This window comes from Microcebus murinus, chromosome 17, assembly GCF_040939455.1.
Source record: "Microcebus murinus isolate Inina chromosome 17, M.murinus_Inina_mat1.0, whole genome shotgun sequence".
Lineage (NCBI taxonomy): Eukaryota > Metazoa > Chordata > Mammalia > Primates > Cheirogaleidae > Microcebus > Microcebus murinus.
In genome coordinates, this window is record NC_134120.1 from 25,759,702 (window position 1) to 25,875,023 (window position 115,322).

General features: G+C 40.7%; 3 protein-coding genes and 1 non-coding gene across 8 annotated transcripts in view; 3 read left to right on the forward strand and 1 right to left on the reverse strand.

Annotated features, from left to right (window-relative positions):
- The window catches only part of HAUS1 (HAUS augmin like complex subunit 1), an 11,172-nt gene extending 6,594 nt beyond the window's left edge, over window positions 1–4,578 (reverse strand). The window contains exons 1-3 of one of the 2 annotated variants that reach the window (XM_075993479.1): window positions 4,481–4,578; window positions 3,156–3,330; window positions 1–122 (exon numbers count right to left, since the gene is read on the reverse strand). The exon at window positions 1–122 is cut by the window's left edge and continues 14 nt beyond it. In XM_075993479.1, coding sequence (XP_075849594.1) covers window positions 1–122; window positions 3,156–3,330; window positions 4,481–4,510 — 327 coding nt within the window. In that variant the 5' untranslated portion in view covers window positions 4,511–4,578. The remainder of the gene's footprint in view (window positions 123–3,155; window positions 3,331–4,480) is intronic. The other variant, XM_075993480.1, reaches the window with a different exon arrangement.
- A 2,608-nt stretch (window positions 4,579–7,186) lies between these two features.
- On the forward strand, window positions 7,187–16,489 carry ATP5F1A (ATP synthase F1 subunit alpha). The gene is made up of 12 exons (XM_075993481.1): window positions 7,187–7,336; window positions 9,168–9,246; window positions 10,605–10,774; window positions 12,759–12,932; window positions 13,026–13,192; window positions 13,384–13,532; window positions 13,866–14,017; window positions 14,122–14,346; window positions 14,859–14,966; window positions 15,084–15,228; window positions 15,856–16,006; window positions 16,269–16,489. Exons 1-12 carry the CDS (start codon window positions 7,277–7,279, stop codon window positions 16,348–16,350), a joined length of 1,662 nt encoding a protein of 553 aa, XP_075849596.1. The 5' UTR covers window positions 7,187–7,276; the 3' UTR covers window positions 16,351–16,489.
- Window positions 16,490–24,557: 8,068 nt separating this feature from the next.
- On the forward strand, window positions 24,558–108,841 carry PSTPIP2 (proline-serine-threonine phosphatase interacting protein 2). 4 transcript variants are annotated; one of them, XM_075993483.1, is made up of 15 exons: window positions 24,561–24,980; window positions 58,165–58,265; window positions 71,438–71,515; window positions 80,662–80,696; window positions 83,887–83,993; window positions 89,035–89,097; window positions 94,260–94,358; window positions 94,954–94,999; window positions 95,958–96,037; window positions 98,354–98,452; window positions 100,124–100,220; window positions 100,343–100,424; window positions 101,666–101,700; window positions 102,814–102,871; window positions 108,669–108,841. In XM_075993483.1, exons 1-14 carry the CDS (start codon window positions 24,948–24,950, stop codon window positions 102,861–102,863), a joined length of 1,005 nt encoding a protein of 334 aa, XP_075849598.1. In that variant the 5' UTR covers window positions 24,561–24,947; the 3' UTR covers window positions 102,864–102,871; window positions 108,669–108,841. The 4 variants fall into 4 exon arrangements, with proteins under 4 accessions (XP_075849600.1, XP_075849598.1, XP_075849597.1 ...); XM_075993482.1 differs by lacking the exon at window positions 108,669–108,841 and adding an exon at window positions 106,999–107,356; XM_012790314.2 differs by lacking the exon at window positions 108,669–108,841 and adding an exon at window positions 105,748–107,356 and having other exon boundaries at window positions 24,562–24,980.
- LOC142861757 (U6 spliceosomal RNA) lies at window positions 101,186–101,292 on the forward strand. The gene has a single exon (XR_012912911.1). It is a non-coding gene; the product is annotated as a U6 spliceosomal RNA (small nuclear RNA).
- Window positions 108,842–115,322: the final 6,481 nt, after the last annotated feature.

The window sequence follows — 115,322 nt, forward strand, 5'->3', positions numbered from 1 at the left end:
ATCCTTTGTTTCAAGGGCCACTGCACTGTCAACCAAAGCATTCAGATATCTGGAACCAGTGCTAGAGAGATTGGCAGGGGAAAAATTCACACTCTCCATGAGAAGGTCTTGAAGATGCTTGGCTAAAAAGATAAGAGTTCCATGGTAACTAAGATGTTTTCTTTTTTAATTTTTTAACAGCTTTATTGAAATATAAACTCACATACGATATAATCCACTCCCCTAAGGTATACAACTCAATGATTTTAGTATATTCTGAGTTGTATTAATAGATCCATAAGCACAATCCATTTTAGAACATTTTTATCACCCCAAAAAGAAACCTATATCCCTTAGTCACTTTCCAATCTCCCATGAAGCACTAGCAACCATTTTCCTTTGCCTATTCATGACATTTCATACAAATGGTATCGTATGATATGTAGTCCTTTGTAACTGGCTTCTCTCACTTGGCATAATGTTCAAGGTTCATCCATGTCATAGCATGTATCAGTGTTTCATTCCTTTTTATGGCTGAATAATATTCCATTATATGACCAGATGCAATGGCTCACACCTGTAATCCCAGCACTTTGGGAGGACAAGGCAGGAGGATCACTTGAGGTTAGGAGTTCGAGACCAGCCTGAGCAAGACCCTGTCTCTACGAAAAATAGAAGAATTAGCTGGGTGTGTTGGTGCGTACTTGCAGTTCCAGCCACTTGGGAGGCTGAGGCAGGAGGATCACTTGAGCCCAGGAGTTTTGAGGTTGCAGTGAGCTACAACACCTCTGTACTCTAGTCCCAGGCAACAGAGTGAGACCCTGTCTCAAAAAAAAAAAATCCATTATACAAATATACCACATTTTATTTATCCATTCACCTACTAATGGACTACCAGACTGTTTTCCAAAGTGACTGTATAACTTTACATTCCTACCAGATGTGATGAGGGCTCCAATTTCTCTAAATCTTTTCTAACAGTTATTACTTGCCTTTTTTATTACAGTCACCCTAGTGAGTGTAAAGTGGCACTAAGGTTTTGATTTGCATATCTCTGATGGCTAAAGATGCTGTGCTTTTTTGGCCATTTGTATATCTTCTTGGGAGAAATATCCATGACCCATTTTTTAATTGGGTCATCTTTTTATTATTAAGTCCTAAGAGTACTTTACATATTATAGATGCAAGTCCCAGATCAGATATATAATTTACAAATATTTGCTCCCATTCTGGGGGTTGTTGTCTTTTCATTTCATTGATGGTTTCCTTTGAGAACAAAAGTTTTAAATTTTGATGATATCTAATTTGCCTGTTTTTTCTTTTGTTCTTTGTGCTTTTGATATCATATCTAAGAACCAATGTCCAATCCAAGGTCACAAAGATAGATACCAATGTTATCCAACGAGTTTTAGGTTTAGCTCTTAAACTTTTTAGGCTTCTTACTCATTTTGAGATAATTCTTATACATGGTGTGATTTAGGGTCCAACTTCATTCTTGTGCATGTGGATATCCAGTTGTTCCAGCACCATTTGTTAAAAAGACTATTTTTTTCCTCCATTGAATTATCTTGTCACCCCTGTCAAAGCAATTGACCGGGAGATCAATTTCTAGCACAACAATGTGGGGGTTCTGCTGAACTCTTCAGTGAAACTGGTAAACATTATGAAAAAGAACCAAAACCAAATAAAATCATTTAAAGTCTTTGGAAATGGTCCTAAGGGCAAAAATGAAGAAACAACCATTCAAGAAAATCTATAAAAACTCAGTAAGGAAATTTAGAATTTGTGATATTTGAAGCAAGAGTATTCCCTCCCTCCTCCCTTCCAGCTCACTGAGGCAGAGACTCCACTCCAGACCTCTGCAGTGAAGAACACAGGGCTTCCTCTGCCCCCAGCTCCTACGTGGAGAGCTTTCTTTCTGGAAGGAGCAAGGCTTTAGTTTTTCTCATCCTGCTGCCAGCTAACTGTTCCTTAATCTCAGTCTCAGGTAATGTGGTTGAGAGGTGTGTCCACCCAGCATTGCTCTTGGAATGGAAAGTCTACCTTAAGTGAGGCATGCTGAGAATACTGGGGCCCTAACTGCTCTTGCACTGGCTGGTGAGGTAGTGGCTCCACACCAGGAGAGGCAAGCCAAGAGGACCTACGGCTGTTGCATTCCCTCTCACTGGGTATCACCCACAGAGAAACTTGACATTTATCCTACCCCCAACAAGTCATAAACACATGGCTTCTCATATCTTCCCAAGGAAACCAACTTCACTTGCAACAGAGCCTGGAGAGGTTTAAGCCTAAGGGTCCTCTCAAAAGTAGTGGAAGTTGTGGTAAAAGGAATTGGGAACAGAGTCAAGATACAGGCTAAACTTAGATCAGGCTGAGCGTGGTGGCTCATGCCTGTAATTCTAGCACTCTGGGAGGCTGAGGCAGGCGGATTGCTCAAGATCAGGAGTTTGAAACCAGCCTGAGTCAGACCCCGTCTCTACTAAAAATAGAAAGAAATTAATTGGCCAACTAATATATGTAGAAAAATTAGCCGGGCATGGTGGCGCCTGCCTGTAGTCCCAGCTACTCGGGAGGCTGAGGCAAATGTCAAACTGACCTCAGAAAGTATTCCTTTAAGAATAGAGAAAGGGTATTTCTGTGTTGCCCAGGCTGGTCTTGAAGTCCTGGCCTCAAGAAATCCTCCCACCTGGGCATCCCAAAGTCCTGAGATTATAGATGTGAGCCATCGCACCTGGCTTATAATGCATTTTAATAACTACAAAAATAAAATTATTAAAAACAAAACAATTTTAATAGCACATATATGAGAGAATGTGGCTACAAAGGAGTAGCACAGGGGATATTTTTGGAGTGATGGAACTGTTCTGCATGCTGATTGTGGTTCCTGATTGTAGGGGATGGTTCTAGGCCCTGCATATTAAAACAGTACACAAGGCCGGGCGCAGTGGCTCACTCTTATCATTTGGGCCTTACTGTTTTGCTACCAGAGTACCAATAAAGCATTTACTATAATGAAATTTATAATTTAGAAAGTTACTACTATAATAGAGTAGAAGACAAATCTGGGTAAAGAAACAAAACAAGTAGTCTACACTAAAATAATCTTGAATACTTTAGTGTTATAAAATTTGGTTACCTTTATTTATTCTCATTCAAAACTCTGTACTTAATCTCACCTTCTGATTCATATTCACTTGCTTTCTGCTTCAAGTCCTCTATTACCAGGTGGACGTCCCTGTCCCGGACCCTGTTGCGTTCTGAAAGGTGATATAAAATCTCTGTGGTCCGTGGGTTCACCTCATACTGTGGAATGGGATGATCGCCATATATTTTTTTTAACCATGTGGCAACCTAACCATTAAAAGAAAGACATACCATGGGTGTCAACTTAAAGAAAGAAAAAAAATAAATAGAAAAGAAAGACAAATACTATAAGCCTTGTTTAATGTAATAGCGTGACAGAAATACAATGAAGTGATCAAAAGCAAACTTTCTACGCTTTTCTAATGCTTTCTATGATTATTCTGGCATCCTACCTCACATTCTCACTTGTCTTTAGGGAGATATTAGATAATAAATAAACTTACAAAGAGAGCAACCACATGGAACAGTACAAGAGTCAAAATCACTAGAGATTGGCCGGCGGCGCGGTGGCTCACGCCTCTAATCCTAGCACTCTGGGAGGCCCAGGCAGGAGGATTGCTTTGAGCTCAGGAGTTCGAGACCAGCAAGAGCGAGACCCCCCCCTCTACTATAAATAGAAATTAGCCCAAACAACTAAAAATAGAAAAAATTAGTCTCGCACGGTGGCGTGTGCCTGTAGTCCCAGCTACTCGAGAGACTGAGGCAGGAGGAGGATCTCTGGAGCACAGGAGTTTGAAGTTGCTGTGAGCTAGGCAGACGCCAGGGCACTCTAGCCCAGGAAAGAAGAGAGTGAGACTCTGTCTCCAAAAAAAAAAAAAAATCACCAGAGAACAATCCATTCTTTCCCAAAGCTACAAAAGAAGTAGAGGCTAATAATTTGTCTCATTTGAAAAACCTTAAAGCGTAACATGCGGGTGCCAAAGCACTAATATACGTGCACGGCCTGAAAAAAGAGTTGTCCCTAACACACCACGAGCCCCGCAGTGCCGGGAACCCCCACAGTTGGGATGCGGGACGCGGCAGCAGCTCAGGTGTGACAACAGCAGGAATCAGCAGTGACCGGGGAGGGCTGGCTGGAAGGTGGGTCTGGGTTCAGAAGTCTCACTCCAGTCCGCTCCGAGGGGTTTCGTTCTTGGGGCTGCTCAACGCCTCTCTTAGCCCGGGTCCAAGGAAGGGAAAGGCCCTTCTAGGAGAGTCTAAGCAGAAGCGGCTTGCAGACCTGAGGGCGGCACTAAAAATGGACGTGTGGAGTAGGGGACAGGAAAAGTAGACGTGGCGCACGCAAAGGACCTGCTACGACACAGCTGTGTCAAAGATGCATTTTCCAGGAGGGAAATTCCCGCTCCCGTCAGGTCACCTGAGCTTCTTTCTCCTCCTGCGACTCCATAGCTGCCGCTCCCGCTCCCGCCACTTCCCGCGGAACTCCTCGCGGGACAAGCGTCCCGCTCTCTCTACGGCCCCGCCCATACGCATTTGGCCCCGCCCCTCGCCGGGCCGGGATTTCTGGGAGTTGTGGTTTTTACTCGGACTCGAGGCAGCGGAGCCCTCAGACAGGGGTCACTTCTCTTGCCCCCTCCCCGCTCTCTCCGCCCTCCTCCGTATAATCTTAAGGTTGAAAAGTAGAGTCGCCTGGACTGGGCTGTTTTTTCTTTCTTTTATTTTTCTCACTTGAATCACTTGTATTAAAAAAAGTACCTGAAACGTTTGGTTCTTGGTTAGCAGATGTTTGTGTTTGTTCAACATTGATTACATAAACTCAGAATTTTTATTCTATTCTACTCTGGCAATATAAGCTGAGGCAATCTTAACCTTATCCGTTAGTTCCCATTATCAAGGAGCTAAATACGCAGAGAATGTTTTAAAATAGTTAACAGCATGGATCGACTGAGATTGTCCCTGCTGCTCAGCCATTCTTCCATTCCATAAAGTTCTCTCCTCCCTCCATCACTCTGTATTTAACACTATGAGAGGTTCTTTATACAGGAATGTAAAATTTTCTATGTTTTTATATTTTTGTTTCATTCTTAAGGGACAATGTAAAATAGGTAGACACGCATTATTTTATCCATTTTCACATTAACACACACACACAGATTAAATGACTTGACCAAGATTAACACACACACACAAACAAAGATTAAATGACTTTACCAAGATTAACACACACACACACAGAGATTAAATAACTTGATGAAGATTAGGTAGTAGACCTGGAACCTGACCAATGTGTTCTGCCTCCAATTGCATGTTTCAGTCTCCACACTGCCACCCACAACCTCCTATAGTGTACTGTTACTAGGAAAAGTAGATGGCTTAAAGGAGGACCATTTACTCAACTTTCTATGTTGTGTGGTTTAATATTAGATTGTAGATCAGGAGTTTGAGACCAGCCTGAGTGACAGTGAGACCCCTTGTCTCTACAAAAATTAGAAAAATCAATGGGGCATGGTGGTGCAGGCCTGTAGTCCCAGCTGCTCAGGAAGCTGAGGCAGGGGATCACTCTAGCCCAGGAGTTTGAAGTTGCAGTGAGCTATGATGACACCACTGCACTCTAGCCAGAGCAGAAAAAGTATGACTCTGTCTAAAAAAAAAAAATATATATATATATATATATATATATATATATATATTGTGGATCAGGCTTAGAACCAAATACCTTTCTCCTAAGTCATTTGCATATTTAAAATGATTTTCCTTTCAAAGAAATGTAGCCTCACTCTTTCACCCAGGCTGGAGTACAGTAGGAGAATCATACCTTACTGCAACCTGGAACTCCTGGGCTCAAGTGATCTTCCCCACTTGGCCTCCCAAAGAGTTGGGATTACAGGCGTGAGCCACGACACTGATCCCTTGTCCACTTTTATCAGTACAAATTTTACAAAATATTCCTGCAATTTTGTTGCTTTTACAAACCATATTTTTTCCTGTTAGCCTATTTCTGACCCTGATTCCCAGAAGAGTTATCATATTTCCCATGGCTCACTTTGAAAAGGAAGGAGAATATTAGAGAAAAGAATTGCTGACTATGCATTTGCAAGCCATATTTCAGGAGATGACCCTTTTAACCTAGCTACTTATATGTCTCCCCCAAATTAAAGTTTAGGGTGTAAGCCAAGACTTGGTAAACGGAGCTAAAAGATACTTCTCGGAACAGTTACAAGTGAAGAGAACATTAATAGTCTCCACTATCACATATACTTAGCATCTCATACACACAAAAATTCTGCACATATCACAAAAATGTCAGCATTATAAAAATTCTGTAGGGGAAAAGCCCCTCCCCAATCTTATAGGATAGGTATAAAAAGGGTTTTTCATGATTGCCATTTTAAGAAAAAGTCAAGTCACCAATGTCATAAAACAAGTTGCTGGCAGAGGAAAACTTGAGCTCCAGTCAGGTCTTGCGTGACACTTCTGATTCTGGATCATTCTTCTCAGTAGGATTGGCAACCACGCTGCTAGCATTCCTTGTGATCGTTCGAATTTTTAAGCAGGTTGCTCCAATTTCGACGGGATCGAATCTAAAATAACTGCGATTCTCTGAGTGCTATCGATCAGCTGGAATTGTGTGGGTGTTCGTTAAAAATTCAGATAGCCCCAAATTTTAGACTCAGAGGGTTGGGGTCGGGGCACAACCTGAGGATTAACTGGCTCCGCGGAAGACGCCATGAGAATGGCCCACTCGCGGAGACAACCGTTCAGTGTTGCTACACGGGCTAAACCAAGGTTCAACACCACGGACACTATGAATGCCCTCACCCTCAAGCCAGCCGCGCCCCCGACAGGGTGACACCCACATCAACTCGCACCGACGGGGCTTGGAACTGCTGCTTAACAGGTTCCGCTACCCACGTGGTCTCCCGGGGCAACCACAAAGTCGATTGGAAAGATCAAAATAAATGTGTGACGAATGGCAGGCCCAAAGCTGGCAAATATCGAATCATTCCTTTTGAGGTTTAAACTTAAAAATAATATTTAAAAATTAAGTAGCCTGCCAAAAAAGGCAGATTTGCGTCCGGAGGTGAAAGCGAGGGGCGGTACTTCCGGGTCAGGTGGGCCGGCTGCCGTGACCTTCCTCTCCGTTCGGCCATTTTGTCCCAGTCAGTCCCAAGGCTGCGGCTGCAGAGGAGCTGCTTGCGGATAAACTGCAAAGATGCTGTCCGTGCGCGTCGCTGCGGCCGTGGCCCGCGCCCTCCCTCGGCGGGCGGGGCTGGTGAGCACCGAGGGCCGGCGTTGGGGGCGGCCCGGCGGGACTGCAGCGGGTGGTGGTGCGCCGGCTCGGGAGCTCTTTCTGCAGGACGTTAGGGGCTGTGGCGGGCGTCGCCATCTTGCACCCGTGGCTGCTCGGGCTAGGCAGAATAGGCGACGGAGGGGCTCTTTTGCTCGCCACCTGTGCAGGATGAGACAGAGTGGTACAGGGGAGACAGTGATCTCGATGTTGTACAGAAACAGGGCCTCGGGATTCTTGTCTTCGGCCAAGGGCGGCCCGACTAGGGGTCTTGAGTGAAGGTCAGAGTTTGGTCTCTGGTTTTCCGAGGCCTGCTCGAAACGGGGAGTGTCCTCCCCGCTGATTCTCCGGGTCCTGTCCCACTGGAGGTTACGAGGGCTGCTGTCAGCTCTTGTTGAAGTGAGTCAGAGAAACCTGACATTGTATGAAGGTCAGCAGGCCCCGGCATTCCACCGGTGCCCAGAGGTGAGTTCGGAGCAAAGGAATAAATGAAAATGGTTTTTCAAATACCCAAGTAGGCGATCTCTTAGTGCTGACTATTAAAGCTACCGAGAAAGCGCCGTGCAGATACAAAGAAGCATTTCATGTGGCCAATACTGTGACAACAATGAAGCTGCAGTCCCAGTCTGGCAGAAAAAAGACTTTGCTATGTGGTACTTTGACATGTTTAAAGAATTTGTCCTTGAGTCGTCCACCTGATGTCTTGAGGAATTGTTAGTGATTGAGAATTCAAGTAAAGTAGAACATAAGGTTGGAAAATGCCTGTAAGGGTCAATACCCTTCGTTACTTACCTCCCTTGAAGTTAAGAACATAACCCTTGAGTTCTATGTAAAGGTATTGGTATTTGCTTATTTTTTTAATTTTAAAAATGATCTCAATTTGAAAGATGACATAAACGTACTGGCTATTTTGCTGTCCTCACAGGACCGCTTGGTTTTCTGTTGACAAAAAAGCATTTTTAACAATTTTCGTCTAGCTCCTATAGAAGATAGTAGTTTCAGAATTGACAGTGACCAGTCACAGCATTAAAACTTGAAGGAAGGAGAAAGGGGGGTCCAGGTTCCAGATTGCTGCGGGATTTGTTGAAGTCAATGCGACATGCCATAACTCTTAGTTTCTAAACTAACTCTAGCATTTATTTACGAACAGTTTTTGTTCCTTTGCTTTTGTATATTTGTTCCGTTGTCCATGCTGGAGTACAGTGGCACAATCATAGCTCATTGCAGCCTTGAACTCCTGGGCTCAAGCAATTATCTTGCCGCAGTCCTCTCCAGTTGCAGGGAATACAGGCATGAGCTACCATGCCCAGCCTATTTATTCTTTTTTTAAATTTTTTAAAAGCAAAATTGGAAATATATTGAGATTTGCCCCTGTAGGAAGCAGTTTATCTTATTGAGAATTTTTACAACTCATTTGAAATAAATCTAAAGTCAAAATAATAGTATCTAGATGCCTTTAGAGGGAAAGACACTTAAGACTTTAACAGTTGCTTTTTAAAATAGATATTGTATGTTAAAAATAAGCTTTTTATAGCGTATTTAATGTGTACTAGGAACTGCATAATAGATATATCAACAGGTATTTTCCCATGTGATTAATATTTTTAGTTGGCCAATTAATTTCTTCCTGTTTTTAGTAGAGATGGGGTCTCGCTCTTGCCTAGGCTGGTCTCGAACTCATGACCTTGAGCAATCTGCCCGCCTCGGCCTCTCAGAGTGCTAGGATTACAGGTGTGAGCCACTGCACCTGGCCACACTTGTCAGTTTTATAAAGGCTTTTTTAAAAATCAAGTTTTAATGCATGTGTTTGCACTAGGTCTCCAGAAATGCTTTGGGTTCATCTTTCATTGCTGCAAGGAACCTCCATGCCTCTCATACTCATCTTCAGAAGACTGGTAAGTTATCATTTCTCAGTTTACACCACACTTAATATCTTATTTTTTTATTTTTTTTGAGACAAGAGTCTTGCTTTGTTGCCTAGGCTAGAGTGAGTGCCATGGTGTCAGCCTAGCTCATAGCAACCTCAAACTCCTGGGCTCAACTGATCCTACTGCCTCAGCCTCCCTAGTAGCTGGGACTACAGGCATGCACCACCATGCCTGGCTAATTTTTTCTATATATATTAGTTGGCCAATTAATTTCTTTCTATTTATAGTAGAGACATGGTCTCATTCTTGCTCAGGCTGGTTTCGAACTCCTGACCTCAAGCAATCCACCCGCCTCGGCTTCTCAGAGTGTTAGGATTACAGGCGTGAGCCACTGCGCCCGGCCTAATAACTTATTAAATGAAGACATAAATTATATGTCTTTTATAATTGTTGTGGGTTGTTTCATACTTGTTAATTTTTTCTTTCATTTTTAGTTGCTACAGAATCTCAGTTTCTTAAACCATAATGTGCCATTTAGCCCTGTCTCGGTAGGTTCTCTTATTCTAGTGAACTGAGCTATAGTTATATATTTCTCTTTTTGATATTAACACAGCTTCTTCTGATAATGCCCCTTGGGTGGAAGCAAAGTATACATACTAGATAGTGGAATCTTTTTGACCTCTGAAAGATTCCTTTTTTCCTCCTACAAAGCATTAGAAAAAAGTAATTCATACTGATAGGTTTTTAAAAAAAGGCAATAGCTGCTACTCTATGTTTGATAATCTGTGAATTTTAGATGTGATAGTGAAGTGGGAAGGTGAGCATAGGAAGATTCTATAGGTTGGGGAATTTCTTTTGAGGTGTGTACTGGGGCTTTTTAACAGAAGGTTAAATATATGTTTGTATTTATGTATACACACACATGCACACACAAAGCACAGTATATATTGCCCACATGCTAAGATGAAAAGTAGTACCTGGGTACCTTTTTTTTTCCTTTAAGAGATGGATGGTTTTTTTTTTTTTTTTAATTTAATTCATTTATTTTTGAGACAGAGTCTTCTATTGCCCGGGCTAGAATGCAGTGGCATCAGCCCAGCTCACAGCAACTTCAAAATCCTGGGCTCAAGCTATTCTCTTCCCTCAGCCTCCCAGGTAGTTGGGACTATAGGCATGTCCCACCACGCCTGGCTAATTTTTTCTATTTTTAGTAGAGATGGGATCTCGAACTCCTGAGCTCAAGCAATCCTTCATCGTTGGCCTCCCAGAGTGCTAGGATTACAGGCGTGAGCCACCTCACCCGGCCAGTACCTGGGTACCTTTAAAGGGAAAGATACTTAAACTTTGTTAACAGTTGATTTTTTAAATTGAATTGTCCTCAATAGGCGCTGCTGAGATGTCTTCTATTCTTGAAGAGCGTATTCTTGGGGCTGATACCTCTGTTGACCTTGAAGAGACTGGGCGTGTCTTAAGCATTGGTGATGGTATTGCCCGTGTACATGGGCTGCGGAATGTTCAAGCAGAAGAAATGGTAGAATTTTCTTCGGGCTTAAAGGTAAATTATAAAATGAAGTTTTGGTGTTTTCATATCTGTGTCTTCTTAGTTGATTTAGCAATTCAGAGATTATGTCAGATTTTTAAAAAACTTTTAAGCCTCAATTTTGCCGAGCTTTTTTTTCTTGTCATTATAGATTGTAAAGAGAATAAACTTAAGAATTTTGGTTAGCTAGGTTTTTTACCCTGGGAAGTGATTTATACTTAAGTTGTAGCAACTGGTTCCAAAATACAAAATTGAGTAAACTTTCACTCACATTACAAGAAGTTCAAGTATTCATTGTAGCTGTTAAGATAACTTAAACTAAATTCATTTCTTGTTGAAAGTCAGTGACTTTGTGTTTCTAGTAAGAGCAGACCACTTATTGGTTGAGAGATGAGTTAGTGGTATAGCTATCAGAGGCTGTCTAATGACACAAGTCCACTTCTTTCTATTGGGTTGAGCCTAGTTAGCCAGTGGGATGAGAAATAAAAGTTGTTGGAATCTTGGGCTCTCTGAGGAAAGCAGAAGATAATATTGGACCAGGGGCAGTAGGACTACCTACTAAACACACAGATATGGGACAAGATAATCTTGATCCTCTTGCTAGTATGCAGTATGGAAAAAGAAACACTTGATATGGAAGACTAATTATAGATTCCAAAGTTATCATTAGTTGTAAGACCTTGGCCAAAAGTTTAACCTCTCTTATCTTCAATGTACAGTATAATCTTTGAAAGGTGAGGATGAAATAGAAGAACTCTTGAGTTGCCTTTTAGCTTTTATGTTCCAAATATCTAGAACAATACTGTCAAATAGAACTTTCTGCAGTGATGAAAATACTCTGTCTGTGCTATTTATTTATTTATTTATTTTGAGACAGAGTCTCACTGTATTGCCTAGGCTAGAGTGCTGTGGCATCAGCCTAGCTCACAGCAACCTCAAACTCCTGGGCTCAAGCCATCCTTCTGCCTCAGCCTCCCGAGTAGCTGGGACTACAGGCATTCACCACCATGGCCAGCTAATTTTTTCTATATATTTTAGTTGCCCAATTAATTTTCTTTCTATTTTTAGTAGAGACAGGGTCTCACTCTTGCTCAGGCTGGTTTCGAACTCCTGACCTTGAACAATCCTCTCACCTCCCAGAGTGCTAATATTACAGGCATGAGCCATGTCTGTGCTGTTTAATATGATACCAACTATACATATGTCACTATCAAGCATGTAAAATGTGGCTAGTGTGACTGAGGAAGTGAATTTTAATATTTTAAACTGGACATTTAAATTTAAATAGACACATTTGGTTGGTGGATACTATATTAAACATTAGGGATACTGACTAACGTTTTTGAACCTGCAGTGATATTCTGTATTTATTGTAAGCACTTCCCTAGAGCTTTTTTTTTTTTTTTTCCCCTTCCAAAGCTGTGAATTCCCCAGAGCTTTCATTACTGTAGACTCTGTTGCACTGTAACAGTCTTTTTGCATCAGATACGATTTAGGGAGCTAAAATAAGGTTGTAATGATTAGAGATGACTTGTTGCTGTTAGGAAAATTTGTTCTTGATGGCTACAATAATAAGAGTAGCTTTCAGTTTCACTTTTTACTAACCTGAGGAATGTAGTTTCTTTTTATATTTTTTTCTTTTTTTAATTTTTTTCTCCCCTTCTCTTATGTAGGTTCTGATTAGATAATTCCTGACCACTTTATTTCATACTGATCACTCAGCTCAAGAGCTGATTTCTTTGCTGCTTTCAATTCTTTGGGGATGTAATAGCATGTTAGGCTTATCATAATGGTAAGATTATTGAAGGGAACATGTTGCTATTTTAAGTAAGTCCTGACCAAAGAAGGTTGTTTGTTAGGTGGAAAAATACTGTGGAATAAACCAGATGAAAAGGACAATTCCTCCCTTCTCCGGGCTATTTTCTTGTCTTGCAGTATTGGTGTATTGGGAGGAGTTTCCCTCTAGCTTCATTGGTGTTCAATTGTGTCTTTTGTGCAGGGTATGTCTCTGAACTTGGAACCTGACAATGTTGGTGTTGTCGTGTTTGGCAATGATAAACTAATTAAGGAAGGAGATATTGTGAAGAGGACAGGAGCCATTGTGGATGTTCCAGTCGGTGAGGAGCTGTTGGGTCGTGTAGTAGATGCCCTTGGTAATGCCATTGATGGAAAGGTAGGTTTAATGTTTATTAGAGGTGGTTGTAGCTTCTAACAAACATTAAAACTGGTTATTCCGAGAGTTCCTTTTTATTTTTTTCTTTTACAGGGTCCAGTTGGTTCTAAGACCCGTAGGCGAGTTGGCCTGAAAGCCCCTGGAATCATTCCTCGAATCTCTGTGCGGGAACCAATGCAGACTGGCATTAAGGCTGTGGATAGCTTGGTGCCAATTGGTCGTGGTCAGCGTGAGCTGATCATTGGTGACAGACAGACTGGGTAAAGACCCAAGCATGTTAAAAGTTCTAACTAAAATTTGGTCTATAGAAAGATTATTTTTTAGTCTTGTAATGGTAAATGCTTTGGATATAATGGGGACAGTAGAATGTGTTATCAATAGTAGTGAAATTTTATCTGGGAAATCCTTTGTAGTATTTAGGAAGATTTATATTTACTTTCTCTTTTTAAAGTAAAACTTCAATTGCTATTGACACAATCATTAACCAGAAACGATTCAATGATGGAACTGATGAAAAGAAGAAGCTGTACTGTATCTATGTTGCTATTGGTCAGAAGAGGTCCACCGTTGCTCAGTTGGTGAAGAGACTTACAGATGCAGGTATTAAAGAACTTAAGTCCCAGGCTATTATCTCAAGTCCTATTGCTGTTCATCTTAGAACAGCTTCTGCTAAATCAAGACTGATTTTCATTACTCTCTAATGAGCTGAACTTTCTAATATAAATCAATAAGAAAAACAAAAGTAAAAAATAATATAAAACACCAATACATATAAAGGTTTTGGCAGTTTTCTTTAAAGCGGAAGCTATTTGACTCTGGTTAATAATTCTTAGTAGTAGATCTTTTTAGTACTTGGGTAAATTTTAATTATAGTAGCCTCTAAAATCATAATATTGATAACTTTGTAAAACTTAAAATATGTTTTCTCCTCAGATGCCATGAAGTACACTATTGTGGTGTCAGCTACAGCTTCTGATGCTGCCCCACTTCAGTACCTGGCTCCTTACTCTGGCTGTTCCATGGGAGAGTATTTTAGAGATAATGGCAAACATGCTTTGATCATCTATGACGACTTATCCAAACAGGTCAAAGGAAATACATTTTTATAATCTGTTTACGCTGTGATGAAAGTTCACAGATGCAGCTCCTGCTTAGTAGATGAATTTAACAACCCTTTTCTGTACCATAGGCTGTTGCTTACCGCCAGATGTCTCTGTTGCTCCGCCGACCCCCTGGTCGTGAGGCCTATCCTGGTGATGTGTTCTACCTGCACTCCCGGTTGCTGGAGAGAGCAGCCAAGATGAACGATGCTTTTGGTGGTGGCTCCTTGACTGCTTTACCAGTCATAGAAACACAGGCTGGTGATGTGTCTGCTTACATTCCAACAAATGTCATTTCCATCACAGATGGACAGGTACTTTTTTAATGATTAGGTGTAAAAAAAGGTTTGGATAATTCCAAGGCATTGGTTGAGACTAGTAGTTATTAACTGATTTGTTAAATGCCTTTTATTTTTATTATGGAAAACTCCAAATGTATACAAAACTAATGAGAATAGTATAATGAAACCCCCCATATCTGTCACCCAATTAACATTTTATGAAATAGTGCACTTCATTTGTGTTTCATTTATGCTAATTACTGTTCTTTCTTGCTTGATAGTTTTGAAGCAAATTCCAGAGATCATATCATTTCACCTGCATATATTACAATATAAATTAAGTTACATGTTGTTTTCTCATCTCATACATACCTCTTCATTGGCAATAGGATATATAAGTCAATTTGGGTTGTGAAAGATTTAGGGGATTGACACTTCACATTCTTCCTTAGGTTTGGGGTTTCAGCGTTTTGGCATAGTGACTTAAATTTGAAAATAATTAATTTCTTATTTTAAGCTTGCTAACATATCCCCTTACATTATAGATCTTCTTGGAAACAGAATTGTTCTACAAGGGTATCCGTCCTGCCATTAATGTTGGTTTGTCTGTGTCTCGTGTCGGATCTGCTGCCCAAACCAGGGCTATGAAGCAGGTAATTTGGCGTCACTTTGGTAGGAAGGAGGATATCATTTGATATACATCTTAAAGATTATATTTGAGTAGTGCTCTGTGTCACTGAGTTACAGTCCCAATAATGTTTATATTGCAGGTGGCAGGTACCATGAAGCTGGAATTGGCTCAGTATCGTGAGGTTGCTGCTTTTGCCCAGTTCGGTTCTGACCTCGATGCTGCCACTCAACAACTCTTGAGTCGTGGTGTGCGTTTGACTGAGTTGCTGAAGCAAGGACAATATTGTGAGTTCTTTTCTTCATTTGCCCAAGTTCCTACTGTGTTAGGGTCTCATCAGGTCTGCAGAGCTATGTCACATCAGACTTTAATACCTGCTGTTGCCTTTCATCAGAGGTCATGCCTTTTAGATGTAATTAATGCCCATTGTACTTACCCAAAGTACAGTTCTTAGCACCATTTGAATGTCAATACAATGGACTTAACTGGGGAAACTTAGTATATTTAATACCTTCTTATCAGGAATTGCGACCTATTATTGTCCTCTGCCCCTTTGCTAAAGGAGTGTGAAATTTGGCAGATTTAAAAGAATGTTAGTGTATTTTTACCTTGCCAAATAATTTCAGCAAATTGTTTATACCCCCCAAACAATATAAACACTGCCAGATAAATAGAGCTTATGGACTATGCCCAAAGATTACACTTCAGGGTTTGCAAATAGAAGTAAGGACTGTTTCCTGGAGAGAGGTGGGAAGGACTATTAATTGGAGTTCTAAGTTGCTCATAATGTGAAGCGTGGGTGGTATTAATATATAGAAACATGTTAATAATGGGGGGGAGTAATTTCTCTGACTTTAGTAAGGTGGCATTTATTTGTTTGAGCAACTCATTGCCATTGTTTTGTTTCTTTTCAGCTCCCATGGCTATTGAAGAACAAGTGGCTGTTATCTATGCAGGTGTAAAAGGATATCTTGATAAATTGGAGCCCAGCAAGATCACAAAGTTTGAGAACGCTTTCTTGTCTCATGTTGTCAGCCAGCACCAAAGCCTGTTGAGCACTATCAAGTATGAACATAATTAATGTCCTCTTTTTGTAAAGTTATGTTTTAAGATACAAGTCTTGTTAAAATTCTTTTTTTTTGGAGACACAGTCTTGCTCTGTTGCCTCTGTTTTATTTTGAAAACAACCAAGGTTATTTTTTCTATTTTTAGTAGAGATGGGTCTCCTTCTCGCTCAGGCTAAAATTCTTTTCAGTTCTGTGGTTAGGCTAGTCATTGAGATTCTGTCTAGATCAGAACTGATGATCTGCTTTTGTTTTCCAAATAGGGCTGATGGAAAGATCTCAGAAGAGTCAGATGCAAAGCTGAAAGAGATTGTAACAAACTTCGTGGCTGGATTTGAAGGATAAACTCATGGATTTACATCTGTTGCTAGTTTGGTTTGTCATTATTTCTTCTAGTAAATCAGTTCCATTTGTAAAAGTATTACTGTCAAACTCCTGATGTACAGAAATCACGTTAAAAATAAAAGTTCCATATTGTGTGGTAGATTTCTCTAGTGTGTTATTTAAAACTGAGATCATGTTAAGGACTTGTTGAACACGCTTCTTAACCTATTTCACTTGAATATTGGTACAATTCAAGGCTGAGCTCTTTGCACGATTCTAGAATAGTTTGTGATTGGTGAAAGAGAAATGCATAAATGTATATTGAATACATGTGGTAAGTGGATATTATTGAAGAGCACGACTGGCTCCTCTGCCCAGACTTACCTACATAAAAGAGGTACTGTAGGCAAGAAAAGGATAGGACAACTAACAAACATTCTCAAGGAAAGGAAAAAATTGCAAAGTATGAAAAAATTGTAGAGTATGAAAAATGGGTACAAAAAACTGAGGAGACGGCAGAATGAATAAAATTTTGAAAACTTGTCAATTTCTCATGTAATTTGTTTATTTTAATATAACCTTTCACAAGTAAGCAGTTCTTAATTATAATGTAATCAAACTGATCAGTATTTTATTTTTGGTCTTATTTAGGAGCTCTCCACAATCACAAAGATAACTATGTTTTCTGCTAGGTATTAAAAGATTTTAAAGTTGTAAAAGTTAGCTTTTGTCATGTAGGAGCTTAATTCATGTATTAGAGTTCTCCAGAGAAAGAGAACCAATAGAGTGTTTATTATATACACAGAAGGGTAAGCAGGGCAGGTGGGCAGACTGGAGACCCAGGTGAGGTGTTAGGCCTTCAACTAGATGAGGCCCAGCCATATTGTGGAGGGTAATATGCTTTACTCAAAGTCTACTGATTTAAATGTTGATCACATCTAAAAAATTGAACAGCAACATCTAGACTGGTGTTTGACCAAACACTAGGTATTATAGTGTGATGTTGTGATATAATAAATATATTTTTTATTTTAATTCCCATTTCCTGGCATAGAGCTTCTAAAACCCTTGGACTCTATGATGTGTCTTTTTTCATGCTAATGAGGTAACCCATCGTGAGCTTGGTCTTGGATAGTCTCTGGATGTGGTCTTGTTGCCAGGGATACCAACCACATGATTAGATGGACGGGACTTACAGCCTTTTCTTCCCAATTACTGGGGAGGGAAAAGAAGAGGTTCAGTTGGCCGGGCGCGGTGGCTCATGCCTGTAATCCTAGCACTCTGGGAGGCTGAGGCAGGCGGATTGCTCAAGGTCAGGAGTTCGAAACCAGCCTGAGCAAGAGCGAGACCCCGTCTCTACTATAAATAGAAATTAATTGGCCAACTAATATATATATATATATATATAAATTAGCCGGGCATGGTGGCTCATGCCTGTAGTCCCAGCTACTTGGGAGGCTGAGGCAAAGGATCACTTGAGCCCAGGAGTTTGAGGTTGCTGTGAGCTAGGCTGACGCCACGGCACTCACTCTGGCCTGGGCAACAAGTGAGACTCTGTCTCAAAAAAAAAAAAAAAAAAAAAGAGGCTCAGTTAATCACTAATGGCCAGTGAATTAATCAATCAATCATGTCTATGTAATGAAGCCTCTGTAAAAAGCCAAATGGACAGGGTTCTGAGAGCTTTCAGGTTGCTGCGAGCTACGGGAGGGTGGTGGGCCCAGAGAGGCATGGGAGCTCCAAGCCCCTTCTCCCATACTTGCCCTGTAGTCTCTTCCATCTGGGTGGCTGTGAGTTGTATCCTTTTAAAATGAATACGTAATCTAGTAAGTAAACTGCTTTCCCAAATTCTATGAGCTGTTAAATGATCAAACATGAGGGAGCATTATGATAACTGATTTATTGCAAGTTGGTCTGAAGCACAGGTGATAACCTGGATTTGCCATTGGTGTCTGGAGCAGGGGACAGTCTTGTGAGACTGAGTCCTCTTTTTTTTTTTTTTTTTTCTTGCTCTGTTGCCTGGGCTAGAATGCAGTGGTGTAATCATAGGTTACAGTAACCTCAAACTTCTGGGCTTAAGTGATCTAGCTAGGATTGGTATCCACAGAGAATTAGAGAACTTGCTGTGGGGGAAAAAGCACAGTTCTCATGTCAAAAAGTAAAATATTGGCCGGGCGCGGTGGCTCACGCCTGTAATCCTAGCTCTCTGGGAGGCCGAGGCGGGCGGATCGTTTGAGTTCAGGAGTTCAAAACCAACCTGAGCAAGAGCGAGACCCCCGTCTCTACTATAAATAGAAAGAAATCAATTGGCCAACTAATATATATACAAAAAAATTAGCCGGGCATGGTGGTGCATGCCTGTAGTCCCAGCTACTCAGGAGGCTGAGGCAGCAGGATCGCTTGAGCCCAGGAGTTTGAGGTTGCTGTGAGCTAGGCTGATGCCGGAGCACTCACTCTAGCCTGGGCAACAAAGTGAGACTCTGTCTCAAAAAATAAAAAAATAAATAAAAAGTAAAATATTGAGAGTGGTATGAATATAAAAGGAAAAACAGCTTTTCCTATACACCTAGCCTAGCCAAACTCAAACTAAACCACCTCCATCTGGAGCTGGTTTTTGTATAGAGATCAGATTTTTTTTTTCTATATGCATATCCAATTTTTTCAGCTCCATTGAGTATCTCCTCTACCCACTTGTCATAACTATGTCATGTTTTAAGTTTCATGCTTGTCTGGGTCTTTCTGGGTTCTAGTCTCCATTTTAAAATTGTAACAGGCATATAATTTGAAGAATCAAAAGAAGGCTATTCGTGAAAAATAGCAATCTCTTGCCTATCCCCAATCTTCCTACTCTCCCAAAGCAACCAATTTCTATTCCTTTATTTCTTTTGCCAGTTATTTCCATATCACAGTTCTTATGTCAGTTCTTGACTTTTACATTGTATGTATAATCTATTGATTTCACCCAGTGGATGATGAGAATTTTGCATGTGCACACTCATACTACACACTCCACCATAATCCTTCCTCTTATCTATTATCCTAATATGAACAAATTATGATTTGGGATAAAACAAATTTAAGACCTTACAACCTGTTTTTGACTAAGCCATGTAGTATCTCTAATTTGACCCCAATCTTTCTCCAGTTGTCTGAGTTAATATGTTTAAACGTGTCAGGCAAGATGTTTCTCAGAACCATCTGGATCGGTTGTTCTGGTGGGCTGGTATACTCTTGTGTTGGAGCACTAGTGTTACAGATAAAGGCTGAAGCCATTTGGATTATTTACCCTTTCTCTTTGTAAGCTTGAAGGGTTTTATTTTGAAGTTTTAGTTTCGTATATTTTGGTGCAGGTCTACTTTCATTCATTGTGCTTGAGCACTTGAATACATTTTTGGTATAATTTTTTATATTGCAGTCAACTTTTTATATACATCTATATGCATGGGAAAATATTTCTATAAGAGAAATCTCTGGAAGTGGAATGAAGTTTTAATAAATATTGCCAAAATGATGAAACAGTTTATACTGTAGACAGTTTAACAGCTGATTGAAGTGTGACTTTTTCATCATACTTTTCACCAACACCAGGCAGTACATTGGTATAATTTGTATTTTGACTTGTGAAATCATGCTTTTTGTATTTATTTATTTATTTGAGACAGAGTCTCGCTTTGTTGCCCAGGCTAAAGTGAGTACCGTGGCATCAGCCTAGCTCACAGCAACCTCAAACTCCTGGGCTCAAGCGATCCTCCTGCCTCAGCCTCCCAAGTAGCGGGGACTACAGGCATGAGCCACCATGCCTGGCTAATTTTTTTTTGTATATATATTTTTAGTTGGTCAATTAATTTCTTTCTATTTTTAGTAGAGAGGGGGTCTCGCTCAGACTGGTTTTGAACTCCGGACCTCGAATATTCTGCCCGCCTTGGCCTCCCAGAGTGCTAGGATTACAGACATGAGCCACCACGCCCGGCCATGCTTTTTGTACTTAAATAGCTGCTTTATTTCTCCTATATTATAATAGCTTTTCATAGCCTTTGCCCATTCTGAGTTAATGTTTTTTTTTTTTACTGATCTATAAAGGCTTTTGTCTGCAAGGGTCATGTTTTGTCATGCTTCTAAATTATTTTTCCTAGGGCTTCCCCTCCTCCCCGGGAATGGTGGCTCATGCCTGTAGTCTGAGCTACTTGGGAGGCTGAGGGCTGAGGTGGGAGGATCGCTTGAGCCCAGGAATTTGAGGTTACAGCAAACTATGATAAAGCCAAACTGCATTTCAGCCTGGGCAAGAGAGTGATACTGTAAAACAAACAAACAACAACAAAAAAAATAGGCTAGGCACGGTGGCTCAATGCCTGTAATCCTAGCACTCTGGGAGGCCAGAGGCTGGCAGATCACTCAAGGTCAGGAGTTCGAAACCAGCCTGAGCAAGAGTGAGACCCGTCTCTACTAAAAATAGAAAGAAATTAATCAGCCAACTAAAAATATATGTATAAAAAATATTAGCCAGGCACAGTGGTGCATGCCTGTAGTCCCAGCTACTCAGGAGGCTGAGGAAGAAGGATTGCTTGAGCCCAGGAGTTTGAGGTTGCTGTAAGCTAGGCTAATGCCACGGCACTCTAGCCTGGGCAACAAAGTGAGACTCTGTCTCACAAAAAGTAAATAAATAAAATTAGCCAGGCATGGTGGCACCTGCCTGTAGTCCCAGCTACTTGGGAGGCTGAGGCAGTAGGATTGCTTGAGCCCAGGAATTTGAGATTGCTGTGAGCTAGGCTGATGCCATGGCACTCTAGCCCAGACAACAGAGTGAGACTCTGTCTCAAAACAAAAACGAAAAAAAAAACAAAATCAAATTAAGGTACATGCCACCATGCCCGGCTAATTTTTTCTATTTTTTTTTTTTTCAGTTGCCTGGCTATTTTTTTCCCACATTTTTAGTAGAGATGGGGTCTCGCTCTTGCTTAGGCTGGTCTCAAACTCCTGACCTCAAACGATACTCCTGCCTGGGCCTCCCAGAGTGCTTGGATTATAGGCGTGAGCCACTGTGCTGGCGAGAAGGACTTCTGAGCAAAATAAGCAGTGGAAGGGAATTACAGAGGATATTAGTATATAGGGTTGCATAAACATGGAAACTGGGCCAAAAACTCTAATTAAATAAAAATTAATTTAATTCAATTAAACAATATTTATTGAACACCTATAATGTGCTAGGTAGTGTGCTCGACCGTGAAATACAGAGTAAGAGAGGTTTGCAACGGAGATGGCAAATTGTTTAGAAAAATAACAAGACTTCTTTAGATACACAGGCAAAGGACATGGACAACTCTGAAAGAGGGCATAACCTGAAAAAAATAAACATATAAAGAACCTTATCAAGAAGTGATTAAAACCATACAAATGAAAACCATAATAAGATAGTTTCAATGAGCAAATTAACAGGGACAGTGAATGATGTCATCCATGAGCATATAGACTGACACAACTTGTGGAAAACTAAATTTGGCAATATACTTCAAGAACCTTAAAAATGTTTATACTCTTTGACCTATAATCCCACAATGAGTAATTTTGACAAGGATTTATATAAAAGATATTTATCACAGTAATAGTTCCAATAGTTCTACTTTAAGTAAATTCACTTGATGGGAAAGTATGTACAAATCAAAGGTGATATTGAAGACTTATCTTTTTAATTTCTTTGGGTTTATAAAAAACTCAGAGTACAAATTCAAAGATCCAAAAGGGCATAAATATAAGAGCAGGCTTTCCTATAAGTAAAAAAAAAAAGGCATAAAGTAAAAAGCAGGGATCCCTTCAGTAGGAACCGTTCAAAACATGTGTGTCTGTTCTTTTTTCTCCTCACTCTAGTGGCAGCTTGTTTTGCATTTTGCTTTTTTTCACTTATTATTATATCTGTTGATTGTTCTACATTAACACCCAAAGAGCTTCCTCATCCATTTTTTTATGCTTGAATATGATTTCATTGTATAGATGCATCACAACATATTGAGCTCGTTCTCCATCAATGGACATTTAATTGTTTTAAGTCTTTTATCAGAATAACCATGGTTCTATGAATAACTGTATACATATTTCACTTTGCACATGTGAGAATGTATTTGAAGAGTACATTATTTGACATGGACTTGTTGGGTCAAAAGATAGGTGTATTTTACACTTTGATGATGTGGCCAAATTTCTCTTCACAGAGCTTTTCAATTTTTATATGCAAGAGTGTCTGCTTACACAGGGGTTGGCACTGCATGCTAACAAACTTTTGCTAGCAAAAATGTATTTAATGACTTTAGAAAATACAAACGAATTAGCCTGGAGTTGTGGTGGGCACCTGTAGTTCCACTCGGGAGGCTGAAGCAGGAGGATTACTTGAGCCCAGGAGTTTGAGGTCGCAGTGAGCATATGACACCACTGCACTCTACCTAGGGCAACAGAGCAAGACTGTTAAAAAAAAAAAAAATTAGAAAATAAGAATTTAAATATTGTTAAGTTAAAAAAGCAAGACTCAAAATTTTATGTGAGTAAGAACCTAAGGTATGTTATCAGAGAGATTATGCCAGAATATTCACAGTGGTTATTTTAAACATACTAACATTTAGTTAGCATTAAGTTTCAAGATGAGTTTTGGAGGGGACAAACATTCAAGCCATAGAAGGTAACAAAATATCATAAATTGGTTACAATACATTAGATATAGTACATATTTTACTTGTCTTTTTACTCACAGTACGTGTCCCAGTCATGAGTTTAATAAAGGAGAAATGAATATTTTCTGGCAGCGTGTACAACCATTTGCAATTTTCAATTTTGCCACCAGGTGGTGGAAGAGGGTTAAAATTTAAGGCTCTTAGGTGTCTGAGTCATGAAAATAAAGCGCAAGGTACCGTGAGAGCTTGTGAGACGGAATCTAAGACTTTAAAAATATCACACGTATTAAAAATCAAAACGTAGACAATTAGAATTGTATATAAAATATTTGTCCCAAATATTTAAAACTTCCAGGAAAAATCTTGGTACTGTCTTCGGCACTCCAGCTTTTTTTCCTCTCCCCAGTTAGTGCTTTTTCCTACTCTTCCCTGCAGTTCAGTCTGTCCTGGTCCCCACCGTGGCTTCTGCTGCCCCCGAGGGTGTCGCCAGGCTTCCCCAACTTCCCTCTAACCTCACTGCTTTCAAAGGATAGAAACAAGCAGGTATATGGGTGCATGTCCTTGGAGAGACCCAGGGCTGGAGGCCACCTCTCCATTTTTCCAGTTGTGACTGGCTTCATTGGTGGGATTTCATCACAGGGGGACTTGGGGTAGTATTAGCTAGAAGCTGCTCAAAAGGCAAGTGCGTGTCCCTCCAGGCCTGGCGGTCGGCTGGGCATGAACCTGACCTCCACCTTCCCCTCCCCGAGCGCTTACTCCTGGCCCAGGGTGCATCTGCCCCGGGAATGACGTCTGTCTGCGCCTCTGTTTATTTATTTTTTATTATTATTTTTATTTTTTTGAGACAGCCTCGCTTTGTTGCCCAGGCTAGAGTGAGTGCTGTGGCATCAGCCTAGCTCACAGCAACCTCAAACTCCTGGGCTCAAGTGATCCTCCTGCCTCAGCCTCCCGAGTAGCTGGGACTACAGGCATGCGCCACCATGCCCGGCTAATTTTTTTTTTCTCTATATTAGTTGGCCAGTTAATTTCTTTCTATTTATAGTAGAGACGGGGGTCTCGCTCTTGCTCAGGCTGGTTTTGAACCCCTGACCTCGATCAATCCGCCGGTCTCGGCCTCCCAGAGTGCTAGGATTACAGGCGTGAGCCACTGCGCCCGGCCTGCGCCTCTGTTTAAAACCCGGGAGCTCTAACCTTGAGCTGTTCGTCCCTTCGATAAGCCGTGATGTTTGGCAGGTCATTCAGCCTCTCTGGGCCTCAGTTCTGGCTCAGGGACCGCAGCACCCGGCAATACCTTGTCATAGAGCCCCGCGCCACCACACAGCGGAGATGAGTCTGACTTGCCCTGGGTTGGACATTCTACACTAAAATGTGCCCAGGGGCCTGATCTGCAGTGGGGGCGCTGGGGTAGGGCACTCGACTCGCGGAAGCGTCTACACCTTCCGCCAGCGCGGCGTCGTCGGTCCCCAGGCTTCTCGCGGCTTACACCGGGTTCTCGCCACCACGGTCTGACTAGGGGGGCCAGGGCTCCTCCTACACCCCACGGAGCCTGCCTTACTCTGCGAGGGCTTCGCTCCGGGGCGGGGGCGGGAGCAGGAGGCGGAGCCGAATTTGGGAAGGAGACAGGACCAGTTCTTTCCAACACCCAAAGGCTCCCTGAAGGAGGTGGCGTGGATTTCGGGCTAACTACTGATCGTTGCCCGACTCCGCGGGGCTTCGAGTGGCCTGGGTCCGAGCACGGGCCGCAGCCCCCTGCCCGGTGCGCGCGGCGGGTGCCTTCGCCAGGTCCCCGCGCGTCGGGAGCGCAGAGGCTGCGCTCTGGCCGCCGGAATCCGGGTGGTTTAGGACCCGGGGCGGCTTCCCGGCGCGCTTGTGGAACTCAGCGGAGGCTGCGGGAGCGCGGGCTGTCACACTCGGGCTTCCCGGCTGCTGCTCCGACTCTCCTCCGCGCCCGCCACTCACGCCGGGATGACGGGCTCACTGTTCAAGGGAAACTTTTGGGTAAGTCTCCGAGTGACAGCCAGTCGCCGGTTCGGGACCCGGCCCGGGCCGGAGGCCAGCGCGGAGCCGCGCGGGGGGCGGGCGCCCCAGGTCCCCAGCTCGGGCGCGGCTCGGTGACCGTGCGCCAGGCCCGGGGCTCGGCGGGGCCAGGACTTGACGGGGTCGGGGCCTCGGGCCCGCTGCTCCAGGGGCAGAGCCAGAGCGGACGCAGGGTTGCTGCTCCCTCTCCCTCTGGCCCTCTACTCCCGCGTGTCCGCAAGTCCTGGGGACCCGACCCCCGGCCCACACTCTGCAGCCCGCGCCCCCAGCAGCGCGTACTCCTAAGGAGGGTGTAGCCCGAGACACCTAAGCGCCAGGACATTAACCCCTCATCTCACAGACGAAACGGAGACCCAAAGGGAGGAGGACCTGTCGGGGAAAGTCGCTTTTGTCCGCGGGGGTTGAGCCTTGGGCGGATTTGGGGGGACCTGGAGTGGAGGCCTGTGAGCCTCACCTGGCTGGCAGCGGTAGTCGCCCCTGGGGAGATCGTCTTTTGCAGGAAAGGAACAGCCCCCAAAGGGTTCTCTTTGCTGTAGCTTTGCCCTGTCTGGCAGCCCTGTTTTCTCAGCCCCCTCTCCAGGCCGTCGCCCCAGCCCGTCGGGGCCCCACAGAAAGACAGATGTAGTGTGACACCCTGCAGGCTGGCGGGGGCATCCACGCCGGGGAGGCTGGACCAGTGTGGAGGCAGCAGGTCTGCCTGCTTCTTTCCTCTGTCCGGTCCTCTTCCCTCTGTCGTCTCCTGCTCCAGGTGCCCCTCAAGGGTCCCTCCGTCAGAGGAACCGCCTTCTTTCCTTTAAGACGGGCCCGGGAAGCCTCACACCTGCAAGCTGACCCACAGCTGCCAAGGGGATTCTGCTCGCCCTCCATTTAGCTTCTCAGCTAAATGGAGGGCGCACGGTCACCCTCTCCCCGACTGTGGGCTGCTGGGTGGAGACACCTGGCTTCAGGACTTCAGGGACACAGTTTAGACCCTGCTTGTGAGGTCTGTTCACTGGAGTTTCTGAGGGTCTCCTGGGGCGCTGCCCTCCTGTAGGGAGCAGGGATGTGGCAGCTTCTCAGAGCCACCAAGAACCTCACAGCTGCCCCTCACAGGGCACCTGGGAATTTTTCAGGTAGGATATAGGACTTTGGGGCCCCGTGACAGGCACTGTGGGAAAAAAAGGGTCTGGGTAAAGTAAACTGGAAATGGGGTGCAGGCCCCAGAAAAAAGGAAGTCAGCAGAGGAACTGGTTTGTGGAGAGAAAAGGAGGAGGAGGCAGAAGTGACATTAATACTTAGCCACAGGTGTAGCACCAGCAAGGCCAAGGCCAGCAGAGTGCTAACCCCCCTCTGCCCCGGCCCACCCTCAGCATCATGCTAGGGTTGCTGGATATGGGGAGGTCTTGGAGGAGGGGACAGGGTGCCAGGCAGCAGGGTTTGGAAGTATTAATTTTTTTTTTTTTTTTTTGAGACAGAGTCTCGCTTGTTGCCCAGGCTAGAGTGAGTGCCGTGGCGTCAGCCTAGCTCATAGCAACCTCAAACTCCTGGGCTCAAGCAATCCTTCTGCCTCAGCCTCCCGAGTAGCTGGGACTACAGGCATGCACCACCATGCCCGGCTAATTATTTTATATATATATATATATATATTAGTTGGCCAATTACTTTCTTTCTATTTATAGTAGAGACGGGGTCTTGCTCTTGCTCAGGCTGGTTTTGAACTCCTGACCTTGAGCAATCCGCCTGCCTCGGCCTCCCAGAGTGCTAGGATTACAGGCTTGAGCCACCGCGCCAGGCCAGTATTAATATTTTAATATTGCAACAACCGTGTCAGTGAGTACTCTCCAATGTCTGGTGTGTGACATTCTGGGTTTGAGGGGCTGGTGGAGATGGCCTTTCCCCTTGGGAAGGATGTCCCAGTGATAGCTTATGGGACAGCATAAAGTACAGGAGGATCATCAGCAATCAGCGGAAGTTCTGAGGGGGACTGCCCAGGTTTGTGTCCCAGTTCTGCCCCTTACTAGTCAAGTGGCCCTGGGCAGCTTACTTTCACCCCCAAAGCCTCAGTTTTTCCATGCATAAAAGTGGGGATAATAACAGTGTCTACTCCATAGGATTGTTATGAGGAAAGTTTAGTACAGTGCCTGGCACACAGTGAGTACTTGTAGTTGTCAGCTATTATTATCAGTGGCAGAGAGGTGACATGGAAAGGAATTAAGTGACAGTCAAGGAGAAAGAATGAAGAGATAAGAAGTTCAAAAAGAAGCACACTTAGTGAATGCCCGTGTTTATGGAGGAAGAGAAAGGGGCCAGAGAAATAGAGGAAGAGATGAAGGGGTACAACCAGGAAAGAGCCATTATAGGCCCAAGAGAGGAACATTCTCAAGGAAGTTGAGAGACCCATGGTCAGATTAGGTACATGTTCCTGAAAAGGTACGAGTCAACATGCACTTTATAAATAATCTTGTTTAAATGTTCCATGAAAATGGAGCCTTTTGGTGGATCTGTTTCAATCAGTTTCTTTAAAATTGGGATTGGAGCTGGCACGCGCCTGTAGTCCCAGGTACTTGGGAGGCTGAAGGCAGGAGGATTGCTAAGCCCAGAAGTTTGAGGCCAGCCTGGGCAACACAGTGACACCCCATGTTTCTCTGTCTCTGAAATCACATCAGCCCCAAATGAGTTGCCTGATACTGGTGCACACTTGTGTGTTGTCTCTCTTCCACCCTTCCCTGTGCATACCTTTTCTGTGGCCATTTGGTTAAGCAGTGCTGTGCAATTTATCTTGGTTAACTCTGACGGTACCTCATCAGAAACAGACAGTGACCATGGTTATGGTTTCCAGAGCTCCAGGGAAACAGCCGGGCCACAGTAAGGAAAAATGGCAGTCATTGGTATGATCAGACACAAGCGTCCTTCAGATGTGGGCATGCACAGGTGATGGTAGAACCTGTTCTAGAAGAGGTAGATGAAAGCAAAGTTCTCTCACCACCGGGGATTTCCAGGCTCCTCACTTGGGTGTGAGGCCCCACCTGCTCCTAACCTCCTCTAGATACTTATTTTGACTTGGGCTTTCCTGATTCCCGAGGCTCCTGGTCCAGACCAGCTTCCTAGTTGCTGTCCTAGCACCCTGTACCTGCAGTGGGCAGGGCCTCTCTCCCTTCCTGGGGATTGACAGTCTGAATTTGCTTATGGTCCTGTTGTCCACACAGGGCTGCTCCAAACTTTTGACCAAATTGGAATCTTGGCATTCTGGGGCTTAACCAGTGTTTGAAATGATGCTGCATCTGGCTTTACTCAGTGGCTTTCTCTATACGGTCGTCCCTTGGTGGACGACCCTTATGGTGAATTGGTTCCAGGACTCCCCTGCAGATACCCAAATCTGTAGATGATCAAGTCCCTGACACAAAATTAGAAGTATTTGCACATAACCTACACACATCTTTCTATATACTTTAAATAATCTCTAGCTTACTTATAATACCTAATACAATGTAACTGCAATATAAATAATTGTTATACTGTATTGGTTTTTTATTTGTATTTTCTGTTGTTATATTATTTTTTATTTTACCTTATTTTTTTGGAATATGTTTGATCTGTGGTTGGTTGAATCCATGGATTTGGATATGGAGGGCCAACTGTACTGTGCTCTAGATTAGTGTGGGAGGCTGCTGGTTTTTTTTTTTTTTTATTAACAGAAGAAAATAGGTTATCATAATAGACCTTCCATGTTGGCCCCATGTGGTATTTTGTACAATGTTTAGACTGTTGCTCATATTGAAATACTCTCTCTCTTGGATTTTACTGAAACACTTTAGAAAGAAAATACATACATGCATATATATGAAAATTCAGCCTAACGCTGCCTCTGTAAATAGGGAGCTGCAACCTAACTTAGTATATAAACAAGCTGCAACCTAACTAACAGTACATTCTTGTAACAAGTAGCTGAGTCTCTGCCAATCATAACAGTTGAGCTCTCAGCCAATCACAGGCTGCAAACTGCTCAGACATGCCCAAATAAGGCAATCACCAAACTGTAACCAATGAGGCTATTTCTGTATGTCACCTTCTTATTCTGTCGGTAAATACTGCCTGCCTATGTTGCTATGTGGAGCTCTCTGAACCTTTACTAGTTCAGGGTGCTGCCTGATTCATGAATCGTTTCTTTGCTCAAATAAACTCTAAGTGCTGGGATTACAAGCACAACCCACTGCACCTGTAAACTGAATTTAATTTGACAATCTAGTTCCTAGAAACGCACCACAAGGGCTATTTTGTATTGTCTTGCCTGGTGGCAAAAGGCAAGGTGGAGTCATTAACAATTACCCCTTTTCCAATTCATTCTTTCTAGAGCAGGCAGAGGAAGCTGTCTTTAAAATAATTGCCAAAATCTTTTTATCTTGTTTTATCTTCTTAAACATTTAATAAGAGAGGCATAGGACTTATCTTTTAAGGAAAATAAAAAATTCCTATTGAAACACATAAAACGAAGTACATAAAACAAAATCTGGACATAGAAAGGCATAGTGCATTTTTGGCTAGGGAAAGTGAACATAGAATTCTTTTTAAAAGTTAAGGTAATAAAAGCAATCCTCCCATCTCGGCCTCCCAGAGTGCTAGGATTACAGGCATGAGCCACCACACCCTGCCTTGCTCTTTCTTGATAGAGATGCTTTGAACATTATTTATTGATTTACTACTACAATAGAAAATTTAGCTCTTTTATATTACCATCTCTACTTCCCTGTATAATTATATTACTAGGCCAGGTGTGGTGGCTCATGTCTGTAATACCAGCACTTTGGGAGGCTGAGGCAGGAGGATTGCTTAAGTCCAAGAGTCCCAGACCAGCCTGAGCAACATAGTGAGACCCCATCTCTACAAAAAATTTAAAAATTATCCAGGGGTGGTGGCATGTACCTGTAGTCCTACCTACCTACTCAGGAGGCTGAGGCAGGAAGATGGTTTGAGCCCAAGAGTTCAAGGTTACAGTGAGCTGTGTGTTGCCACTGCATTCCAGCCTGGGTGACAGAACAAAATGCTGTCTCTAATAAATAAATAAATAAAAAAGATTAATAAAATTATATTACTAGTTTTAACTTTGCACTTAGAAAGAATGTCAAAGTTACAGAAATCTCAAGACTATAAAGGTTTCACATATAACCTTCACTTGGATTCCCCAGTGTTAAATCTCATTTGCTATAATAGTCTTTCTTTCTCTAGATAAGTATTAATATATATTTTCCCTGAACCATTGAAAGTAAATATTGCTGTTTTGAAATCACTAATCACTGTTTATGTTGTCATGACATATAAAGATTATTTACTTCAAAGCTAAGTAGTATAATATGATTATATCTCCATTTATGTTTTTTTCCTGGACTTTCTAATTGCCTTTTTTTTTTTTTTGGTGGTGGCATTATTCACATTTATAGGAGCCCTCCTCTTTCTCTGTGTCATTGTTTTTTACTGCTTTAGCACATCAGGTATTCACAAAATTCCTTTCCATCTGCATTGTCCTGTGGATACCCACTTCCTGGAGCCCTTGGTCCCTGCTCCAGGCTGGACTGGCTATTTTCCAGGCGTGCTGCGCAGCTGTCATCCTGGGCTTCCCTTCGGGGCTCTCTTGAATTGGAGCCACTGTTTTTCAGATCCCAGGTCACCTAAAGAGCAATTTTTTTTTTCTTTTTTTTTTTTTTTTTTTGAGACAGAGTCTCACTTTGTTGCCCAGGCTAGAGTGAGTGCCATGGCGTCAGCCTAGCTCACAGCAACCTCAAACTCCTGGCTCAAGTGATCCTCCTGCCTCAGCCTCCCGAGTAGCTGGGACTACAAGCATACGCCACCATGCCCGGCTAATTTTTTGTATATATATTTTTTAGTTGGTCAATTAATTTCTTTCTATTTTTAGTAGAGACGCGGTCTTGCTCAGGCTGGTTTCGAACTCCTGACCTCGAGCAATCCGCCCGCCTCGGCCTCCCAGAGTGCTAGGATTACAGGCGTGAGCCACCGTGCCCGGCTAAAGAGCTCTTAAAAACAAATCCAGTCATGTCATTCCCCTGCTTAAATTCCTCCAATGACTTTCCGTTGCACTTGGTCAGTCCAAAAGTCTGACCATGGCCTACAGGGCCCTGCTGACCCAGCCTCGCTTCCCATCTCCCCCTCACTTACACTACTGCAGCTCCTGCAGGTCAGTTACCAAATAATTCATTCTCATTCCCAACTAACCAGTTAGCTTGTCCCTGCTGCCTGTTCTCAAGGCATCCTAAGTGTCTCCCTCATGAGGCACATCTATGATATTGCAATTACCTCTTTATTTTTCTTGTCTATATGTCAATAGATTTAGGGGGTACAAGTGATTTTTCTTACATATATGAATTGCACAGTGGTTAAGTCAGGGCTTTTTGTGTATTCGTCACCCAGATAGTGTACATTGTACCACATAGGTGTAATTGCCTCTGTAATATCTACTTTCCATCAAATCGTAAGCTCCAGGAAGTGTACCTGACTTGTTCAGCACTGTATCCCCAGCACCCAGGGGGGTGCCTGGCATAACAGACCCTCAACAGATATCAGAAGGAATGAATGAAGAAATGAAGGAACAGTGAGAGAGATATGGGACAGTGAATGGAGGTTACCCATTGAAGTAAATGCTCCATCCTTGTATTCCCTTTAGAGGAAGTGTCTTTCTATACTTTTAAAGAACCTGTTCTACTATGATTGGCTGGTGGCCTTGTGTCAGGATGCGCTCAGGTTCTCTAGAAGCCCTATACCCAAGAGGGGGCACAACACCCACATAAAGAGCAAAGCCCACACACTCAGGGCTCACCTTCTCATGGGAGACCTTGCGACCAACAGAGAAAACACAGCAACTGTTTGAAGAGAGGAACTTCTTCCCTATTCCCCATGTAATCTCAGGGAGTTCAACTCAACAAATGCCTACGAAGTCTCAGTTCCAGCCTTGTGGTAGCTGCTGTGGAGTCACAGAGAGATGCACACACAACATCTCACCTTTAAGAGATTATTATCTACTCGAGAAGACGGGCTCACATGAAACTTTATTTTTATATTTGTATTCTTTTAAAGACATGGTCCTGCTCTATCATCTAGGCTGGAGTGCAATGATGCGATGATAGCTCAGTGTAACCTTGAACTCCCAGGTGCAAGTGATTGCCCTGCTTCAGCCTCCCAAGCAGCTAGGACTATAGGCATGCACTACCATGCCTAGCTAATTAAAAAAAATTTTTTTTGTAGAGATGGGCTCTCACTATGTTGTCCAGGCTGGTCTTGAACTTCTGGACTCAAGTGATCCTCCTGCCTTGGCCTCCCAAAATGCTGGGGTTTCAGGCATGAGCTACGGTGCCTGGCCAAAATTTTAAAATAATAGTATTTTTTCTTTTCTTTTTTTGAGACAGAGTCTCACTTTGTTGCCCAGGCTAGAGTGAGTGCTGTTGCGTCAGCCTAGCTCACAGCAACCTCAAACTCCTGGGCTCAAGCGATCCTGCTGCCTCAGCCTCCCGAGTAGCTGGGACTACAGGCATGCGCCACCATGCCCAGCTAATTTTTTTCCTATATATTAGTTGGCCAATTAATTGCTTTCTATTTATAGTAGAGATGGGGTCTCACTCTTGCTCAGAGCTGATTTCGAACTCCTGACCTCGAGCAATCCACCTGCCTCGGCCTCCTAGAGTGCTAGGATTACAGGCGTGAGCCACTGCACCTGGCTTAAAATAATAATTTTTAATATTAACATAAACTTAATATCATCAAAAATATATTATTAGTGATTTGGTACTTTTCTGATATTTTTCTCCAAGCATGATTCTACTTGTAGTGTATGTATTATTTTGTGTTCTACTGTTTCAATTAAAATATCATAACATGCTGAGCTCAGTGGCTTGTACCTGTAGTCCCAGCTACTGGAGAGGCTGAGGTGGGAAGATCACTTGAGCCCAGGAGCTCGAGCCCACCCTGGGCAATATAGTAAGACCCTGTCTCTAAAAAAAATGAATTAAAAAAAATTATAATGCTATCTACTTTTCCTGATAATTATCTAAAAATTTTTATTTATTTATTTATTTATTTTAGGATCCTCAATGACTGAATATTTAAAAAAAATTATAGGCCGGGCGCTGTGGCTCATGCCTGTAATCCTAGCACTCTTGGAGGCCGAGGCGGGCGGATTGCTTGAGGTCAGGAGTTCGAAACCAGCCTGAGCAAGAGCAAGACCCCGTCTCTACCATAAATAGAAAGAAATTAATTGGCCAACTAATATATATAGAAAAAATTAGCCAGGCATGGTGGCGCATGCCTGTAGTCCCAGCTACTCGGGAGGCTGAGGCAGAAGGATTGCTTAAGCCTAGGAGTCTGAGGTTGCTGTGAGCTAGGCTGACGCCAGGGCACTCACTCTAGCCTGGGCAGCAAAGCGAAACTCTGTCTTAAAAAAAAAAAAAAAGGAAAAAAATTATAAATAATACAACTCTTATTGTTTAGTTTGGCATTTATTTAATTTCCAAAGTTTTCCATAATAAATAATGTTGTTATACACATCATTTATGTAAGGTATTTAAAATTTGGATTCTTTATGTGTCTATTTATGAAAATCATGACAACAAGCCACTGCCCAGCCATTTGACTATGTTACTCGAGTAAGATCACACTTTCCCTCTCTACAGTGATGTCATTGGTTTTCCACTCAAACCTCCACTTCCCTCCCGTGTTCTCACTCTGTTTTGGGGATCTTGCCTCTATTCCGTTAAGAAACTAGACACCAGTTGGTGAAAGCTCACTTACCTTCTGCATACATAGGATTAGGTTTGGCCATGAGTGACAGAAAACCCCCAAACAACAGTGGCCTAGGCAAGGATGATGTTTATTTCTCTCTCAAACCCAAGTCCCCGGTGGGTCACTTCAGGGCTGGTATGGCTACCCATGGGGTCAGGACCCATGCTCCTGTCTGGTCACTCCAGTGGTACTTGGTTCAATGGCCAGCATGTGACAAATTCACAGTACTATCTGTTGAATGACTAAAAATAGCATCAAGTAACAGTAGGACATTTTAAAACTTTAGGTGTGTAAAACCAGACTGATTTCCTAAAGGGTGAACCTCTTCTCAGTGTTCTTGATAATATCTGAAGATACTAGTTTCACTATATCAATCATGGCTATTGTGGCTTTTTCTGCTCATTTAATAAGCAAAACCTGGTACCTTATTCAACTTTCATTTCTGTTTCTACCACCAGAGAGAGTGAATTTGTTTATTTTCTTGTTATATTTCCTCTTTTACAAATGGTTTTATTTCCTTCCTCATAAATAAAATTAAATAAATAAATATAAGTATTTATTAAATAAATTTAAAAAAGTATTTTATAAAATTAAATAAATATAAGTATTTATTAAAATACTTTAATACATTCTATTAAAATTATATATTCTGTCATTTATTACACATTTGAATATACTTTCTTATATATACACATATGTGTGTGTGTATATGTATATATGTAGCTGTGTGTGTCACTCACATGTTTTAACATCCAATTTGGGTATGGGGCAGTGAGAAGCAGTCCATAGGCTCTCAGCTTTCATTCCTGGGTTGAATCCTAGCTTGGCTCCTTTCAAGCTGAGGGATGTGTGTGCCCTTGTTCAAATTACTCAACCTTCCTAAGCTTTCATCCTCATCTGCAAAATAATGGTTTTACTTGAATATGTATATGTATTTTGAAAACTCTTTATACAGTCAAGTTTACTGATCTAATCTTTTGTGATTTCATCTATTACACATCAAGGTATTCTACTGTCAGAGTATTATCAATATTTAATTGTCTTTTGAGTACATATTCTGACATTTGCAGAAGTCAGAGATCTGTGTGGACCTGCAAAGTAGGAGAAGATGGATCCCTGCCCTCGGGGGCCTATGCTCTTGTTAACAGAGCAAAAACAGATGTATGACACTAATCAGAAATAGACTGACCTACTCTCCCTCAGCCTAAGAGGAGTGGTTTAACAGGGCAAGATTATGGGGTAGGCTTGGCTGGATGCGTACTATGAAGTACTAGTCCCCAAAGAGTACTCAAATGGCACAGAGAATGCAATAAGATGGGAAATCTATGTTTTCCTAACACCTTTCGAGGGTATGGTATGGCATGGGACTGGGAGGAAGACTTCAGCTGCTTAGAGTAGGGGGACTGAGACCTCACTTCTACCTGAAGGGCATGCCTTCTAAGGGACAGGAGCCTAACTTGCTTTTAAATTCTTTTATTTTTAATTATTATGGGCACATATTTATGGGGTACATGTGTTTTGATTCAGGTATACAATGTGTAATAATCCAATAAGGGTAATCATTTCAAGCTTTTATCATTTCTCTGTGTTAAGAACATTCTAATTGGAGCCTAACTAACTTTTGAGCTTAGTTTTGCTGAGCAATGGGCGCAAGCAGGACTGCCAGAGAAAACAGTCGCTCTGGTCTTTCCTCTCTACTCTTGCCCCATAGTGCTCAGTCTCTACTCCTATTTGAATATTACTATTTAAAGAATAGCTGTTGGATATGCAAATCTATAAATGTAATTTACCATATAAACAGAAGCAAAAACAAAGACCATACGATCCTCTCAATAGACACAGAGAAAGCATTTGACAAAATTCAACACCCTTTTATGATAAGAACGCTCAACAAAATAGGCATAGACGGGGCTTACCTAAAAATGATACAATCCATATATGACAAACCCACAGCCAATATCATACTTAATGGGGAAAAATTGAAAGCATTCCCACTTAGAACTGGAACAAGACAAGGTTGCCCACTATCTCCACTTCTGTTCAACATAGTACTGGAAGTCCTCGCTACAGCAATCAGACAAGAGAGAGGAATTAAGGGCGTCCAAATGGGAGCAGAAAGATCAAACTCTCGCTCTTTGCTGATGACATGATATTATACCTAGAAAACCCCAAGGATTCAACCATGAGACTCTTTGATCTGATAAATGAATTTGGCAAAGTCTCAGGATACAAAATCAATACACAGAAATCAGAGGCATTCATATACGCCAACAACAGTAAAAGTGAGAACCAAATTAAAGACTCAATTCCCTTCAAAATAGCAACAAAGAAAATAAAGTACCTTGGAATATATTTAACTAAGGAGGTAAAAGACCTCTATGGGGAGAACTATGAAACACTGAAAAAGGAAATAGCAGAGGACGTAAATAGATGGAAGAATATACCATGCTCATGGGTCGGCAGAATCAACATTGTTAAAATGTCTATACTACTCAAAGTGACCTACAGAGTCAACGCAAACTCTATCAAAATCCATCATCATTTTTCACAGATATAGAAAACATAATTTTACGCTTCATATGGAACCAAAGAAGACCCCGTATAGCAAAATCAATCCTAGGCAATAAAAACCAAATAGGAGGTATCAATTTACCAGACTTCAAACTATACTATAAGGCTATAGTCATTAAAACAGCGTTTTACTGACACAAGAACAGGAACATTGACCAGTGGAACAGAACAGAGAACCCAGATATAAAACCATCCTCATATAGCAACTAATCTTCGACAAAGCAGACAAAAACATACACTGGGGAAAAGAATCCTTATTCAATAAATGGTGCTGGGAAAACTGGATAGGCACATGTAGAAGACTGAAACAGGACCCATACCTTTTACCTCTCACAAAAATCAACTCACGCTGGGTAACAGACTTGAATCTTAGGTGTGAAACTATTAGAATTCTAGAAGAAAATGTGGGAAATACTCTTCTAGACATTGGCCTAGGCAAAGAATTTATGAAGAAGACCCCAAAGGCAATCACAAAAGCAACAAAAATAAACAAATGAGACCTGATCAAATTAAAAAGCTTCTGCACAGCTAAAGAAACTGTCAAGAGAGCAAACAGACGACCCACAGAATGGGAGAAAATTTTTGCAAGCTACACATCTGATAAAGGGCTGATAACTAGAATCTATTTAGAACTCAAGAAAATCAGCAAGAAAAAATCAAACAACCCTATCAAAAAAATGGGCAAAGGACATGAACAGAAACTTCCCAAAAGAAGACAGAATAATGGCCAGCAAACATATGAAAAAATGCTCAACATCTCTAATCATCAGGGAAATGCAAATCAAAATCACAATGAGATATCACTTAACTCCAGTGAGAATGGCCTTTATCAAAAAGTCCCCAAACAACAAATTCTGGCGTGGATGCAGAGAGAGTGGAACACTCCTACACTGCTGGTGGGACTACAAACTAGTTCAACCTCTGTGGAAAGCAATATGGAGATACCTCAAAGTGATACAAGTAGATCTACCATTTGATCCAGCAATTCCACTACTGGGCATCTATCCAAAAGATCAAAAGTCACTTTATGAAAAAGACACCTGCACTCGAATGTTTATAGCAGCACAATTCACAATTGCAAAGCTGTGGAAACAACCCAAGTGACCATCAATTCATGAGTGGATTAATAAAATGTGGTATATGTATACCATGGAATACTACTCAGCTTTAAGAAACAATGGTGATATAGCACCTCTTGTATATTCCTGGATACAGCTGGAACCTATTCTACTAAGTGAAGTATCTCAAGAATGGAAAAACAAGCACCACATGTACTCACCAGCAAATTGGTATTAACGGATCAACACCTAAGTGGACATATAGGAGTAACATTTATCGGGTGTCGGGAGGGTGGGAGAGAGGAGGAGGGGATGGGTATATACAGCCACAACGAGTAAGATGTGCAACATTTGGGGGATGGACACGCTTGAAGCTCTTACTCAAGGGGGAAGGGGGGCATGGGCAATATATGTAACCTTAACACTTGTACCCCCATAATACGCTAAAAATAAAATTAAAAAAAAATCAGAATGAATCTTTCTCTGCAAAAAAAAAAAAAAAAAAGAATAGCTGTTGGAAGGTGCATGAGAAGGCCACACGTGACTGAAAACCCTAAAAATGCAGGAGTCTAAGTCCTTTCCCTGCCCCAAGCCTTGGTAGTCCCACCTCTTGTAATCTGCTCTGAAGCTACATCCCTTGTTATCAAACATGGACACTGTTTTCTCCAGCCCAGGAGGTCCTGATTCTGAGGGACCTGAATTAGGGGTTCAAAAAGACCTAACCTCACAGGAATAAAAAGTATTTACTCAGGCCTTTGTGAGTACTTCTGCAGATGGCCCGATCTGGGCACTGTTGACCTGCCCTATGGGCTGTCTGTCCTAAGCTTAGGCTTCCTCATCTACCTGTCCTGTGTTAGTGTCTACCTGGTTTATCAGGTTTCCCATCTAATTGCTGCCCATAAGAGTTGCTGACCTTGACTCTGACCAGCCACAGCCCAAGGCCACAGTCTTGGCTGGCAGGCCTCTCCCTGGCTGACATAGGCTGGCATTCCCCTTCTCTGGGCAGTGTAGGCAGGAAGTTTGTAGATAAGGGACCTTGGCATGCCTCCCAGAAGTCCCCAGCTCTAAGTCAAAGGGAGCAGATGAGTTGAAGACTCCAGGCACCTGCCTATGAGCACGTTGGCCCCTCTGTTCAGGAACTAACCTGAAAGGCTCAGGGCCAAAGGGCTCAGCAAGCTAGAAGCCCATCTGCTCTCAGAAGGCAAAGAAATGTGTCCTGTGGGTAGGGCTTCAGATGGGGAGGCTGGAAACCTGGAAAGACCAGGACCCCCCCCCCCCACCAACTTACCCCAAAAGTCTGGGTGTACAAAGACTGCAGCCATTCAGAGGTTATGATTGATCTGGAGAGAAGAAGAAGTAGAGAGGGGGAGCCACCAGCTAAGGGCAGCCACAGTCCCCCTGGCCCTGGCTGTTGTCATTTGGGGTCCACACAGTATTCTACTCAGACCGAGTGACTTGCCCAAAGCCATCCAGCTAACCACTTTGGGCTTGAGCTTCCTGTTGTGCAGCGAGGATAATGGTATTTGGCAAGCCTGATCCTGGGACTACAATGTTTCCCAAATGATAAAGTAGGAGGTGGAATTGTGGGCAGTACATTATTATGTCAACAGTGTAGTGTCTTTGCAGTTAAATTAATTTAAAAAATTGAGATAATGAATGAAAATGATGAGTGGAAATCACTTTTAAAAATGTAAGACATTATTAGAATGAATGAAATATAGTTCTAATCCTTAAAAATTATGATTTAAAACAAGTACTTGGAAAGATATTTATAATAACATTATAAAGATATTTAAATTACAATTAAAAAACAAGCACCAGAGGTCAGGCACAGTGGTTCATGCCTGTAATCCTAACACGTTGGGAGGCCAAGGTAGATGTATCACTCAAGGTCAGGAGTTTGAAACCAGCCTGAGCAAGAGCGAGACCCCGTCTCTACTAAAAATAGAAAGAAATTAATTAGACAACTAAAAATATATAGAAAAAATTAGCTAGGCATGGTGGCACATGCCTGTAGTCCCAGCTACTCAGGAGGCTGAGGCAGAAGAATCGCTTGAGGCCAGGAGTTTGAGGTTGCTGTGAGCTAGGCTGACACTATGGCACTCTAGCCTAGGCAACAGAGTGAGATTCCATCTCAAAAAAAAAAAACAAACAAAAAAACAAGCATCAGAAAATTTATTTACAATAACATATTATAAAAATATTTTTAAAGTTATTTAAATTTTGGTTTAAAATAAGCACCAAGAAAGATATTTAGGTTTAAGATGGCCAGCTGACAGCATAGGATCAGGCATCCCGTCCTGCCATGCCAACATTCAAAGGAAGAAGGGAAAAGAAAGTGTCATTCAAAGAGCTATCTGCCTGTGGGGCTGACACCCAGAGGAAGCTTTTTCTTGGGATCACTTACTCCAAACCGCCTTCCGTTAAGCCTTTCTAATCTTTTTGATTTCCCCTTGCCTTAAACTCCCATCCTAAGTTTTATTTGCTGGACCACAAAATTCAAATCATCTAAACAAAAATAACCACTGCCATCCCTGCTTTTCCACCTAGAAAATTCCTTCTCAAGGCTTTCAGAACATTCCCTCTTGTGAGGCCTCGTCTCACCAGCCCTGACAGTGCTGTCCCCCCACTCTCTCCCCACGGGGATCTCTAGCTTCTGCCCAGTGATGCTAATTACACGATGTTATCCTTGGGGACTCAGTGGCACAGGCTTTGGCTCTGGATGAATCTGCGTTTGACCTTGCTTGGCTGTGCTATTGCTGTTCAATCTTGGGCTAGTGGCGTAACTTCTCTGAATTTGTGTGTCTGTAACATTTGGGTGATGATACCTGTCAGGGTTGGGGTGAAAAGTCCTACCTTTAACAAGTGTTTACAGAATACCTACACTGTGCTAGACATGATAGCAGGTTTTGGGAGTTTATATCCTAATGTGTGAGACCCACAGTAGCGAAATAAATATATTAGTACCATGCAATTAAGGATCTTAGTGACTGCAGTGAGTGAAATAGAGTTTATGAGTTTCCTATTGCTGCTACAACAAATTAGCCAAATAAATATACCATACAGTTAAGGGTCTTGGTGATTGCAGTAAAGGAAATAACGAGGATGTATGAGTTTCCTATTGCTGCTGGAACAAATTAGCACAAACTTAGTGACTTAAAACAACATAAATGTATCATCTTAACAGTTCTGGATGTCAGAAATCTCACTGGTCTAAAATCAAGTGTCTTCAGGGCTGTATCCCTCTGGAGGCTGAAGTGGAAAATCAGTTCCTTGCCTTTTTTAGCTTCTAGAGTCTGCTGTATTTCTTGGCATGTGGGCCTCTTTCATGTCCCAAACTGGCAGTCACATCACTCTGCTTCTCTGGCAATCATGGACCCTTTTACATTGGGTCCACCTGGATACTCCAGGATACTATACTCATCTCAAGATCCTTAATTTATTGACACCTGCAAAATCTCTTGTCGTGTAAAGTAACATATTCACTAATTCCAGGGATTACTTTGGGAGGCGGGCCATTATCTGCCTAGCACGTGGGGTGATTGAATGGAGAGTCACTGGGTGTGGGTGGGAGACAGAGTGATCACAGGAGACTTCCCTGAGGAGGTGACATTTGGGCTGAGATATGAAGGATAAGATAGATCCAGCCTTGTGGATGGCTGGGGGAAGGGGAGAGGGACCAGTGAGGCTGGAAACAGACTATTTGAGGAACAGAAAGACCAGTGTGGCTTCAGCAGGAAGCAGGCCAAAGTGCTGAAAATTAGTTGACAAAAGTCAACTTGCTAAAATGATCAAGTCACTTAAAACTTGTTTCTGGTAATTACCCAGAAAATTAAAACAGGCCGTGTTACCTCATTTTAAACAGTTTTTAAAAATTCATAGATTTTGCTATTTGGAGCAGTTTTAGTTTTACAGAAAAATTGAACAAAAGTGCAGATTTCCCATATGCCCCCTATTTTCCCTTATTATAATGTCTTGCATTAGTGTGGTACACTATTACAATTGATGCACCAACATGGATACATTGCTTTTAACTAAAGTCTGGTAGTTTACATTAAGGCTCACTCTTTGTGTTCTATGGGTTTTGACAAGCAAGTAATGTCCTATATTCACAATTACACTATCATACAGAATAGTTTCACTGCCCTAAAAATCCCCTGCGCTCTACCTATTCATCCATTCTTCCCTCCCCATTTACATGTTGTAACCATTGGTCTTTTTACTGTCCCTATAGTTTTGTCTTTTCCACCATGTCATATGGTTGGAGTATACAGTATGTGGCCTTTTCAGATTGGCTTCTTTCACTTAGCAATATGCATTTAAGATTCTCCCAGGTCTTTCTGTGGCTTGATAGCTTTTTTCGTCTTATCACTGAATAATATCTCATTGTATGGATATACCACAGTTTATCCATTCACTGATTGAGGGACATTTTGATCACTCCAAGTTTTGGCAATAATTAATAGAACTTCTATAAACATTTGTGTGTAAGTTTGTGTGGGTGTATGTGTACAACTCAATTTAGTTGAGATTTAGTTTCAACAAATTAGACTTACTGGTCTAGCTCAGTAGAATATTATGGTCTAGCACATGTGTTTTACATATAAGATGGCTGATTATTCCTCTGTGCTCAAACAAAACTCATACAAGATGCTTACTGAATCAAGCTGGCTAAGAAATCAGCAAGTTATAGAGGGAGAAAAGTCAGTAGACTTCAATGAGTATGTACTGAAAGAAATACTTCCATAATTTGCTTCTAAAATCCTGACATTGAAGACATACTTAAGTCTGAAATTTGAGCCCGGGCAGGGTGGCTCATGCCTGTAATCCTAGCACTTTGGGAAGCTGAGGCAGGAGGATCGCTTGAGGCCAGGAGTTTGAGACCAGCCTGAGCAAGAGCAAGACCTTGTGTCTGCAAAAAAAAGAAAAAAGAAAAAAAAAACAAAGAAAGAAAAAAGAAGAGAAAAGAAAAGAAAATTTAGTCAGGCATAGTGGCGTATGCTTATAGTCCCAGTTACTCAAGAGACAGGAAGATTGTTTGAACCCAGGAGCTAGAGGTTGCACTGAGCTATGATGATACCACTGCACTCCAGCTTGGACAACAGGGTGAGACTCTGTCTCAAAAAAAAAAAAGTCTGAAATTTGAATATATAAACATTCTCATTCCCATAAATTATGGACCTAAAATAAACTGAACTTGTGCTGGCCTCAGTGAAATGGTAGTGGGAAAACTAAAAATAAACTAAATCTAAAACTTAACTACACTTATATTAAAACTTTGAAAAAACCTCAAGGACAACACAAATTGTTGTCAATTTTATAAAGAGTCAGTAGGAACAAGTAGAAACAAGTATCACATATTTCAAGGGTCAGGGAAGGCTGACTCACTGAAACATGGAGGATTAGCAGTTCCTGGAACTAACAATGGATTACTTGGTGTTATTTCTCAGAACCAAAGTTAATCAGTCTGACATGTGAACATGGAGATTATTGCATTTACCTGAATGTTACTGGGTACATAACACTTTGTATTTATGTATTTCTGTTCATATTAAGAGTCTAAAGGCTTTGGCCCAAGTTGCACCCTATGCCTGCCTCAGTTTCATTTGTAAAAAGGTGGAAATTAATGATACGGTGATCTCTAACTCTATATTCTAGGACTCTGAGACTAGAACACTGCAGGAAAGGAAATAGACTCTCTGAGTACCTAGAATGTTTAGGAAATGGGATATGCTGATTAATTTCACCTGCTGATTAATTGATAATTAACCCTGATTCATTTCTGGTTCAAGACTTGTTAGAAATTATAAATCTACTTTTGTTTGGGAAAATCCAAGTTCAGAGAACATAGGGAATTTTTTTGAAGATTCTCCTGATTATGCTTCAGAGTTTCAGGAAGGGAAATGACTAAGATATAAGAAATCGAGTGGGAATGAATGCCCTGAGGTCAGGTTTTACCTTAGAAAAAGTTTTTTTTTTTCTATTAACATTAAATATTTTCCATTAACTTGTAATTTCCTGGGATAAAGAATTAAGTCGTGGTTTACTAGTTAGCAGCCGTGAAATGCATCCCAGCCATTACTTCTGCAGGGATGTGGTTGTTTGTCACAGTTATATAGTCTTCACGTCTTCACAGTGTCTTAAGACCTAAAGATATTTGCTTCCTGAATCCTAGTAAATAAAAAAAAATTAAGACCTAAAGATTTATTCCCCTTTGCTTATCTGATTCATCTAGAAGGGTAGTTGCTAGACATTAAAGGCCTTCAGAATGGCTATTATTAAAAAAAAAAAAACAATAGATGCTGGCATGCATGCAGAGAGAAAGAAACATTAATACACTGTTGGTGGGACTGCAAATTAGTACAGTCTCTGTAGAAAACAGTATGGAGATTCCTCAAAGAAATAAATGTACACCTGCCACTCAATCAAGCAATCCCACTGCTGGGTATCTACCCAAAGGAAATGAAATCCCTTTATCAAAAAGACACCTCCACTCAAATGTTTATCACAGTACAATTCACAATCGCAAAGATATGGAATCAACCTAAGTGCCTTTTCAATTTTTGAGTAGATAAAGAAAATGTGATACACACACACACACCATAGAGTACTACTCAGCCATAAAAAGGAATAAAATAATGTCATTTGTTGCAACTTGGATAGAACTTGAGACCATTATCCTTAGCAAACCATCTCAGGAATGGAAAACCAAACTATATTTTCACTAATAAGTGGGAACTAACAGATGGGTACACACAGGCACAAAGCAACATAAAGGATAGGAGAAACCAAGAACAGGGGAGGGTGGGAGATAAAAACTTACCTGTTGGGTACAATCAACACTATTCTGGTGATGGGCACACTAAAAGCCCTGACTTAAGCAGTATACAAGATATCCATGTAATGAAAACACTCATGCCCCCTTAATTAATATATATGTATATTTTTTGAGACAGAGTCTCACTTTGTTGCCCAGGCTAGAGTGAGTGCCGTGGCATCAGCCTAGCTCATAGCAACCTCAAACTCCTGGGCTCAAGATATCTTCCTGCCTCAGCCTCCCAAGTAGCTGGGACTACAGGCATGCACCACCATGCCCGGCTAATTTTTTCTATATATATTAGTTGGCCAATTAATTTCTTTCTATTTATAGTAGAGATGGGGTCTCACTCTTGCTCAGGCTGGTCTCGAACTCCTGACCTCGAGTGATCTGCCTGCCTCGGCCTCCGAGAGTGCTAGGATTACAGGCGTGAGCCACCGTGCCCGGCCCTTAAATAATATTTTGAAATTTAAAAAACCATTGTAAAGCATCCATGCTGAAAAAAAGAAAAGAAAAGAAAATGAGCAGACACTCCACAGAACTGGGAGAAGATATTTCCAAAACACATATCTGACAAAGGGTTTGTATATATAATACAAAAGAACTATTACAACTCAAATAAATTGGCCAATAAAAGGACATTAAGATAGAAAATTAAAATCACAATGTTATATCGACACACATCTCCTAGAATGGCTAAAATGAAGACTGAAAATAATCAAGTGTTAGTACAGACACGGAGCAACTGGAAATCTCATACATTGTTAGGAGGAATACAAGGCGGTGTAGCCACTTTGGAAAACAGTTTAGCATGTCTTAAAAAACTGAAGCATACCATTTAACATCCATCCCAGAAATCCTACTCTTGATAATTATCCAAGAGAAATGAAATCATATGCCAAAAAACTGGTATATGCATGTTTATGATATATGTATTTATTATCAGTCAGAAACTGGAAATATAAATATCACATCAATTTGTGAATGGATAAACAAATTATAATACAGCCATACGAGGTACTATTCAGCAATAAGAAGGAACAAACTACTGATACACGTAAGATATGATTCAAAAGCATTAAGGCCACACACTGTATGGTTCCATTTATATCACGCACTGGAAAATGCAAACTCACAAGGACAGAAATTAGATCAGGGCCAGGGGCGATGGGGAGAGGAGGTGGGTGTAAGGGAGCAGGAGAAGCTTTTTGGTGTGATGGAAATGTTTTATATGTCGATTGTGGTGGTGGCTACATGACTGTACACAATTTGTCCTAATGCATCATAAGCAAAGAGGTACAGATGGGGGAGAAGATTATTGACAAATATAATCCTCATGAGAATACACACATGTACAATTAGGTCTCCTTGTCCTCTCATGCTAAAATCTCTAAATATTTAGCTATCATCCAGCTGAGAACATTGGAGAATTACCTGGAAAGCTCCATGAATCAGTGCGTTGCCTGTGTGAGGAGAAACACATGGTGTAATTTTTCTGTACAGTTTCAGGACCCAGAACAGTCTTCCTCAATCTTGTAGTTACTCCATAAATATATGTATTAACAAATAGATAAATGAATTCTAACAAAGATACTTAACCAGGCTCAGATACTCTTCCAGGCGTGGAGATGGAATGGTAAATGGTGAAATTTGAAAACAAGGGAGTCTTATTAATTAATCTAATTCTCATTGCATTCCTGTGTCAATGGTGTCTGGATGGCTATTTTAGAATCTTTGTATATAATAATACTGTCAGAACAGTAAACAAACACTTTTTAAATGGGAAAAAAAAAGGCCTTCAAAGCTGTATGGTTGTGGGAATGTGACATGAACGTTGTCAGAAGCTGTTTGGAATTTGGATTGGGGTCAAACCTTGCGCTGGGAGTGAGAAGGAACACGAGTCAGCTGAGGCAGCAACTGTGGACATTCCGTTGGGTTTGACCTACTTTGAATTCCTGGCTCCCAGTTCTATGTTTGCTTTTGATGGTAGTGGCAGCACATTTGTTGTTCCTGCTTCCTTGGCTTTTCTGTCTGGAGTGCTGTGGTTTGGTGTCTCTGTTCCCCTGGTCCCATATTTGTGGCCCTAGTTCCAGCTTTGGTTGTAAGTGCTTCCTGGCACTCACTTGCCCCTTAGTCCTGGGCAATGTCTTGGGCATGTCTCGGGGATTCTCCAGGGAATACCACAGACCAGGAGGAGGACTTTTGGGTCTGCACTTCACACATCACTGACATATCACTGATTTGACCCTGTGATACATATGGTCATGAACCTCTCAGTGTTATCCTACAGACTTCCAACTTGTTTTTTTTTTTTTTTTGAGACAGAGTCTCGCTTTGTTGCCCAGGCTACAGTGAGTGCCATGGCGTCAGCCTAGTTCACAGCAACCTCAAACTCCAGGGCTCAAGATATCCTGCTACCTCAGCCTTTGGAGTAGCTGGGACTACAGGCATGTGCTACCATGCCTGGCTAATTTTTTCTATATATATTAGTTGGCCAATTAATTTCTTTGTATTTATAGTAGAGATGGGGTCTCGCTCTTGCTCAGGTTGGTTTCGAACTCCTGAGCTCAAACGATCCACCCGCCTCGGCCTCCCAGAGAGCTAGGATTATAGGCGTGAGCCACCGCGCCCGGCCCCAACTTGTTTTTATTAACTGGAAATGTCTTAGCATTAACATTAAGGGGTTTAATGTTCCTTATGAATTAGAACCCACCCTCAATTCTCAGATTTTTCTCTTTTTTTTTTTTTTTTTGAGACAGAGTCTCGCTTTGTTGCCCAGGCTAGAGTGAGTGCCGTGGCGTCAGCCTAGCTCACAGCAACCTCAAACTCCTGGGCTCGAGTGATCCTTCTGCCTCAGCCTCCCGGGTAGCTGGGACTACAGGCATGCGCCACCATGCCTGGCTAATTTTTTCTATATATATCAGTTGGCCAATTAATTTCTTTCTATTTATAGTAGAGACGGGGTCTCGCTCTTGCTCAGGCTGGTTTTGAACTCCTGACCTTGAGCAATCCGCCCGCCTCGGCCTCCCAAGAGCTAGGATTACAGGCGTGAGCCACAGCGCCCGGCCCGATTTTTCTCTTTTAATGGATTTGTAAATTAAATTTCTCATGTCCCTGTGGATTTCAGGTTTTTTTGGGATTTGGATCATGTTGATGGGTAATGTTGAACATTAGCCAACTTTCTGAATATTGGAATCTATTAGATTTTATGCCTTCTATGTTAAATTTCCAAAGCCATGATATCACCATACATAATATAAATTAATCTGCATTTGTACAGTATGAAGTTATTTCCAGTTTTATGTCCGATCTTGTAATTATGAAACCGAACAGTTCAGAAATCATTAGTACATCTATGGTGTGTCCCATACCAGACTCTTGTCTTTGTGATTACATGTAAATTACCTATACATTTTTTTAAAGAAGTATGGGCTCATATGTGCAACTTTCATTTTTATCCTAACAATATATTGTATCTTTTTATATTAGTATATATGATTCTGCTTTATTCTAATATCTGTTCAATTTTTCATCATATGATTATATATAATTTATTTAGATAGTCTTCATTGATGAACATTTAGGTTGTTTTCAAATCTTTGTTATAATGATGCTGCAATGAACATACTTATGTACTTATCTTTCCATACCTGTGTAGTTATTTCTGTAGGATGAACTCTTAGTAGTCAAAGGCTATACATATTTAAAATTTTAATGAATATTGCTAATTTGCCCTCCAAAAAGGTTGTGCCAATGTGCAGTTCTGCCAGTACAATATGACAGTGACTATTTCCCTATACTTCCTTGCCAATGTTGTTGATTTTCAACTTTCCTAATGTGATGGGTGAAAAATTATATCTTGTTGTTTGTATTTCTTTGTTTATTAACAATGATTCTCTTATTCAAAAATGCTTATTGGCTATTTGTCTTTCCTTTTAAGAGTGCCGCCTATTTATATATCTTACTCATTTGAAAAAAATTATTCATCTTTATGTGATTGATTTTGGGGGCTTATTATGCACATTAATCCTCAATTAAATGTTACTGCTCTTTCTTCCAATTTGTCATTTGTCTTTTTACTTTGGATATCTTTTATGCTGAATTTTAATCTTTTTAACTTAAAAATAATTTTAGATTTGCCAAAAAGTTACAAAAATAATACAAAGAATTCCTATATGCTCTCCACTTGAATTTCTAAAATTTAAAAAAAAATTATTAAATTTTTTTTTTTTCTTTTTTAGAGTTAGGCTCTCACTCGTGCTCAGGCTGGTCTCGAACTCCTGAGCTCAAGGGATCCTCTCATCTTGGCCTTCCAGAGTATTAGGATTACAGGTGTGAGCCACTGCGCCCAGCCCTCTGAAATGTTAACAGTTGTTTTTCTTGTTCTCTCTCTCCACATACACACACTTTTTTTTTTCTGAACCATTTAAAAGTAAAGGTGAAGGCAAGATTTCCCTTTATCCACAAACACTTCAATGTATATTTTCTAAATATTAATATAAGGATTTTTCTTACACAATGACAGTATGATGATAAACATATCAGGAAATAACATAAATATAGTACTATTAGTTAATATATAGACCTTACTCTAATTTCCCCAGTTGTGCCAATAATGTCCTCACTAGCAAAAGAAGAGAACATTTCCAATCAGGATTCTGCATGGCATTCAATTGTCAAGTCTTCTCTGGATCCTTTAATCTGGACCAGTTCCTCAGTCTCTCTGTGTCTTTATGACTTTGACTTTTTTTTTTTTTTTTTTTGAGACAGAGTATTGCTTTGTTGCCCAGGCTAGAGTGAGTGCCGCGGCATCAGCCTAGCTCACAGCAACCTCAAACTCCTGGGCTCAAGATATCCTCCTGCCTCAGCCTCCCGAGTAGCTGGGACTACAGCTACTAATTCCATTCCAACACCATAGGGTTTATTCTACCCTCCACTGGACTGCCAGAGGATAAAAAGTCCAGTTTGCAGTGTGCTAATATCCATGGTGTAAAAATACCCTTTCATGGCCAGTTTCAAGCTACCAGTATGACATTACTGAATGGGGAATTAGGAAGAGATGTGCACAACTGGTTCTTACTAAGTGTGAGCCAGCTCTGGCATGCCACTGTTTCCTTTTCTATGACAAACCTGGCTACCTTTATCCACAACATATTTACTCATTTACTCAGTCCTAAGATGCATAGAAAGCAGTTTCAAAATTGCTAACTCTACCATTGTGAAAAGCAAGGTAGAATTTAGTATTTGTATTTCTTTTTGTCTTAGTTCACTAGTACATAGTCAAAATACTGTGTTTAAAGTTATTTAAGTTAGTTCTCTTCCCCTCCTTCTATGTTCATTTAAAATGTAGTTAGGTTCACTTGTTTCTATTTGTACTCCATTTTAGAGTTTCCTCTATCCTTGTTAATTTGTTTCCCGTTTCTTCCCCACTATTTAAAATAGTAACCTGAGCTGGGCAAGGTGGTGTGTGCCTACAGTCCCAGCTATTCAGGAGGATTGCTTGAGCCCAGGAGTTTGAGGCTGTAGTGCACAATGATCACACCTGTGAATATCCATTGCACTCAAGCCTGGACAACATAGCAAGATCCTGTCTCTTAAAAAATATGAAAATAAAATATTAAGATGATTTCAAAAGTCAGAACTGTTTAAAAAGGTATGCCTCAGAAAGTGTTATCTTTGCCTATTCCTTCTATAATAATTCCACCTATCTTTTTCACTGTAATCACAGCCAATAAGTGACTAATTTCATTCATTTCTGGTTTATTCTTCCAGTATATTTTTTTTGCACAAATGAGCAGATACATATATATTTTCTCTTTTTTCTTTCTTACACAAAAGATAGCATACTTTACAGACTGTCATGTGTGTATTGTCTTGAATTACTTTTTAGAACTGAAGGCCCATGATAACTTCTTGGGCAAGTTAGTGACATAGGTTTATTCAATGAAAATCAGAAACATGAATCACCCAAAGCAATGCATCAAAGATGCGTGTGCAAGGATTGATAGAAATGCTGCTTCAATGAACCAAGATTCATAGAAATTTTGTACAATGCATTAAACTATGCATTGCTAATCAAGGAAAACATGTTGCACATCTCATATGTCATTAAACATATTATGGTTTATAATGTAATAGCAATAAATTATTTATTTATTTTTATTTATTTATTATTACTATTGCTAATAAATTATCATTTATTTATAAAATAAATATTATATATATAAATGCCTGTATGTTGAGTCTTTATGGCCACATTGCAATTGCTCTTTTGCCTTTTGCTTTTTTCACTTTAAAATATACACTGGAAATCACTCCATAGAAATTCTAAGAGATATCACTCATTCTTTTTCATAGCTGCATAGAACTCGATTATGTGAATGTAACATGATTTATCAACCATTCTCCTATGTATTAGCATTTAGGTTGTTTCTTAAATGTTGCAAGTACAAACAGTATTGGAATAAATCACCTAAACATATGTACTTTCATTTAGTCGGAGGTGTATCTTCAGGGTAAATTACAAGAAGTGGGATTGTTGGATCAAAAGGCAAACACATACATAGTTTAACAAAATACAATAACAATATAATCACTGAGTTTGCATTCCTAAGGTTTGAACTAGTTTTTTTTTATTCTCACAGGCAATATATGAGTGACTGTTTCCTACAAACTTGCCAACAGAAATTATTCTCATACTTGTTAATTTTACTAATCTGATGGGTGAGAAATGACATCTCAGTTAAGTTTTCACTTACATTTGTCTTTGTATGGATGAGGTTGTATATATTTTCATATATTTAAGGGACATACATGCAGCAATTATCCATTCATATCTTTTGTCCATTTTTGATCCTTTTCTGTGAGTTTTGAAAGAATTCTTTATATACTAGAGATATTAGCTCTTTAGCTGTGATTTTTTTTTTTTTTTTTCTCAACACCTGCTGTGTGATAGCTGTGATTTTGTTGCAGGTATTTTCTCCTACTTGTCAATTGTCTTTTTATGCTGCTTGTGATTCTTTTTGCTGTGCAAAAGTTTTTATTTTTATATAGTCAAATGTATAAATCTTCCTTTTATTGTATTTAGATTTTAAATCATAATTACAAAGTCTTTTTGAACACCCAAGTTTGTTTATTTCTAGTATTTGTATGGTTTCATGTTTTTACATTTAGATGACTGATCCATTTTGAAGTTATCTTTATGTGTGGTGTGAGGTTTGGATCTAGTTTTATCATTTTTCTAAATGGCTAACCAGTTATCTCAGTGCCATGTATTAGTAAGTTCATTTTTACCCCAATTATATGAGTGATAGTAAATTTTCATGCTAAGGGTAGCATCTTATATCAACGGGCCTGTTAAGCTTTCTATTTCAAATGGTTAATTGAGCAATTTTGGTAAACTACATTTTCTTAAGCAGAATAGGCTAAACTATTAGTCTTTTCCTTTATGTCTTCTATGTTTGGGGCTATACTTAGATAAATATTTCTCACTCTAATATGTACATATTCCTATGTTTTCTTCTTAGATGTTTCATATGTAGACCTTTAATCAGAGACTTATTTTAGAGTATGATGTTACAAAGGCTCTATTTTTAGTTTTTGACAAAATGGACAGTCATTGTCACAGTAACATTTATTGAATAAGCCACCCTTTGCCTGATTTCAAATGTTTCCTTTTATCACGTAAATCTGCTAAATGCTCATATAATAATGCCATTTCTGGACCGTTTTTTGCATTTTACTTGCCTAATTATCAATGTGAGTAATATACTTTTAAAAATTTCTGTACTTCTATACTTTAAAAAAAATTCTGTACTTTTATACTGTTTTTTAATATGGTATGGCAAGTTTTTACTCATTGTTTATGTTTTTAACATTTTACGGGCTATTTTCATTCACATATTTTATAGGTTGGCTTTATAATAAACTTAAATTTAAAAAGAAATCTCATTAGAATTTTGATTTTGATTGGAATTATTTTTAACTCTCTAGATTTATTTGGGTAGAACTGGATCTTTCCAATGTCAGATTTTCCCATTTGGGCCTATGACTTATTTTGGGGATGTACTGAGATCTTTGTATTCTTTGGTAATGTTTTATAGCTTTGCATCCAAAAGACTTATTCTTAGATATTTTGTAGATTTTGTTGGCATTGTGAATAGGATCTTTGTATTTTAAATTACATTTTAAAATAACTATTGTTGACATATCAGAAAGCTGTTGTTTTTATGATTGTTGACCTGGACTCAAAAAAGAAAAAAAAAAAAAAATAGAAAGCTGTTGTTTTTTGCACATTTAATTCCGTTCTCTGTTTTTTCACTTGACAATCTATGGTTTTCTAAGTAGATACTTGTGTTGACAATTTCTGATATTTTTGTCTCTGGAGTGAGAAGGTGGGAAAGGCATTTCCCTGGAAGTGGAAGGCATTTAGAGGACCTCAGAGCTCTGAGGCCTTTTTTTCTTTTGATTTTCACAGTGGAAGTTTTGAAGACTGCTAGGGACAGCGCCCTGCGGCTGTTCTGGTTTTCATGCTCCTGTGAGGAGCCTAATGCCGGGAGTCTACACCACCCTGCAGCTGCAGCTTTGGCACAAGCGTCAGAAGCAGCTGCTTTTCTTCTACCCGGAGTGGGGCAGGGCACTGGCAGGGCTCCCGGCATCCTCTAAACGCCCTGCCAATTTCTCGGAGGCAGCTCCTGTTTCAGCCCCTGCTGACTGGGATCTTGGGGCTTAGCTTCTAGGACTTTGTAGAGAACGTTTGTATACTTTTTTTTGTCTGTCTTGACTGGCTTAGGATACTGTCTTCCAACTTCTGTCCATTTAGTTCCATCTGTTTTTCATATTACAGAAATTCCTATGTATCTCCAGTTTCCCCTATTTTCTGTTGTTGCTGTGGATTCTTTGTTATTTTAGTGTGGCTTGGGAACAGAGAAGTGATAAACACAAGAGTTCAATTTGCCATTAAAGGATAGAGGTAGGGAGAAAGACTTCAGATTACAAAAAGTAATAAAAGTGTATCATAGAAAAATTTAGAAAATACAGAAAAATGCTAAGAAGAAAATTACTTTCAGCGTTTTGGCGTGTATTCTTCTAGTCTTTTTTTCCCCCTAATGTGTTCTTGCACCGCACAGTTATTTCTCAGGTTCTATTGTCATTTATTTTCCATTGAGTGTAGTTGCTGTTTTAATTGACCCGCTGACTTGAGAGGAGGGACATTATTCAGACATGTGAAATGCCAAGTGTGGATCTAGCCTAGACAGAGCTGGGGATGTTTGAGGGTTGTAGGAGACAAGGTGGGCAGACTATGGGCTTGTAGAATAACGCTGGCACAGGAACTGGGGTGGGGATTTCATTCTTGCTTTCACAATCCACTGTTATTGCTTAAGAGAAAGTTAAAGGACACAACAGTGACTTTGACCTTAGGTTAGGAGAACATGGTTGAATACACTGATGGCAGTTTTCATTATTCCCTGCTAAGATATCTCTAACATCTCTCCAGCTGCTTTTCAGATAATGATACACATATTTTTGAAGAGCTAACATGCTACATTTATTTTGCCACTGTTTGCTTTCAGTGAAAAAATTCACATGGTCCAAATGCATTCTCTTTTGCTAATGAAAAATTTGAATGTGTCTTCCATAATTTCTTTGTGAAGCACTTGACAAACTCAAAACACAATATCTCTTTTAATTCTTCCAATAATCCCTATAATTAACACTAAGAGAGATTGAGTTATTAGCTCAAAGTCATGTAGTTTATGAATGGTAGAATTGGGACTGAGACCCAAGTGTGGTATTAAAGCCTGGGTGTTTTAGAATTGCAAGGAAATGGACTGACAAAAAATTAGATATGATTCTTGTCCTCAAATAACAGAAGCTGTGTGGTGGAGAGGCTTAAGAATACAAACTTTAGTCTTTCTTAAAATACAGATTTTGAGCCTCAATTGCCTGTCCTATAAAATGAAGATAATAATGATACCTGTGTCATATGATTGTTGTAAGTATGAAACAAGATAATCTCTGATATTTCACTTTTTTTCCTCCCTTCTGATATTTTACTTTGATGCTTCTTGTTTTATTTTTATCGTGAAGGTACATCCTCAGTCTTTCAAATGCATGGTTTGGCTTGTGATTATCTTTCAAAGATTTTTTTAGAGCAATTTTTCTGAAACCATGGATAAGTCAAAAATTCGTGATATTTTCGAATATGAATTCTGTCATGGAATCAATGCTGTGCAGACAGCTTGAAATATCAATGACGTGTTTGGGAAGGATGTGGCTAATGAACACACAGTAGTACATTGATGGTTTGAGAAGTTCCGTGTTTGTGATTTTAATCTTGAAAATGAGCCACGTGGGCTCATTGATTCGATATTGGACATTCCCAATTTAATGACTTAATAGTAGGGGCTCTTTTCCCCAACAAGTTTATGCAGTTGTTCCAGAACCATTTGTTGAAAAGACTACCATTTCCTCATTGAACAGCTCTGATACCTTTGTTGAAAGTCAATTCACCGTGTATTAATACAAGTGAGTCTATTTCTGGATTCTATTGTGTTCCATTGGTCTACTTGTCCTTCAACTTTGTTCTTCTTTAATTTTTTTTTTTTTTATTTTTTTTTTACCATCCTAGGTCCTTTGTAATTCTTTATACATTTTAGGCTCAACTTGTAGATCTCTAAAGAAAAGACTTTTGGGATTTTGATGGGATTATGTTGAATCTATAGATCGATTTGGGGAAATTGGTATTTTGACAATACTCACTCTTTCAATTTACAAACATAGTGTATGTGTGTCTTTATTTGGATCTTCTTTCATTTCTTTCAGCAATGCTTTTTGTGTAATTTTCAGTGAAGAAACCTTGTGCAACTTAAATATTTATCCCTATGTAGTTTATATTTTTTATGCTATTGTATATGATGTGTACAATTTTTCTGTTCCTTTTTTTTGGCTGCTGGTATATAGAAAAACAGTTGATCTTGTGTCCTGGAAACTTATTAAATTTATTTAATAGTTCTATTAATTGTTTTGTAAACTCCTTAGGATTTTCTGTGATTTTCTGTATACATTATCATATTATCTGCAAATAAAAGCAGTTTTACTTTTTTCTTTCCGAAATGTATGCTCCTTATTTCTTTTTTCTTGCCTCATTGCACTGGCTAGGACTTATAGCTTTTAATAGAAGTAGTGAGAGCAGACATTTTTCACTTGTTCCTTCTTTTAGGCAGGAAGTGTTCAGTCTTTCACCATTAAGTAGACTGTTAGCTTTAGGCTTTTTGCAGATACTCTTTCTCAGATTGAGGTCATTCCCTTCTATTACTGGTTTGTTGATTTTCTATTGTGAAGTTGCACTGAAGTTTTTCAAATCCTCTTTTTGTATCTGTTGAGATGATAACTCTTCTTTTTTTCCTATTAATATGGTGAATTATATTGATTGACTTTCAAATGTTAAATAACCTTGTATTATTGAGATAAATAATATTTAATCATGAAGTGTAATACTTTTATTTATTCCTGGATATGATATATTAATACTTTGATAAAGATTTTTACATCTCTATTCATGAGAGATATTTTCCAGTAACATTCTTCCATGCTTTTCTTGTAATATCCTTGTGTTTTTTTTAGCAACAAGGTTATGCTAGTGTCATAAAACAAGTTGAGAAGTATTTCTTCTTTTTCTATTTTCTGAAAGAGTTTTGATGAGATTGGTTTTATTTCCCTCCTTAAATGTTTGATAGAGTTCAACACTGAATTCTGAATCTAATATTTTCATCATGAGAAGGTTTTAAACCATGTATTCAGTTTCCTTAAAGATGTATGTAGCACTATTCAAGTTTTGTTTCTCCTTATGTCAGTTTTGGTAAGTTACATCTTTCAAAGATGTTTCATCATAGTTCATATTATTCCCTTGTTATTATTTTAACATTTGTTGAATCTGACTATATTGATTGAAATCTGTATTTATGGTCCCTCTTTCATCTTTATATAGGTACTTTGTGTTTTCTCTCTTTCTTTTGTTTTTTTGATCAACCTCACTATGGGTTTATTGATTTTATTAAGCTTTTCAGTAGACTTTTTTTGGCTTCATTAATTTTTTCTATTGTTTGTCCATTTCTATTTCATTGTATTCCACTATTTTATTTCGTTTCTTCTACTTACTACACATTTAATTTTTTCTTCTTTTCCTAACTACTTAAACTAAAAACTTACATTATTAATTTTAAACTATTTTCTAATATAAGCATTTAGAGCTATAAATTCTCTTATCTTGCCATATCTCACAAATTATGATGTGTTATTTTTTCACTATCAGTTGATTTGAAATATTTCCTAATTTCTCACATGAGTACTGGTCATTTAATAAGATTCAATTTATATCATATTTCTTCTGTTCTCTGATGACCCACCTGTCCTCTTTTTTCTAGTGCATTCATTGCATATTCTGTCTGTATAGTCTAATATACTGTCTTAGTCTCTAATTTTCCTTATGCATCCATGCTTTTTAAATGTATATGTCTTTTACTGACTCTCTAAGTAAATGGTAGGCTCCCTGATTGCAAGAACTGTACCTTATGCTGGTTTGTGAACTTTTAAGTACCTTGTACGTAGTTGGTATGCAATGCCACACTGGCTACACCTTCTGCTGCAGTCTGGGGCTGGGAAGGGAGGGTCCACCTTGGCTGGACTGGAGTGGGGGAGCTCAAAGCTCCCCAGGGCACACCCAGAGGCAGCCTAATCAACCTCTATCAGGGACTGGAGTCTGAATCAGTTATCATTGTATACATTTGGGGGTAGAAACCAAGGAACCGGCCTCAACAGGGGATGCTTTGATTTTGTTTTTTTATTTCTTAGAGATGGAGTTTCACTTTGTCACCCCAGCTGAAGTGCAGTGGCATGATCATAGCTCTCTCAACCTTAGAGAACACTATAGCCTCAAACTCCTGGGTTCAAGTGATCCTCCCGCCTCAGCCTCCTGAGTAGTTGTAGCTGAGACTATAGGTGTGTACCATGCCGGGCTAAATTTTATTTTTTTAGAGACAGGGTCTCGCTGTGTTGCCCAGGCTAGTCTCGAGCTCCTGGCCTCAGGTGATCCTCCTGGATCAGCCTCCCAGAGTGCTGGGATTACAGGTGTGAGCCACCGCACCTGGCCTGATATTACTTAGAGTCCCTGATTTGGTCGTTTGGGGAGCTGAGGAAACCTTGATTTTTAAAATGTACTGCATCTGGGGCTACTGGTTTGGGGGTCTTAGCCAGCTCCCTCCAACCCTAGAGAACACAGTAGAATAATATGAGAAGAAACTGCTCACTTAAAAATTTAAAAAAGTCCTTTCCCCTAAAATGGGGCCAGTGACCATGTGGAGCTTCATGTTTCCTAGTGGGCAGATAGCCCTTTTCTCCCCCTCCTGGCTCCTGGTTCCTGGTTCAGAGCTGCTTGCCCTTTGCAGAGATATCCTCGACCCTCAACAGGGCTAACTGGCTATGGAAAGAGATGTTCAGTGGTGAGTTTAAGGACAAAGTGAAAATTGCACAGTGCCTGGTTAAATGGACCTGTAGCACAGGCCAGTTTTTTCCCAGCTGTATGAAGAGGCACCCTGCAGGAAGCTGGGGTGGGCACCCACCAGCTCCTTCTCTCTCTCTTGGCCTCACTTCAAGCTTGAGTGGAGGGCTGGCCAGCTCCCTCACCCACGTGCCTCTTATTCCTGTCAATTCCTTCCTGTTTTGTGGCCCTTCAGTGTCATCATTTTAAAAACTCTTCCATGGCTACACTCGTTCTTCCTTCTTCTATTTGTTCCTCTTGGTCACATGTGTCTTGGAAGTAAAGTGAGTCAGCAACGTACCATGCCGGCTTCCCACCCCTTCTGTCCCATCCTCTCTTCAGGCCTCAGGGCTGCCGTCCCTGCCCTTCCTGGTCTGACGCCATGTTGTTTTTCCCCACCAGAGTTCGGACATCCTCAGCAGCATTGGCTATGACAATATCATCCAGCATCTGAACAATGGCCGCAAGAACTGCAAAGAGTTTGAAGACTTTTTAAAAGAAAGGTACTGTGCTCTGTCCTCTCTGAAGAGGGTGGGCCAAGACACCCCCACACAAACAGGGAACAATTTACTGTTGTGCTTTTGTGTTTAACAATCTTGAAGACCTTCTGCTATAGGTTATGGATGGTACCCAGGAAATAAATGGTATCTTGTCCTAAAGGTCTTAGAAACTGGTTTGAGATAAGATTTATGGTGAAGCAGCAAACAAATTATAGTAAGTATGCAAAATATACTAAGTAGTGTGGTATGAGTAACACTGAAAGATTCCATGGGAGAGATCCTTGCGGTGGCCTTCGGAGGGTGAGGTGGATTTGACAGGTCAAGGAGTATCTGGATATCTGCGGGAGAACAGCAAGCTTGAGGTGGGAATGGACACGGCCCAAGAACCATCCTCCAAGTCAGGTTCTTGGTGCTTCTCAGAAAAAGAATTTTGGGACATACTGGTAAGCCAAAGCAAGCAGCTTTTATTGAAAGGAAAAGTGAAAGTACACACTCAAGAGCAAGAGAGCAGGCAGGCTCAAAAAGAGCAGCTACACCGGGAAGATGTGGTTTTTGGTCTTTGAAAGTCTCGTGAATTGAGGGGAGGACTATTCAAGGCTAAGGGGCTGGCTTTTACTAAGAATTTGCAGAACTCCTAGAATTGGGTTCCTTCCCATTTTCATATTGATATAGTTGTTTTGGAACTGTCATGGCGATTTCAAGGGCAGAGGAACTTCAAAACCACAGTGTAAATAATATAATTAGCCAAAGTTCATGTAAGGTGATCTAGATAGCTGACAAGCTGGTTGAAGCCCATTCTTGTCTGTGGTTATCAATCCCCCTTAGTTAGACTTTAACACCTGTGCCCACTCTGCAAGTGCCTGGATCTGGCTGTTAGCTTACTAGTCAATCTTCTTGGGTGGAAAAGAGGGAGTGTTCCCTCAGAGGAGGAGGAACAACAGCCAGCTTCATGGGGCTGACAGTGGACGAGCCTCTCTCTGTCCATCCCTGCTAAGACACACGTGGTAGAGTTCTAGGTCCTCTGCCTGAGGGTTGTTCATTTCAGCACCTGCACCCACTGTGCAAGCCCGTGCATCCAGCTGTTAGCTTAGTGGTCCAGTTAGCTTCTACCTGAGGTTTGTTTATTTCAGCACCTGCACCCACTCTGCAAGCCCGTGCATCCAGCTGTTAGCTTAGTGGTCCAGTTAGCTGCTACCTGAGGGTTGTTCATTTTAGCGGCTGCACACACTCTGTAAGCCCGTTCATCCAGTCTCAGCCCTGTCTCCTAGTCTCTTACTCTAACAGTAAGAGGGAAGCAGAGCCTGATTCAGAGACCAGCAGGGTGAGGGAGCTGTGGGAAAGTTGCAGGCAGATCATGGTGCTCCCGAGGGTGCCAGGGTTTGGTGGTCCATGGGAAACTGGCATGGTTTAAAGGATTTTCTTTTCTTCTTCTTTTTTCTTTTTAAATGGATAAGATGTTTCCAAAAAAATTCTATGCTTAATGAGTTACACAAGTTTTGTGGAAAATCGTATTCTTCCAGAAGATTCCATTTCCCAGAGGTTCTGGAGGAAGGAGTGCTTTAGGAGGACTTTGGGCCAAAGATTAGAATTCTTGCTAAGACTCAAATTAATGAACGGGTTCTATTTGTCAGGCAGTAAATGAAAGGCTCAGAACTTGGAGACACAAATATCAAAGTGTTTTCAATAAAGTCTCTACACTTTCTACTCAAAGGAAGATTGGATAATGATCAAGCTTATCCACACTGGTTGCCCAGCCTGCAGATGGTGAGGCCTGTCTCCTCGAATCGCCCCAAGGGTCCAGAGGACCTGGCGCTCTGCTACACATGGTCATAGCAGGGGTGGACAGAGAGGCTCGTCCACTGTCAGCTCCGTGGAGCTTGCCGTTGTTGCTCCTCCTTTGAGGGGAACACTTCCTCTCTTCCGCCCGAGAAGGTTGACAGTGTTGACATGTAGTTACAATTTTCTTTTTATGGACACTAACAGCGGCCCTCCTACTTCCTTTAACAGTGCTGGGACAAAGTAGCAAGTAAATAAGAGTCTCCCGAGTGTGCCGGGTCTAGAGATTACAGAACATTCCTTGCTTTTTGTGTCCCTCCTCCAGTTATGGCTTCTGTAGATTTTCTCCTGGGGATGAAATGGACTTGCCATCCATCCATAGAATGGCCAAGGCTTTGGCTCTCCAGCAGGACCATCCAGGGAGTCCCCTGACACAGTGGGGTTTGGTGGTGTAAATCAGTGGCTTCCACGCTTTTTTGAATGTGACCTTTAGTAAGAGATACATTTTATATAGCCACCCAGTACACACATGCATACACAAAAGTTTAATAAAACAGGACTACCCTATTATTTTATTCAATCTTATTTAGTTAAAAAATGCTGGGCATAACCCATTGAATTGATTTATGATTCATAAATGGGTCATGACCCATAGTTTGAAAAACACTAGTCCAAATAGAACTCATAAGCTAAGATCTCACTTTTTAAATGTTTCACAAAAGTATATGAGAAAGAGGAGGAAATAATTGGAAAATAAAAATTATTGAATATTTATATTGTATTTCTAGTATATATTTTTTCCCCATGAGTTTCATAGCAAAAGAAACCAGTCCCTTGTTCTTTGACTTTGGGGAGGAATTTGCCAAAGAATTTGGGGAAGGATTAGGTCAGAGTGTCAGATATTCCTGCCTTGGGTGTGGGGACAGGGCCCCTTAGCAGGTGCCTGCCAGGGCTTTGGGCTTCCTTTCCTGGTGGTATGATCACAGGAAGGAAGCTGCTGTCACTGAGGGGTGTGTGTTCCTTTACTAGGTCCTATTCAGGAATAGTTTATGTGAAGAAGTGCAGTCTTCTTCAGGTGTGGGGCACAGCCTTTCCTCTAGTTCTCATAGGTGTGGGATGCCTGTGGGACCTGGGACTTGGTCAATTGCATCTGGACCATAGACTGGTGTTGCTGAAACAGCCTCTGAGGCCTTGAGCATTATTTTACTGAGCTGCTGTAAATTACACGTGGAACCCTGAGTATCTGAGGTTCATAGATATGAGAGGTGAAAAACACACAAATACAGAGGCAAAGATAATAGTAGTCTGAGTAATATGATTTTGGGTTCATCAAGTTCAATATACATAAAACCTTTTTATGGCATGTGGCTAAGCATGCCCTATATCTAATGTGGTAGTTTAAGGACCTCCCAAAATGTCAAAGTCCTAGCATGGACCTCTCTGGAATTTCTGGTAGTTCCACCTGCCCAGGGAGCAGAGGGGAGGGGGGAGACACTGTACCTCCAAGGTGAGCTCCCCCGATGCCTCCCTGACCCCCTGCTCTTCCTTGGATGGAACCCAAGACTGTGCCATTCATGCCGCATTTTACCTCCACTATGGAAACTAGGAAGTATCCTTTTCCTTGGGCATACTTGGACAGATTGTAGTAAATCCACCTGTACTCATATGGGGGCAGACAGAACAGTCACCCAAAAGCAGTGTCATTCCATACGCTGCTCTGTAGCAGGCAGGAAGACTGCCTTTTTGCCATATTATCACTGATCTCTGGGCCATGTCTCCATCCATGCTTTCTAGCTGATCAGGCCCTATCCCAGGATGGCTTATTGCAATACTGCAAGTAATAGAACAGAGTAGCAAACAATTCATCAGTAAATTGTACATTTATTTAGTTTAACCTCAGATCTGCTGGAAAAGTACCATGTTGTTATAGGTTATGGTGACAACCACAACCAACACCTGAGTACCCACATAATAATAACCACATATTGAGCATTGGCTGTGGGCTGTGCTAGGAGTTTGGTCTCTGTATTTCTATTACCATAACATTGAGGTTTGCACATCCCTTCGACATTTGTATACACTGCACAAGGTATTATTAGTACCATTTTATTTGCAGGAAAGTGTAGCTTGGTAGATGCAATTTACCATGGGAATCTAGAAAGTGACAGAACCTAGCTCCAGGGGGTCTCACACAACTGCTATGTTGATGACTCGTTGACTCTGGGCACACAGGCAGGTGGCTTTCTGGGGGGATGTGCTTGTTCTCAGCACAGAGATGTTTTCCCCCCTCCCTTTTATGTGTGTTACATACATTCTCACTCATCACACCCATTCTCTCTGTTCTAGCCAAATGGGCTTACTAGTGAGCATGCTGTGGGTGTCTCTGCTGCAGCATCCTTACTCCGGCATTTCCCCCACCCGAGTGTCCTCCTTTCTTCTTGATGCCTAAGTCCACATCACATCTTCCTCTTTCTTTTTTCTTTAAAGGAAGCATTCTGCATAGAGCTTCAGTCTGAAGTCTTCCAGTTGGTTAACAATTAGGCCAGGTGCAGTGGCTCACGCCTGTAATCCTAGCACTCTGGGAGGCCGAGGCGAGCAGATTGCTCGAGGTCATGAGTTTGAAACCAGCCTGAGCAAGAGCGAGACCCTGTCTCTACTATAAATAGAAAGAAATTAATTGGCCAACTAATATATATAGAAAAAATCAGCCGGGCATGGTGGTGCATGCCTGTAGTCCCAGCTACTCGGGAGGCTGAGGCAGGAGGATCGCTTGAGCCCAGGAGTTTGAGGTTGCTGTGAGCTAGGCTGACGCCACAGCACTCACTCTAGCCTGGGCAACAAAGCGAGACTCCGTCTCAAACAAAACAAAACAAAACAAAACAAAACAAAACAAAACAAAACAATTAAAACGAAGCTTTCTTGTCACTGGTAGCCCAAGCCCATGGACTTTCCCACCCCTAGACCCCCAAGTGGGGCCAGACATTACATAATAAGCTCCTGATATGAGCAGGATTTGAGAAATATAAAACATAAGGATAATCATACCTCAGAGGGTAGCTAGGATGATTAAATGAGATTATATTAGTAGCTGCTGTTTATCGAAGCCTTACTAGATACAAGCTACCATGCATCTTGTATATATTATCTCATTTAATTCTCATAATAACCCTGTGTGATAAATTTTATTATCCTTATGTTACAATTGAAGAAACTGAAGTTCAGAGAGGTTATGTGGCCTAAGGAAGGCTAATATGGAATAGATCTCATTTCAAACCTAGTAAAGTAGGGCCTTACAATCTGTGCTGTTAACCACTACAGAGGGCCTAGTACACTACCAGGTATATCATAAGTAGTGGGCAAATGGTACTCATTACTAATATTGCTATTCTAAGTCTGAAGGGTAGGCAGGGAATATATCATTAGCTCTATTTTACAGATGGCAAAACTGAGGTTTAGTGGGGTTTAAATGACTTGCCCAAGATTACAAAATCTGTAAGTAGTAGAGCCTTGACTTCTATTAACCTCATGTCTGATGGTTTTTCCACTTTATTTAATGTCCTTCTGAGAAGGCTGGGTATATCCCGTGAAAGGGGGTTTCAGCAGGAACTTGGCAGCCAGTTCAGTTCTCTAATTGTGTGTTGTAACAGGATCCTGAGGGAAGGAAGCATGCTGGTGGAACCCCTTTACCCACAGAATTCTTTACCACTTATAGATGAGTGGTTACACCTACAGACTGGGGCAGCCGTCCCCAACTTTTTGGCACCAGGGACCAGTTTCATTGAAGACAGTTTTCCCACAGATGGTGTGGGGACAGTTTCAGGCTGATTCAAGTGCATTACGTTTATTGTTCACTTTATTCCTATTATTATTCTATTGTAATATATACTGTAAGCCTGCCATCAGATGCAGCTTAATTGTCACTTGCCACTCACTGACAGGGTTTTTTTTTTTTTTTTTTTTTTTGAGACAGAGTCTCACTTTGTTGTCCAGGCTAGAGTGAGTGCCGTGGCGTCAGCCTAGCTCACAGCAACCTCAACCTCCTGGGCTCGAGCGATCCTTCTGCCTCAGCCTCCCGAGTAGCTGGGACTACAGGCATGCGCCACCATGCCCGGCTAATTTTTTTTATATATATATATCAGTTGGCCAATTAATTTCTTTCTATTTTTGTAGTAGAGACGGGGTCTTGCTCTTACTCAGGCTGGTTTTGAACTCCTGACCTTGAGCAATCTGCCCATCTCGGCCTCCCAAGAGCTAGGATTACAGGCGTGAGCCACCGTGCCCGGCCACTGACAGGGTTTTGATATGAGTCTGCAAGCAATTGATTTATTACAGTCTCTGCGCAGTCAAACCTCGCTGCTAATGATAACCTCTTTGTATTTGCAGCCGCTCCCCAGCACTAGCATCACCGCCTCGGCTCCACCTCAGATCATCAGGCATTAGATTCTCATAAGGAGCACGCAACCTAGATCCTTCACATGCACAGTTTGCAGTGGGGTTCATGCTTCTATGAGAATCTAATGCTGCCATTTATCTGACAGGAGGCGGAGCTTATGCAGTGATGCGAGCGATGGGGAGTGGCTGTAAATACAGATGAAGCTTCCCTGGTTTGCCCACACCCACCACTCACCTCTGCTTTGTGGCTCCATTCTTAACAGGCCACAGACTGGTACCCGGTCCGTGTTCCGGGGATTGGGAAGCACAGAATTAGGGGAGCCTCAGCCCCAGCACCTCAGGACTCTGTACCCTTCCATATGAGCTCCAAACATCCCATGATCAGCCTGCCCTGGCTACAGCTCTGATTCTGAGATCCTCACTGTGGGTCAGCTATTTCTCAGGATATGTGTACAGACTTACCAATGACAGATTGCCAAAGTGGGAATGACAGATTCCCTTGGGCATTAGCAGCCTGTGTCAAGTTACAGTCAAGCCATTATGGACGATATTAGTTTCTTAGGGCTGCTGCAACAAATTGCCATAAACTAAGTGGCTTAAAATAAAAGAATTTATTCTCTCATGGTTCTGTGGGCCAGAAGTCCAGAATCAAGGTGTTGGCAGGATCATGCTCTGTTGAAGGCTCTAGGGCAGAATGTGTTCCATGACTTTCTCTTAGCTTCTAGTGTCGCTGGCAATCCTTGGCAGGCCTTGGCTTATAACTGCACAACTCCAATCTCTCCCTCCATCGTCATGTGGCATTCTTCCCCTGTGTCTTCACCAAGGACACCTGTCATATTGCATTAAGAGCCCATCCTACTCCAGTATGACCTCACCTCAACTAATTACATCTGTGATACCCCCGGTTTCCAAATAAGGTCACATTCTGAGACACTGGAGCTTTGAGACTTCAGCACATTCTGGGGGAAGAACACCCATAGCATGTGCCCAATAGAATGGGCTGGAAGCTGGGACCTACAAGGGACATAAAGCACTGGGATAAGAGTCTAGACACTTGGGTCCTCTAATCCTGGATTCTTCAGTAGCCAGCAGTGATATTAATCAAGGGCCTAGACCTTTCTATGTGCCACTTTTCTCATCTATAAAATAAAGGGATTGTGCTAGATGTTCTGTAAGAGCCTCTCAGGTCTAACAACATGGATTTTTCCAAGGAATTTATAATTCGGCTGAGGTGCTATGATTGGCATATACAGTAAAAATGAACACAATAAATAAATATCATGTTTTATGGCAGAAGGAGTTCATCCTATATACCCACTCTGATTTGGGGGCTGCCTCAAACACTGGGTGGAGGATCACCCTGAAGCTGCTTTCAGGCCTGATGGAAAAGGCCATATCTGACGATGTTTGCCATGGGCTGTTGAAGAGAAGATGGCAGATGGATTGTTCCTGGTTTGGCAAGTCGGGTGGGGAGAGCTCAAAGTGAGCTGGGGTTTTCAAGGAAGGCTTTGTGAAGAAAGTGTAGCCAGCTGAGTGGTAGGAGGACGAGTATTCCTTCTTCTGTTTCCTGTACTGTTTTGACATTTTCACCTGGCCCTTGTTACATGATAAATAAACCAAAGTATTGGTTTACATCTCTCTCCCCCATTAGAATACGAGCTCCACTGGGCAGGTCTCATGTTTCAGTCATGCCTGAGTCCTTTGCACCTAAAATGTGATGCCAGGCACGCTGTGGATGTTCCATAAATGACAAATCGATGGTCAGACAAGAGGGAATATTTGGATACGTGGTGGAAGGGTGATCTAGGTAAAGGCCCTGCTATTCAAGGGAGATTTTTGCAAAGTCCTGGTGTTTCCTTCACTGGCCTGTAGCCAGTGGACCCGCTGCTTCCTGTTTGCTGGGGAAATACCCTCTCCATCTCGGTGGTTATTTCCCTAGTTTCATGAGAATGAGGCTGTAATTTCACTTCCTTTAAAGCTACTTCTTTTCTCCAAAGAGCACACCATTGTGCTTGCTGGAAGTGATTATTTAGCAGTTGCTAGGACTTTCCATGGGGAGCAGATGCTGCCTAGGATATGGTCAGATTCTAACATTCATTCTTCTTAATGTTAGAAGAAAGGGACTGAGTAACTTCTCTTCCTGGAAACCACAAAAGATTCACAGGAAATTTTAATAGATTTAATTTTTTTTTTCTTTTTTTGAGACAGAGTCTTACTCTGTTGCCTGGGTTAGAGTGCCATGGCATCAGCCTAGCTCACAGCTAAAAACTTCAAACGCCTGGGCTCAAGCAATCCTCCTGCCTCAGCCTCTGAGTAGCTGGGACTACTATCATGCCTGGCTAATTTTGCTATATATTTCTAGTTGGCCAGTTAATTTCTTTCTATTTTTGGTAGAGATGGGGTTTTGCTCTTGCTCCGGCTGGTCTCAACTTCCTGAGCTCAAATGATCCGCCTGCCTCGGCCTCCCAGAGTGCTGGGATTACAGGTGTGAGCCACTGTGCCTGGCCTAATTTTGAAAGGATAAAATACATGTACACCTAATTTTTAAATTTTTTGTGTAGACAGGTTCACATTATTTCACCCAGGCTGGTCTTGAACTCCTAGCCTCAAGTAATCATCTCACCTCGGCCTTCCAAAAGTGCTGGGATTACAGTTGTGAGCCTCTTCGATTGGCCCATTATATATTTTTAAAAAATGAAAATGGCCTTAACATAATTTTACATGTAAAAATATTAAATGTTCATTGTAGAGTGTCCTACATTTTTATATAGATACAATGAACAGGAATTCAGAAAGGTGGAGATAATAGGTAGGGAGTTAAATGCATCTTTTTCTATAACTGGAGTCAGTTTCGGTGCACTTCACTTTACATTGTCAAGAACTGGCAAAAACTTTAGAAATAGAGTCCAAGAACAGAAGCCTGAGAAGAAACAGGATTCTTGCTCAAGTTATAGTACTGAGCACTATATAAAATCAGAAGGGTGCCATGTGCAGAGGTGCAGTGGCTCACGCCTATAATCCCAGCACTTTGGGAGGCCAAAGAGGGAAGATTGCTTGAGCTCAGGAGTTCAAGATCAGAAGGGAATGAAGGAGAATTCACTTGCATGGTCTCAGCACAAATAGAGAGGGCTGCCCTCAGTACAAGGAACAAAACAAAGGCAAATGGCACAGCCATGCAAACAAGTGCACCCCAGCCAAAAAAAGGAGAAAAGAAAGGAAAGAAGAAGATACCAAGTCAAAGACAATGAAAGAACCAGATCCCATAACTCAAGAATAGACAGGCAAAGCCAATCCAACATCCGGATAACTGATCCCGAGTAGCAATTTTCCAAAGAGAGTAGTGAAAGCATTCAGAGATATAATACAAGAAAAATTTCATGAAATTGAAGAGCTAAATAGATCTGAAGGGCACCTTATAAATCAGAAAACACTGATACACAGTAATCAATATTGAGTATGATTACATAAGAATCAACATGAACATACATCCTGGTGAAGTTATTGAATTAAAGAAAGAATTCTTCAAGTATCTAGGAAGGAAAAAAACAAATTGCTTATATGAATTATCAGGAAAAAAAATTGGGATGGCCTCAGGCTTCTGTACAATGAGAAGCCAATGAGACAAGTTCAGCCAAGTTCCTAGGGAAAGTTTAAGAACATTCATGACACCAGCGAGGCTGTCATTCAAATAGAAAGGCCACAGGTAAATGGTCCCCCATATGAAAGAACTCAGAGAATACTGATCCCCTCCCTACTTGCTGAGCCATTTTGGCAAAAGATTCTGAAGTGATGAAATTCAGCCAACCAAGAAATGAATCAAAATTAAAATCTTAGGGATGAATAGTTATGGTAACAGACTGTTGTTGAGCCTCAAATCTATTTTATTTTATTTTATTTTTATTTATTTATTTATTTTGAGACAGAGTCTCACTTTCTTGCCCAGGCTAGAGTGAGTGCCATGGCGTTGGCCTAGCTCACAGCAACCTCTCAAACTCCTGGGCTCAAGCGATCCTCCTGCCTCAGCCTCCTGAGTAGCTGGGACTACAGGCATGCGCCACCATGCCCGGCTAATTTTTTCTCTCTATATTAGTTGGCCAATTAATTTCTTTCTATTTATAGTAGAGACGGGGGTCTCACTTTTGCTCAGGCTGGTTTTGAACTCCTGACCTCGAGCAATCCGCCCGCCTCGGCCTCCCAGAGTGCTAGGATTACAGGTGTGAGCCACCACGCCCAGCCAAGTCCATTTTAATAAATAGTTAGGACTAAGTAACTGGAGGAAATATGATGGGAGAACAGAATGTGTTATACACCAATGAAGCAAAAATAATGTGAATAACAATATGGAGGAGGTAGAGGAACAACAGCACAAGGACAGCACACTGTCAAACAGCTAAAGCTGTCTATAAATAAACAAATAGCTAAAATATTTTCATATCTCCATCCTCTTAATTTTCATAAACTTTTTTAACCTAAAGATCTTTTAGGAACTAGTATTTCTGGTGGCAAAGCAACAATTATTTGAAATTCAGCAATTCCTTCAGCTTCACTTCAGTTTCCTTTTCTTCTGTGAAATTCAAGTGAAATCAGGTATTTCTCTATTTTTAAAAAGCATGTTATGTATGCTGTCATTCATTTAAAAATTATTTGTTGGTTTACCTGTTCATCCATCCTATCTGCACACCTGCATAGGGAAAAGCCCATTACTGTCATCACCAAATGTTAATTCTAATTTTTTTTGGTTGGTGGAATTTTGGATGGTTTGCTGTTTTCTTCTTTGTACTTTTCTTTTTGCATAATGAGCATGTACCATTTTAACAAAATGGATAAAGTCATTATTTAGAAAAGACAAATGACAGAATGGAAGAAACTTTACAACATATGTAAAATAAGTATTATATACATAGCACATAAAGAACTTCTACCAAATAATAGGAAAAAGGCAAAATGCTTAGTTAAAAAGTTGGCTGGGCCGGGCGTGGTGGCTCACGCCTGTAATCCTAGCACTTTGGGAGGCCGAGACGGGCGGATTGCTCAAGGTCAGGAGTTCGAAACCAGCCTGAGTCAGACCCCGTCTCTACCAAAAATAGAAATAAATTAATTGACCAACTAAAAATATATATACAAAAAATTAGCCGGGCATGGTGGTGCATGCCTGTAGTCCCAGCTACTCGGGAGGCTGAGGCAGTAGGATCGCTGAGCCCCGGAGATTGAGGTTGCTGTGAGCCAGGCTGATGCCATGGCACTCACTCTAGCCTGGGCAACAAAGTGAGACTCTGTCTCAAAAAAAAAAAAAAAGAAAAAAAAAAAAAGTTGGCTGGGTCAGGCATGGTGGCTCACACCCGTAATCCTAGCACTCTAGGAGGCCAAGGCTGGGGGATAGCTTGAGGTCAAGAGTTTAAGACCAGCCTGAGCAAGAGCAAGACCCTGTCTCTACTAAGAATAGAAAAAATTAGTTGAGTGTGGTGGCATGTGCCTATAGTCTCAGTTACTTGGGAGGCTGAGGCAGGAGGATCGCTTGAGTACAGAAGTTTGAGGTTGCTGTGAGCTATGATGACACCCCTGCACTCTACCCAGGGCGACAGAACAAGACTCTGTCTCAAAAAAAAAAAAAAAAAGTTGGATGATAACTTATAGAAGAAGAAATGCAAATGAGCAATAAACATATAAAGTAATGCACAACCACACCAGAAATCAGAGAAATGTAAATTAAAATAAGAGATTTTTTTTTCCTTCAATCCCCCTCCTCAGACTGATAACAATTAAAAAAGATAGTTAATATCCAATGTGGGTGACTGTTTCTGGGAGTGAGCGCTCTCATACACTTTTTGTGGAAGTATATAAATTGAGAAGGTTGTTTCGGAGGGCAATTTGGTGCTACTTTTCAAAATTTAAAATGCATATCCCTTTGACCTAGTAAATTCACTTTCTTAGATTGCTTAAAAAAACACTCTCATAGGTGCCCATGGATATATATATATGTTCAAGGATGTTCATTTAGCTTTTTTTTTTTGGTGGAAACAACTCAGGGGGCCCTGTACTATGAAAAACTCCATATTATGAACACAGTAGAGTTATATGTACTGATAAGGAAGGGTCCATACGATGTATTACTAGGTGAAAAACAGAACAGCAAATAATACACTGATCTCAACTGCACAAACAGAGCATTACATACGTGTGTGTGTGTGAGATGCAGGCATGTAAGTGCAGAGAAGAAGGACTGGAGCGATAACTACCAAACTTGCCACTGGGTGCCCCTGGGGAGCAGCGGGGCCTGGACAAGAGCAGGAGGGGCTGGTACGTTTCAACTCTACACCTTGCGGTGCTGGAATCTTTTATAGTGAGAATTTATTATGTACATACATTTTTAAGAATCTGAAGAAAGCAAGCAGGGTAGATGAGTCTAAATCACCATAAACTAATCATGTGGTCTGGACAAGGCTGGGGCTGGGACCTAAAGTGGGGTTGGTGGCAGAAAGCAATGGGGAGAGGGGGAGGCGGAGAAGGGATGCTGGGTGCTTGAGACGACCCTGCAACACTGGGGAGCAACCGCTTGTTCTTGTACGACACGCTGATTGCAGAGTTTCTATCCTGAAATTCCCCGATCTTGGGTACAGTTTGGCTGTGAGTGCATTGACTGAATGAAGAGCTCTGTAGGATGGTAAAGGGTATTCTTAGAAAAGATGGAGGAGGGTTGGGCCTTAGGGTGCGGCATTTAATGGAAGTATCTCTCATTCCATTCTCAAAGTTCTCAGTTTTGCTGTAATGTTCGTGGAATGTCCCTGTTAGGGACTTCTAATCAGAGAAGACCACCTTAGTGATGAGGACCACTGGCCTTTTTACTGTTCTTCCCCATTGTATAGAGGAAGTTTTGCATTTTAGAGAACGGTGTGATATCTGAGCCTCTACTGTCAAAGGTGCGGGTTTGCTTTCCAGGGGAGTGCACTGTGTCTTAGCCAAGAGTCAGCTCTGAGAAGGACCCACAACCCTCTCTCCTGTCCCCCTAGGGCAGCAATTGAAGAGAAATACGGCAAAGATCTGCTCAGCCTCTCCAGGAAGAAGCCATGTGGACAGTCTGAGATCAAGTAGGTGCCATGTCTCTTTCTCATTTCCAGGTTGGCTAATAATGCCCAGGATGCCCCATTACTTTAGCAGAGTTGGCCGGGAGGTTGAGGTGTGTGGGCTGAATTTATTTTTATTTTTTTATTTTTTGATATGGGATCTGGCTGGCCTCAAATATGTGGTCCTCCCATCTTAGCCTCCTGGCAGCTGGAACTATAGGCATGTGCCACAATGCCAGCTTGGAAAAAATTTTAATTTTTTTTCTTATTTTCAACTGTGAAAAATCTAGACAAGCAGAAAGAAGGCTAAAATGGACTGTGAAGGCACAACCCATTATTAATATTTTCTAAATTTTACTTGCAGTCTTTTTATAATAAACGTTTCTATAGGTAGGGTTATATTATGTATGATTTTATATTAATACTAGACATTTAATAGGAGTTTTTCATTATATATGTATACTTATAAAATAATATGTATTTTAGATAAGATTACTATAGAATTATATATAAAATATAAAATTATATATGTATTTTACAGTTTATGAAAATTATGAAAGACTGTATCATTTTATAGTTCTCACCACTAATGTGAGATTTCTGTGCCATAACTATTTATTCTTCAATCATTCATCAAATACTCTGAGGACACAGAAATGACCAGGACATGGTGCCTACTTTAGGAGTATACTCTCTCTTATTCAGGGCTGGCTTTCTGGGCATTAGTAAGGAACCCACACTTAGAAGGGCTTCATAATTGGTTTAACCCTTTGCACTCTGATGTCAAGTGTGACTCGACATGGTTAGCATTGGTTATAGAGATTAAAATTACTCTTTGAATGTAGCAATAATTTGAAATATAAAAAAATCCAAATATATAAGTTTGTATGAAAAGAAACTCCAGTTTTTTATTCTACTGCCGCGCTTTGTAAAAATCTGGGGTATTTAAAAAATTAAATCCCGAGTAGAATAAAGGAATCGAGAAAAAAGCAAGCGAGTGCAAAGGGTTAATGTTCTGCTGTCACTGTTCTGAAATTTGAATAATTTAGAAACAAAGGGACTCACATTTTCATTTTGCAGTAGGTCTCTATGTAGCTAGTCCTACTCATATGGAAATTTTAGATTCCTTCCCCAACTTGAGGATGTTAAAGGAGGCTTGGGAGAAGTAGGTCAGGCTCTCTTTGTAGACCTGATCACATACCATAACTTACCTGCACACTGCTCTTGCTGTGCTACAAACGTCTGAAGAGATGCCTGGAGGTCCCTTTCCCCTCAGAGGTCTTCATGGGGGCAAAAGGACATCTCTTGCTTCTAACATATACGTGCACACGCGCACACACACACACACACACATACACACGCTCATATACTCATCCAAGACTACAAAGAAAGGTATTGGATTATTGAGAAGGAGGAAAACATTGGGAGATCGTGAAAATATTAATAGTTACATAAACCTAAAAAACTTTCTTATCCTCAGACATAGGACATTAGTACAAGAATTTGTTTATTCATGGTTTAATTATATTTTATTTTATTTTTGATGTTTTAAATGAAAATTTTTAAAAACCAGAAAAGTTAAAAGACAAACATAATGAATATCTATATTAGTCATCACCTAGATTTTATAATTATTAACAATTTTAAACACTTTAAATTTAAACCTGGAGTCAGCTATTTATCCAAGTATCCTGGTTCTTCTTAGTGATTAATTGTATTTAGAGACCAAACTCAGCTCTAGTGATGGCCATTGTCACGGAGGTATCACTGTTTTTATTCCTTCTCAGGGGACAGATTTAAAAAAGTGTAAGTTCATTTTGATATTTCCAATTCTAACTTGCCTTTATAGGGTTTTGCTTAACTTCTTTAATTTTATGTTTATAATTCTTTCTTCTTACACTGAAAACCTGACAATATTAGCATAACTATTTGCTTTATTTGAAAAAATATATGTATATATTTTGAGACAGAGTCTCATTCTGTCATCCTGGCTAGAGTGCAATGGTATCACCATAGGTCACTATGATCTCCACCTGCTGGGCTCAAGTGATCATCCTGGTTCATTCAGCCTCCCCAGTAGCTGGGACTACAGGCATGCACCACCATGGTTGGCTAATTTTTCTATTTTTTGTAGAGATGAGGTCTTGGTCTTTCTCAGGTTAATCTTGAACTCCTGGCCTTAAGTGATCCTCCACCTCGGCCTCCCCAGAGTGCTAGGATTACAGATGTTAGCCACCCCACCCAGCCTGACAATCTATATTAAAGTGCTTCAAAATAATATCAATATTGCTACTAATAAGAAAACTTCTGAATGAAGTTTAATATTTTTTTTCAGTTCCTTTTTATCTTAGGCCACAGGAGGTTGCTGTGTGTGATCACATAACCAATGTTACATATATTAAGTTTATTTGTTTCAGTTCATTTTACATTTTAGGGATTGTTTTCTTTTTCCTGTTTGATTTAGTTTTGTTTTTTGAATATTTAAAAGATTTGCATGTCCAAAGGTCAAAACTGCATCAATTTAGATAAGTTTCATTGTCATCTAAGGAAGATTTAGATCATTTTATGGAAGATTAGTAGGGTCAGTTGACAAAAAACCTTGTTTATATATAAAGAAAGCATAAGCTGGCCAGTTGTGGTGGCTCATGCCTGTAATCCTAGCACTCTGGGAGGCCTAGGCAGGAGAATTGCTCAAGGTCAGGAGTTCGAAACCAGCCTGAGCAAGAGTGAGACCCCATCTCTATCATAAATAGAAAGAAATTAATTGGCCAACTAAAAAATATATATATAGAAAAATTACCTGGGCATGGTGGCACATGCCTGTAGTCCTAGCTACTTGGGAGGCTGGGGCAGAAGGATTGTTTGAGCCCAGGAGTTCGAGGTTGCTGTGAGCTAGGTTGACGCCATGGCACTCTAGCCTGGGCAACAGAGTGAGACTCTGTCTCAAAAAAAAAAAAAAAAAAAAAAAAAAAAAGAAAGTATGAGCTATTTGAAAAAATATCAAAAAACTTTTGAGGGTATATGATGGAAAATAGCCATAGTCTCTCTCCTGCTCCTTTTTTTGAATTACATAGTGGAGAAGTCTAGGCTTTTAATATACCTGTCACTTAATAGTGTACATTATACCCAATAGATAATTTTTCACCTCACATCCCCCTCCTTCTACTACTTCTTCGAAAAGATATTTAGCAGAATGAATCTGACCTGAAATGATATGTCTTATATCCTTACACATTTGACACATAATTTACTAACTTCACAGAGAGACACTAACACCATTTTCTTCTGTTCCTTGACAAAAGCCAGGCAGTTTTCCTTCTAACAGTATAGCTCAAAGAGGAAGATGCAATAGGATATGAGAACTATGACTATGCTTTTAAGGCTGAAATGAAAGGCTATTTATGTGACTTCTGCTTTTGTCACCCCATGACATGGTTTTTAGGAAGGCACCCCAGATGAGAGGGCATGGCTTTGCTTTTCCATGAACTAGGTAGGATTTTTCACCTCATTGGCCATCCTGAGAGACTCAGGCCTATGATTGGGCCCGTTAGTGTTTAAAGCTAGAGTGCTATTTAAGAGGGTGGTAGAATATTTTCTTTTCCCACAGTAAAGTAGAGCACTATGGAGAAGAGAGAATGGCCGTTGCCAGGTCACCATGACCAAGGTTCAGATTCCATTCCCTGGTTTGTCATTATGTCCTGAGCACAGGAAATGGCCATGAGGGGATGATATGAGACAACACAGCTAATGACAAATGAAAGGGAGATGGAGCTGCTCTTTTAGTGGCCCTTCTGTCAGTCACTTGGGCTGGGAGAAAAATTGTAAACCTTGAGCAGATCATTTAACTGTGAGGCTGGCTTTTCAGCCCTGTGACTCACTGTCAAGAAAGACTTCCAGTTGCATCTGCTGTCATATCCGTTGTTCTTTTTCCTTTCTTTGAAGACAAGCGAGCATCCCTGAAGAGTGGAATTATTAATTCCAGTTGCCCATTGGTGCATTTGTTTGGATCTGGAAATTTTATAATTCATCGTCCTCCTAGAAAAATTGTATCATAAGATGGGGAAAGTGAACGGAGAATGCAGTTAGGCTAGTCTGCTTGATGTGTTTACAATGACCAGTGCAAATGTTTGTGTGAGAAAAGGCAGAGAGAAATAAGAACACTGAGAGAAATGAGAACACTTTGTTTTGAGATAAATAGAGTAGGAAAACTTACTAAAACAGAGTGCAGTGGCTAAAAACAGGGGCCAGTTGGAAAATACAGGGCTTTTAATTTTCAAAATAGTAGAATTTGCCATATATATATATACAAATATAAAATGATACATGATCTTATGATGCTGTGGCTAGGGGCCCATGAATTTACAAAGTCTCATCTCTGTTTGAGTGGGTAGAATGAGCCCAGTCCATTGCTCCATGAAGGTAGTAGCAAGTAGAACATTCTCAGGGCCACATCACCTCAAACGGGGGTTCCATTATGAAGTGAAGGCTGAGGGAGAATTAAAATCATGAGCAATGGGGAGCTGATTATAAGGGGACAAAGGGGGAGAGGGAGAGAAGGTACAAAAAATGAGGCATGATCTTCCATGGCCACAATATGGTAGACTAGATGTTGGAAAAACCCTCCCATTGAAAAGCACTTAAAAATGGTAGTTTAAAATATATTTTAGTAATTAAAATGAAAAGCATGGCCATCGTGTCAAGAAAGTAAGGAAAATCCTTAGAGGCCTAAGATAAAGTGAAGGCATCCTTCAGTGCTCACTTACCGCTCTAGCTTTAAGCTTTTGCTTTATCTCTTAATTCCCAGAGAAAGCCTGAAAACTTGAAAAACAATGATGTCTTAGTGAAAGGCTAAACCAGAAAAAAAATTTTTTTAAAAGAGATATTAGGCTGGGCGTGGTAGCTCACGCCTGTAATCCTAGCACTTTGGGAGGCCGAGGCGGGCGGATTGCTCAAGGTCAGGAGTTCAAAACCAGCCTGAGCGAGACCCCGTCTCTACCAAAAATAGAAATAAATTAATTGACCAACTAAAAATATATATACAAAAAATTAGCCGGGCATGGTGGTGCATGCCTGTAGTCCCAGCTACTCGGGAGGCTGAGGCAGTAGGATCGCTGAGCCCCGGAGATTGAGGTTGCTGTGAGCCAGGCTGACGCCATGGCACTCACTCTAGCCTGGGCAACAAAGTGAGACTCTGTCTCAAAAAAAAAAAAAAAAAAAAAAAGAGAGATATTAAGGAAAGAAGCTCTCTAAGTTTCAACTATGAATAAAGGGGGCGGGGTGCATCTCCTGGGACTCTGTAACTGCAAGCCAGTCTTCTTGCAGATTTGGAGCTCCAAATCACGGATTTTATCAGAGTGGTCTGAAGAATCGTAAGCTAAAAATTTAGTTTAAAAGTGTTCCTGGGTGGTATGGTCACTACTTACCTGACAGATGTGAACACAGATCCTTTCTAAAGAAACAAAATGAACATTGAATTTATAACATACACACACACATACACACACACACACACACACACAAATAGACACATAAAAACAAGTTACCATGAGTGTCAGAAGCAGTAATAAATGGCAGAAATAGGTATGCAAAGATTTTAGATACTAGAAGTAAGAGATCCCAAAACAAGTGTATATATTTTATATATATAAACACTATATATATAAATATATAAATATAAATATTTATATATAAAATATAAATATATAAATATAAATATAAATGTTTATATATATAAACACTATATATATAGTGTTTAAAGAAAATAAAAGAGTGAATTAAAAGCATGAACAAGGTGACTTTCAGAAGTGTTCAAGAAATTTTGAAAGAGAATCAGGTAGAATTTCTGGAAATAAAATATAAAATACTTAAAATTAAAAATTCAGTAGATGCATTAAGTAGCACATTAACCATAATTGAGGAATGAATTAGAAAAATAGAAACAAAAAAATTACCAGGGGCTGGGAACAGAGGTTGGGGAGATGTTGGTGAAAGGATATAAAATTTCAGTTACGAGAAATAAGTTCAAGAGATCTTGGCTGGGTGCAGTGGCTCTCGCCTGTAATCCTAGCACTCTGGGAGGCCGAGGTGGGCGGATTGCTTGAGGTCAGGAGTTCAAAACCAGCCTGAGCAAGAGCGAGACCCTGTCTCTACTATAAATAGAAAGAAATTAATTGGCCAACTAATTTATATAGAAAACATCAGCCAGGCATGGTGGTGCATGCCTGTAGTCTCAGCTACTCGGGAGGCTGAGGCAGGAGGATCGCTTGAGCCCAGGAGTTTGAGGTTGCTGTGAGCTAGGCTGACGCCAGGGCACTCACTCTAGCCTGGGCAATAAAGCGAGACTCTGTCTCAAAAAAAAAAAAAAAAAAGAGATCTATTGTACAACATGGTAGCTATGGTAATAACATTGTATTATATTCTTTAGAATAGCTAAGAGTAGATTTGAAGAATTCTTGCCACAAAAGATGATAAATATGTGAGGTAATACATATGTTACTTAGCTGTATTGAGGCATTCCACATTGTATACTTATTTTAAAACATTTTTTGTACATGATAAATATACAAATTTTTATTTGTTGAACAAATAAATAAATTCTAAAAAAGAAATTGCCTTTAATTCACCACAAAAAATAGTAATTAAAAATAAAGAAAAATTAAGAGACATAGAGAATAGATTGAGAAGGTCTAATGTATATCTAATTAGAGTTCCAGAAGAGGTAATAGAGATAATGAGAAGACATTTTTGAAGCACCAAAGTTGAGAATTTTCTAAAAATTGATGGGAGCTATAAATCTTCAGATTCGGAAAGCAAAATAAATCCTAAGAATGATAAATTAAAAAGAAATTCACAAGTACCCAGGAATAGTCAAACTGACTAAGATCTAAAATAATGAAAAAGCCTTAAAGGCATCCAGAGAAAATGATTACCTACCAAGGAAATTTATTAGAGTGACAGCTGATTTTTCAATAGCAACAATGAAGCCTAAGAATACGAAATTATATCTTTAAAGCACCGAGAGGAAATAACTATCAATCTAGAATTTTTATATCTAGAGAAATTATTTTTCAATGAAGAAGAAAAAAACAGCTGGGCATGGTGGCTCATGTCTGTAATCCTAGCACTGTGGGAGGCTGAGGTGGGAGGTTCATTTGAGGCCAGGAGTTTGAAACCAGCCTGAGCAACATAACAAGACCCCATCTCTGCAAAAAAATTTAGAAAATTTAACCTGCATGATGGCACATGCTAGTAGTTCCAGCTACTTGGCTGAGGCAGGAGGATTGCTTGAGCCCAGGTTGCAGTGAGCCATGATAATACCAGTACATTCTAGCCTAGGCAAGAGAGGGACCCTGTCTCACAAAAAAAAAAAAAAAAAAAAAAAAAAAGAAAAGAAAAGAAAAGAAAGAAAAGAAAAAAGAAAGAAAGAAGAAAAAATAAAGATATTATCAAGCAAACAAAAATTGAGAATTAACTATGAGCAGATCTTCAGTAAAAGAACTTCTAAAGGATATACTTCAGGAAGAAGGAAAGTAATCCAGGACAAAAGGTCTAAAGTACAGGAAAGTGGCTGGCCGTGGTGGTTCGAGCCTCTAATCTTAGCACTCTGGGGGGTTGAGGCGGGAGGATTGCTTGAGGTCAGGACTTCAAGACCAGCCTGAGCAAGAGTGAGACCCCTTTTCCACTAAAAATAGGAAAAAACAATTAGCCAGGTGTGGTGGTGGGTGCCTGTAGTCCCAGCTACTCAGAAGGCTGAGGCAGTAGGATTGCTTGAGTCCAGGAGTTTGAGGTCGCTGTGAACTGCGCTGACGCCATGGCACTCTAGCCAGGGCAACAGAATGAGACACTATCTCTAAATAAATAAATAAATAAATAAAGTACAGGAAAGTGAGCAAAGAATATGGCAAATGTGTGTATCTAAGCAGTCTATAAAGAAATGGTATTAATATCAATCTTGGGGATTAAAAAACAAGATGGAACCCAAATATCAGACAGTAATAGCATGTAACTTGGTAGGAAGGATAATCAGAGTTAAAGCCTTCTTAGGTGTTTTGCTGTCTAGGAGAAAGGTAAAGTATTCACTTTAGACTTTAAGTGAATTTATAAGCAGATTCTTCCCCTGCCAATCCTCCCGGTGAGAATGCAGCCTGGCCAACACCTTGATTGCAGCCTGTGAGACTCTAAGCACAGAATCCAGCTAAGCCATATCCAGACTGCTAACCCCTAGACACTGTGAGATAATAAATGTGTGTTGTTTTATGCTGCTGAGTTTATTATGCAGCAATAGAAAAAAAAAACTACTACCATTTGTTTAATGTCTGTCTCCTCCATTAGACTCTGAGGTCTGGGATAATGTCTATTTAATTAATTAATTTTTTTTGAGACAGGGTCTCACTCTGTTGCCCAGGCTAGAATGCCGTGGCGTCAGCCTAGCTCACAGCAACCTCAAACTCCTGGGCTCAAGCAATTCTCTTGCTTCAGCCTCCCGAGTAGCTGGAACTACAGGCATGCGCCACCATGCCTGGCTAATTTTTTCTATATTTTTTTAGTTGAGCAATTAATTTCTTTCTATTTTTAGTAGAGACAGGGTCTCCCTCTTGCTCAGGCTGGTTTCGAACTCCTGACCTTGAGCGATCCTCCTGCCTTGGCCTCCCAGAGTGCTAGGATTACAGGCATAAGCCACCGTGCCTGGCTGATAATGTCTACTTATACTATTGGATCACCAACATCTGACACAGTGCCTGGCCCATAGTTTCTGGTCAATAAGTATAAGATGATTGATTAAATGAATAAAAAAGGAGGCAGTCAGGAGCTAGGGTTTGAACACTTTCTTTACTGTCTTGCATTCATATTTCTAATTGCCATACTTTAGAGAATGACTGATATTCTTATGTGAAAGGGATTGAAACATATATATTATTGGGGAAAATGCAACATGAAGAGTTTTGGCATCTTGTCCTGCCCAAGTGAACAGTGAAGAATTGCTTGTGCCTGGGATTGAGGAAACTGGACTTAAGAAGTCTTGGCCTTTTGCTGTCTTTTCAAATTCATGGGCAAAGATGAGTCTGTAGGCTCTAAGTTAAGTTTTGGTCAGAGAGAAGCATGCAAGGAATTATAATAAGATTGTACAGACAATTTCCAGAACTGAAATTATATATGTGCTTGTGTTCTAGCACTCTGAAGCGGGCCCTTGAAGTCTTCAAGCAGCGTAAGTGATTTTTGAAAAATATATTTGCTGCCCTTGGCAAGCTCTCTGTCTGTCATCAAAGGTGGGTTTTAATTTGAACAGCAATTTCATATTGGAAAATGAAAAAATTAGAGCAACTCCTAAGGTGAGGAATGGCTCTGCAGAGTTGATATGAGATGGAGAACCCTTCACATCTGTTCCTCATGATGTGTCTTTGCCCTACTTAGAGCGATGTGTCTCTCACTTAGGTGAGCATCAGACTCAACTGAAGGCCTTGTTATTAACGCAGATTTCTGGGCCTCATCCCCAGAGTTTCTGATTTAAGAAGTCTGGGGTGGGCCCTAATATTCTGCATGCCTTGGAAGTTCCCAAGTGATGCTGAGGTCTGGTCAAGAGACCACACTGGGAATAGCTGCTTTAGAGGATGATCTACCTTGCTTAGTTCTATCTCAGAGACACAGTCCTCTAGCTGCTCACCTTCCCACCTCAGCCACCTTGTCTACCAATCTAACCCCTTTTTATGACCTTATGCTGGGTCTGCTGTCCTTCTCCCAGAGCCACCTCTGCAGGGCTTCAGACTTTTGGACAGTGTCTTGCCATTTCTCCCAGACCACCAGACATTTTTACCCAGGAGAAATCTTTACTTACAACAAGCATCACAGGAAACATTGTCTTAGTTTCCTCACTTCTTACCTGGCTTGTGGCCCTGCCACTCACCTGGAACTTGCTCTCTAAGGACCAGAAAGCTTTGTGTCAATAAGTCCGGTGGACAATTTGAGGCCTCTTCTAACTTGACTTGTCGGTAGCATTCAATGCCATTGTGCATTCCTTCCCCATTGAAACTCTCATCTCTTTTGAAATGCTTGGATTCTTCCCACTTCTCTGGATACTTCTCTGTCCCCTTCTTTGTCCTTCTCTACCCAGCTCTTCAATATTGCAGGCCCTCAGAGCTTGATCCTAGCTCTTTTCTCTTCTCAGTCTGTCTAGGTAAACCCATCCTCGTCCCTGGCATCAGCTACTGCCTTTACACAGAGAATGTGCGGATGTATATCTTCAGTCCAGTCTCTCTAAACACTAGACCTTACATTCTGACCACCTACATAAAGTTTCTTCTTGGACATTTCAAAAGCACCTTGAAATCAAAATGTTTTCAACTGATCTCATAATCTTCCAGGTGATTACTGAAAGAAGACTGAGACCTGTTTTTTGAGCCACATCCTGATCGTCTCCTTAAGAACTCTTATTTATTCTTTTCTTCCCAAGGTCAGGATGCTATATCCTTGAAGAAACAGGATCCCTTCCTCATTCTTCTCCTTTAGCCTCTTAAGAGGAGACCCAAGTGGGAGGTAGTTCCCTTGTCTTTTGGACTTATTTTCTTATTTTGAATGGAACATTCTAATTTTATCACATTTCTTGAGAGTGGTAAAAGCTGATTCAGAAAGGAAATAGAAAGTCTTTGGAAATATCAATGTCAAAATTGTCAGGGTTCATCTCTGCTGGGGTGAGGTTCTACTTCCCTGTATCTTTCTGAGTGTCATTTTCTTCCTGCAAAGGTCATCGTTGCTTTTCTTGGGTGGCCAATTATTTATGCGGTATCATGTCTAAAAGGGAAATGGAAGACACAAGTAATGATGCCCTCAGAATTCTTTCTCACTTCTTATTTCCATGGTGTGGCCTTTGGAATTCAGCCAGCAGGTTTTTATTTAGTTCCTGTTATTCCAATGTGATGACAACCCAGAGCTAGGAAATCTGGGGCGAGGCCCTTGCACCTTGGTCTTCAGGGGTCCTGTCCAGTTCTAATATTCTCCAGGCCCGAGAAACTTCCTCTAAGGCTTTCTGTTTTTCAGAATACTTGGTGCTTCCAAGCTAAGGATTTTAACACAGCATAGTATGTGTCATGTGGGCTTAAAGTGTTTCTGTAGCTAGTTGAGTGGTTCTCGACCTTTGTAAATGTTAGCTAAATATATATGCATCTTAACTTTTCCATAGAAGGTGTCTTTTTCTCTCTCTAGCTCATCAATTAATACACTTTTTTCAAGGACAGAAGGGATAGTAGGGACAGTATCTTTTTGTGTTCCATATAGAAACTGTAAGGACAACTATGGCATGGCCCAAGAGAACCCCATCAGAGGCTGGGTCTTCAAATTTTTGACCTTACAAAATGCTAAATTTCCTCCAGAAAGGTTGTGCTGATTAATTTCCAACCAACAGTGCTGTTTTTCTCCTGTTTGCCAATACCAAGAATTTTCATTCTTTAAAAATTTTGCCATACTGAAGGTTTGGATTTCAAAGTTTTGCATTTTTTTAGTAGCTCTAAGGATTGATATATTTTTAAATGTTTATTGGCCATTTAGCCACTCTTTTTTGAATTTCATGTTAACTGATTTTTTAATATTGAAATATATATTTTTTCTTTTGATTTGTAAAAGCTCTTTTAATATAGCTATTTGCTCTTTGTTGTATAAATTGCAAGTATTTTTCTGGTTTGTCATGTATCTATCTTCTAACCTTCTTCAAGGTTATTTTGACACACACAGTGTAAAATTTTTTCCTGGACATATCTGTTCATCTTTCAGTCTTTCTAGTTTTATCTGTCAGTGTTTCTAGTTTTAATGCTATGCATTGACTTATTTTCACAGAACAAGTAAAATAAAAAGTTAATTGTTTTCTATTATAAAGGCAACCCATGCTCCTTGTAAAGATTTAAAAAAAAAAAAAGGTGAAATAATCACCAATAATCTTTCTACCCAGGGATAACTATTGGTTGCCCAAATTTTGGTGTATGACCTTTTTTAAATAAATGTTCATGCTCATGAGATGTTAAAGATGGAAAGAACCTCGGAGGTCATCCAAAGTGAATGAAGAATCAAATTTGAAATTGTAGAGGCTTTAGTAATGTCTCTTAGGATATAAGCTTCATGGGCTTGAACCTTGGGCTACTTCCCCCCAGCTCTGGGCATACACTGGGTTAGTAACAGTTAGTGGTAGGAAGCCAAGCTGAAGATTTTCTAGCCTTGGTCTTGGTGGCCAAGGCAATGCTAGGCACACAGAGGCGCTCAATAAATGTTGGTGAACAACTAAAGTGATGTTCATTTTACCACTTGCTCCAATATTTTGTGTGTGTGTGTGTATTTATTTTGTATAATTTTATATATTTGAATTCAGACATATGTAGACCTTAATTATTGTCATTTAAAAATTCTTTCTGCAGAAGTAGACAGTGTGGCACAATGTCACATTCAGCTTGCACAGACTCTAAGAGAAGAGGCCAGGAAGATGGAAGAATTCAGGGAAAAGCAAAAGCTACAACGGAAAAAGGTTGGATTTGCCTATGTGTTAAGCTGTTGCCTTTTCTTCTGCAGAAAACCCCAGGCTTGTTTGCTCACTGCACTCCTCAGCTCAGCTCCCCTTCATGCTCTTCTTTTAGCCTGAGAAATCATTTATTGGGGTTCCCCTGTGGGGATTAATCCAGATGGGCATACGGATTTCTGTACCCCAGGCCAGTTCTCCCTTCGTTAAGTTTTTGCAGGATTCAGGGGTCCAGCTTGCATTTCTTTGCAGATCTGCTGCCACTAATTTGAACTAGGACTGGAAGGGGAACCCCTCTGTGTTCACTGGAGTCCAGCACATGCCAGCTGGAGGTTCCCTCCTCCTGGACAAGGCAGTTAGGGGAGGGAGAAGAAGTGGAGGAGACTCTCACTCCCCTTGAAAACCATAGTGCAGTCCAGCAACCCATTTTGCCAATGGGAAACTGAAGCCCTGGGAACTCCTAAGTCCTTTCTGTCTTCAAAGCAACTACATTTAGGCTCTTTTTTTACTGGTGGGATTTACTCTGACCAACTATGTGGAAGGAGATGAGGGTGAACAAGAGTTCATAAAACTGGCAAATGTTTGGGGTTATAAGGGTCAATAAAAGAAGTCCAAGTTATAAGGGTCAATAAAAGAAGTCCAAGTTTATATTAAAGTGTTACTTAGGCTGGATCAGCCACTCTCCTGACTCCCTTTTATTTCGTTCTTGAAAGATTTGTATATTCAGGTTGATCTGGCAGCCAAGTAGGGACCTTCCAGAATTTCTGTATCTGGTCTCCAAGACTGGAACCTGGCCTCGCATGGGGAAAAAGCTTTTCCCTATCTGGCACCCAAATATTTCCACCCAGGTCTCCTGGGAGAGCTCTGCATGGACTTTTGCTGACCTCTTTCACCCCTCTTGGAGGTCTCATTGGAAAACTTTCCTCATCTTGGCCCTGAGGTTGTTGTCTGCAGTGTGTGTATCCAACAAACAGCCAGCCATTCAGGCTGATCCTACCCTTTCCTCAAACTCAGCAACTTTGCCTGTTGTTCTAAGTTGGAGCCTAGGTCCAGCTGCCTTGGTGGCTACTGGTGTCCGGAGTGGGCAGCAGTATCTTATGAGCCTGCCTACTCCTGGCACCCTGCTGCCTCTCATCGCACAATCTGTACTCGTGCTGCGCGTGTCACCAGGAAGAGTGGGCAGAACTGGACATTGAAGGAGCATCTCAGCAAGTGCTGTCACACACTGTCTCAACTGCACGCAGCAGCTCTGCGGGGTGCCTCTGGCCCAGAGCCTTTCTTAGAGCAGAAATAGCATGTATATGACACCCATGGATGGCCTGACCCTTCTGGCTGATGTTGCCAGGCCTGCCCACTCCTCTCATGCTCTAGACAACCAGAGTCTATGCACACATGCTTTCCCCTAAGAGGAAGGGAGAATCATATCCTCACCGTTTCGAGTGCCCTGGACCTTTCAGGGAGAGTTTTGTTAATTTTGCAAGGCTTCTGAAACTTCCCTTCTAACAAGTTACACAGACCAAATTCTTGTAGCTACAAGAACACGCTCTGAATTCTGTTAAGCAATAGAGTACGTAGCCCATGCTCAACCCCCACTATCCTCCAACTTCCCTTTATTCTGTGTGCTCTGTACAGCAGGAAAATACTTTCAGAGCTTTCTTTGACAAGTCCAAAGTTTATTAATACATTTGTAATTCCTTGTGTCACAATGGACTCTGGGTTGTACCACTTCTGTATTTAGATATTCTTCATTTAAAAAACATAAAACTTCAGGGGAAAAATGTGTCAGTGCTAACTTCTCATTTTTTAATGGTCAAGCCTTGCATGTTTTGGTCTTTCAATTCTTGGAAATGAAGCCATTTACACTTCTCAAGGAAAGCCACCCATTGGTTTCTTTTAATAAACTGGGGCGGAGGAGGTGCAGGTGGAACGGCTGGTCGGGAGTCTACCGCATGCTAACTCCTCCAGCTAATGTTTTCTGAGGTGTTGACCAAGATGGGCATGGTCATCCTACTCTTGCTGAGCACAGAGCTAGGCCAGACAGATGGATGTGATGCAGGCATCATGACGAAACGTGATGAGCCTTCCATGATGAGGGAAATCAATGAAGGCACCATCTGAGCACACCGTGGGAACACATATCTGCATCTATGGGGCTGGGGCAGGCCTCCTGGAAGAAATACACTGATGCTAAAACCAGTAGAGTGAAAGTCCATAGAGATGAGGAGGTGAGGGGTGAGGCAATCACCCCTGGGTGTTGGCAGGATAGGGGGGATCTCAGAAGCCATTCTTAGGGATCTTGACATTTGAGGATGCTGAGGCTTCCTCCCCAGCCCAGAAATGTCCTCAGCATGACAAGGACAACGCATGACCAGCAATCTATCCTCTGGAGCCCACTTTATTTTACCATCTCAGCTAAGATTGGGATGGTCATGGAAGAATGCTGTGCTGCCTGTGTTGACAGCCATCTCCAAAGAAAGGAAATTCTGTGGTTACAGAGAGTGAGGCTTCCTGTTTTCAGGATACAGTCTGAGTGTGGGTAGACAGAGAAATGGACCATAAAGTAGCTATTTCAATAATTTATTCCTGGGTTATTTGGGTCATTTGCAAATCTCTTCTTTTCCCCCCTCTCTTGCTTCTCCCCACCCTATAAAGAGATGATTGTATTTTTGCACTCCATTGTGTTATCAGTAATAAAATGCAATCAAATTTCCATTGGATTTGGTCTGAGCAGAAAGTCTCATTGTCCTAGATGAAACACTGTGCTGAGGATACCTGAAAGAGAAACTTTGACTCACTGGAGTCACCATGAGTAGGTTGCCCTATAAATGAACATAGACATGAGGAGAGTTAAATCAACGTGGTGTAGCAGACAGAGCTGGGCCTGAAGTCTCTGCCACTAACTCACTGGATGGCCTTGAGCAAAGCATATCACTTCTTGGAACCCAGGAGTCGCACCTGTCAGGTTAGGGAGTTGGATTGATGCTTTCTAAGTTCCTTCCAGCTTTCAAATGCCAGGAATCCCTGAAAGCAGAGGGAGGAATGATAGGAAGTAAAAAGGCTTGGCTGGTTGTAGAACTGTGCAGCCACCTGAGAGGTGCTTGAAGCAGGTATTACATAGAACCTAGAGATAAGGAAGCCTAGCTTGGGCCACAGGCTAAAATATAGCAGCAGCTCCCAACTGGAAGAGTAGCAATATGTATATTCAGACTATTATAGAAAGGACCTTGGAATAGAGCAATATTGCTAACTGATATGCTCCGTGTTGCCTGCAAAATGAGGAACCATTACTAAATAAATAAACCCAGCTTCCTCCTCCTGGCAGAGGGACACAGTCACTTATGTGAACCACGGCTTCCTGCTTGTGTTGGCAAAGACTGGCCATGTGTCTTTCCATGTGGGGCTCATGTCGGAGCCTTGTCTGTTCTCTGTGTCGGTGCTGTCTTCACCATGAGCAGGAGAATGGTCAGTTCCTGGTACCTCCAGCTACTTTCACCTGGGCTGGAAGATGATTGCTGGGTTCTCTGAGGACTCCTTTGAAGTTCCCCCAAGAGAATTTCATATACTCCACAAATCTCTTATTTTGAAGTGAGACCATTCCCAGTATTTCATCCAGATATCTTAAAAATCCATCCAACCATGTTTGTGTGTTATAGTAATGGACAAAAGCTTACTTTTTACGTGTCTGGAACTCCATTTAAATTTTATTTTCAATATGATTGTATCAGTTTTGCATGAAATCAATGTCTTTGCTCATTTTGAATTATTGCACCTTTCAGTGTTTGGTTTCATAGACCTGTCATAAGGATGATGGATAATAAACTTAGGGTAATGATTAGGAACAAGGGCACTGGAGTCAGGCTCCTGGGTTCAGATTTCAACTCTATTACTTGCTGTGTTACTTTGGGAAAGTGAATCACTTCAGTACCACCAGGAAAATGGGGACACATTTGTGACACGTGAAAACTGCTTAGCACATAAGTGCTTGATTAAATGGGAGCCACTATGATTATGTCTGAGAGGTGTACCTTTATTATTAGCACTATTATTTAATATTTTGGCTAATAAGAGTATTTAAGATCACAGCCACAACAAAGATTTATCCCAAGTAAACTCAACAGAGGAGTTTACGTTTTACGGGTTAGATAGGGTATAAAGAATAGTAGAACAAGGCTGGGCGCTGTGGCTCACACCTGTAATCCTAGCACTCTGGGAGGCCGAGGTGGGCAGATTGCTTGAGGTCAGGAGTTCGAAACCAGCCTGAGCAAGAGCGAGACCACGTCCCTACTATAAATAGAAAGAAATTAATTGGCCAACTAATATATATAGAAAAAATTAGCCGGGCATGGTGGTGCATGCCTGTAGTCCCAGCTACTCGGGAGGCTGAGGCAGCAGAATTGCTTGAGCCCAGGAGTCTGAGGTTGCTGTGAGCTAGGCTGATGCCACGGCACTCACTCTAGCCTGGGCAACAAAGCAAGACTCTGTCTCAAAAAAAAAAAAAAAAAAAGAATAGTATAACAGCTTCTTTTAGCTGTCCTACGAACATTTTTTTCTTTACTACTGTCCAGGCACCTTGTTCATTATAGGTGTGCCATTAATAGGCTACAGAAGTGAATGTTTACAAGTCCCTAATTTAACTGTGCTGACATACACTTACAGAATAAAGACCCCCTTTAAAATATAAATGGCGCTTTAACAACAGTTTTAAAATTCCTTTTTGAAATAAAAGTTCCTGGATCCCAGATTTAGTGAAGAGACTGCTCTAAGGTGATCAGTCAGTGAATCTCCTTGATGACCGAGAGCTCAGGCTCTGTTGTTCAACTGCTCAAGTTCAAAGTTAGGCTCTATGGTTAGCCATCAGACCTTGGGCAAATTGGGTTCTGCGTTCTGCGATTTTCTCATTTGTGAATTGGGGGTAATAAATAGTATATCTATCTTCTAGGTGGTGTGAGGACAGAATGAGTTAATCCATATTGAACACTTAGCCCTCAAGATCAGCTGGAATTAATAATATTTTCTGTTTTTATTAATAATGCTTGTGGTCTCTTCACAGACAGAGCTTGTCATGGATGCTGTCCATAAACAAAAGAGCATACAATTCAAGAAAACCATGGACGTGAGTCACTCTTTATTGCCTTTTTTGGGTAATGGTAACATTCTCTGAAAGCCTGTGCCACAGATGAGCATATTCCTACTCAAACAACATTTCAATATTGCTATTATTTATTAGTGCAGTGTTTTAGGGAAAACAACCTTTAGTGGTTTGGGTTTGTTTTTTTTTTTAAGGCCTTGGAAAGATTGAAGATGAAAATAGACAGTGGAAATACAATGGGTTATCTTTCTGGTAATCTGGGAAATATAGCAAGACAATTGAAATATTTTAGGCCAAGACACAAAAGCATATATAGTACATAATACCATTTATCTTGTTGGATTTGTAATTTTACCCTGTGACTATTGTGAATCTTGATTGCTTACCTATTTTACTGAGTGACTCCTTCCTGTTTTAAGATACTGGGAAATTGTTAAAGCCTTTGTTCCTTTTAGTAATTTACAAAAAATGCTTGGCAAGGCAGTGGATCAGATAGGTTATGAGGGATCTCACAGTAGCTTTTCACGAATTTGTTAATTCTGAACACAACTAACTCTGTTATTAGAACATATATGATGCCATCTTTTTATAGAAGTATTATCATGATATTCTGTGACTAGAACATGATAGGAAAGTGTTGCCAATGTTGATAGCATACGTAATTTGTTCTCCTGCATTTTTTTTATGCAGATGACCTCAAAGCATTGATAAAGAGGAAATGATGTCAGTGTAAGGCAGAAATAGTGTTGGTTGATACATGATTTTTTTCCAGACATTTTATATTTTAAGCAATCTGGGACAAGCGTTCATATAATAAAAGAAAAAGCCATATCAAAATGTAATTTTTAGGCCGGGCGTGGTGGCTCATGCCTGTAATCCTAGCACTTTGGGAGGCCGAGACGGGCGGATTGCTCAAGGTCAGGAGTTCGAAACCAGCCTGAGCGAGACCCCGTCTCTACCAAAAATAGAAATAAATTAATTGACCAACTAAAAATATGTATACAAAAAATTAGCCAGGCATGGTGGCGCATGCCTGTAGTCCCAGCTACTCGGGAGGCTGAGGCAGTAGGATCGCTGAGCCCAGGAGATTGAGGTTGCTGTGAGCCAGGCTGACGCCACGGCACTCACTCTAGCCTGGGCAACAAAGTGAGACTCTGTTTCAAAAAAAAAAAAAAAATGTAATTTTTAAAACTATTTCCTTAACCCATATTTAGAGCCATATCAGCATTATAATTTTTGCTTCAACTGTCAAAATAATCTAGAAAATTCAAGAGAAGAAAGACTATTATATATTATCTTTTTTTTTTTCATACCATATTCTTTTTTCCTTCTAATGTTCTAAGCTTTCTTCTTGTATAGTTTTCTTTCATTTGCAGAACTTCCTTTAGCTTCAGGATAGGTCTGCTGGGGACCAATACTCTTGGTTTTCTTTTGTCTGAGAATATCTTGATTTCCCCTTCATTTTTTCCCTGTTTTTTTTTTTTATTGTGGTAAAATACATGTAATGTAAAATTTACCATCTTAATCATTTTTAGGTGTAATGAACTTTCAGTGGTATTAAATACATTTATAAGTTGTGCAACCATCACCACCATCCATCTTCATAACTTTTCATCTGTGCCTGAAATTATATGCCCATGAAACCGTAACTCCTCAACCAGCTCCTGGCAATCACCATTCTATTTTCTGTCTCCCCTTAATTCTTTTTATTTTTTATTTATATTTTATTTTGTATTTTGAGACTAGATCTCACTCTTTTGCCTGGGCTAGAGTGAAGTAGTGTCATCATAGCTCACAGCAACCTCAAACTCTTGGGCTCAAGCAATCCTCCTTCCTCAGCCTCCCAAGTAGCTGGGACTACAGGCATGCGCCAGGATGAAAGACTCCGGATCTCTATTTACATTTTCTGTTTTAGCTGGTTTCCTTTGACACCACTCCAGCAGGGGGAGGTGGGACATCACCTCAATACCAGGTTCCCCCTCCAGATTCCCCTTCCTTGGTCTCCACTGAACACCACAGAGTGGGTGTGACCCAGTTACTAATGGAAAGTGGTTGAAGTTCTGACTCTCTGTTAGATCTCCTCCAACTCTACCCTAGCAGGGAGGGGGGTTGCATCTCATTATTGCCAGGTGGGAGTGGAAGTCCATGTTCCCCACATGGTTTCCACTGGCACGGTGTGTGGTGGGGGCTTTGTTATCTCCTGGTGGGAATGAAAGCCCTGGTTCCCTATTTGTCCCTCACACCACCTCGATAGGGGAGTTGGCAGCTCTTCCAAGCCTGGGGGTGGTGGAAGTTTAGACTCTTCATTTGGCCTTTGCTGACATGTGTAGAGTGGGGCCCTAGTTTTTTACATGGTGTTTGACTGCAGTAGAATGGTGATTTTCTAAAGGTTTCTGTCCAGCTAGGCTTCCCCCTTTCTGGTCCTTTAGCTAGAGAAAGCAGGCTTTTGTAGGGGCTTGTTTGGTCTGTGACCATTGGCATTTTTCTGAGTTGCCTGCTTCTTTGGCATTCAGTCTGTGATATATGAGGCAGAAAGAAAACCCAGGGAACTAACTGTTGGGTCAGTGTTTCAGTCCAAGGCCACTAGGCAGTCTCCCTTCTTTTCTCCATCTTTCAGAGCCTGCTTATGTTTGTTTTACATATAGTGTTTGCGGTTTTTAGTTGTACTAGTGTGGAGGAATGGGAGGAAGCACATCTGCTTCATCTTCCCAGAAACCTGTATAACCTTTTAAATAAGTGCTTTTGCAATATGTTTGTGGAGCCATAAATGTCATCATATTCCATCAATCATATGCTAAGAGTCTAAGACACTATCTTAAGGAATCACTACCCCCCAATAAAAGAAAGAAAAACAAAGATATGAACATATTCACTAACAGTGACCAAAAATTAGAGAAGGATTAAATGAATTATATAGCCTTTAAAAATACAATTATGAATATGCAACTATGTTGCAACTGAGAAAAACTGCTTAACACACTATGTTAAAAATAAAGGATAGAAAAAAATTGATAACTTTAATGACACTAAAATTGAAGACTTCTTTGTAGTAAAAGAAAAATATTACCACCTTAAACATAGTCCCATGATAGATGAAAACTGGAAACAGTATTTGTAACTTATATAACTTATAGTTGGTTGGTGTTCCTAATATATACTGAGCTCCTAAAAACCTATTAAAATAAGGGATGCGCCAATAGAAAAGAAGGTAAAAAACATGGGGGACAAAGGATATACCACTTTAGTAATAATGAAAGACATGCAAGTAAAACAGTATGCTAGTGTTTTCACCTCAGTGTTAGAAAAGATGATAAATATTGACAAGCTTGTTGTTGGTGAGAGTGTGAGGAAACAGGAACTCTCATTGGCAAAAATATAAACTGGTGCAACCATTTTGGAGGGAAGTCTGATGTGTTTTTATTCTTTTGCCAGATGATTACACTTCCAGGAATTTTTCCTGTATAGATAAATTCACACTACTCAAAATCAAAGTAGTTTTATGTGATAAAAAATAGGAAACAAGATAAATGTTCACCATTAGAGAGAAGGTTAATAAAATTATGGCATATATACATATATAAAATATATATGTGTATGTATTTATTAATGCAACCATTAAAGTTGTTGAGTTACAGGGATCATGCTTGATACAGAGAAGTATATTCAACATATTGTTGCATAAAGAACTGTTACATGAATGTTGTTGTGTGAATACCTTATGTTCTTGCAATTATGAACAATTATGAACTTATATTTCTCTGCATGTAGCATAGAGAGAGAATTATAAATTTGTTTACTGATACGGTAGGCCCAGCTGAATTGCTGGGGAGGCTGAAAAATACAAGGAAGCATATAAAATATCTGGTGAGCACAAACCATCTCTGCAAAGGAACCTCCATTCTTTTTTATTATTAATTTGAATTTTATTGGTTTTATGGGTTTGAATTTCATTTATGAACATAATTTTATTTATAGATGTGTAAGAGCTATAGAAATACAGTTTATATCTACTTTTATTTTTATACATATTTGAGGATAAATATATTATATGCATTTATATTTAAAATCCTCACTCTACAGATGGGGAAACTGAGGCACAGAGAGGCTAAGTAATTTGTGCAAAAACAGATGGACAGTGGAGGCACTGGGATTCCAACCCATGCCCTCTAGCTCCAGTGCTTAATCTCTGCTTTGTAGACAGCCTCAGAGAAACCAGCCAAATAAGGACTTGGGGGGGTGGTCTTCATTTTCAGTCAAGCATTTTTTTTCCCCACCATTTTTATTGACTAGATGATTGTTGGATTCATGGCTTTGCTTTGTTTGAACAAGTTAAGTCTTTGCTTCCACAATTGAAACAGAAAATTATTTCTTTGATTTACTAATGATTATAGTTTTCAAACTATTTTCATAATACTGGTAGTAATGGCAGCACAGGATGGATCATGACTTACTTTTCAACTACATAAAACAGAATTCTTGAAATCAAAAAGGAACCTGACTATCCTTGAGCAAAAGAAATTATGGCTTTGGTGCCCTCCCACTGTCAACATGCTGTGGTGAGGAATTTCAGAATACGTGGGCATAATTAGAATCAGTATGAGTTGGCAACAGTGATCAAGTGATTACACATAAATTCTGAGGATTATGAATGTTACATACATGTTGGATTACATATCTTAGCATTACATAAATATTTTGATTTTTGTCTATTTCAAATTCCATCTTTTGTTTTAGTCAATTTTTTTTTTTTTTTTTTTTTGGAGACAGGGTCTCACTCTGCACAGGCTGGAGTGCAGTGGCACAATCATAGCTCACTGCAGCCTCAAAGTCCTGGCCTTAAGTGATCCTCCAACCTCAGCCTCTCAAAGTGCTGGGATTACAGGTGTGAGCCACCTTGTTTCAGTCAATTTTTAAAGCTCATGTGCTTTGGTTGTGTTGACAAATAGGAGTTATTATTTCCTTGATCAGGTTGCCACTACATATGCAATTTGGAAAAAGGCTAGAGAAAGAGAGACCTTTCAGAGATTGATAGGAGAGAGCATCTGCCTTCTGGAAACCCAGCCGAGTGATTTTCACAGCTCTGATTAGAAGGCCCTGTCTGTGCTAGGCTTGGTGGGGTAGGAGGCTTCCTTCCAGGGTTATAATCTGCTCACCTGTTTTGGTCCTCTTTGTCCATAAAAACAAAGGCAAAGAAGAACTATGAGCAGAAATGCCGGGACAAAGATGAGGCAGAACAGGCCGTCAACCGGAGTGCCAACCTGGTCAACCCAAAGCAACAAGAAAAGGTACCTAGAAGGGCTGACAACTTGAAAAATCTGAGACTTACATATATCAGGCTAAAGCCAATGAAAAATCTTAATTAAAAACATGAATTTGTACTCTAAGCCTCTGGCAATATCTTCCTTCAGGCTACTGGGGTCCTCTGAACCAGAAAAAACCATGGCCACATTTTTGGGGTTGGGGAAGAACTAGAGAAGCATGCCTATGAGAGAGGGAGTGGGGTTGATAAGAGATGGGGGGTGGTTCCTGATTTTTTTCATCTTTTTTCAAAACTCCGCTCATGTATTCTTTGTAGCCGGGCTGCCTCTTGCTTGGGTTGATTGTAAATTTAAGTAAATTTAATTTTGTAATATCTAAATATAAGATTTCAGCAACTAGAGGGCAGGGGTATGTCTTTAGGAAGATGTAAGGCAAGATGCTTTATGGATATTTTCCCATAGTGGTAAGATTACAGGGCAAGTTGAATAATTTGCTCATGAGGGGAACACATGTGGGATTTGGACTGGACCTTGTCTCTTCACGGTCATTGCTTTCAAATATGTTTTGCCTGTGGAAGCCTGGCCCAGCATTCCCAACTCTTGTTCTTTTTTGTGTTCACAGCTTTTTGTTAAACTGGCAACGTCAAAGACTGCAGTAGAGGACTCGGGTAAGGGGGCTGCGCCTAAGGATCAGGGAGGTTGGTTCGTGGGAGTTTTACATGATCCTAAATGTGTCTCTGAGAAAGGTAGTTTTATATACCTTACAATAAAGAATATGTGGATATACAGTAGGAGTAACAAGGTATCAGAAGGGAAGAAGGGAGAAATGAAGAAAGGAAGAGAGAGTAGGAAAAGAAGGGTGAGGAAGGGAGGGAATAGCAGAATCCCAGAAAGTGGGAATAAGCAAATGAGGCAGCAGTTTCTGGCTGCTGCCTGCTTAGACCTTGCTGCCTTATAGGTAAGTGAATGGGGTGGTGGAGGAGTCATGTGATAACTGCTTTGTAATTAGGAGCTCACTCTGATTTATCAGGGACATCCATGTAAAAGCTCCTTTCAGGCCGCATAGACCTCATCTGCTGTAAAAGAAACTGCTAAGTTGCAAGACCTTGTCATCACTGAAATCTAAGACCTAAACCAGGTGTTTGCAAAGGCTTCTAGTTCCCAGAATATCCTACAGGAAACAATCCTCTAGTGACCCTGTCACTTAAGAAGTCTCCAAATCCAAAACTAAACTAACGTGGTGCCCCTTTAGGGCTCAAGGTAGCTGTCATCTCAATCATCAGACAATTTTCCTGAAAGTGAAAAGTGAGCGGAAATACTGAAGTGGAATTAGACAAGGGAAACCCTGGCTGAGGCTTCTCGTCAGCTTTCATTTCTTCTTTCTTGGGACGTTTCTTGGTTTAATGCTTGGTCCAGTGTTTTAGAAGAAAGTGATTCTCTTCTTTGCTCAGTTCACAAAGATCTTAAGAGGGGCAGAGATGTCTTTCCAATGTTCAGCATTCCCTGGGGCCTTGTGAGGTCAGCGCAAGTCCGATGCGTTTCTTTTGCCATCCGAGATGAGGCGTGGGGTGGGTCTGCGAGCCCTCCTGTCTAGCTTCTGAACCTCGGCCCGCCCTTCTGTTGCAGACAAAGCGTACCTGCAGCACGTCAACGCGCTGGAAAAAGTCAGAGAAGAGTGGCAGTGCGAGCACATCAAGGCCTGCGAGGTACCCGGAACCGGAAGCTGCTAGGACGGGGGGGGGGGCGGGTCTTCCGCCTAGAACCTGGAGCGTCTCCTTTTTAGAACTGCGCCGCACTCTATTATTATATAGCGCTTTGATTCTCATAGAGTTAAAAAGCTCCAGGGCGGATTAGAAATCAGAAATTTAAGTGAAGACTGGAAGGAACTGGAATAGTTTTCCCCTAAGCCTCATCTTTATGCGTCTTCCCATCCTGACCGCACTGTCGAGCTCTGTTTAGGGCTTTAGTGTCATGGTTGGTTAGTGCAAGCAGGAAACAGATGAATCAGTTAATGGTTGATAAGTAATTACCTTTGGACAGCCTTGCCTGTACTTGCTAGATTCTCAGGGAAATACAGATAGCAGGTATGACTTTTTTTTCTTTCATCACAACTTTGATTTCACTGTTGCTCCTTTCATTTTGAGAGCATGACCTTACAATTTCCTTGAGGAAATACAAGACATAACCTGGAAACTTCCTCAGGTTTCTGTCACCCTACCTACACATTTTCTTACTAGTGGTTCTCAACGTGAGTTCCCAGGATCAGTAGCGTCAACATCACCTGGGAACTTGTTAGAGATGTAGATACTCAAACCAAGCCCAGACTCACTGAATCAGAAACTCTAGGGGTAGGGCCCAGCAATGTGTCTGTTAGTAAGCCCTCCAAGTGATTCTGATGTGAATTCAAGTAGGCTACCACTGATTTACACACACAGACTCACACATACATTCCATTTCTCCTGTTAAAGTGGGAAAGGAGCTGCTTCCTGCCCCATCAAGCCTTTCCTCATCCTATTGTGCTCAGAGAACTTGTGAACTTCTGTTATCTTGTACACATACCTTAGCTTTAAAACCCACTAGCTCTTGCCTCCCATTTGCTACCCCCTCCTTTCTTGACAGCCACACTTTGAAGACACCTCCAAGTCATTGTTAGTCCTGCCTGCCCCAGACTGCTGCATCTGGGATTTACTTCCTGCAGCTGCTCTCTTGGAGGGCACCAGTGATCCCTTTGGTGTAAGGTCCAGTAGGCCTTTGCATTGTCTAATCTGATTTGACCTGTCTCTCCCATCTGATGCTGTGGGTCACTATGTCCCTCCTAATTACTTTCTTAACACCACATTTTTGTGGGAAAGCCTGGAATGAAGCCATTTTTATAAGGGTTAAAAACATGCAAAGCAATGTACATTTTATGGATACATATATAGTGTCAAAACCTACCTGAGAATGATATAATTTAGAATAATAGCTATTTCTCGGGAAGGAGGATGGTGACAGAGATTGAGGAAGTCACACAGGGGCTTTAACAGAATCTGAAGCAAATATGGCCAAAGTTTTTGACAAAGCTAGATGGTTGGTATGTGGGTACTCATTACGTTGCTCTCTATGAGCCTTTGTGAAATATTGTATAATAAAATAATGTAATATTATTATAAAATAATGTAATTATTGTATTATTTTATATATATAGATATTAAAACATTTAGAAGTGAAATAATGCATTTGCTTCAAAATACTCCAGGGAGTAGGATAGTTGGTAGGGATATGGGTAAAACAGAATTGGTCGTGAGTTGATAAATGTTTAAGCTGGTGAAGGGTACACAGGGATTCATCATATTCTCTGTACCTCTCTACTCTTGTATATATTTGAAGTTTTCTATTATAAAAAGTTTTAAAATGGAATAACTATGATATTCAGTATTTTAAAAATACACTGATATATAACTTCTGTTATTGAATAGCATAGCATTCACTTTGTAGAATAGGTTGACTTTTCAAAAGGTTATATTTGTTTATATCCAAAAAACAATATTTCAGGCAGTAACTTTTATTTAACATTTTTATTAAGAAAAAATTTAAACAGAGATAGAAGGCAAATGCAAGGGCATCCATATATTCATTAACCAGCATCAGCAATTTCGACCATCTTGCCAGTCAAATTCATTCATCCCAGGGTAGAAGGGGCAGTGTTTTGAACCTGGCAAGCTGCCGGGTGGAGGTGTTTATTAGGTAGCTGGAAATGTCAGCTGGAACTCAAGTTAGAACATTGGTGTCTAAAATCACCATTACTTCTTACTTTCGGAACCATAGGCAATCCTGTTTGTGTTAATATGATATTAGGCTCAATTTGCATTCTTTGTCATATGAGTTCATGAACTTCCTCAATGGTGAGGGGAAGTACCCTAAATGGAGCAATAAGCTTACAGATAACTGAAGGTTGGCACTGTTTCTCAAGTCACAGCCAGTCTAAATGAGCAGCCCCTTTCTCTGCATATGTATAGACATGCAGTTTTTTTTTTCTATAGGTATTTGAGGCTCAAGAATGTGAACGAATAAACTTCTTCCGGAATGCATTGTGGTTACATATGAATCAGCTGTCACAACAATGTGTCAGAAGTGATGAGGTAAGGCAGAGGCATGCACGGACGATTGTCACTTTGCATATTGAGTTCCTTAGAGTGCAAGGAACTGCAGACTTTTATTAGTTTATCACCACCACCTCATTTGAGGACCAGAGAGGTAAAGTGACTTGCCCAAGGCCACACAGTGAGTTGATAGAAGGACCCAGATAAACATGTAACCTGCTTAACTCTTGGTCCATTTTACCACCATGATTTTTGCATTATGAAATTCAGAGTTAGGCTGGTCTGAAGAAGGAAGTAAGTTATCTCAATTGATGGCTCATAGTCTGTTACAGATTTGACTCATTCTTCTACTTTTCCTCTCTTGTCACTACTGCACTTGACTAGTCTTAAAAAGAAAAAGAAAGAAAGAAATTTAGAGGGCAGGACGACAGAGATGGGGACCCAAACACAGTTTAATATATGGAAGATAGAGATGTCATAGCATGAATGTGAGACCCAGAGACTGCTCCAGTCTGGAATGGGGTCACTCCAGGACAGCACCAAGTACTGGCAGACTGAGCCAGGCCCAGGTTAATGGTCACTCCAGAGCTCAGGATTTACTTCAACAGCATTCCCAAGGCTATTATCCAGGTTTAATTTGTGCACAGCAATAGTAATGGGGTCCACAAGTCTTAGAGGCACTAAATCCAGTTATCATAACTTTCTTTGCTAAGAAATAGCCACCCTCTGGTAGAGCATTAAAGAAGAAAAAAGAAAAGAAAAGAAATAGCCACCTCCATTCCTCACTTAGCTGGTATATTCACCTTTGAAGAACAATTAGACACTCAGAAAACCAATAGAATTGAATGGAAGAACTCTTGTTCAAGTAATTGTCTTTGCATATGTGTATGGCATTGGTCTTGTGTCATGGGACTTGGTATCTATTATTTGGTTCCATCAGTATTTTTTTTTTTTCTTTTGAGACAGAGTCTCAAAAGTCTCAAAAGTCTCACTCTTACCCAGGCTAGAGTGAGTGCCATGGCATCAGCCTAGCTCACAGCAACCTCAAACTCCTGGGCTCAAGCAATCCTTCTGCCTCAGCCTCCTGAGTAGCTGGGACTACAGGCACGCGCCACCATGCCCAGCTAATTTTTTCTCTATATATTTTTAGTTGGTCAATTAATTTCTTTCTATTTTTGGTAGAGACAGGGTCTTGCTCAGGCTGGTTTTGAACTCCTGGCCTCGAGCAATCTGCCCACCTCGGCCTCCCAGAGTGCTAGGATTACAGGCGTGAGCCACCATGCCCGTCCGGTTCCATCAGTATTGAAAATTTTTTCAGCCAAGGTTTTTGTCCTGACACAAAGATGTATCTCCTGCCATTAAAAACAATTTAATAGCAGATAAGCATCAGAGAAGAGCCCTAAAATGAATCTGGGACTTGGGAATATTTCTTTTTTTTCTTTTCAAAACAACAATATTTGGAAAAGAGCCATTTTTCAAAACTTTTAATGAGCTGTGTCACAATTATCATCAACAGCTGGGTGTGGTGGCAGGCACCTATAGTCCCAGCTACTTCGGGAGGCTGAGGTGGTAGGATCACTTGAGCTCAGGAATTCGAATCCAGCCTGGGCAATATAGTAACACCCCTGTCTAAAAAAAAAAAAGGAAAGAAAAGAAAAAACAATTATCATCAACATACCTCTGCCTATTGACTTACCTTCTTTTTGTTAGATGTATGAAAAAGTCCGTAAGAGTTTAGAAATGTGCAGCATTGAGAAAGACATTGAATACTTTGTGAATCAACGCAAAACTGGACAGACTCCACCAGGTGAATGGGGCAAGGGGTGGGAGGGTCATTTAGGCAATCCTGTTAGTCTTTCTTGTTAGACGTCACTAACAAGATGGAAGACACCTGCCTCTTAATGTTTTGTTTCTTGATGTCTCTCCTAGCACCCATCATGTATGAGAATTTCTACAGCCCCCAGAAGAATGCAGTGCCACCAGGAAAGGCCACAGGGCCTAACTTGGCAAGGTAATAACCGGCTGCTTTTCAAGTAAAAAAAAAACACACTTAACAAATGTCGTTAACATTGATGTTCTAAGACATATTAGAACATATCTACCATTGCATTTGCTTAGTGAGGTTGCTAGCTTTTTGGAAATAGCATTTTTAGGACAAATGTTAAATGGATTTTACTAGTCATAGTTCAAGGAGGACTCTCTCATGCTCAAGTGTGATCATTATTACTCACTTATGAATGCTATACCTTCCTTATAGCCTGCAGAAAGCAGGAGTCAGCAAACTAGGGCCTCCTGTGAGTTAAATCTGATCTGCCTATTTTTGTAGGGCCTGTGAGTTAAGAATAGTCTTTACATCTTTAAATGGCTGGAAAAGAATCAAAAGGTTACTATTTTGTGAAATGTGAAAATTGTATGAAATTCAAATTTCAGCATTCCTATATAAAGTTGTATTGAGACGCAAGCACCTGCAGTCGTTTAGGTTTTGTCTATGGCTGATTTCCCAGTAGAGTTGAGTAGAATTGCAACAGAGACAGTATGTAGCCAGCAAAGCCTAAATCATTTACTACTTGGCCCTTTACAGAAACAGTTTGCTACTCCTCATATAAAGGATTCTGAGGGAAGAGAAACTTCTGTTTCACATAGTGTCAGCTTGCAATCTAAGCTTTTAAGTTTTGAGTCCATTTGTAGGAAAGATGGGGAGTGTTTGGGAAGGATTGGTGGTCATCATCAGTATTTAAGAAGGCCAGGCACTGTTCAAATCAGTTAATACAAGTGATCGCTTCAGCAGTACATATACTAAAATTGGAATGATACAGAGAAAATTAGCATGGCCCCCGTGCAAGGGTGACATGCAGATTTGCAAAGCGTTCCATATTTTTTTAGAAAAAACAGCTAATGTGAATTCTCTGATTTAATCCTCACAATGAGGTAGGAGCTGTTTGTACTTCCCATTTTGCATATGAAGACACTGATGTACAAAGGGTTCAGGAAATCTTTCCCATACAGCTTAGTCTTGCCAGTCCGGCTTGTGGGGCAGCCTCTGTGCTCCTAATCACCCTTGGCAAAATATAACATCTGCAACTCAGATTTCAGGAGGTCAGTGCTGCCAATCATTTGCTTCAGCTGAGCTCTCTTGACCTGCCAGTGCAGAAACCAGATCTGATTCGAGTGCGGTATGCTTGTCGTGTGATGTAGAAAGTCATAAAAATAACAAAAACTTATTTAAAAGACTTTGGTTCTCATTTCTTACAGGAGAGGACCTCTCCCAACTCCTAAAAGTTTACCAGGTATGTCACCAAGAAAGGCCTTTTAAAATTCTTATGTTAGGTTTTCTTTCAAGTTGAATAACTAGAATTTTGAAATAAAGGGAATGAAAGGATGAAATAAAATTAAATTCCCAAGAGAATGAGCCTATATTAGAATCTTACTATATAATACACAGAGTAGAATATGGTAATATTAGTGGACTATTTTATAGCTCACAGTCCACAAATATTAGTGGACTATTGTATAGCTTATCTAAGAGAATTCACTTACTGAGGTACCAAAAGAAACTTACTTATAAGGTAATCTTACCTAAGAGATTATTTCAACTTGCACCATGAGAACAGCAGAACTGAGACATAGTTCCCTTTGGATTACACGGAAATAGAATTTATAGAAGGCATAGATGTCTAGAAACATAGAACTCAATATTATACATTTTGTATACTGCCCATAATGAGATCTTTTTCACTGATCACACTGGTCTCTTTTTTCTCCTATCTCCTGTGATACCTCCGGGAGAATTGCACATTAGCATTTTTTGTTAGTTGTGTGCCCTGGGTAGTGATAAGATCCTGAAGGCAGGCATTTTGTCTTCTCCTTCTCCTGTATCACTCACAGGACCTGATACAGTTCTGAGCACATAGTAGTTGTTCAACAAATATTATTATTTGAGTTAAAAAAAAAAACCTATCTATGTTCAAGGAAATGAGAGAAGAGAACAACTTGTGCTACACATAGCTTAGTAAAAATTTAGTGACTGAAAAAAATGTGGCTGAAGTTATTATATCTTTGAACAATTTAAATTATTTAAATTATTTTATTTCTTATTGTTTATTTAAATTATTTTATTTCTTATTGTTTTATGATTGCCACTTGGTAACTTGTCCATTTTTTATTTTACTGTGGGTGCTGCTATCTGGTAATGGATGAAAGAGGGCAAAGGAGTCAGAATAGCGATTTCCACAATGTTCTCTACATGACTACCAGTTATAGGCTTTGTTGCCAGATATATTTTCTCCTTACAAAAGGGAAGTTACCAGAACCTCTCAGGGGAATGCCTTGGCTTGAAAAGAGCTAAGATCTTAGCATGAAAAAATATTATCTGAATGCTGTCCTGTGTTCTGTTTTTGCAGAGGACCCTGATTACACTTTGATTGGTGACTACAGTTTGCTCTATCAGTAACATCAAGGGTGAGGAACTTTACTTTGCATATAATTCAGTTGCATTTAGACTGGCGATTGTGTTTTTGAAGGTTTTCAAGCTTCTCTATAACACCACTACAAACAAGCAAAGCCTTGCCTAGTCAGGTACACTGGCCAGCCAGAGTGGTGTCCCTTCAGGATACCCCTCTGAATCCTATGACTGGAAGCAGACTGGAGAGCACACCATATCTATTTGAATGAAGATATTTTCTTTTCATTTATATTACGTAACTCTTTTTCTGCCCTTGATAAGCTCTTTCTTTGCCATTACACACTTACCCTTAAAGCAGTGCTCACAAACAAAACACACATGAGCCTCAGTAAGTAATTTAGCTTTTGGTGTACTCCCCTACCCGCTAAAAGGGGAAAAGTCAAGTAAAAAGAAGTTAGTGGAAAGAGTGCAAATGATATCACACTCACTATTTATACACGGGCATCATAGGGGTCACCCTGCACCAGATTATTCATGCTCTGAACTAGCAAACCATGAGGATTATTATTAGAAGAGAACTGAACGCTACTAAGCCAACCACTCCTGCAAAGATGACTGCGTGGCGGCTCTCCTTTGGCACTCAGGCACTTGCAACATGCTCCAAGTTCACATCGGACTTCTCAAATGTGAAGGAATGCCTCAGAAGCCCAAATAGCAATTCCAAATGAAACTCCTCAATAAAATATAATTCCTTCACCCTAAAAGGGCATATCTTGGGGCATAATTATATAGGCATACATAAGCACAGAAAAAGTTTGAAGGGATATATTCCTAAACAGGTAATATTTTTTCTTTTTGTTTACCTTGGTTTCTCATTTGTCTGCAATGTAAATTTATTACTTCGCTGACTAAAAACTGTTTTAGAGAGTTGATCCATAATAAAATTCCTGATTTTATTATGTTCTTGGGAGTGACAGGAAGTAGATGAGTAGGTTGCAGGAAGTCATAAGAGAACCGGAACAGCTTCTCTCCCACCATTTCTGGCTTGGTGTTGGTTATATATAATTGTCATTTATGAAGCAAAACAAGTTTTAACAGTGTTCCATGGTCATTTCCTACAATGTTCTATACTGTCTACAAGTGAGCACATCAAATGTTACTTGTCTTCAGCCCTCTCAAAACACCTCCTTTGTGACTTATAGCCAACTAGCTATATGGGACAGAAGCAAGTTGTTTTAATTTGATAGAAATAATCAGCTAGCATCTATTACATTTAAACATAAGTTCTTAAATTGCTTAAGAAATATATTTACTATTTAAGCAATTTTGCTGTAAAAGATAGAGAAATTGAAAGCATAAAATGTCCCATTCTCTATATATAACTTTCCGACCTACTGATAAATTGTAGTCTTTATAACTAGTCATCATTTCTGCTTCATTTCATAAGGCTACCTCTTTCTCATGGAAAGGGACAAAGCCCTATCTCGAGGCAGAGCAGGAACATGGTAAATCAATGTCTTGGGATTCAAAGGTAGAATCTGCTCTCTGAAGCACCTTGTAGATGATGACTGTGGGGCAGGGCACTGGCAACACTAAGTGCTTCCTTTTATTTTTTACCTCTTTATTTTCTGTCTTTACTTGTTTGGGTACAGCATATATTCTAGTGATTTAATAGAAGGACTTGACCCAACAACTCTAGTTCCTCAGAGTCTAAGAGTTTGATGTTTAAATGCAAGATGCCAGTGCCAACACATTTACTTGAGTTATATCATTTCATTGGGGTTCATTGGTATCTGTACCTTCACAGTGAGTAGGGGCTCAACATATACACATAAAATTGACTGAATATCTGCCGGTGTAGTGGCTTATGCCTGTAATTCTAGCACTTGGGCAAGCCAAGATGGGAGGATCACTCGAGGTCAGGAGTTTGAGACCAGCCCGAGCAAGAGTGAGATCTCATCTCTACTAAAAGTAGAAAAAATTAGCCAGGTGTAGTGGTGCATGCATATAGTCCCAGCTACTTGGGAGACTGAGGCAGGAGGATTGCTTGAGCCCAGGAGTTTGAGTTTGCTGTGACGCACTCTAGCCTGGGCAACAGAGTGAGACTCTGTCTCAAAATAAATAAATAAATAATGAATGAATATCAAGAGTTTTAAAGAAGGGAGCCTAGGTTAGTTAATAACCTAGTTAAGCAACTTATATTAGCATTTAAAAGAGTTTCAATGAACCTTTGGAATAGAAATTTAAACAATAAGATTTAGAAATTTACAATTTGTTTTGCAGGTATTGATTTTAACTGTTATTTATTTATTTATTTATTTATTTATTTATTTATTTATTTATTTATTTGAGACAGAGTCTCGCTTTGTTGCCCAGGCTAGAGTGAGTGCCATGGCATCAGCTTAGCTTACAGCAACCTCAAACTCCTGGGCTCAAGCAATCCTACTGCCTCAGCCTCCCGAGTAGCTGGGACTACAGGCATGCGCCACCATGCCTGGCTAATTTTTCTACATATATTAGTTGGCCAATTAATTTCCTTCTATTTATAGTAGAGACGGGGTCTCACTCTTGATCAGGCTTGTTTCGAACTCCTGACCTCGAGCAATCCGCCCGCCTCGGCCTCCCAGAAAGCTAGGATTACAGGCATGAGCCACCACACCCAGCCTATTTTTGTTTTTAATTCTAACGTGTTTAGGTAAAGATAGATTATAAGTTTTGAATTTAAAAATATCTGTATCAAAAAATATAAATATGTGTATTATTTACCATAAAGCAATGTTGTTACTGCATTCTATTTTTCACTGTTTGGAGTACCTGTTCCTCACTGTTTGTTTTCCTTGGCCAGCACACTTGCTGAATATACTCTCAATATAGGAGCAGGTGCTGACATGTATGGTTCATTAAAATAAATTTCTTTGTTATTTTCTTTCAGAAAGCAAAGCTTTTTCTGGCTAATGCTTCTATGTCCTGGAAAGAGGCACCCAGAACAGCAGAATCTATAGCCAAATTATATCAATTATGAAGACTTTGAAGTGAACCCTTGCTATAATTTTTTGATATTTTAAATTTATGGTAGACATTTAGTATAACTTAAGCTGGTAGAGTTCTGCAGTTTTTTGACAAAGTTTACAAATTGCCCCAGACTGAAGAATTATTCCTTCCCTGTCAGTTACTTAAGTTGTGAATGAATTGCATTTTCTACTTGGGAAGCGGGCAAGTTTCTGGATTTGGAGTGTTGACTCTTGAGGGAGCAGAGGTGGCTGCAAAGGAGCCTGAGCCACCAACTACAGAAGAAGCTCCTTTGGCTTTAAGTAGCATGGCTATGGAATTTCCACAGTGACACACATTCTCAATGGTGCAAGATTTAAAATTACCTTCCTTTTTGGCTGGAAGACTTAGAAGCCATATGATTGTACTTTCCCATTTTACAGAAGAGGAAACAAAGCCTAGAAGTGTGAAATCAATTTCCTTACTGTTCTCCCAGCTAATTAGGGACAGCACTAGAACTAGAACCAGAGCCCATCCCACATCAGTGTTCTAACCCTTCCTGAGGCTGTGATGCCCATGCTGAAATTTAAGATGCCAAATATTTTTGCCAGCACTTTTTCAGTTGGGAAAATGACCAGGATTTAAATGTCAGATTTATTTTTATGTGGATCACTGTGTGCACTAAACTACAGAGCACCACATTTAATCTAATTTAAGAAGCCATTGATCATAAAACATGCCATTAGTTTATGTTGCACTGAGAAGGTAGGATAGGAGAGTTGCCAGTGAACTTGTGACAGGCCACTGATGGCCAAGCCCATTCAAATTTGAGATGCTAAGGTGTGAAAAAAAGTATGTCCCAGAATCAATGAAATATGATATTTTGATTCTGTTCTTTAAGAGAATTCTAGAGTTCCAAAGCCAATCTTCATTCTTGGGTCTTCAACAGAGAACCTTTGCCTTAACAGACCCTGGAATTTTTAAAGTGTACATCTGACCCTTACACAAATATTTTGGTCTTTCTTTGTCATGCACAAAAAGCAGGGGAGATTATGGACCTTTTGCCCAACATTTGCATACTGTGAGAAAATGGTACATTTTAGTTAAAGACAAGTTAAAATCTTATTCATTATGTTGGAAAATTCTATGTCACCCCAAAGAGCAAGTATTTTCTTCCTCCTGCTGTGTCCAATAGCTTTCCCAGAACTACGGACAAATTGACTGAAAGAAGATTGATTATTTCCCCGCTACTGAATGCAGCAGCTTCTTGTCATGGCAGGAAATTTGCATCAGTTGGATATCCTTTTGAGAAACTGAAGTTTGCAAAGTGTCAAACTTCCCCAAACTGGACGGGCTCAGAAAATTTTCCTTCAGACTCAGAACATTCTATTTTTAGGTATATTATTTATTGTTGGCAGTTCCTCAGGGATTTCACTTTTCTGTCAGTGTAATTGTTGTAAAAGTGTTTAATGAATGGAAAATAATATTTTTATTGTATTGCTCTTCCAGTTTGATATGAAGTAAAATAAAAGTTCTTGGTGATTTGGGATGTATTTTGCATTTGTGTGTTGATCCTATGTCTCTTCCTAGCTTTATTTGACCTCTTGTCCCATTTGTGATTGTTAGACTGCAGAAAGGCAAACTGTTGGTCAGGGAGGCCACGTGGAGGTGCCATGGCACAGGTGTCAACTGCAATGTTCCCTCCTCTGGGAGGACTGTCCCTGCCTCCATACTAGGTTGGATCTCACTACTGTATCCTCCCCACTCATACCCATTTTCCTTGTTATCACACGATTCACTCTTGAAATTAATTGTTCAACTTCTGTCTTCCTTCTAGACTCCCCTCCCTCCATGACAGCAGAGCCCTTGTCTATCCTTTTTCCTGTGGTATCCCCAGCAACTGACACATAGTAGTAAATATGAAAGATTTAGTGGCTTATAAGTAAACCTAGCTAGAGAAACCACCACTTGAAAGAGAAATACGGAGTGTGAAGGAGTGAAGCCAGCTAAGTAGGTATACGTGTTAACTTAAGTAAATGTGAGCTACTCTGTAGACTGTTGGTTTATTAATTTGGGTTCCACCAGAAGCAGACTCTGAGATAAGTACTTTTTCTGGGGGGGGGGATCCCAGAAACACCAGTACAGAAGTGCAACAGAGGAAGGAAGGAAGGAAGGAAGGCAAAAAAAGTGTGCATCATCAGGCAAGCTACACGGTGAGCAGCTGGAGCTCACTCCTGTTGGGGACTCCTGGGGAACAATGCAGAACCTACACTTTGGAGACGGGTATTTATTCACTAACTCCTGACAGCCACTGGTTGAGGGCTGCTCCTGGGAGGCATTCATTTCCCGGCACTTCTGGGTTGCCTTGAATGTAGTTGGCAGAGTGAGTTCAAGTAGTCTGAGAGAATCCTTGGGCAGAGACATAGATCCTGGCAGTTGAAAGACAAGCTGGTGTTGAATGAAATGGGAGGTATTGAGGGCATGTGGATGGGGCACTGACAGCATCTGACCCCCTTACAGCTCATATCCATCTGTGCCCCACGTTAATTTTACTCCATTCCTGTCACTAATGCAAGTCCTGACTTCCCGAAACAAACACACACAAATGAAACAGGAAGTTAGCAGGACAAACTGTAGTCCCTGTCGCTATAGATGATCTTAAATCCATAACTGATATTCATCATCTCTTTCCTCTTCCAAACTGTGTCCCCTCCCCCCTCCAATTCATATGTTGAAATCCCCACCACCCCCACTTCTGAATGTGACTGTGTTTGGAGACAGGGTCTTTAAAGAGGAGGTTAAATTGCAGTAAGGCCTTTAGGGTGGGGCCTTAATCCCATATGACTGGTGTCCTTTTAAGAACAGGAAGAGACACCAGGAGGTGTGCACGTGCACAGAGGGAGACTATGAGAAGATGCAGCAGGAGGACACTGTCTGCCACCTGCAAGCAGAGAATGAGGCCTTGGAGGAAACCCAGCCTGCAACTTGATCTCCTTGCTCTTGGACTTCCAGCCTCCAGAACTATGAAAAAATAAATTTCAGTTGTTTAAGCCACCCAGTCTGCAGTATTTATTTTTTATGGCAGTTCTAGCAAACTAACACACACACATTCCAGCATCCCCTTACACATGGCTAGTTCTGCTTGTCTAGATTGCTTGACTGGTGGGGTAACCTGGGCCTTCAGCTCTGAGGGGTTGCAGCCCTGGCTATCAGGCTTTTGGTAGACCCTCTTTGCTGAAATTGTCAATATATGTTATTTTTAATTTATTTAACCCAAGCCTTTTTTGGGGGGAGCCAGTTTATTACCAGGCATGGGAACACAAAGAGGTACACTAGTGAAATTCCTGAGTTCCAGATATATCCATCCTTTTCCTTACAATAATCAATAACTCCTGCTGGGATTCTTATGCCTTTCTTTACTCACTGGTCCATTGGCATGAAGAAACCCAAATGACCAGGCATTGGCCATAGTTTTAGTGGAATCTTTTCTATGTCCCCTGGTATATGTATCCCCTGTCAACCTCCTAGAGCCAGGAGAACCCTCTAATCCAGCACCTCTCTAATCCAGCAGAGCCCAAAGTCAAAGGGATTATAAGCATGAATTTCTCTTTGGGTCAGTGGGAGCTTTGGTGACAGAGGCCACTTTCACCTCTTGGTTCCCAGATCTGTGTTTTCTACCTATCGGAGTCATAACATTCAGCACCATATTGTGGCTATAGAAACACTAATACCTCATCTTCAAGGCCAGCACCCCAACCCTGCAAAATATCATCCTCCAGCTGCTGCTCCTCTGAGAGGCCAGGACAGCAGCTTCCAGGTGACGTGGTGTGTAGTAGGGAAAGGGGAGCCCCTGGACACTGGCCATGTTGTGCCACCTTCACTGTAATGTGAATCTCTTGGCATGCATTCTCCACATGGGCAGTATTGCTCCAAAGGGGACAAAAATTGGTTTCTGATGGTCAAAACAAACCCTACTCTTTTAATGTATAAAACACTGATATACATACAGTGCATAAACAGAGATTTAGTGTATTTGTGGTATTAAGATTTCACGGTGGTGGCAATTAGAAAACAAATGTCTAAAGAGGCTCCTTAGGGGAATGATAATGAAAAAATTTTGAGAAACACTGATCTAAGACAATGTTATGTGGGATTCCATAATGCTAGCACCAGACACTCTATAAGCACTTGGATAGTGGTGCTGGCTGAGGCACTGTTGACAGAAAAGGGAGAAATCCGGTGTTGGAATCAGTCCCAGCAGAGAGAGTGTTGCTTATTGTAGGGTGGAATGGGTTTGATGACCAAGTGCCTGGCTGGTTTCCAGGAAGGCTGGTAATGTATTTAGGGTTCAGCCTCCACCTCTGGGCTGATTGGTCAGACGTTCAGGAGTAGTTGCTAGATCAGGGTTGGTGAATAGGGTCTCCCTTCTTAGCTGCATTCTGTCACCATGGCTACTTTGCTTATGGGCCCACTGAGGAGCCACTGGGCAGCCAAGGACAGAGACTAGCTAACTCCACTGGATGAGTCATCCTTGCTATCTGGTCATGCTGCACCTCTTCTGTGGCGGATACTCTCTCATGGACATTGATGTGACACAGAGATTTGTACACTTTGTTGCTCATTCCCAGAGGTCCACCTACATTCTTCTTCCCTGCACTTCTTTGTCTTCAGTCTTCTAATTTTCCTCCCTGACCAACCAGTCAAGACATGTGCCATTGCCAGTCTCTGTATCTACCTTGGTCTATGTCTCCTTTCAGAACAATGATGACCAGCTGGATTGCCCGATGCACGGCCCATTGGCAGTACTTCTCTTCCCCACTGTTTTTTGCAGTGACTCCCAAGTGAGGCTGTAGTGTGGCAGCGGTCCACATGCACACTAACAGTTAACACATCCAGCTGACCTGTTCTTGAATCGGGCCTGAGTTTTTCTTCTTCATCAACAGGGTCGAAGGGCACCTTCTATGAGGTGTGAGGCGAGGATTGCATAGGTGCAACAGAGAAAGGGGATTGGTGTGTCTGCATTACCTCTTTGGGTAACACATCTGTGCTTTCTGGATTTGCTCAGGCCTGATCCAGAATGTACCATTTCCACTGTGTGATGGATTGCTGAGGTGCTTTCATGACCTATGATTTAGGGGATCTGAAGAAAGCTAAAGTAATTTAGAAGTAACATTCTTTCTTTACATATTCACGTTATCTTTATAACTTTATAAAAATGCATCTTTTAAATGCTGCCGTAGGGGCTTCCTGGCTTTCCCAATATTCCTTATGTCAGGGGTCCCCAACCAAGGTGAGTTGTATAACTATTTCATTATATATTACAATGTGATAATAATAGAAATAAAGTACACAATAAATGTAATGCGTTTAAATCATCCTGAAACCATCCCTGCCTACACCCGGCCCCAGTCTGTGGAAAAACTGTCTTCCATGAAAATGGTCCCTGGTGCCAAAAATGTTGGGGACCACTGCCCTATGTGACCTGAGCTTGTGATTTTCTTTGTTGCATAAACAACAGTTGATACCAACCAACCACTCTATAGCTCTTAGAACTGCTTTTGCCCCCATATCTTTCAAATGCTAGTGATTTTGCACAAGCTTTTCCACCTACATTCCACTCCAATTCCCCACAGGTGAGGCCTCAGTAACAACGATGTTGCAGCACAGATATCATGCATTCCATTTCTAGTGAGGCTCTTCTCATCTGGCCAGGGAGGCATTAATTCCAGAATCCCATCCTGACAATCTACCTGACGATCAGAGAATCATTTTTCATATCAACTGTCTTGGTTAGAGGCCCCTCAGAGGAGGAGGTGAGACAAAGATATAAGATCAAGTAGTTGATTTAGGAGGTAAACCCAGGAAACACCAGTGTGGAACGGGAAGTGAGAAAGAGAAGAGAAGGCAGTGAGTAAAGTATGTGTTATTAAGGAAGTTGCCACTGTGAGAAAGTGGGGCTCAATTTCCTCAGAGGACTCTGGGAAACAGCACAGAACATATACCTCAGAGTTAGTCCACCTGAGGGCTGAGGGAACCGGGTGTTACTAGTTTGCTGGAGCTGCTGTAACAAGGTACCACAACTGGGTGGCTTAAACAACAGAAATGTATTGTCCCACAGTTCTGGAGGCTGGAAGTTGACAGAGCTGGTTCCTTCTAAGGGCTGTGAGGGAAGGGTCTGTTCCAGGCCTCTCTCCTTGCATTGTAGATGGCTGTCTTTTCTCTCTCCCTTCACATCATCTTCCTTCTATGTGTGTCTCTGTGTCTAAATTTTCCCTTTTTATAAAGACAACAGTCCTATTGGATTAGGGCCTACCCTGTGACCTCTTTTCAAATTGATTACATCTGTGAACACCCTATCTTCAAATAAGATCATATTCTGAGGTACTGGGGGTTTGGACTTCAACATGAGAAATTGGGGGGGGGCAGAAAGAATTCAACTCATAACTGTATTTTTATGCCAACTCCCATCTGTCACTAGTGGAGGGTTGTTTTAAGTGTGCAGTAGTGCACTGTTTCCCTGGCACTTTCATTCTGCCAAACAAGGGGGCGCTGAGGCAAAGAGATGTTAGTTATTGGAATTTGGACGTGAACACTCAGAAATGGTAAGTGACGAGCGATGTGAGTGGGGCACCGGCAGTGTCTGATGCTTTGGAGGTGCAAATAACTACAGTTGACCTTGAACAACATGAATTTGAACTGCGTGGGTCCACTTTCTTCTGCCTCTGCCGCCACTGAGACAGCAAGACCAATCTCTCCCCTTCTTCCTCCTCCTCAGCCTATTCAACGTGAAGAGGATGATGATGAAGACCTTTGTGATGATCCATTTCCACTTAATGAATAGTACATATATTTTCTCTTCCTTATGATTTTCTTTCCTCTAGCTTTATTAAAAGAACACAGTATTTAATACATATATTAATAACATATTAATAAAATATATTAAAATATATTAACAAAATATGTTTTAATCAACTGTTTGTTATTGGTAAGACTTCTTCTGGTCAACAGTAGGCTATTAAGTTTTGGAGGAGTCAAAAGTTGTACATGAATTTTCAACTGCAGGGGGGGTGGTCAGCACCCTTAACTCCTGTATTGCTCAATGGTCAACGGTATTTCTATGATTCATTTAACTTTTTTCTTTTAATAAGGAAGATGATGAGAAATAATAGAAAAAAGACAAGTTTTATATGCTTTTCTGCCTATGGAAGCAAAAGTCTGTTAATGAAAGAGACCCCCTCAATGGAAGAGTCTGTTAACAAAAATGTAGGCTGGATGCCTTTGGTACTTACTTGCCCTGTGAGCTAACTGTCTAAGGAAACTGAAATAATTTAGAAGTAACATGATTCCTTCAAAATTCTACAAAATGTATTTAGTAATCAAGAATGATGAAATAACGCCTCATACAGAGTGACGTACAGAAATTATCTGTAGAATGAATGATTTCTTGGAAATCACCTGGAAGAGGTTTCACCAATGGGAAATTGCCACCAGATGGCACCAGAGACGAGGGAATAGAATTTTTTTTTTTTTTTTTTTTTTTTTTTGAGACAAGAGTCTTGCTGTGTCGCCCAGACTAGAGTGCTGTGCATCAGTCTGGCTCACAACCACACCCTGACCCCTCTTATATCCTTTAATTTGCCAAATTCTCTTAACCAGTACAATCACTTTACATACAAAAAGGCATTGATTATTCCCAATTTAACCCAAAAGGATGATACTATTGGTTTGAATTTTTTTATCTGCTTTGTTTTTGATTCTAAACTTTCCTGAGATGCTACTTCACCTCAAGGAACTGGTTAACCTTTTCAAGCTACTTCTCCAAGCAAGTTGGGTTTAGCAGCATGCACTAATATTCCTTATCAGTCAGATTCCTGGCTGGGACATGAAATCTTTGACTGCATATGTTCAGGGACTTTTCTGAATCCCTACATCCCCTTCTCCCCTTTTAAAGTTGTTGCTGTGGCAATAGAGACTTTAAGTATATATCCTTTATTTATTTATTTTTTATTTCAGAATATTATGGGGATACAAACATTTTGGTTACTATAAATTGCTTTTGTACCATTTGACTCAAAGCTACAAGTGTGCCCATTCCCCAGACAGCATGCATTGCACTCATTAGGTGTGAATTTACCCATCCCCTCCTCCCCCCCCACCTGCTTGATTTCGGATGAATGTTATTTCCATATGTGCACATAAGTGTTGATTGATTAGTTCTAATTTAATAGTGAGTACATGTGATATTTGTTTTTCCATTCTTGTGATACTTTACTCGGAAGAATGGTATGTGCAGTTCCATCCAGGTTAATATGAGAGGTATTGGTTCACCATTTTTTTTTTTTTTTTGAGACAAGAGTCTCGCTTTGTTCCCCATCCTAGAGTGCTGTGGTGTCAACCTAGCCTGCATCAACCTCAAACTCCTGGGCTCAAGCAATCCTCCTGCCTCAGCCTGCCTAGTAGCTGGGACTACAGATGCGTGCCACCATACCTGGTTAATTTTTTCCATTTTTAGTAGAGATGTGGTCTCATTCTTGCTCAGGATGGTCTTGAACTCCTGATTTCAAGTGATCCTCCCGCCTAGGCCTCCCAGAGTGCTAGGATTACAGGTGTGCGCCACCACCCCCCCTCGGGCCTGTTCACCATTTTTTAAAACTTAGTACTACTCCTTGCTATACATTTTATATATTTTATTAATCCACTCAAGTATCGATGGGCACTTGGGTTGTTTCCACATCTTTTATAATTGTGAATTGTGCTGCTTTAAACATTTGAGTGCTGGTGTTTTTTTTTTTTTTTTTTTTTATAGAATGTTTTTTTCCTTTGGATAAATACCCAGTAGTGGGATTGCTGGATCAAGTGGTAGTTTTAGTTCTTTGAGGTATCCCCATACTACTTTCTATAGAGGTTGTACTAGTTTGCAGTCCCGCCAGCAGTATATGAGTGTTCTCATCTCTCTGCATCCAGGCCAACATTTGTTGTTTGGGGATGTTTCCCCCCCTATTTTTAGTAGTGACATGATCTTTCTCTTGCTCAGTCTGACCTCAAACTTCTGACCTCACACGATCCTTCTACCTTGGCCTTCCAGAGTGCTAGGATCACAGGCGTTAGCCACCATGCCTGGCCTGTTTGGGGACTTTTTGATAAAAGCTATTCTTACTGGAGTTAAGTGATATCTCATTGTGGTTTTGATTTGCATTTCCCTGAGTATTAGAGATGTTGAGGAGTTTTTCATATGTTTGTTGGCCATTAGTTTGTCTTCCTTTGAAAAGCCCCTGTTCATGTCTTTTGCCCACTTTTTAATGGGGTTGTTTGATTTTTTTTCTTGCTGATTTGTTTGAGTTCTGTATAGATTCTAGTTATTAGCCCTTTATTGGATGTACCATGCATATATTTGTTCACATTCTGTAGGTTGTATATTCACTCTATTCACAATCTTATGATTGTTTCCTTGGCAGTGCAATCTCAAACTCCTGTGCTCAAGTGATCCTCCTGCCTCAGTCTCCCAAGTAGCTGAGACTA

Coding starts and splice junctions, on each gene's coding strand:
- ATP5F1A (XM_075993481.1), top strand. CDS start 7,277: ATGCTGTCCGTGCGCGTCGCTGCGGCCGTGGCCCGCGCCCTCCCTCGG. Junction 9,247..10,604: donor TACTCATCTTCAGAAGACTG/GTAAGTTATCAT, acceptor TGTCCTCAATAG/GCGCTGCTGAGATGTCTTCT. Junction 14,018..14,121: donor ATGACGACTTATCCAAACAG/GTCAAAGGAAAT, acceptor TCTGTACCATAG/GCTGTTGCTTACCGCCAGAT.
- PSTPIP2 (XM_075993483.1), top strand. CDS start 24,948: ATGACGGGCTCACTGTTCAAGGGAAACTTTTGG. Junction 83,994..89,034: donor AAAAGCTACAACGGAAAAAG/GTTGGATTTGCC, acceptor GTCTCTTCACAG/ACAGAGCTTGTCATGGATGC. Junction 98,453..100,123: donor AATGTGTCAGAAGTGATGAG/GTAAGGCAGAGG, acceptor TCTTTTTGTTAG/ATGTATGAAAAAGTCCGTAA.